At 35.7% G+C, this 144,179-nt stretch overlaps 2 protein-coding genes and 2 long non-coding RNA genes across 9 annotated transcripts; 1 reads left to right on the forward strand and 3 right to left on the reverse strand.

Annotated features, from left to right (window-relative positions):
• Positions 1-778: 778 nt before the first annotated feature.
• Positions 779-41,576, forward strand: LOC145687810 (uncharacterized). Of its 3 annotated transcripts, none has more exons than XR_014131775.1 (3): positions 779-931; positions 3,224-3,440; positions 41,225-41,576. It is a non-coding gene; the product is annotated as an uncharacterized LOC145687810 (long non-coding RNA). The 3 variants fall into 3 exon arrangements; XR_014131774.1 differs by lacking the exon at positions 41,225-41,576 and adding an exon at positions 38,243-39,603; XR_014131776.1 differs by lacking the exons at positions 779-931; positions 41,225-41,576 and adding exons at positions 936-1,056; positions 38,243-39,603.
• On the reverse strand, positions 26,106-85,356 carry LOC145687811 (uncharacterized). Of its 4 annotated transcripts, XR_014131778.1 has the most exons (6): positions 84,697-85,356; positions 72,703-72,947; positions 56,596-56,783; positions 46,577-46,731; positions 39,097-39,232; positions 26,106-26,468 (listed from the first exon to the last, which is right to left on the reverse strand). It is a non-coding gene; the product is annotated as an uncharacterized LOC145687811 (long non-coding RNA). The 4 variants fall into 4 exon arrangements; XR_014131780.1 differs by lacking the exons at positions 39,097-39,232; positions 84,697-85,356 and adding an exon at positions 84,458-84,649 and having other exon boundaries at positions 26,107-26,468; XR_014131777.1 differs by lacking the exon at positions 39,097-39,232 and having other exon boundaries at positions 26,108-26,468; positions 84,697-85,350.
• Positions 85,357-97,309: 11,953 nt separating this feature from the next.
• On the reverse strand, positions 97,310-99,103 carry LOC145688559 (uncharacterized). Its single transcript, XM_081762951.1, has 3 exons — positions 98,502-99,103; positions 97,696-98,114; positions 97,310-97,521 (listed from the first exon to the last, which is right to left on the reverse strand). The coding sequence occupies exons 1-3, from the start codon at positions 99,101-99,103 to the stop codon at positions 97,310-97,312; spliced, it is 1,233 nt and encodes a 410-aa protein (XP_081619077.1).
• A 9,646-nt stretch (positions 99,104-108,749) lies between these two features.
• On the reverse strand, positions 108,750-120,455 carry LOC145687623 (uncharacterized). The gene is made up of 2 exons (XM_081761091.1): positions 119,951-120,455; positions 108,750-111,393 (listed from the first exon to the last, which is right to left on the reverse strand). Exon 2 carries the CDS (start codon positions 111,374-111,376, stop codon positions 110,378-110,380), a length of 999 nt encoding a protein of 332 aa, XP_081617217.1. The 5' UTR covers positions 111,377-111,393; positions 119,951-120,455; the 3' UTR covers positions 108,750-110,377.
• Between the last annotated feature and the right edge of the window lie 23,724 nt (positions 120,456-144,179).

The raw sequence follows: 144,179 nt of genomic DNA on the forward strand, positions 1-144,179 counted from the left end.
TCTTCTGTTTTTTCTTCTTTTTGTATTTAACAAAATCACTTCTGTTTCCTGAATCAGTACTTGACAATGGATAGTAAAAAAAAAAAAAAAACTGAAAAAACTTGGGTTGGATTCGAACCGATGACAAACACATTTATCGCTGCAGAACGAGCGTGCACATTAATTAGTTGTAAAAAAATAAATTTAGTGGTGGATTATGCGGGAATAAGTATAAAACGAAAATAAAACAATTAGCGGGTGTGATGGCAAAAGGTGAACGACTTTCAAATTCATTCAACACACCCTTTTCCAAATAATAAACGGAGCAGTAGGGTGAGCGAATTCATTCGACCGGGGCTCACCCCGACAGATGAATTATTTTGACTTACATATATAGAGGAGGATTATATATTTTATAGTGTAAATTGATAAATCATTTTCGATTTGTAATTTTGTGGAGATGTTATCTGTTGTAAAATGTATGGAGAACGTAAATATATTTAATTTGAAATGTAATGTTAGCTTAAACACTGAAGACTTCCATAAAAGCGTCTTTCAACAAGGTCAAAAGCGTCTGTAAGGCTGTATTATTGTATAGATTCAGTTTGAAAATGACATCAAAGCACTATATTTCAACCTGATTTAGTAAAGATGTATGTGAGAAATACAATACCGCTATCACTTTTCAAGTAATTAGGTGATTATGTTCAAAATTTTGAAGTGGACACTTCAATAGTTATACACCTGGTGGCCATTCGTCAAATTAAACTTTCATCCTCACTGCTCACAGCACCTCACCGTGGTGGAAAAATGAAATATTTACAGTATAAGGAAAGGGAAGAAAATTAACATTCGCATCTCTTACGTGCAGATTAAGAAAAGCGAAGCATATAGCTGACAACTCATGCACGTATTATGTTTTGGGCAAAGTCAACCGCTAATAACTTAAAAGGTACGAATTGATTATGTACTTCCTATTTTTACTAGGTGTACTATGCAATGATGATCCAACGGGATATGTGTAGCACTGAGAGTTAGGACACCTTAGGCACTGCTGCGAGCGCTGAAACGACCATTGTAAGTTTAAAATACCCTAGGTACCCTTAGCAAATTAAAATGAAGGCAGGAATATAGTATTAGACTTATTATGGTACTTTAAAAAGCACTATTTAGAGCGAATATGTTTTAAAACACTTTGGAAAGCGCATAATGTATACGACATTAAGATAGATTGATCTGTATGTACTTCCCTACCTTACGGAGCGTTGTATGGGAGTGATTCTTATATTAATTGGGCAAGGTTCTAGAACACAGGTCCCCCTTCCCATTTTGCTGTAACAAAGACAGAAAACAACGTTCCTATGGGGTTAAACACGCTTTCACTCGCTAACGCTCGCTCGGCAATACTATGTGAATTAAATATTATGCCTAAAGTTTGGTACAGAAAGGAACCAACCTAGCTAGTAATCTATATGGGAGGACTTGTGTTCTAGAACCTTCCCATTAATTGTTTCATTTCTGCGTTTGCTTTAGTTCGAAGTAGACACTGCGTGCAGATTTACGGGTTAAGTTCCAAAGTTGGGCGTCCGTTTCCAGCAAAATTTTTAAAATTTACAGGAAAGATATGGATAATTTGATCGTTTGTGTGCTTGATAATATACGAGAGTCTCGAAAAATATGTTCATTTGTTATATATAAGCGGCTATAAACATGGGACTATACGGCGAGCGGAGGGAACTACTTGGCGCAAGGTAACCGAACAGTTGCATTGTGGGAAAGAAACGAGCATTTATGTTATCAACATAGCGATGTATATACAAGGGCAATGAACTAACAGTTTTAACATTTGTGAAGCAATACGTTGATAACGAGAAAAATCTTTTAAAATTTTGTGAAGAGCACGGATTAATGAACCTAATAACAAATTGCAGAAAGTGTGCAAAAGGAGATAACAGCGAAAAAACGTGGCGAAAGTGGACGCCCAACTTCGGAATAAATGCCCAGATTTACAACACACCGTCATATTAAAAAAATATTTTATTTCACTTTTTGTGCCCTAAATGATTATTTAATAAATTCTATTTCCTTAGCACTTGGCTAAATAATTGTGTACAGATTAATAATGTACGTGCAAACTGTGTGATCATTATTTTTATAACTACGAGTCCGTACCAATACCATAAAAACTATTGTGAGAAACCCAAAGAAGTACTAAAACACTAACCAATCTGTGCTAGGTGTCCACTAAAAATCACGAATGGTATGTAACCGAGTCAGGGAGGGGTATAGTGGGGCGCACGCTTTTTGTCCGTAGTGTAAGGCGCGTCAGCGACGGAGGGTATACTCAGGAATAAGAATAGTGAAAACTTACTTTATATCGCATAGCAAGAGTGTACTTGTATAGGTTAATATACCATTTGTTATGATTACACATTAGGAATTGTACAGTTATAAACAAAAATATAATTTTCCTTCATTGTGGAGAAACACCCCGCTGGTGAAAATTAATGTGCACCGTGCGAACAATGTTTTATATCCACCTATTGCGCTTTATAATTAACTTTAGTAGATGCTACTTTGTGTGAATGATTAGATTATAACCGTAAATTTTCGAAAATAAAAGTTTCCCCATATCTGCACCAAATATATCTATAATCGAGGTATAAAGATGACAAGAAAAGAAGTGATGTAGTTGAAGAATAGGGATACCAAAATTGTAAATTCGACGAGCTACAACTATCATCACTATGAAAAATCAATGCATAATGATTATATTTATGCTGTCCGATTATCTCTAATTAAAGCAATAAGGTAGAAAAACAGAAGTGTAAAGATGATTACAATCCTCGTTAAAGGACGCCGTTGACCCTGAATACAGAGTTCAATACTTTACATACACTTCGCAATAATACTCTAAGCCACAGCAAATGAAGTTCTCAACTGTACTTCTGGCACCAAGTGTTGGTATTCTCCTGTCGCCACACCTTTGGGCTCCTAATACTCCCACTGAGCTACGAAGCAAATCGTCTTGTCCATGTATACCTTACATAGATGAAAAATCACTAATATAATCAAGGAAAGATGATTTTACGAAAAGGCAATTTGAAGTTCATCGTAGGTCAAACACTTCTTTGTATTATTTCTGACAGAATTGAAATTTTATGTGTAAATATTCTAAATAACAATTCCTTCAAAATGTTTGTGAACGAACTGTTTATTATTGTTATTGAAATATTTCTCCAAGGTTTTAAAGATCGCTGCTATGGATTCGAACAAGCCATATTTATCTGGAATTTCAAGATAAGGATGAAGTTTCAGTCGTACTCAATTCGTGGATTTATGTGGATGATGACGGAGAAATGGTTTACCACTGACCGGACGAAGATCCAAGAATACTCAATCGGAGGCAAGCCAATAAGGATGAAGCACTTGGGGAATAGCTCATGTATTTGCAGAATGCAGTAAGTTACAGGTTTCTAAGTCATGCACTATTTCAAGCAGCGTCATTATTTAAGTATACGTTCGGTTAATGATTTTCCAAACCACCGGGACCCTGGACCACGTGCATTATCTTATATATAAAACAGAACGTACAAATCCTTTGTTCCCTCACCACGCTAATACGGCTGAACCAATTTCTTTCATTTTTGGGGGGTTATTAGGATTTGGACCCTAGATGGTTTTTATCATATCACTTTAATTTTTAATTACCAGTGTCTTGAGATAATTGACCATTCAAGTGTCCATAACGTACAAATCCTTTGTTAGTTCATCATAGGTAAAAATAAACGTATTTATATGCAACCCGCATGACCGTGTCACTCGGCGGGTTAACATAAATGACAGGCGATATAATGTTAACATTAGTGCAATCTACTATGGTTTTTATCATATCACTTGAAAGCGAAAAAGTAAAAATTATCTAAGTAACAAAGTTTATTGCGTTCCGGGGTGACCGCAGCGAAGCGGGGCGGGTTAACATAAATGACAGGCGATATAATGTTAACATTTACTGCAATCTTCTATGGTTTTTATCATATCACTTGAAAGCGAAAAAGTAAAAATTATCTAAGTAACAAAGTTTATTGCGTTCCGGGGTGACCGCAGCGAAGCGGGGTGAACGCTGCTAGTTTACCATAAAAGTGGATTTGTATTCGTTTATCGTGACACAAAAGTGCTTTAGGACAACTTTCCATATATTTGCGTTTTGAAAGAGCCGAAAGGAATTCGATCTTTCAATTTTTTCTTCTGCTCACAGTGTGTACAAGGACGTATGATCAGATGAACAAAGTCATTCCCCAATCACTATACAGGGAAGGTTTAGAAAAAAAATATTCTGGGCATTAATTTAATGTTGGCCAAGTATGATGAGGATAAGCAAACAAGACATGTCAAGATATCGTACCGGAGTAGAGTTTCAGTCCTCGCCCCCCTCTCCTGCCCCATGTAAATCACAAATCTATGACTTAGTCAGTATAACATTGTATTGTATAACATAGTCGAGCGGTCGAATTAAGTTGAAAAACTTCGTTTAGGTAACGAATCGGACTAATTTCCGTATTTTATTTCAAAAAGATTTTCAGGACAGTATTGATAATTGCCTGTCATCCAAAAGCAAGTATGTAAATAAAAGGGGAAAAACCTGAAAGAGTCGTATAACGTGTCAACTGTAGCATGGGAGTAGATTAGGCTGGTAGGAAATTTTTAGTTTAACGTCGCACGATTATTCCCTTTAGATTAAAGGAGACGGATGGTTAATGAAAGTGAATGATGGTGACTTTTTTGTACTCTCACACCGGGAATCAATTAATCTCACCACGTGCATTAAAAGTGGATGCTCTGCGGGGAGGGGTGGTAGCTGGCTAGTGTTGCAAACAAAATATTTTCTTTTCTTACTGTGCACATGTTTGTAAACAGTTATGTGTGCGGATTCTTTGCACTCTAATTTTCGGTCCGGTAGCAGTGTTATAATAGAGCATCGAGATTACACATGCATTTATGCCCTTAAAAATGTCAAGATATTGCTAAAAACACAAGCTTCGTACTATTGGAACACTTGAATTTAGGCGTTTTGAAACCAGACTCAATGATACCAGGTTCTCTTAGATGAAAAAAAAAAAAAAAAAAAGAATCCAACTAATGTCAAATAATCCTTATACTCAAAAAATCCCTTACATTTGGTGAAAAAAAATAAATAAAACAAGATAAGAAAAAAAAGAAATCATTTTATCATAAATGTGAGGATGATTTCAGTGGCTGCTCCGGGGGGAAATTCTCGTGGGATCGCATACTCAATGTGAATTACTAATGATTTCGCGGTACTGCTTTCACCCTTTGTATATTTGATGTCTTCCCTGCACTAATATGCAATGAAGAGACTGTTCTTCTGATTCTAAAGAAACTGCAGGGGAGCAGAAAGGGAGAGAGAGAGGTAGACATTTCTCTTTTCAATGCAGTTCTTGCTACGACAAGTCAAGAACTTCTACCTCCCATACTGTAAAGTATTCCTTCATAATCGCGTCACATAATGCCAAATATATTTAAGAAACAAAATTCTAAATAACTTCGTTGACAATACTAGCAAATATAATTCTGAGTAATAAATGAAAGTTACCTAGAATATGATCCAAAATATGCTTTTATATCGCTCCGATTTTTAAATATGACCTAGAGCTAAGTTAAGTATTAGGCTAGTTTTAGACGGAAGCATTTATCGTAGCAAAAATCGTATCATCGATATCCTACCGTGTAAAGTAGCAAATGCTATAGCATTTCCCATGCCATGGCATATCCTATGGAATTTCTTGTCGATAGAACCTGCTCTATTTCGTAGCATTTTCCCTAGCATTTCTGCTCCGATTACAGCGCCGTGGTGTGTTAAAAGGAAGCGATGTGTGGGAAATTGAATTGTAGTAAAGAAAAAAGTTAGAGTAGGGATACTATTATTATGTTGATTAAAAAAAAAAACATGAGGAACATCCTTGTTTGTACAAAGTTAAAGCGTGCAGTTTCACTATACGGATACATACAGAAATTCATTTAAAAAAAACTTTCTCGTTTCATTTATTGGTGTGCTCTTGCATTCTCCGGTGCAGGTTTACTTTAACAGATGGTAACGTGTAGTTTTACTATACGGAACCATAGTATAAGTAGTAGTAGTAGTAGTAAGAGGAGGAGGAGGAGGAGTAAGTAGTAGTAGTAGTAGTAAGAATAATAGTAGTAGTAGTACTAGTAGGAGGCGGAGAAGTAAGTAGTGGGAATGGGTTAGAAGCCCCGATGGGGATGGTTGGGTTCTGTTTTCGATACAAAATGGGGAAGTTACAGACCTGCCAAACTTTTATGGCAGCTTATTGAAAATTACGTGCATTTCAGGTTCGACTTTAATTTCTATATTTCCACATAAATACGCATCTCAGATGTAAGTGCACACCATATTTTCATTACTTATACACTACTCTATTAAAACATTAGAAATTTCTTCTGTGAATTTTAAAATCTATGGATCTGTATAGTATAACTGCACCGTTAAAAGTCCTTTGTATCATAATAACCATATGCGAAAACGGGCTTTAGAAGAAATAGTGACTGAAATATCTGTTTTTAGTTTTGGAGCCATAATTGCGCTCTTCTCCAGTGATTTGTTTGCTACGTCACGACAAAATGCTTATCAAAATGCTACCATGTAAAAGCACAATATACTTTTCATGCCATAGAATATTATACGAGATTTTTGGCAGCACATCTGCTACGAGAAATGCTACGATAAATGCTTTCGTCTAAAACTGGCCTAAAGTTATATTACTACAGAAATATGTTTATATTTAGCTAGACATATAAGCAGATGCACTGAGGAATACTTTTTTTTTTTCCTGCTGAACACTAGCCTTGTTCGGTAGCTCGTAAACTTGAATATAGTTGGACGCGATTTTCCCTCTAATTTGGGTCAGATCCTGTGACTTCGACTAATGTCCTTTATGTCCATGGGAACACCTAGCCGCTCTTCAAACAATTTGATGGCTATGTCAGTATCTTCATTTCTTCCTTCCGATATTCCGAAGATCCGAAGGTTTTGCCTCCGCTGGTATTGCTCCAATTCCGAAATATTTTGCAGACCATGAATTTCCGCGTCCTTGTTGTTTAGTTCTTTCCGAAGGTCATGCACTTTTCAGAATTAAATTTCAGAATTTCTTCCAGTCTTTCCACCACTACTTTCGTAACTGATTCAATTATTCAATCTACAATTAGTTTTAAAACTTCAGGGGTTTACGCCACTCTTCGCAGATTTGCCGCACGAAGTCCTTTTTATTTGCTTCGAGGGCGCTGTTTCCTTGGGATCCTTGGGGGCCGCGGTGGCTCAGTGGTAGAGCGTTCACCTCTGGTGCTTGGGGTCCCGGGTTAAAACCCTGCTCCTGCCAAGTGAACTTTGTGGTGGACAAACACCGTGTGCGTGGGTTTTCTCGGGGTTCTCCCGTTTCCTCCCACTTTCTTCATTCCACCATTTCATTCATTTCTCATAATCACCGTCTCCTTTAGCCTAACCGCCATATAATCGTGGGACGTAAAACTCAAAGATTTCATTTCATTTTTTTTTTTCCTTGGGATCCTTTGTTAGCCTTAGAAGAAGCCATTTCAGTGTAAAGTCTTCGTACAAACAAAACAACTGGAAATTAGGAAAGTAATATTTGTGCAAGATTTTCACTAGATATGAAAATGTTATACTGTTCTTGTATCTACAACTGAACTACGGAAACGTAGATTGTTGCGAATACTTTTTTCATTGAACTTTAAGACATGAAAAACACCGAGCGGTATGAGCACGTCCAACCACTAGCCATCTCAACCAATCATTTAGTGAGGTTTCTAGAAAATACCCTATATTTGGTTTGTCATAAGCAGGGATATTAGATATGTTTAATAATTTCATGAAGATCATAACATTATTATCATGTTGAAACTGGTGCAGAAGAAAACATTCGTACACACACACACACACACACACACACACAAAAAATGCATTGCTTCAACCCAGGTAATAAGCTCACTCTGAAATCCCTTACTGTAGAGATATAATTACAATTACGCTTCCGTAGCCTCTACATTTTTTGTTTCTTCCTTTCTATGCTCTGTTGACAACCCATCAACTGCTGAATGCATGTAGACTTGCTTTGGTGAGTGTCATACTCAGGATAGCCCTCGAAGCATTTATATTTTGATATCTGTTCCGTATGCTAGGATTTGAGTGTATACCCCTACTATAATTTTATAATATGTTTCACTACCATCTACTGGGTTCAACACTACTTCGGTATAATAATTTGGTATTCACTCACATGGACTTGATCGCATATTTGTTTTAACTTGATATATATATATATATATATATTTGAGAATTAATATTGGACAGTACAACTGTATATTGTCTCCTAATACGAAAACAGAAAGCAGATTGATCAATAGAGTTACTGTAACAAAAGAAGCATTATAAATTTATATATGTTGTCATCGAAGAGAAAAAGATCCTTTTATGCGAAGTTTTTCTCTCCATAATACATAGTTACTTAACAGCCACAATAAAACATTAGTTATATAGTTATAAAGATCGTTGTTACAAAGTTTCATATTTTTTTTTTTTTTTAAGTTACCAAGACCATGGTGCATAGTGGTAATTACATAGTTGATTCATTTAATACAAAATACAGAGTTCTACAGAAAAATATATACACTCTTTGTCAACCTGTATCAGGATACTGGCATTGAATAGTGTTCTGAAATTTAAGTATGTTGTAGTATGGTTTTTCGCCCAACAGATGTCAGTATTGTCAATTGTTTTCAGTTAAAATTATGTCGTAGTACGGTGTTTCGCTCAACAGATGTCGGTACTGTCAGCACGGTTAGTGACATAAGAAGATGGCAGGAGTACGCTTGACGTTTGAGCAGCGTTAAGTACGTATTGAAGTGTTTTATTAAATCTGGGAATGCCATTGAAGATCTTACCCCCATGGACTTCCTCTCGTGGGGAACTGTGAAGCATGTAGTGTATTCAAGTAAGCCCTGAACGCTTGAAAACCTTCGCCAGAAGATTACAGAGGCATGTGCATCGGTCTCCATTGATACATTTGTCACTGTAGCTCATCGTTCTGTTAGACGTTTTTGGTGCCAATATTTTGAACATCTAATGTAAACATAGCTTACTTGAGCGTTTGTAACACGTGTCTGAACAATAATTAAACGTCATTAAGAAATATGATACATAAGTTTTCTTTTTCTTAAACAGTGTATACAGTTTTAAGGCGGACTCTGTACACGTTACTGATAACAAAATTGGCTATTACACAGCCGTGACGTGCGTGGCAAGTGACTAGTTCGAAACAGACAACAGTATACAATTAAGAAAAGCAAAGAAAAATATTAAATATATTTTTTTAAGCCAGTTCTTTACACTACCTACAGTGAAAGTCTGATAAGGGGTTCAGTACTCAGTCCAGGGTGGCCACTCACCTGGAAAACCTGGAAAAGTCAGGGAATTTTTTAATTCTGGAAAAGTCAGGGAATTTTGATGAAAAACATGGAATTTTTACTCGGGAGAAAATTTACGTTCTGCTGTATTCCTAGCCATTTAGCCGGTTTATTTATATACAAAATAGCTTTGGTCGCTGGGGACTTCGCCCCCAGATTTCTCCTTCCTTCCAGGTTTCGTTTATCTAGCTCTGCTGGTTTGGGCTGCGTATACTTTCTTCATATTCTTTTGTCATTTAGTGCTGCCCATGAATTGAGCTGGAGCGAAATCGGGACCATTTTGTAATTGACACACTTGTTTAGTTCGATGGCTGCTTGATTTCCAGAATTCGCTCGGGGCTGCGCCCCTGCATCCCGTTTTGGTGGTCACGTGATTAATATAAAGGCTGAACGATAGTTGAGTATTTCTGCCGGAAGAGTTCCGAATGTGTGTCGAATTCCACAAAATGTGTGGAATTTTGGTTAATGCGTGTATTTCTATGTGGAATCAAAAACTGTGTGGATTCCACATGCATTTGTACTCAGTGACGGCAGTACTTTTTGCGCCACACGATTAATTGGCCATGCTTTTTTACAGATATTTGACCTTTTGACCATCAATTTGAAGTAATGGCATCCCCCTCCCCCTAGTTTTTACACCCAATTCCGCTACTGCATGTACTATTGTTCTTAAAAAAAAAAAATCAGCTTCAAACAAATTTTTCTGATTTCTTAAAAACACATTTTAATAGTGCTGATTTACTTCAGTTCCGTTGTTTTGTTACACAATATTTCCCATCTATGTCGACCTGTTCCCCGGTTGCATAACCACCGCACGCCACTGCTGGCACGACAAAACCTTTGGGACCCGGGCCTACCTAAAGTTGTTAATGCCGGCTTTCTAGACCGAAGTCCGCTACTTCTTAATACAGGTAGCTCCATAATTGTCCTCTCCATTCATTTGTGACGTCAAAGAACGATAGCATAACCTTGTACTGCAATATGACAGAGGTTGCTAATAAGCACACCTGGTGAATGTATTGTATATTTGTTGTTAAATCCGGAGAAATATTTGATTGCAAATTAACGAATAATAAGTAGATAATGAGTAGAACAGTTTCTTGATTTGAATTTTGCAATTTTAAACCGATTTTATGTAAATTCTGTAATGGTGTTTTTCCAAGAAAATAAATTTAAGAATTATTGACTACTTACTTTTTAAACATATATTTGTTTAAAAAAGAAATGAAAATTTCAGTCAAGGGAGTTGAGGATTGTCGCAGGGTGCGGGCTCCACCTCCATTGGCCATTTCCTAGCTATGGACCTGGATCAAAATACCATGTTTTCGAGGAATTCTTTTTCTTAACACATGGACTTCTTTGCCGTATAACTCACATGATTTGTGTTTAATAATGGTTTACGGGTTTGCAGGGCCGGCGACAGGGGAGGGGGAATAGGGGACAAATGCCCGGGGGCCTGGAATCACAAAAGAATAATTAAAAGCAATAATTTTACTGGAATTTAGGGGTTCGTGTCCCTGAGTTGCCCAAGGTTCCTATATATACCAATTTTAGATCTCTCTAGAAATTTTCTGGAAAACCGGGAAAATTTCTGGAAAAGTCAGGGAATTTTGAAATTCCAAATGAGTGGCCACCCTGCAGTCAGACAGTGCTCACCCGTAATGAAAGTACTGTGGTATTTGTTTTCCAAGGCACCCATAACGAGCTTACCAACAATTCTTCGAGATATATTCTGTAAAGAAAAAACATAGGACATATGTTATTCTATTTTTCTCAAATACAAAATGTTATTGTATTTCTCTCAGGTAGCTTCACGAAAGTCCCAGAATACTTTCCATATTCACCAGGTCAAGCCCCTCTACAGCTCCAGAGCTAACAGAATATATACCAAAATAATGTGCAGCCACCTCATAGTTTGATGATGCCTCTCCTCTCTCACCTGGAAAAAATTTTGCAAGCAAAATAGACTGGAAGTCAATACAGTTTAATAGAGAAAAATAAAACTATTATCTTCTTCTACTTTCAGCTTCGTAACACTCACTCGAATCTGCATTCCAACACGGTACAGCCTGTTTGCATCATAGGTATTTCTTTGTTTCAATTATTATTATTATTATTATTATTATTATTATTATTATTATTATTGCTACATTTTTATTTCTATCTGATGATTCATTTAGCGAAAGCACTAATAGTGTACACCTTTCAGTGTATCACAATGTATCGACTATTTTCTGGTAGGTACTTTATATGTATTGTATGTACAATCAGTGGCAAAGCGTAATTTCATAAGTAGGGTAGGCTCGACAAACAACACAAATAACATTTAATGTATCATGAAATGTGAAATTACACTCAGAATTCTATTTTTCTTATTAATTTAAAAATACTACTAAATCTATTTATTTTGAAGAACTATTATTATTATTATTATTATTATTATTATTATTATTATTATTATTATTATTATTATTATTATTATTCAACAAATATGTACATGATGTGAACACGCAATATGTATTAATGGAATATTCCCATTTAGTTCCATTACAAATTTTTTTAAGTGCAGTTTATTTTTCCTTCTGTCTGGGATTTGCAGGGGAAATGAGGGCAATTTCCTCCTCAGCTGCTGTTTTCATTTCCTGCGTATTTGAAAATGGAGGGAGATAAAAAGAAAGTTATTGTTAGCTTTGAAATTTCTTGGATAAGTGTTTTGTTACTTACATCTCTCACTTTAAAGTAAGTACAATACTGCATTTATTTAATTCATCACGTGACTTCACTAGAAATGTAAATGCACAGAAGAAACTTTATTTGAATTAGCGCAAGATGTTTAATATTGCATTCTGTGGAGTGGCATATTTAAGGGGATGTTTTCCGGGCTTAAGCACTTACCGAAATTTTATCGCAAATTGTTATTGTTTTACACATATTACAGAATTTTCACATTTCCATAAATAAACTTATCAAAGTCCCTCCCGAAACAAGCAAAGCCCTTCAAAACAAAATCGTAAATACTCCACTGACTCTATGAAATGGAAAACTCAACTAAAATTACACACAAATATAATTATTTTATCCTGTACGGTAGCGTGTGTAAATTTATACATATATTTAATGTATCAGATTTATATTCTACTGTATATGCTATTATGAACCAGGCCCCATGTAGGAGAAAAATAGAAAAAAAAACAACTACTCTGAATAACGTCTAAGTATATACTTAAACAAGTTATCACTAATAGAAATTCATAATTCTACACAAAAATTTCTTACTCTGTGTTAAGAAAATCATTTTATAACATATTAGCATTGAAAGATGCCTTCAACACAGTGGCGGCTCGTACTGTCATTAACAAAGCGTGCTACAATATATATATATATATATATATATATATATATATATATATATACTAGCAGCGTTCACCCCGCTTCGCTGCGGTCACCCCGGAACGCAATAAACTTTGTTACTTAGATAATTTTTACTTTTTCGCTTTCAAGTGATATGATAAAAACCATAGAAGATTGCAGTAAATGTTAACATTATATCGCCTGTCATTTATGTTAACCCGCCCCGCTTCGCTGCGGTCACCCCGGAACGCAATAAACTTTGTTACTTAGATAATTTTTACTTTTTCGCTTTCAAATTGCAGTAAATGTTAACATTATATCGCCTGTCATTTATGTTAACCCGCCGAGTGACACGGTCATGCGGGTTGCATATAAATACGTTTATTTTTATACCTATGATGAACTAACAAAGGATTTGTACGTTATGGACACTTGAATGGTCAATTATCTCAAGACACTGGTAATTAAAAATTAAAGTGATATGATAAAAACCATCTAGGGTCCAAATCCTAATAACCCCCCAAAAATGAAAGAAATTGGTTCAGCCGTATTAGCGTGATGAGCTAACAAAGGATTTGTGCGTTCTCTTTTATATAATAGATATATTATCCGTGTATTTATCCACTGAAGGCAGAAGTTGATATCCATCCTTCGATTCTTAATGCTGGCAAACTTTTCTATCACCCTGGAGTTGAAATCTAGCATGTTGTTGATCAAACATTTTTCTATCGAGAGCATGGCAAGGGCAGTTAACCTTCCTGACCTAAGGAAATTGCTTAAGAATGTCTTATTTCTCTTTAGAGACGAAAAGCATCTCTCAGGCTCTGCTGTGGACATTGGTATGGTCACTATTATTTGCAAAAGTGTTGTTATTTCGCTAAACTTGTTCTGTAAGTTGTTTTTAAAGATAAGCTGACAGAATCAAAAGCTCAGTGCGAAGTTACTGCTTACCTAACATTGGGTAGCTTTCAACCGCAGTGTCCAGAATATGCTCCGGAAAAATCACTAAAATTTGCAGAATCCAGAAGTTTGGCGGCACCCAAATGGCTTGTTTTCTCATCCGCAGAAATGCGATCACATACTTCTTTGGCATTGAGTATTCTTCAAGATATAATCTGAAGAAACATACCAACTGTTGGAAGAAACATATCACTTGTCCCAATATTGTCTGTGTCATTCCGAATTTTCTCAATAGCTTCAATGAAATATTTAAGTGCTGTTTGTACTTTAATGGTAGGCCTGCACTGAATTTGATTATAGAAAATATGCACATGCGGCATTATTTTGTGAAAGAATTCTAACCAAAACATGAATTCCCTGTGTTGGATTTCTCTAGTTCTGAAAAGCACTCTTTCAAAACATTTAAATTTTCATAGACGGAATTGACGGTTCGTGACTTGAAATTCCATCGAGTAGCTGACCCACTCGGAATACGTCGTACAGCCACTTTTTCCAAAACAGATACACACTGTGGGGAGCAGGAGGAAAAATGTGGAAAATCCTGAAAGACTACAGAAAAAAAAACTTTTCGATTGATTTTGAGATGCAGTTCTTTTCATTATCAAATTTAATTGGTTAACAATGGACGTAGTGTGCCAAAGGAAAGTGTTCTTTAATTTTAGATTGTACACCATTAATTGATCCCTTATTACCGATACCCCATTAAATGTATGTGCTATAATTTTCCTACGATCTGAATCTGTGTAAAAAATGTTCAATTTAATATACACTCCCAACAATTCTGGGCTCCCGGACCTTTAGGATTAAAGAAAATAAAAAAGAGGAGAAAAGAGAGAACCGAGCGGCGAGCGCCGCCAGTAAGCAGAAGAAAAAAGCGAGAAAGAGGAATACTTGGCGCTTGCGCAGAATGTCTTCGGGCTCAACCTAACTCAGCACGGTGGAAGCTATTCTGGGTGTAAAAAAAGGAAAGCGGACAAGGCATATTGAGATCTTTGCTCTATGCTAGAGATAGATTTGTTGAGTAGGCTTGTATAGTTCAAGCGGGCTCCATTCAGTACAGCCCGCTCGGTTCGTTAGTACATCTTTCACACTGCTGAAGGCGCTGATAATCGCGCTCCACGCTCGAAAAAGATCGTCATGGGAAAGTTCTGTATTTTGTTAATTAACGAACAGTTTAAACAAATGAATAGATGAAAATTTTTTGAACTAAAATTAGTCTAACACAAATACACAAACATAGGAAGCGTGCTGTAGCCCGGTAGCCCTACGTCAGAAACCGCTACTGCTTCAACGTTAAAACTAAACTCCCAGAGCCGAGCCTTCGCACCTTCCCAACAATGCGTGCAATCCCAAGCGAAAATAGCTTCGCTCCCTGAGCAACATAGCCTGTAAACCTGTCTAGCGAGCTGGTGAGGCTCAGACGGAAGGGACTACGAGTGTTTCCAACCTACGATTTTGTTACCGAAAAAAACAAAAAGTTGAAGTTTTGACTTCATTTTATAAGAAACCAAAGATAAAGAAAATATACGGTAGAAAACAGGGTAGGCCCGGCCTCAGAGCCTCATAGTACACTTCGCCACTGTGTACAATAGAAAATGAAATGCACACACTTTAATGTATGAAGTGCAATTTAACTAATTCCCTCTTCCCTTCTCTCTACAAAGAAAGAGAGAGAGTATAGATGTGATCCAGCCTAATATGGCTTTCTTTATGCAACAGAAGTTGGAAAGATTAAAACTTACTGTTTGGTAAAAGGTAAGTTCGGAAGAATAAATTAAGAATTAGTATTTCCTCTGCTATTAGTGTAAACTTGATTGAATTGGTATTGATTTTAGCGTTTTGTTCAGCCGCGAGGCTATATGAGACCGTATTGCCATGGACCTACAGCTTAATGTAGGAGTTGAACCACATGAGCTTTCGCCGCGAAATGAATCCGGGGAATGACAAAAATGTGGAAACATCTGAAAACTTGCACATTACCGTTATTAGCAGCAGCGCAAATCTGTCTTCGACATTGGGAGAGGAAGGGTGTAATGCCGTTCCCATATTTTTTTAAGCAATGTTAAAAATATTTATGAAGTTGAAAACCAGTGCTGTAGAGGATCAGAGGAGTAGAGTTGTCTTAAAATTGGGAGACGGGCAGATCTGAGGCTTATTCTGGGGGGACATCAATTTCATCTTACTTTCCTTTGTGGCAATCGGACACAATCATCACCCCCCCCCAAAAAAAAAAGCTCATTTCAAATTGGATTATTGGGAGGGACATGTCCCTCTCAAGCCCCCGGGATTTGTGCCAGTGGTTATTAATAGCGGGGAAAACCACCTTTGGAACGCAGAATGGCCTGCAGTCGACGGGAATGGAGAAATACAGATCGCGTATGATTGTCAAAGGAATGTTGTACCATTCTTCCGCCAAAGCAGATGGAAGTTATTGTAGAGACGATTGTGGTGGGTAGCGATCTCGCAATTTGGTCTCGAAAACTGAACACAGGGGCTCAATAATATTGAGGTCTGATTGTGGAGACCACGGCAGATGTGACACCATCTTCATGCTCATCAAACCAGTCCTGGACGATGTGAGCTGTATGGACAGGGGCTCTGTCATCTTGAAACACTGCATTACTGTGTAGAAACGAAGTTTGCACTATGGGATGCAGTTGATCACTCAAAATGGTTACGTAGTCCTTGGCAGTGATATGTCCGATATGTCCAGGCAGGATGATGTTGGGTCCGGCAAATACCAGGATATTGCTGCCCAAATCATCACTGAACCACCGCAATTCTTCACTCTTGGTAACAGTCTGTATAGTACGCTTGTGCTGGAATAGTACAATTACGAAGAAACATAGTACTCTGCTTTTAACCGAGTAATATCCAATCTGATAGTGTAAATACCTCTACACTGTACATTTGTAGAATAAAACGGTTAATTCATTATTAAAAAATAGAATTTTCAAACTGATCAGCTGCCCAAGGTTTTCCAACATTCTTTAAAGGGAAGTACGTAAAATGTGGGGTGAATGTAATTAATTTGTCATTTAAAGTTATTTTCTGCACGTGCAAGCATTGTATAAATAACATTAAAATACAGATAAACACAACGTGGAACTACAATCAAAGTAACGTAAATGACCACAATAAAGTCCATCTAACAATTTTTGTCTATTTCTCGAACAACAAAGTAGACAACAATCCAATCTTAACTTAATCCGAAAACTTGTTATGTTGTAAATAAACTATTGAAATTTGGAGAGTCTGGTTTAATTCCATGCTGAGCAGATCATATGAAATAATTAGAAAATAATACCAAAATTATCTTCTTAGCTTAATTAGAAACTGAGCTATTGAGGTTTAAATTGAGTCACATTGAGAATGTGACTATTTCACACCGTCAGGCGGTTCAATGGCCATGTCTCTGTAACGATGGATTTCCCGACATATGGTCATATGACCGTTTTTATTTGTCTACCCATAAGGAATCCACCCCTGAAATTTTGAAGTACCTTTTTGTTGTATATGTTAATGTCATATTTGTTACGTGTTTTAGTGTTCTCTTCCCGAGTTTCATTGCAATATAATTAAATGATTTGTTAGTTAGGTCTATTTTTTTATAAAATAATGAAAATAAAGACAATGAAAGTTTGTTCTCAAGAAATTCACACTGGACCTTATTGTGATCACTTACCTTACAAGAACGTTGCATATCGAACCACATCATTACAGGGTTTTGCACAGTATACACATTTTTTCTTAAGACAGTGAGGAAATTGAACAATATCATTCTGCGTAAAGTGACCGAGAAAGTGGTTTGTTGGCTAAGCAAGAGAGTAACTCTTTGCCTGCACCCATGCGAATGTTAGACCAATCGAACAGCGAAAACAAAATTCAAAACTTTCTAAAATGGTAGAAATTATAAGGAAATGCATTATTTTTTAGTGAACTATAGTGCAATATTGAAGGATTTAAAAGCGGACGTGGATTAATCAGAAGAAAGTAAACGAAAGTAAATGTCTTGCGGGTATTTTTTCGCGCAGAGGAAGTGTACAAAATCACAAATACTATGCTCGTGAAGTCGTAGTAGGTGTGTGCATACAATCATGACTAACTACAATAACAAACACACGTGCTCACAACAACTAGACTAAATAGTAATACTAAACCATGTGGGTAGTATGTTGACAACAGTTGTTAAACAAATGCACTAAGCGAGGAAGCACATGGCTAAATCAAAACAACAAGAAGGCAGGTGTTGTTTATATACTACTATATTTGGCATCTCAGTGCATTAGCTACATAAGTGCCAAGCCCATGGTCTTGACTAAGACGGGATGTACTTGAACCTGAACCCACAAAGTGGGGGTGATATATATATTTCCTGAAAGCTTGGGTCAAGGTTAGATCAAAACCGGTTACCAAAATTGGGGAGGGCTCAAGCAAAAGTACAACGTATCAAAGTAAAATAAATTGTCTCAGGGTCCCAGACGGGGTCCAACTCAAAATTTTTAAATAGGAAGGGGGTCAACTTGCAAATTTGGTGTTAAATGAAAGAAGATAAATCAAGTCTTGACTCTCTACAATAAGCCTGTGCAAACGAGAGGTGGGTCAAAATATCAACACAATCTTCATTGCAAAGTCTATGGCCACTCGTATGTATCTGAAACGGTGGAATAGGTGTAGAAACAAAAACACGGATATGTCATTATTTCAAAAGTATAATGATGCAAAGTAAAAAAAATGTTCCAGGGTCCCTCGCAGGGTCCCAGAGAGATCAAACTCAAAATGTTGAAATGGGAAGGGGTTCAAATTGAGTATCGTATGAAAGCTTATGTTAAGTGAAAGAAGAGGAAACAAGTCTCGACTCTTGATGAAAAGTCTATTGCCACTCTTATTAATCTAAAACGGTGAGACAGGTGTAAAAAAAAAAAAAAAAAAAAAAAAAAAGCTAGAATGTATTAAAGGAAAGAAATATCCCAGGTTCAGTTGCAGGATCCCAGAGGGGGTCCAACTCAAAAGTTTCAAGCGCCAAGGGGGGTAAATAAGCACATCATGTAAAAGCCCGTGTTAAAAGATACAGAATTGGACAAACCTCGACTGTCGATAAGCATTGCAAAATGGCACGAGTCATTTCCTTTGATACATTCTAGTTTTTGTTTTGTTTTGTTTCGTTTTTGCACCTGTCTCACAGCTTCAAATTAATAGGAGTGGCAATAGACTTTTTCATGAAGAGTCGAGACTTGGTTTCTCTTCTTTTCACTTAACATAAGCTTTCATACGATACTCAACTTGAACCCCTTTCCATTAAAAAAAAATTGAGTTGGACCCCATCTAGGACCCTGCGGGGGACCCTGGGACAATTTATTTTACTTTGATACGTTATACTTTTGAAATGATGAAGGACATGTTTTTCTGTTTTCATATTTGTGCCACCGTTTCAGATTTTTCGGAGTTGCAACGGACTTTAAGACACGCTTAAAGGTGTTAATAAAAATGAGTAACGTGCTGCCCTCAAGCGGAGTGCTTGAGACCTCCCCAATTTTGGAAAACCGGTTTTGATCTTATCTTGACCCAAGCTTTCAGAAAATATATATATCACCCCCACTTTGTGGGTTCAGGTTCAATTACATTCCATGTAAGAAGTGCTAAACATTTTTTTTTCTTGGAAGTGCTAGAGACAAATGGAGAGCGATTTCTGGCTCTTTTTTCGGAAATTTCATCAAATCTGGAGGTGATGGACCATTCGAAGAACGTAATTTTAAACAAGGTCCAAATTTCCTGGCGCCAATTATCAAAGTTGAATTCTTTACTGAATGATGCCGTGGATGATAGGCAACCAACATTGCTTTTACGTTAATTTGGTTGCATACCTACTACATAAGGGAAGATTTAATGTATTGTAACAACAGGTAAGTACGAATTATTGGATAAAACGTGTCGAAATTTCAATGTTTAACTGGGACAAGCATTTACTTTGTCCATTAGTGTCCGTTTAAAACACACAACTTCAACTTAAACATGAATCGGGGGGCGCGGTGGCTCAGTGGTAGAGCGTTCACCTCTGGTGCTTGGGGTCCCGGGTTCGATCCCAGCCCCCGCCAAGTGAACTTTGTGGTGGACAAACACCGTGCTCGTGGGTTTTCTCGGGGTTCTCCCGTTTCCTCCCACTTTCTTCATTCCACCATTTCACTCATCTCTCATCATCACCGTCTCCTTTAGCCTCACCGGCATAACCGTGGGACGTAAAACTCACAGATTTCATTTCATTTCATTTTTAAACATGAATCGTCTACTCTTGTAATTCATTTCTGTATTTATAATTGAGTTGCTCGGGGAACACAATTGTATGACGCATTATCTAGCTTTGGAGTAAAACAGAAAAAGAAGCAAAACATTCCCAGGCAATGCAATGCAAAGACACATACCAAACAAGTTTTCCTGCCATCTGCCGGTATATTTCAGAAGTTGAATTACTTTGTCCATAGGCTCGAACCCAATACATATTCCACTTAAGAACTGAATTTCATCGGAAGTGACATTTATCATTATGTTCACTCTAGCCTATCATATATATATGAGGCTATTTTGTTGTAGAAATTCCTTAATCCACTGGAGGTGAACCACTGAAGATGATGATACGGAGAAAAGACAGAACTGTTTATTGTATGTCGCCACCCTTCCTACACCTATATTGACTCTGTTCTTGAATCATTTTGGAATACCAAGCTTTAAAACATACCGAATGCAATCAAAACGCCTGCAAAGTGGAATTCAATTTTTCCACGAGCTGAACTTGAAATCACAGGGAACTCAGCAGACAGTTGAGAAATCGCAGTCTACAACTTTCACGAACCACATGATTCACGCTTTCACCAAGGTCGTCTGCAGTCATGCTTTTCCACCTCTGACCGCTGTTGCCGTGTCTGTGTACATTGGTAAGTCACTCTTTAAAATCTCTGCCACAGTCGCACCATCACTTAAAAAGTTTCCACTGTACTGCTTATTAATTCGAAAATGAGTCACTGCTGCATTATACCCTTTCGCCTGGAGCATTCAAATTACTTAATGTAGTTCACACTTGGCGAGCGCTTCGATAGCATTCGGTATGTTTTCCATAATAATTGAACCAAAGACTCTGTCTATAGGATGAGGAGGGGGCGATGTATATGGAACAGCATTGTCTTATCTCCATCTTATCTCCTCCCGTGACTCTCCTCCGGTGGCTTGTTGTTGTTGACTAAAAATAGAATCAGAAAAAACAAACTTGTAAAAAACTTGCTTTCCTTCCATCTTTCCTTCTATGGCGGTATGAAGAAGACAATTTCTTCGCAAGATGTGTTCCATCCAATTGGCCTTCCTACGAAGGATGCGGCCTAGAAGTGGCCTCCTCTTTCCTATCTGTTTTAAAACATCTTCGTTTATTGCTGTGTCTGTCCATTCTATCTTCTTCATCTTCCTCCAGCACCACATTTGGAAGCTCTCTAAATATTTCTTCTCCAACTTCCGTAATGTCCAAGTCTCTGAACCATACAGTCCAATGCTGCAGATATAGCACTTGGCCAACTTCTTCCTAAGTCCAATATTGAGCCTGCTAGTTAAGAGTAACTGAAATATGAATACTGAATAAATAATAAATAAATAATACTAAATTTTCAAAAATAAACCCGTACAATTAACTTATTTAATCTTTAAGATGCCGTAATAACTTATTCCATTGTTGTTCAATTTTAAGTCCTGAATTTCAGTTCATAACTTCTTCTATTCATAGCTTCTATTTCAATAAATCTTGCTTCTTTCCATTTTCTGAATAACTTTGTCTCCTCTTTGCCAGGAATTTCATTTTACTCCATTTAATTGAATGTCACGTATCTCTTACGTGCTCATAGACTGCATTTCTGTCCATCTCCTATCTAATATTGTCCTTATGTTGTTTTCTTCGCTCTTTTATTTTTATTCCAGTTTCTTCAATATAGCGCATATCACATGGATCCTATATGTATTACTCCTTTCTCCATCATTCTTTCCTCCTCTTCTTTCCCCCTCTTTCTTTGCTTCTCTTTTATTACCTGCAGTAACTTCTTGCTTATTTTTATTTACGTAGAAAAACCTTCAAACTTCTTCAGCATTCTTTTGGTGACTTCTTCTGTCTCTTCCCCTATACTTTCTATCTACCACCAAATATTACTCCTTTTTTCTCTTTCCACTCTTCCTTCTCTTTTATCTTGTCTTTCTACTTTCCTTTTGTGCCTCACTTTCCTTTTATCGTATCCATTTCTTTCTAATTGTTCCTGGAAGGCCTCTATTCCCTCCTCTGCTTTTCTTCCCTCGCTGTTCGCCTGCCTAATTCTTTTCTCCAAGTTACTAATGAAGTTTATTTTCGTCGAATGGTCCACATCACTCCTAATATGGCACTAGTTTCTCGACGCACAACATTTCTGCTAACATTCTAGTGTATCTTTCCTTCCTTCTTTCTTATCTTCATGTTTAAGAACATTAATGTCTCATCATTTTCCACTTCCAACTCCAGTTCTATGTTTTTCTCTCCTTCTACTTAAATTGCTGCATTCTGTTCTTTGTGGAAGTTATATATTATTCTTCGCTCGTAACACTTTATTCCTGATGCCGTGAGAATTTTTATTATTTTGTCTACATCCACATTACCAAATGCTTTCTCTAAGTCCACAATACCTACGCAATTTATTTTTCCAACTCTAATTCTTTTTTCAATTCATCCTCTTAATGAAAGTATTGCTTTCTGCTTTCAATCATTCTTTCTGAAACCAAATGTTTTTTTTTTTTTTTTTTTGCTATATACTTCTATATTGGAATCCAGTCTTCTTAGATTAAAAAAAATCATGCGGCAACAAACTTATGATTCTTGCATTTCATACCACCGGCTGCTTTCGTTATTACCACTATCTTGTTCTTCTGAATGTCTAGGGGAGGGGGTGACCTTTACCTTACTATAAATGTTGTTATTTACATTTTACAGCCTGCTTAAATATCATGTACCACACGTGCATGAATTCCGCTATAAGATACTTGGTGTTTTTGTTAATTCTCAATTTCTATACTAATACGACGTTTCATATCAGTTCTGAATCTTTGCAAACTTACTTCTTTACCGAACATTAAGATTTAATAATTTTAGCTTCTGTTACATAAACAAATCCATGTTATGTTAAGTAATTAAAGAAAATTTGGCAAGTACTAAGCAAGAAGGTAGAAATAACCCATACGATGTGGACTGATTCTTGGACCACATCTAAGTTCTCTCTCTTTCTCTCCACAAAACACTTGGGGCGGCGGTGGCTCAGTTGTAGAGCGTTCACCTCTGGTGCATGGGGTCCCTGGTTCGATCCCATCTCGTGCCAAGTGAACTTTGTGGTGGAAAAACACCGTGTGCGTGGGTTTTCTCGGGTTTCTCCCGTTTCCTCCCACTTTCTTCATTCCACTATTTCATTCATTTTTCATCATCACCGTCTCCTTAGGCTAGCCGGCATAACCATGGAACGTAAACCTGAAAGATTTCATTTCATCTACAAAATGCTTGTAGACAGGAGTGAAGGAAGAATTAGTTAAATTCCACTCCATATATTAAAGTTTCTGCACTTTCTTGTCTATTGTACATACAATATATATATCAAGCACTTGCCACAAAATAGTAAAAACATTATAATGTACTAAAAGGGTTCACTATTAGTACTTTCGCTAAATAAATCATCAGATAATGAGAGGAAAAAGTAGGAAGAAAAAATTAAAATAAAGAAATAGCTATCATGCGTGCAGGTCGGTACCATGTTCTTATGCAGAGTGAAGTGATAGTGTTACCAAGCTGAAAGTCGATCAAGTTTAATAGGGGAAGATAGTTAGTTTTGTCTCTCTCCACTAAATTTATTGACTTTTAGTCAGTCTCCACCCAAGATCTTTCTCGGGAGGGGCAGAAGGAGCAGAAACAAATTATAAGAGGGCTGTACTCAGACACTATTTTAATGCGGAGTACTGAGACACTATATATATCTCACACGCGGTGGAAGAGTGTTAAATCTCAAAAAATGGCAATTTTGAATTATCATCGCTCAAAAGACAATAGAGGGAAAAAAGCGAACTCTATCTTGTGGTATTTTCTCAGAAACGTAACTAAAAAAAATAACCCCTAGATGGCAGAAATACCAGTATTCCAGGGAGCAATTTTGATAGAGAAATAAATTTTTAAGTCATGTTCTCACATATATGAATTTTTGATTTGTAACAGTCTTCCACCGGGTGTGTGATATGTGTTTGTATATAAGAGTGACGTAAAATCGCAATTTCTCTTAGTTTGAAGTCGGTGGTGGCGCTTGGCCAACTCCTTGGTAAGTATGGAAAGTAAGCCTGGAAGAAACCAGGTTTTTGGACCGGTAACACTATCACTGGGCCTTCCATCCAGCCTGTTACGACATCTTCAGCTACCCTGGAACTTTCAGTTGGTTATTTAGAGAAGTATGTTTAAAAAGCAAGTAATCAATAAATTCTTACAGTCTATATTGGTGCAAGAAAAAAGTTGTAGGAAAGAATAGAGAACCCAATTTAAAATTTTAACATTCCCAGCGTAGTGTTCCTTCGAGAGAATACTATTTCTTTTTCGTTCATCTCCACTGTTATCGTGAAGGTTTATTTATTATGTACATGACAACGAGCTCTTGCTTTGCTGAAAGAGGAATGGATTTAGTCATCTCTGAAGAGTTCCGATGGAAATAAGTTTTCATTCGTTGTACTTATCTGGCTGCTCCGGTATACTCCACCTCACCCGAATGCTCCACCCGAGGCATACCTTATATTCACTTCATTGTATTACTTGTTCATTCTGTAATTGCTCTTAAAATTTCAGAAGCTATGAAAAGCACATTAATCTGCCATTTGTTCAATGTATTTCAAATAGTTTTGTTTCCAGATAGTTCCGTAAGGAAAATAGCATAGCCTTCATAATAATAACATTATGTACTAAAAACTATGAATGTAAGGTGAACTAAAGTTTGCGCCCCTAAAGAAAACAAAAAAAATTAACCCACCCTTCATTCCAACATAGTATCCATCTGGACGCTCCAAGACTATTCTTTAGTCGCTAACGCTCTCGCCTTTGGTGTGAGCTGTCTCGGGTTCGATTCCTGGTGGGAGCACTCGGTCAAAAAAGTGTAAAACGCTTTTTCAGGTCAGCCATTTTGAGTGAGGCTTTTCCTCATTCACACCAGCCAAATGCCTATGTGGTACCTAATATGTAGGTCCCAGGCCGCTTCCTTCCTTCCCCAATCCTTTCTTTCTTCCGTTTCCCCGGATAGTGTTCCCGCCGTGGGACGTCATCCCTTAAACGTGATGGTCTAAAATGGCCACATATGAAGACAGCCCATAAATCTAAATTCTAAATCCTAAGCCAAGACTGTTCTCTCTGATTTTTACTTCCGCCCATTTGACGAAATATTTAAAGAAAGACTTACAGTGCATTTTTTTTTTTTTTTTTTTACTATGTAGCTATATTTTTATTATTTTCTGGTGAGAAATTCACTTTTGTTTCATTACAATTCCCGGATTCCATTGTTTCAACCAATACTTATAAACCTCTTCACTTGGCAACATTGAAGCAACGCTATTCTTATGATGTTAATTCTCCACTGATTACAGCATGTTTTAGAATTAATTAAATATTCGACAGAATACATGATCTTCATATCATAGAAACCGACTTAGATTTTTTTTTTTTACTATTATTTTGTTTCGGAAGATCTATAAACCTTAAAACAGGTTAAGGGAGAAAGTTGTCCATTGAAAGACACTTATTCAAAAATACAGGGGGAAGACAGTGACTCAGTAGTACAATGCTCTCCTTTGGTGCATCGGGTCCCTGGTTCAATCCCTGGTCAAGTATGTTTGTGGTGGACAACATTGTGTCTGAGGGTTTATTCGGGTATTCTTGTTTCCTCCCACACTCTCATTCCAGTAATTCCCTCTTCCATCATCATTTACTTGCCTTAATCATCCATCTTCCTTAGCCTAAAGGATATAATCGTGGGACGTTAAACCAAAATATTTCATTTTCATCTTCAAAAGTACAGGAGGGGGGCAACGTTCTGTTTTTGTCTATTGTTGGCGAGTGTATGAATAGATAGACGACATTAATCATTCCCATTCATACCCACATTACAAGGTACTTGGTAGTCCAACCTACATGAACTTATTCAGACGGTGACGAGTAGAAAGCAAGAATCACAATCATGTTGCAAAATACAATAAATAAATAAACAGACAACAAACTAACAAATAAATAAAAATAACAATAACATAACAGCATAAGAATTTATTTTTTTACACTCCTGGATGTTCTAAAGCCATTAGGAAGGTGAATGTAACTTTGTAAATCTACAAGTAAGGGAGGCTTTTAATGCATATTCTCCTGTGTTACTACTTTCACGGGCCTCCCTCATCGAGTATCATTTCAATGGAGGTTATCCTCCTCTTAAATTCGGCTGCCCATTTCTTCAATGTGGTGTATGAAGGGGCACTATATTCTAAAGTAGCAACCATGTCGGCGTGGATCTGTTGCGGCTTTAAACCTTTCTATGAAGATATTCAATAACAGCTATCGCCTTCAATTTCTCCATTTGCTCACTCTTCTGTCTCTGGACCTGTAACAACTAAATCAAAGTCAACAATTATACCAAATTTGAAATGACATCATAGGAAGGTTCAGTAAATACACCTAAAAGTATCAAATATCTAGTTTGATTGTTTCTTGGTTGTGCTTAGAATTTATGTAACAACCCCCATAAAAGTAACATAACAGCATAAGAACTTATTTCATTACGCTCCTAGATGTTCAAAACTCATGAGGAAGGTGAATGTAACTTTGTAAATCTACAAGTAAGGGAGGCTTTTAGTGCTTTGCTACATAGATAGATGAGATAGCTCTTGAATAGTTGATAGTTTCGATTATTTACTTGAATTGATAGTCTTCGGCATCTGTAGCCATAGGTGGAACAAAGAAAAGAATTATGTCGTTGCAATTCGAAGCTAACTAAAATGTTAAAATTACAACAATTCCATCATATTACGCCTATGGCAAACTAAGATGAACATTCACTACATGAGATGTTCTTACACTGCAAAAATATTTTAACTATAAGTTATTTATAAAGTACAAACTAATAACTTACGTAGCTAATTGGTATGCTAATTAAAAGTAATATTTAATACACTTCTTTCCTTCCTTTAAACTATCATTTTTTGATGTTCTTCGAATTTTAGGTTACATGCCGAACAGAAAATTTTTTCCTCGGATTGCAACTTAGATACTTTAATTAACTAACTACATGGCCTATGGAAACGGGAGGTTCAATGTTGTGTTACCTAAAGCTTCCCACTGACTTCTGTCCTAAGCTAACTGGATCTAGTTTCTACTTTGTATTCCTATTTCTGTGAGATTCATCTTAATATTGTCCTGCTATTTACACCTAGGTCTTCCTAATGGATATTTTCCCATTACACTTCCAGTTAAAACTTTGAAAGCGTTCCTACTTTCTTCCATCCTGGTTACATGACCTGCCTACCTGAGTCTTCTAGATTTGATGACCTTAACAATGTTTGGTAAGCCGTATAAAATATGTAGTTCCTCGTTATGAAGTTTCCGCCGTTCCCCATTCCCGTTCCTCTTGCGTCCGAATATTCGTCTCAAGATCTTATTCTCAAATACTTTCAGTCTGCGTTCTTTCCTCAGAGTACGTGACCATGTTTCGAAACCATACAGAACAACAGCCATGATTATCGTTTTATATATTTTAAGCTTCAAATTCCTTGACAGAATTCGTAACGAGAAGAGATTTTGAACTGAATAATAACACGAATTCCCTGCTTTTAGTCGACACTTCATTTCTTCGAGAATATGGTTTTCGTCCGTTAATATTGGTCCTATACATTTGATAGTATCCACTTTATCAAAAGTATTACTTGATATTTTAACGTATCCATAATTTGCCGTATTACGATCCCGACATGGCAGCAATAAACAACTTTGTTTTCGTGCATTCATACACACATTCTCAGTCTGTAAAACTTCCATACCCTAAGCTATCTGCACAAAATATGTACGAAAGAATCACACTCATAATACTAATACGAGGGGTGTTACAAACGTTCTAACCCTACCTATGAACGGAGCTGCAGAAAGTTTATGAATTATATTGCTTTTCAACATAGTCTCCTGACCAATCAATACAGTTTGCCCATCGATGTTTAAGTACGTTAATGCTGCTGGTGAAAAATGATTTGTCGAAGGCGTGTAAAATTTCATTTACGGCATGCATGACGTTATCATCAGTGTCAAAATGAATACTTTCCAACTTGTTTTTGAGCTTTGGAAAGAGATGAAAGTCAGAAGGTGCCAAATTAGGTGAATAAGGTGGGTGGGGAACCAATGCCATTGGGAAGACTGACTTGTTGGTAGGGGCATTGTTTTGATGTAAGCATGTAGCCAGTCAAGAATCGCCAACGACCTAAACATACATCACTGAACAGTGTTAAAACATTTAGGAAAACCTGGCTATAAAAGAAGCTCGACATTTGGGTGCCACATATTTGACTCAAAAATATTTACTCGATCAATTTCTACCTGCAAATCTCTACTGAAACGTAACGAACTCGAGCCATTTCTAAAGCAGTGATCACCAGTGCTGAGAAATGGTTAACCTACTACAACAATCTGTAAAAGGAGTCGTGGTCAACTGAGCTCTACAGTCTGTGGCAAAGCCAACATTAAAATCCTGAGATGTTTCGCTGTCTTTGTTGAGATTGGAAGAGTATCGTGCATCATGAGCTTCTGCCGTTTGAGAGAACAATAGACTCGGACCAGTACTGTCGACGATTAGTGCAAGTGCATCCAACAATTCAAAAGAAACGGCCGAAACTAGTCAACAGAAACGGTGTTGTATACCACGCTGACAACGGCAGACCGCACACATATTTAATGATCTGTTAAAAATTTTGTGAACTTGGCTGAGATATTTTTATACATCCACCGTATAGCATGAACATAGTACCAGCAGACTATTATTTGTTTCGGTTTCTTCAGAAGTTTTGAATGGTGTTAAGTTAGTTTCAAAATAGGCCTATGGAAACCACGTGTAAACAATTTTTGATCAGAAAACGTACAAGTTCTATAGCGACCGGGTTATGGGGTTGCCTACCAAATGGAAGGTCAACGAACAAAATGGAGCAATGAAGATTTTTCAACACTGATTTGCAAAGGCTCAATACTATTAGACAATCTGATAAATGGATACGTGTGTGTTTGCATGTCGCAGCATAACTGGAATACCTGGATCAACATATACGAGCACATATACGAGTTGTGCAGATACGATCGTATAACTTACAGCCTTAAAAAATAAAATATAAAAAATGGGAATAAGACACTCCAAAGAGCGGAAGATGGGAAAAGGGGTGACATGTAAAAATAGTCGAGAAAAGCCAATTTTAGTGTCGGATTCATAGTTTTGTTTCTTTTATTAGGTTGCAGAGGTGAGCAGTGACACACTCGATATTATTTCAATCTAAGTACATCCCCAAGCAACATGGAGCTGGAAAGAGGTAAACATAAAGGGCCTTATGCAGAGTCGTTTTGAAGTGTGATTAGTGACATGCTAAAGAGTTCGACTAACATATGTTTCCTGCAGTAGTCAGGCTTTTAGTATGACACTAATCATATGTCAAAACGACTCTGCATAAGGCGGAAAATGTTTAAAAATGACCGAGATTAGTGTCTAATCCATAGTTTTTGGGGTCGGAAAAATGGTTGACCCTTTCGAAAATACTTTGGAAGTTGGTTACTACCTACTTCAGCCTTTTTTTTATCACTTAGATTAAAGAAATTATTTCTTAGGGAGTAGAATGTTTCAAAATTTATGCCAAAGTGATATTCTAAAGAGGTAGGATTTGAGGATTTTTATCATTACATGTTCACTGGGGGCACAGCGGTTGTGGCAGAGATCATACTTTTGGTGCGTAGCGTCCATGATTCGATCCCCGGCCAAGTAACTTTATGGTGGACAATATCGTGCTCGTGGATATTCTCGGGGTACTCCCACATTCTCATTCCACCAATTCTTCCATCATCATTCACTTATCTTAATCATCGTCTCCCTTATCTTAAAGGGTAAAATCATTGGACGCTAAAAGAAATATTTCATTTCATTTTTTGGGTTAACTTTAGAGTTTCCCCTGCGTTTTTTATAAAAATTAGGGAAATTTACACAAGAAATGGGGTAGGAAATGATGATTTGGAGTTCTCATGTGATGTTTAGGTGTGAAAGTTTGGCAGTAAAGTTATGTTTAATACGAGAAAAGATATGTAGAAGTGGGTACTATTTGCAAGACGTGGAAGGTTTCGATGACTGAACAGTATGGTAGTCGTATATGATGGGGAATCAATGCGTTGAATATGATATTTCCGCATTGAGTTTTACAGAATTATATAAGAATAATGAAGAAAATCTATTATTTTTTTTATGAGAACTATGGATTATTGAATTTAAGTGATAATTGAAGCTTATATGAGAACCTGTTCCAGTCACTGTTCTAGTCTAACTAAAGACTTACCAGGTAACCTAACCGAACCTAAACTAACCAAACCTAACTTAAACTACCCAAATCTAACTTAAACTAACCTAGCCTAACCTAACAATTTTTAATGTTTTAACTGCATTTTTGTAGGTTGGAAACTGGAGGGGCAACTCTAAACTTTTTTTTTTTTTAACACGTACATTGAAATGCATATCCTAAGCGACAAGGGAATTCAAATACTTTCCATAGATCTATTTTCCATGTGAGAAGAACGGGTTGAGTTGATTTTAGTTTAGCGTCCCTTTCAGCAGCGAGGCTATATGAGACGTGGACCTACTGATTAACGTGGAATCCGAACCACATGAGCTCCCGCCGGGAATCGAACCCGGGTCTCCCACGCCAAAGGCGCGTACGCTAACCGCTTAGCCACGAAGGAGCTCGTGAGAAGAACGGGTGCCAGAGCGAGTGTAAGAACGAGCTAACATATACAATGTTTTCGGTAAAATCGTCTTCTAATGCTATAAAATTCTATTGGTGATTTTTCGCTTATATTAGGTATACATAGATTTTTCATTTATGTTAGGCGATTTCTTTCATACATCAGTGACAATAGTGGGAGTCCGAAGGTGTGGGGGTCAGGAGAGTACCAACAGTTAGGGCGCCAGAAGCAGAGTCGTGAATTTCACTTGTGGCTTAGGATATCAATGTGAAGTGTATGTACGATATTGAAGTCGGTATACATGATCCAGGGCTTCTTTTAGCAAGAATCGTAAAGCAGTAATCTTTATATCTTTGTTTTTCAACCTTATTGCTTTAATTAGAGGTACCTGGCCAGCATATATATGATCAATGTGAATTGATGGGTTATGCTTAGCAGAAGGGGTTAAAAGCACGTAAAAAACACCAAATTTGCAGAAATGAATTATGCAAGTACTTAGACCTAGCATAACGTAACCAAATCTAACGTAACTTAACCTAAACTAACGTGAAGTGTCCAAAACTAACCTAATATTAGTAGAAATAAGCGAAATTCTACATTTTTGAAAAATTATGCTGGACCCCTACACGAACATAATGTGACATAAACTATCCAAACTTAAACTAACATAATGTGAACAGAAATTACCTAAATTGTATCATTTTTTAGAAATAACTGCTGGACTCCTTCTGCTAAACAGAAGCGAATTGATCTTTTACAGTGATAATAGATGGAACTCTTAAAATTTAAAACTTTGGTTCCCATATTGTTCAGCTGCACTAATTCTTTTTCCTGTAATATTTATACTTTAATATATATTTTTGGTACAGATATGGGCACGCTTTTTTGAAATTTTACGGGGGGAGTCAATAATCTCTTTACACCTTATACATTATGCGCTTCTCAAAGTGTTTTAAAATATGTTCACTCTAAATAATGCTCTTTTCGATACCATAAGCTTCTTGTTATATGTCTGACTTCAATTTAATTTGCTATGAAATTCCTATTTTAAACTTGCATTGGTCGTTAATAGCGTCCGCAGCAGTTCCCTCGGCGCCCTAACCCTCAAGGCTACTCGCCTCCAGTTGTATCATGAAACATAACATTGTGTGAGCATACCTAAGAAAAAGTGGGAAGTCGCTAATCAACTGTTACCTTTGAAGTTATTAGTTGCTGAATTTGCGGATAACACGATACGTACAGGAATTATTACCTGTATGTCCTGCCCTTCTTAATCTGCACGTAGGGCACGCGAAATGACACGATTTTGGATACGCTGATAGCATACATGCTCTGAAGCCGTTAGTGGAGAAAAAAATATATTCTTAGTCAACATGTGGCTGCCACCACATTCTAAATGCGTCATATTTCTATACTTTGTAATTGTGCTCATTTATTTTTTTACACCTAGTAAATATTTTTGCATTTGTTTTTCTTGTTTCGAGCAGGACACGCGATTCTCCTTTCTTTTGTGTTATTGTTTCATGTTCCGTCACGTTGTGGCGCTGCAACAGTATGGATAATTAGGTTAATTTTTCGAATAGGCACTAGATGTCCTACCATTACATACTACAGGCTTAGATAATTATATAGTTTAATTCGTAATTTAGGACCCAATCACCTAATAACTTTTAAAAAATGATAGCAGAAGTATACTGTACTTTTCGCATAGTCCTTTACTAAATCAGCTTGAAATGTATTGCTTTCACGCCATTTTCAAACACTAAATCCATACAACAGTAACGCTTCACCCTTTATTCTGATCTTTCTATAAGACATTATTATGGAAGTCTTCTGTATTTATAAGATAATATTAAGTTTTAAATTTTATATTTTCCTCTTCTCAATACATTTTACAACCAATAATATTTCCACAAAATTACAAATTAGAAAACCATAGGCGTATGTATTTACGACAAGTTAGTTCGTAGATATATCAGACAAAATGAGTACTTTGTCGCGGTGAGCCCCAGGTGAATGAATTCGCTCGCCCCTGTCGGGAGCATTGTTTGGACAAAAAGGGGGCATTAATGGATTCAAAAGTCGCTCACCTTTTTGCTGTTACATCCGCTAAATGTTTTTCTTTCATTTTAAACTTATTCCCGCAAAAACCACCACCAAATTTATTTTTTACAGCCAGTTAAAATGCACACTCGTTCTGAAGCGTCACATGTGTCTGTCATCGGTTCGAACCCATCCCAAGTCTTGTTTTATTTATTTATTTTATTTTTTTTTTTTTTTTTGTTGGCCGTTCTTAAATACTGTGTCAGGACGACACAAGTAATTTTGTTAAATACTATTATAATAATAATAATGATATATATATATATATATATATATTTATATGCATGTTTAGTCAGTATTTGGTCATAAGTCGATTTGCACTTAACAAGTGGAGTAGGCAAGGGTGGACTTCGGAGTTTAACCCTTTTAAATTTTATTGTATATTTTTATACGATAGAGTAGTAACTTCATTATTCGATTTAAAAGAGTACCAATAAAGTTTTTTTTTACTTCGCTGTTTTTTTTTTTTTTTTTTTTTTTTTTTTAACTTTGGAGGCATTGTAGAACAAGTTATGTATGGATTCACGCCTTCCTACCTCGAGACATAGGATGTGATGACGTCATAACTTTAAATTATTTGTTATGCCCACTTTTATTATTTTTAGCGGGCTTACTTTTGCACCTAGAAGACTGAAATTTTGCATACACATTCAGTCTACCCCTTAGTATTTTTCGGATTTTTTCACATCTCTACGTTAAAACAAGGGGATCCAGAGGGACGAAAAAGGAAAAGAGGGAAATTTTTAACAAAATATTTTTTTCGCGATTTTCCCGCCTAAAATACATGATACAGACAACTCAATGCTACCGTTTGAAAGTGTGTTCTATTCTGAAGGGAATGATGTACGGATCTTGATCTTAGAATAAATAATAATGTCTCAGGGAAAAATTACCTGAGATCCTGTTTTATACGGGAGTCTGAGATATTGTGGGAATATTATTTTTGGCGGGCTTACTTTTGCACCTAGAAGATTGAAATTTTGCACACGCATTCAGTTTACTTCTTAGTACTTTTCAGACTTATTTCAGATCTCTGCGTTAAAACAGGGGGTCCAGAGGGGCAAAAAGCAAAAGAGAGGAATATATTTCTTTTTACCTAAAAACCCTTTCTTTCGCAATTTTCCCGCCTTAGATACATGATTGAGACATGTGTATGGTACCGTTTGAAAGAGTGTTCTATTTTGAAGAAAATACGGTACAAACCATGACCCCAGGATAAATAGGGATGTCTCAGGAAATTTTTATATTACATCATGGTCTTTTGGAGTAATATGGGGCATTGTAGGATTCGTTGGTAATTTTTACCCCGCTCTTACTATTCAAGACAGGAGTTTGCAATTTTGTACACACATTTAGTACACCACTTAGAATTTTTCAGTTGATTTTGAAATATGTGCGTTAACACAGGACGTCAAGAGGGGCTCATTGTTTTTTTCTTTCAGAAAAGTGAAGATTTCTCTCAAAATTTCCTGCCTCAGGGACATGATAGGGAAATGTAAATGGTACCGTTTGGAAGGATGTTCTATTTTAAAGAAAATGAGGTAGAAACCATGATCTTAGGATAAATAGGGGTGGATGATGCTGCAGCTGCTTCACTGAAAGTCTATAATTTACCTAAAGAAACACACACACCCCACAATTTAATAGGGTTAATCCCCATTGAGCAAAATACTATGGAAAAATAAACAATACACACTTTCTTCACTTTTACGATTTTAGTTATTTCACTCGAAGGTATACGAGAATTGCAACAAATTCAATGTGGCGAGTACACGAGGAAGTATAATATATCGAAGAACTGGATTCTGAAGAGCAACTTTTAAGGTGTTATGATATTCCAGTCAGTTTCATATCTTGCTAACAAGTTTATCGAGTCAGAAAGAAACCAAATATATGGTGTAGGTTTCAAACATTTTTCAGAATTATGCCGCCTGTTACCAGGCAAGAAACGGAAATTTATAATATTATGTTTGCTACTATAGCATTAGAGACCAAAAAAAGTGATCTAATTTTATTATATTAAGAAAATATATCCATTACTGCCCAGGATTGATATTATCAGAAAACAAAGGTTTCAGTACCAAATTGTGTTATAAATGTCAACATCTGTAACGCAAGAGCGTTGACAATCAGAGGAATACGATGCCTGCATATTGGCTGCAATAAATTTCAGTTTTGTGGTAGACAACATGATTAAATTACAAACACTCTAATTTACAAACACCAAAACAAGGATTACACATTTTGTTACTAAGCAATAATATATGGAAACAAAATATAAATTCCAGAATAGCTCAGGCAAAAAACAGAAAAAAAAAAAATGGAAGAAAAGCAGAAACTTCTAACGGAAACATCGACATAATTTTTTTCTAAACATTAACATCCCATGATTATGCTCTTTCGGCTATTACCGCTTTGAAGCTATGACTTTTTTTTTTTTTTTAAGGAAAATTATAGACTTTCAGTCAAGCAGCTACAGCATCATCCCTATTTATCCTAGAATCATGATTCGTACCTCATTCTCTTCAGAATAGAACATCATTTCAAAAGGTACTATTTATATTTCCCTTTCATGTCTCTGAGGTGGGAAAGTTTGAGGGATTTTTTAAAATTTTGAGTCCCTCTGGATCCCTCTCTCTACGTTAACGCACAGATCTCAACATCAACTGAAAAATACTAAGGGAAGCACTAAATGTGTGTGCAAAATTCCAAGCTTCTATCTTGAATAGTAAGGGGGAGAAAAATATTTACCAATGAGCTTAGAATATCCCCATCATGCCCCAGATGATCTCGATGTAATTTTAAAATTTCCTGAGACATTTCTGTTTATCCTAGAATCATTGGTTGTACAGAATTCTCTTTAGAATAAAACATAGTTTCAAACAGTATCATTCACATATCTCCATCACGTATCTGAGGCGGTAAAATTACGAAAAAAAATAGATTTCTTCTTAAAAATATCTTTTATCTTTTTGTCCTCTGAAACCTCCTGTTTTAGCGCAGAAATCTGAAACAAATGTGAAAAATACTAAGACGTACATTTCAATCTTCTAGGTGCAAAAGTAAGCCCGCCAAAAATAATATCCCTACAATATCCCAGATTCCTGTATAAAACAGGATCTCAGGTAAAAAATTCCTGAGACATTTCCATGTATTCTTTGATCATTTTTCGTACGTCATTCTTTTCAGAATGGAACAGGTTTTCAAGCGGTACCATTCAGATGTCTTCATCATGTATCTGAGACAGGAAAATCGCGGTTAAAGGGATTTTTTGTTTTAAAAATATCCCTTCTTTGTACCTTTTTGCCCCTCTGCTCCCTGTTTTAACACAGAGATCTCAAAAAAATTAAAAAATACTAAAGGCTAGATTGAATGTATGCGCAAAATTTAAATCTTCTAGGTGCAAAAGTAAGCCTGCCAAATAATAATAATAATAATAATAATAATAATAATAATAATAATAATAATAATAATAATAATAATAATAATAACCAAATTATTTTTAAAAGTTATTACGTCATCACGCAGAAAGGCGTGGAAGCCTACGTAACGTGTCGTACGTCTCCAGGCTTGAAAAACAGAAAAAAACATAATAAAAAGCTTTATTATTACTTTTTAAATCGAATAATGAATATTCTACCCTATCACCTAAAAATAGGTGAACAGTTAGAAAGGGTTAATGGAAAGGAATGACTGTGAAATTAAATTTTTTGTATTCTCTCACCGGGAATTGAACTCGAGACCACATTCGATATAGAATTGAAGAAAATGATGATGAAAGCATACGTATGGAGTGTGACGTTGTATGAATGTGAGGCATGGACTCTAGAAGAGGAAAAATGATGAATGGGAGTCCCTGAAATGTGGTGCTAAAGAAGAATGATGAAAATTAGATTGCTGGATAACGTGTCAAATGAAAGAGTATTGGAAATGATAGGAGAAAAAAATATCATATTGAAAAAAAAATATCGAAAACAAGAAAAAGTTTAATTGGATATATTATGAAGCATTCAGGAGTCACGTTATTAGTTATGAAGGAGTAGCAAACCAAGTGGAAGGACACGGACCAAATCTTACAAGATTTAGAGGAGGAAGTACAGGTAGGATTGCCAGACGTTCCACTTTTCAATGAAAGAAATAAATGTCCCGAAAAAAGCTTTCAGGACATCTGTTTGGCCCGGTTTCCGTTTTCCAGACTGAAAAAATTCAACCCGCAAGTACAGTATGTCTAACATACGAGTATAAACGGAAGGTTTTTAAGTTCCATTTGAAATCCGGCCCACTTTAACGACGACAGAACTGAGTTGTCCATTCCCTTATCTGATAAAAGTTTCAGTAATTTTCAGATTAATATTCCATAACAACTTAGCACAAGATATTAAACGCATAAAAGTATGTTTTGTTTAATTTTGATACTGGATTTTTTTTTTCTGCCAATCTTTTGGAGAGCCTAAGTAAGTCTTTAAAGAGATTTTCTTTTTGTTTCTCGATCTGAATTTAGCGTAAATGTATTTTTTCTTGCTAAATGCTAAATTTGTATTTCTTTCAGTATAGTGTTTCTCACCTAGGTGATGACGCAATTAAGGAGAAAGTATTTCTTCAATCATAAATTGGAGCAGAGTGTGACGTAATTGGTGCAATATTTAGAACCTGTTAAACACAACAAATTGGCTAGGCCAAGCAGCTATCTCTTCTCACATTACTTTTTCACATTCTTTGTGGCTTCATTTGTGTTAACTGTGTATAGAATGAACTGGAAAATTCTGAGTAATAACCGGGAAAAGACGGACAATTAATTGATTCTGACCAAATAAAAAGGAACCCTGACCTTATATATAGTCAGAGATTGGTGACTCGGCTTTTTGTTTACAAAATCTGGCAACCCTAAGTACAGGGAAACAGTGGCGTATTTATGGGGGGCTCACCCGGCTTGGGCTCCCCCTTCATTGAGTGCAAAGGTTTCTTTAATGTACTTGCATCGATAAGAGAAAAACTCATGAAATTGTCACCTAACGTCTCTTGTCGAAATGTAGAACAAAAGGCAGCATATCTCCAACAGAATGACCCATCCCTCTTCAGCTCCATCTCCCACCACCACACACACCAACAAACACTTTTAACAAGCAAATATGTTATTGGACAGAACGCTTTAAAACCCCACTCCGTTAACACAAAATAGGCCTATGTTGTATTCAGTTTTGCCCCAAAAATTTCAGCCCCCGATTAAAAATTTCTGGATACTAATTGTAATGCCGTTTTAAGTCTCAGTCAGAGTAGAATACTAAATTTATTTTCAATATATTTTTTTTCTAGATATGGTGCGAGATCCTCAGCAGATACCCCAGTTTCTTGATTAGAGCGATATTGAAGGTGGAAACAGCGATGAAGATCATATCTCGATTGATCAGAGTTCTGACATACCAAGGAGCAACTACATGGCCAAATCAAACTCGAAAAAAGTTTGGGTATAGAAGGAATGGCTGTAAAAGAATTTGCTAAATCGCTTAGCAAAGGTACTAAGATATATTTTGATAGATATTTCCCGAGTATTAATCTTCTTGATTACTTTCGTGACAACGGTATATTAGGTACTGGAACATGTATAAGTGCGAATCTGTCTATTCGTTCCTAACTGCAAACTGAGGCAAGTTTGAATAAAACAGGGCGAGGTTCCTTCGATGAACTTGTGAGAGAAGATGAAGTTATTGCAGTTACTAAATGGATGGATAACCGACCCGTTATTCTGGCTTCAACATGCCATGGGTCTGAACCACTTGCGTATACCCTATTGTAAGAAAACACAAGGAGTACATTCAAGTACATCGCCCATATGCTGTGATTAAATACAATATCAATATGATTGGAGTGGACCTAAATAACTGGCTTGTTGCTTTGTATAGAATAAATACCAGAACAAGAAATGGCCAGTAGAGTTTTCTTTCCCTTCATAGATTTAGCATTAGCAAACGCTTGGCTGTCATACGTGGAAGAGAAAAGGCATTTTGGGGTTTCGAAGAAAGCAATCGTCGACTTTTTGGAATTCGGGTTTTATGTGGCGGAGTATTTGCTCTGTGTTTAGCAAAGGAAAAATCGTAACGAAATTGGACCTGATAACACAGCACAACTAGAACAACCAGAACAAAAGAGACAACACTCAACTTCATTACCTGCCCTTGATGTTAGTATTATTGGTGCAGAACATCTTCCTGTTGTTGCTGCAGGACGAAAAACCTTTCAACGTTGCAGGAAACCAGGGTGTTCCAAATTAAGCTGAGTTAAGTGCAGAAAATGTGATGTATTCCTCTGTGTGCAAGAACATTTTTTTTTTTTTAAATTTCACGAAAAATAAATGTGTAAAGTGTTACCTTGTTATTGGTTAATATACAGTATGTAATAGATAAAAGAAAATTATATACGAAAATACAGAAGTAATGTAAATCTTACATGAGGAACGCATTATACTACTCACTATATTTACAAGAAAATATACACTTCCAGAATTTTACTCAAAGAACAAAAATCTGTCAAGTAACAAAATAAATATTTTTGTAACTGTACGTACTAGAAAATAAATTTTAATGTGAACATGTATATACATTGTGATTTATATATGAAAAACCTTTATGCTAATCACAATATTTGGGTAAAATGTACATTCATAGAATACTACTCAAATAAAAGTGCTTAGTGGAAAGAAAAGTATATTTCTCAACACAATACCCCATTCCCTTATGACATACGTGTGTATACTATGTTCAAATGCTCAGCAGACTGAACATGATGTCACAGGTCCTCAGGGCCACGAGGTGTGAAACCTAAAGCATTTTTTTTTTTTTTTTTGTTAAAAAGACTATAAATGATTTTCTCAGCACAACCATTCTAGTTTAGTTTATCAAACATTAGCTCGGGACTAAGGAGGTTAAATTACCACCTTTGATCAAAAAGGAAATATCCATTTTTCAGGGAAAAAAAAAAAAAAACTGTTTCTTACCAACAGCCTCAAAATTTCTGGAAATTGTAAACATTAGTGTGGAAGTACCAATAAATCATTAGATCTGTGTAAGACGCTGGAACTCTGAAACAATTATGAAGTAATAATAGAATGCCCATCAAAAAGCCCCGAGTCATATGCCCATGATCTTTGAGCATATTCAGAGCGTACGCGCTTTTGGCGTGGGAGACCCGAGTTCGATTCCCGGCGGGAGCTCATGTGGTTCGGATTCCACGTTAATCAATAGGTCCACGTCTCATATAGCCTCGCTGCTGAACGGGACGTTAAACTCAACATTAACTTAAGTTTGAGCATATTCTGATCAAGGTTAGTTTCTCCAAATGTTATAATATTTTAACAATTATTTAGATTCTCACATCAATTTTAGCCAGATCAAATTAAAAAAAATGTGGAGGTTTGTAAACTGAGTTCCTTCTGGAAAACCATACCAAAAAGTCCAGGGGGTATTGGGTTGGGAAACCTATGAGAGTATTATATTTGTCACAACGATAAATGAGACAGGAAACATCTAACCAGATGCATGCTGTAGTGGAAGGAAGTGGAACGATTCTCAATTCCTATGTCAAACGGAAACTACAGTTAGAAATTATTCTTCCAGCACTAACACGTAATTATCTTCCAACAGTTCCACTACTTTTATCTCATCTTATTTTTCAATCAATGAAATTAAGTAAAATCTTTAGTTCCACATCCCACGCTTATTCCTTGTTAGTTAAATGAGGCTGGCCATAAACGAAAGTTAATGCGTATGGAAGAATTGATGGACAGAATGGGAAATCGTAAAAGTCGAAGTGGTGTCGGGGAAGGAGTAAAAATTTCGCACTGGAATGTTTCAACATAGACAGTTTTACATATTTGAACATGTTAACAACTTACTGTTGCACTTACTATGTAACCAGTAATTCACCCATTTATCACATATGAATAAATGTAATTAATTTTGAAACTTCTGATAATAATGTCACTATATTCACCTCCCAGTAAATTGTTAGTGGGGGGAATTTTCTTCCAAAAATATTACGTGCAGGTTTAGTTCCCACTACGAGGATTTCGTACCCTATTGATGGGATAAAATATGGGGAAAAAGGAAATATCGAGTAAACTCAGACAAAAGATTGTCCACCACAAACTTACATGGTCTGAGACTTAACCAAAAACCACTCAGAGTAGAGGTGGGCTTTCTACAATGAACCACTCTGTTTCCCTTATGTTTCAATCAAGTTTTTCCTTTGTTGTATGATCTTACCTAAAGACTAACAACAATTGTCCTACTCTTCCTGCAGGTTAAGGTAGTTTGTCAAACATGTGACATGGAGCATGCACGAGAGCTTAAGAAGATCATGTGTGGACTACTTTGGTGAATTTCCTAGCCCGTTTCTTGCAAATGATTACTAAAACACAAATTTTATTTTGATAGTTACATAAAATTATAAACAGTATTACACCCGAATAAAAATATGAGTGATTACCCAGTAGAGGGATATATTAAGAAGATATTTTATGATGTGCCGTAAGACGGGGTAACTTAGCACAAAATATGAAAAGAGTTTCACATTCCTCTGTCAGTAAAACCATGAACTGTAAAGAGAAAGTTTCAACTGCCACCGTAAGATACAATATCTCATTGTATTTTGGCTATAATGTTGGCGGTTAACATTAGTTCTAATTACCCGGAGAGTTTGTTGTTGTAGATGTATGGAAAGCAGTCACTGTAAAGGCCGACAAAGTTTGAAAGATATCACCTACAAGAATTTCCGTCCAAGGTAAGTCAGTTTCGTAGAATACTACTATGTATAATGGGACTTTGAAGCAATAGTTGAAATTGTAGCGTGAAACGTTTTTAAAGTCATAGAAAAAATAAAACTGGGAGAAGGCGGTTTCAGCCTCTAATCGGGGTTACTTTGCACCGGTCCAAAGTAATCCCTTAGATAGGAAATAATTACTGCTGGTACCTCATGCCTTCTAATTTTAGGTAATTTAGGTAGATGCCGGAATAGATTTCTTGTTGGAAAATAAATTACGAACAATGGCGGATCCAGAAAAATAGTTTGAGAAAGCTTCACTCAGAAAGGCTTTGTTTTCTTAGAAATCACTAGACTTAGATGGGAATGACGGGGGGGGGGGAGGGCTTGAAGCTTATACGCATAAGAATTACTAACATTAGATTTTTTTTAAAAAAAATAAATCTTGCAATTTAGGTGGTCTTCAGCCTGAAAGTCCCAAACCCCGTAAATCTTCCACTAGTTAGTGTTGGGATGATATTCTAGGACATAAAGAGCAATACTAGGACATATAGTACAAACTTACGTTATTTTTATTTATTTATTTATTTATGTTGTTTTATTTCTATAACCTCCTTTTAATATGGTGTGTGTATCAGTGCTGTGTGTGTTAGTAATAAACACGTATGAGAAACAGTGTGATAAATGCATAAGAAATCGTGGAAGAAACAAGAAACTACAAAACAATTAATACAAAATGAGATGTTGTTGTTTTTATACTGTCTTGTTTCTTTCTTTTTCTTTTTTTTTTTTCAGGGTGGTGAATGGGCTGCATTAGGAAGAAATGCCTACATTTTATAATGAAAATGAAATTCAAATTAAGAAATTAAGAACAAGGATGAAATCAGAAAGCTGCATCCCAATTCTTTATATTATGTATTAATCACATTTTTTCTGTATTAAAAAAGGATAAATGAAGAAAGAAAGAAAAAAAAGAGAGGTAAAATAGGACGATTTTGAATATTAGGTGCCATGCTGAAAAGAAATGTGCCTCACCTCAACCTGCTGAGGTTTGACAGCCCAATAGGCAGGGAGATAATAAACGAAATATCAAAAGAATAAAAGAGATAATAAATGCAAGAGACAATTGCGTCTGCTATGAAGAACTCTGAAAGTAATCGGCCAAGGCAAGGGAAAATGGAGGCTGTAAAAAATCTCCTGTAGTCTGCCTTCGGTTTTAGCTATAAAACCGTATCATCTGCATACCTGATCTTGTTAATGATCTGCCCTCCAATCTTAAAATCTCCAATTCCCATTAATGCTTCCTTCATTAAACGTTCACTGTAAATGTTGAATAATTAGGGCGACATACTATACCCTTGTCTGACTCCTTTTACAATCTCCACACTATTGGTTTCTCCTTCATTCATTCGCAACTTCACTCGTTGTCCTATGTACAGGTTTTGAATGAGTCGTCGATCTCTCCAGTTGACTCCAATATCTTTAAGTATTTTCAGAAGTTTCGTCCAACTGATCCAGTCGAAAACTTTTCGCCAGTCGATGAAACACAAGCATAGCCCTTCCTTTACATCAAGAACTCGTTCTACATAGAAGCTTACAATGTCTACTGAATCTAAGAGGCGGGGGGTTTCTGCCTATATGTAAGCTTCGCCAGCAAACCCCACCCCAAAGTGGAAGGTCAATTGACATTCCAAACTTGTATGCAGAAATCGACGAATTTTCAAATAATAAAAATTCCATTATTATATATTTCTATCTATCTATATCTATCTATCTATCTATCTATCTATCTATATATATATATATATATATATATATATATATATATTACGTGTCTATAAATAAGCTGCACAATAGTTACTGCTTGCTTACCTAATCGTGAAGTACCGACTTGGATTGGTCGTGGTGGAACGGTTTCGTGGCCTCCTCGTTCGCCTGATTTGATTTTATGCATTTCTCTATCTGGGGTTGCATTAAAGAAGATGTGTTTGTCCCCCTCTTCCTAGCAAGTCGACGAGTTGCGGATCTGGATGGTGCAGACAGCTGCGACCGACAATGCCAAAATGCTTCAAGCAATTTGGCAGGAAATCGAATGCACTTGTGAAGTAAATTTGAAGATATACTTTTGTTCATGGAGGTATAGAACATTATTATTACAAATATAGTTTGTTCACAATTAACGCTTCCTTTTGTATAACTAATTTATAGACACGCGATATATATATATGTATGTATGTATGTATGTATGACTACAGTGCAATTACATATAAATATCAGCAAAGATAATTCGTTATACGACACAATACTATTACACATACTGCAAACATTTATTAACACAAAAAATTCCAACAAAATATAATATAATTACATTTTCCTGGCTAACTCAGGAAATAGACAAACTTAGTTCTTTGTTCACATAATAAATAAGATTCAAACATTCAACACAATTGCCATTTAAATTTCATCAGTACTGCACGCGTTAAACTTAACGTTTTAAAAGTGGTCAAGCGCGGGAAATCCAATTATAATTAAAACTAGATGAACATGATAAGCACTTTTTTTTTTGAGAGTAGTAATGTATGAGTTAATATCGGACGCAGCTCGAAATCTTTCCCAGGACAAAGGTACAAAGGTGAAGACTATAATAAAGTGTTTTAAACAGACACAACGAATACCTAAAAAATAATACAATAAATTACTGGAATTTATTAATTTCAACCATTCCTTTGGGTCCTGTTTGAGATAACTCAAAATATATTTTTTTTTTACCTGTGTGTTTCTAAATTTTAATTTCATCCGGAAGATCTAAATGCAGTTGTGCTCGAAATATATTAACTGGTAAATTTGTTGCACTTAACTTCATGATACCTGAAGTCAGGTAATGCGCATCAATATCTCTGACATTCCGAAATAACAGTTTTTCTTCGTCCGACAGTGACGTGCTTTTCTCACATGGTCGTATTTATTATATATTTTGTTTTCTGGTAGAAGATAATTTAAGTTAGTTTATAGAATTCACTCAAGTTTTTTGGTATAAACTTAGTAGCATCTAAAAACCAACATTTTCTACGAACTTAAATAGTTCGTTACTGAACTTTCTGTCTGTTCGATTTTTTTTTTTTTTTTTTTTTTTTTTTTTCAATTTTGAGCCCTAGAGGATAAATAACTATCTGATAGAAGTGATGGAATTTTTCGCGTCATTCTTACCGTTGCCGAGATATTGGCCAAAAAATGGCCGATTTCCGGAGGTTTAAGAAGCCATATCTCGGGAACCGTAAGTCATAGAGAGATGATATTTTGTGAATTTTTGCGAGAAAGAGAAGAAGGTGCAGATAGAAAGATTTATTTTACATGTAGGAACAATCACAGTTATTCTTCCATCTCTATTCTTTTTAAGTTCGTTCTAGCAATGCTCATGAAGCATTCTCAACTGGTAACTCAAGACTTTATCGTTTTAGAACGCACTGTATTTTGTAAAATCCTTACTTGAGTGTCTTTTTTACTTTCCAGTGACGATAGGAGAGAAGAAAGTATGGTTATAGTGACAAAATAACCGAATTCGAGATTTCTACATACATGTTTCGTGACCTCTATATGCCGAAAAAGTGACTTTTGGATGTCTGTCTCGATGTAAATGTGTTCAATCACCTAGAAACCATACCATTCAACGTACTGAGGCCAAATTTTAAACTTTAGGTTTTTATAAGATCTTCCAGGGGCATTTTTTGAATTTTCTTCCTACTCTAAAAAATAAGGGTAATTTGCTCAAATTTGAAAGATCAAAATTCGCGATTTTCTCTAAAACGGCTCTAACGATTTCATTCATATTTCATAAAACTAGCAACTAAGGTATAAATCATTTTTCTAAGAAGAATCTCGAAGGGGTAGTTTAATCTTAAGGGTTAGTTCTTTCTACACGATCTTTCTCAGAAACGACCCACGCAATTTTGTTCATATTTCATAAATGCTTCATTAATAACTGACAATACGGCACAACTCGATTGTTCTGACAAAATCTACACGGAGTAGTTGACTCTTAGATCTGAGTCCTTTTCGGACAATCTTCTCAAAGATAGCTTGGGTAATTTCGTTTATTTTTCATGAGGGAAATCCATTCACAGCCTTACAATATGTTATATCGTCTTTTTTAATACATGTTAAAAGATTCAAAAGAGGTACTTTACTCTTGGCAATGGGTTTTCTGTTTTTTTTTTTTTTTTTTTTTTTTTTTTATGTGAGAAACTGTTTAGTTTATTTTGCTCTTATTTCATAAATAAATATTTCATTAAAATTCTCTAATAAATCATAAATTATTTTGTATGAATAAGTCCACAATGGATAATTTACCCCTGGGTTATTTTTATTCTTATTATTTCTTGAGAATTTTCTAAACTACTCCGTTTATTTTCTTATTTTACATCTAAATGTTCAGTACCAATCCTAGAATAAAGCATAAATCATTTTGCATAAAACAAATTCACACGGGATAGTTTGCAATTAGGAGTGAGTTTGCTTCGATACAAAGGATACTGAAAATGCCCATTATGAGTTTGTTCATATTTCGTAAATAAAGGTTTTTGTAAAGATTGCATTAACAGATAGACAAAGAAAATTGAATAAAAGGGAGTAAGTAGTCAATTTTTGTGTAACAGGGAACTTCACGGAGCATAAAGTTGAGTGTAATAAATTTAAATATGTGTTTCTTACGTTCTTTAAATAACTATATTGATTGTGTAGTTTAAAAAAAGTTAAGGAAAAATTCTACCGTTTTTTTAACACTTTTAAGTTCGGAACAATATTATTTGTTAAGACACGATAATTCACAAGGAACTTTTTTTTTTTTTTTTTTTTTTTCTCATGGTTCTTCGAGTGTTCACAGATTTCAGGACTTACCACGAAAGTCTATGCAGACAATGTGTTAGTAGCAGCTACTTCTTCAGAAGGTGAATCGTTTTCTTTCCATCATCACCTTGAATTTGTTTATCCTTTCGGAAGAAAATTCGTGCACTACCTAGGCTGTAGTATAGCAGGTCAAATTACTTGTAAATCTAAAGAATAAAAAAAGAGAAATTAACTTTCACAATCCACTTAATAAGAAAGCAAATAAATAAACAAACTTGCGGAAGGTCGCCTATAATCCACACTTTTACGTTTACATTCGCGCAATCTTCACAGTACCAATCAGAACACCTATAGTGTAGAATTGTTTACAACAGTACAATTTGTTAAAAACGACTTCATGAGGAGTTTTTAAACCGAAGTAAATTTTTATATACTGCGTTATGCGTTCGCGATATGGTGTGGTGTTCTTAAAGTGTGTGGTGTTCTAAAGACAGTGGTGTTCTTACTCCATAAAAATTTTTCGTCAGTTACTTCACTGAATAATTTAAAAATATTCTGTATACATATAAAAAGTTATCTTCTGTATTTTGCGAACTTTCACACTGAATGTTTCATCTCCGATTAACGTTTCACGGATCCGTTCCAAGTATTTCTTTCTACAGTGTGTCCATAAAGTCTGGGTACATAGGGAATTCTAATATTTTTTTTTTTTTTTTTTTTTTTTCAAATTGAATGATGACTCTGTCTAAAGGAGAACAAGTCAAGTTGGTACTCTTAAGTGGATGAGAAGGATGGTCGTATCGCAAAATTGCGGAAGAATTTAACCTTCGACACCCTCATCGTCAAACTATTTGTTTTGTTGCTGTCGGAAATTAATCACCAAGTTTAAAGAAACAGGCAGTGTGTTGGACAAACCCTGTTCCGGACGACCAAAGACTTCAGACGAAATAAAAGAGGCTGTCTTGGCTAAGGTTTATGCTAGCCCAAAGAAATCGCTTCGTCGGACATCCACGGAGTTGGGTGTTCCAAGGTCAGCTATCCACAAAATCTTCAGAGAGAAGAAGTTTCATCCGTACAAGTTACAGATATTGCATCACTTGCATGAAGATGACCCCGATAGACGCATGCAGTTAAATTGGGTGAAAACGTCAATTTCACTAAAGACTGTGTATTGTTCAGTGATGAAGCTTGTTTTATGTCAATCGTGAAGTGAACAGACAAAATCTTTGATACTGGTCTCTAGGCAATCCAAATTGGATGAGTCCATCCAAACAGCAGGGCTGCCAAAAACTGACGGTGGTGTGTGGTTTGTGGAAAGCTCATGTGCTAGGACCTTTTTTCTTTGATGAACATATAACGAGTGAGACTTATCTGAACATGCTGAGAGACAAATTGATGCCTCAAATTGAGCGTTTGGGTGAAGAACTTCCAGACTGGTTTCAGCAGGATGAGACCCCTACCGATTTTCCTCACTGGATTGGGAGAAGAGGACATATGGAGTGGTCCCCCCGTTCGCCAGACCTTTCTCCCCTTGATTTCTTTTTTCTGGGGTATGCTGAAAGAGAAAGTTTACTCGATGAAGATTAGAAATTTAAACCACCTGACAGAACGCATTACCAGTCAGTGTGTTGAAATCGACGGCAATTCAGACCTATTCCATCGAGTTCATCTTAATCTTGCAAAGCGCATCAAATTATGCATCGAATAGCATGGAAATCATGTTGAAATTATTATTCATTAACATTAAATTGACTGGAATGTGTTTTTTCTCATGTACCCAGACTTTATGGACACCCTATATTCCTTGTTCCGAACTGCAATTCGTTATTTGTTTATTTTATTCATTTTTCAAAAATGTGACTGTCAAAAACCAAATTTGATAATCGGTAACTTGGAAACCAAAGATCTACATAGGAAGATATTTCACGTAATATTAAGCAGAATGAAGTTTACTCCCTGCAAAATTCGGGCCAAGATCAAGTAAGTTCTGTAGATCACGTATAATATATACTGTCCTTGTGATATATTTAGAAATGAAAAATCAAATTAAGGACGTCAAAGCGACAAGGAATTATTAAGGTAAAGCGTGAAAAGTTTAATATTCAGCCGTTTATCAAACTGTTGCTGAGAAACACAATTATGGCAAACTTTAGTTTGTGAACTTCGAATCGTGTACCTTTCAATGTTGTTTTGATAGTCTGTTTCGTACGATTTTCTGTTACATCAACATTTCTTGTTACTATTTTTAACTGGTAAAAATGAGTTAAAAAAAATATTTAATTAAAGGGCCATCATTTTTTTTTTTTGTTTACTAAAGGAAAAAGATGATAAATGATAATATATGACAACAACAAAATTAGTGAAATAAAACGATACTGTGAATAAACGGGAATGTTCCGAGAAAACTAACTTATATTTTGGCGCAGAGCTAAGCGTCTAATTACTTAGACACAAGGCATTCTTTTTTAACTGGTCGATTTATCTCTATGACTATCCGATTTACCGCTAGTGCCAACAAGTACGGATAACTGGCGTTCTACAGTTTTACACACACTAAACTTGATATGAAAATTCATGTTTTATTTCCATATTTCTTGCGTTCAGTTGCTCTACTGGTGACGTTTATTTGCTTGGGTTGTTGATAAAATGTAACAAGACGGTAGCATACTGTACATGAAAAAAAAAAAAAAAAAAAAAAAAAAAAAAAAACAGCATCAATTCACGAATCATTAACGTTATTTCTACGATGCAGGAAAAGCTGACTAAAATATATATAATTCTAATAGCAGCGTGATTTCTTAAGGTACGCGCACTGAGGATGATGACGATTGGTTGTTGAACGTTTGCAAGGATAGGATTGTTCATAACTAGGCTTTTCTGCAGGATTTTAAAAATGTGGGGAGTAGCGGGTGCTGAAGTAACTCCTAAGATGTACTCACCATGCCAGACTATCCCACATTCAAGTTCAGGTCATATTTTAATTTGAGTTCAAAGTAAGTTTCAGAAGTTGAGGAAACAAATTAAATATACAGTTTGTAAAACACACTTACTTTCAATTCAAGATAAGTTTCAAGTGATGGGAAAACAAAACTTAAAAAATACAGTTTGTATTTTATTAAAGAAAATAAGAACTTTAGGAAAGATAAAAAAAAAAAAAAAAACATCAAAAGATTGCGATCTGGGCTAATCATTAGGTTTTGGATCAGGGACCACACAATTTTTAAACGGCACCTAAGTCTTTTTTACGGAATAAGCACATCGTACTGAGTTAAGTGATAGCTTAGTTTCGACTACATTATATGTAGTTCTCTAGATATAAAACGTACAAGAAAATTTTTGATTGACATATATTGGGATCTTCTGACGTATTTTTGGATCAAATTTTGATATACGTGAAAAAAGATGAACACCACAGCCACTTCTTCTGTTTCCTGAAAAATTCTGGAATTACCAGTCTTTGGTATTAACCCATGAGTTACAAAATTCATCTTCACTTTAGAATTCAGGTAATCAACTATTCTGTCGGATTACACTGATCTGCAAATTTTCAATTTTTTTCTGTTGTTTTAAAATAAAATGGTGTATCCGAATCGATTTTTTCTGTATATTACGGAAATGACCTTCAAAGTTGTGTATCACGTCAGATTTCTTCACAAATCACGAAAATGTCGAAATTAAAAAAAAAAAAAAAAAAAAAAAACCGTAGACGCCTGCCAGGGAATTCATATATTGACGTTGTTACCCCTGGCGCCTCTTCTAATTGTTGCAGAGACATCAACGACTCCTTGTTGGAAATCTAATAGAACAAGTAATGCAACGAGATATGTTTGGTGCATCTGAGCTCCCATTCGTAGAAGAAGAAGAAAAAAGAAAGTCGAAATATTTGTAAAAAAAATGTCATTTTTTGAATTTCCGGCCACGCTGGCAACACTGTTAGTTATTCTACGTTGGTAAAAAAATTAATACGAGTTCCTTACATAGTTATACCAGCCATATAGATAAATGAAAGCCGTAGCTACAACAGGAAGCGAGGCAAAAAATCAAAGTGCAACCACCGTTTATAAAATTTTTTGGTTCGTAAACATTCACGTTGTTACCCTGGCGCCTCCTAATTGTCACAGAGACATGATCGACACCTTGTTGGAAAGGTAATAGAACAGGAAATCCAACGAGAGATGTTTAGTAACCCTGGCTCCCGTTCGTAGAAGAAAAGAAAGAAGAAAGTCAAAAAAGTTTTAAAATATGTTAACTTTTTTAAATTTCCGGCCACGCTGGCAACACTGTTAGTAATCCTACGCTGGTAAAAAAATCAAAAGTACTTACCCAGGATGAATTTAATGATTTGGTTCGTGACCTTAATTTATCTAAAGACGCAGCAGAATTGTTAGAATCGCGACTTCATGAAAACAATTTATTGGGTCCGAATAAGAGATTCTCCTGGTACAGACACCGAGAGGCAGAATTAGTTCCACTTTTTGCAGAAGAAAATGGTTTGGTATATTGTCGAGACATTCTGGCAGTCATGGAATTCTACAACATCAATTGCAATTCAGGAGAATGGAGGCTGTTCATAGATTCCAGCAAATCCAGCTTAAAAGGTGTTTTATTACACAACACTAACGTCCATCCGTCCATTCCAATAGCTCATTTAGTGACTATGAAAGAGACATACGAAAGCCTTCAATTTCTGGTGGAAAAGGTGCAGTACAAGCGTTACGAGTGGTGTGTGTGTGTAGGGTTTTCAAAGTCATTGGAATATTGCTAGGCCAACAAGCAGACTACACAAAATATACTTGCTTTTTGTGTGAGTGAGACTCCAGAGCAAGAACTGAACATTGGGTTCGAAAGCAGTGACCATTCAGGAATACTTTCTTATCTGGCAAAAAGAACATTGTTTCACTTCCATTGGTTGATCCCTCTAAAATACTGTTGCCACCGTTACATATAAAACTAGGTTTAATGAAACAATGCATGACATCTTTAAGCAGAGATAGTAAATGCTTTCAGTACTTTGCCAGTAAATTTCCATCTATCACGTCAGAAAAAAATCAAAGCTGGAATTTTTACAGGCCCACAAATCCGAAAATTGATGGGGGACAAAACATTTGAGGGAAGTATGAGTGAGGGAGAATTACAAGCATGGGCTGCGTTCAGAAATGTGGTACAAAACTTTTTGGGGAACAAGAAGGCTGCAAATTACAGTGTTTTAATCAAAGAGATGTTGGAATCTTTTAAACTGCTTGGCTGCAACATGAGCGTCAAAGTTCATTTTCTTCATGCTCATCTCAATTACTTTCCTGACAATCTTGGTGATTTTACGGGAGAACATGGCGAGCGTTTCTATCAGGACATTAAAGTGATGGAAAAACGATACCAAGGAAGGTGGACTGTCCATATGATGGCTGACTATTGCTGGATGTTAAAAAGAGACTGTACGGAAGAACACCAAAGAGGAAGCCCTGTGACGAATGTTAGGTATGTATGTTTTAAACTATGCACTTATGTTTATCTTCTTTTTCTCTTTCTTCTTACTGTTCTTCTATGACTATTAGACTATGGGTGCGAAGCATACCTCGTTGCATTCCCTGCTTTATGACCTTTCCAACCAAGATGTCATTCATATCTCTGTGACAATTAGGAATGGGGGAGATGACAGGGTTGCCATACATACAAACCAAATTATAAATTTTATAAAGGTGATTCCACTTCGTTTTGTTTCTCCCTTCCTATTGTAGCTACAGCTTTCATTTTCTATATGGTTGGTATTACTATGTAAAGCACTTACATTATTATTATTATTTTTTTTTTTTTTTGATCAGCGTGGGATTACTAACAGTGTTGTCAGCGGACCGGAAATTCATTTTTTTTACAAATAATTCGAATTCCTTCTTCTTCTACAAATGGGAGCTTAGGGGTACCAAACATACCTCGTTGGATTTACTGCTCTATTACCTTTCCAACAAGGTGTCGATCATGTCTCTATGACAATTAGGAGGCGCCAGAGGTAACAACGTGAATGTTTACGAACCAAAAAATTTTATACACGGTGGTGCACTTTGATTTTTTTCCTCGCTTCCTATTGTAGCTATGGATTTCATTTTTCTATATGGTTGATATGACTATGTAAGGAACTCGTATTAATTTTTTTTATCAACGTAGAATAATTAACAGTGTTGCCAGCGTGGTCGAAAATTCAAAAAATGACATTTTTTCAAATATTTCGACTTTCTTCTTCTTCTCCTTCTTCTTCTACGAATGGGAGCACAGATGCACCAAACATAGCTCGTTACATTACTTGTTCTATTAGCTTTCCAACAAGGGGTCGTTCATGTTTCTGCGACGATTAGGAGAGGCACCAGGGATGACAACGTCAAGATATGAATTCGCTGCAAGCGTCTACAGGTTAAAAAATACTTTTTTTTTTTCAAATTTTGACATTTTCGTGATTTGTGAAAAATCCTGACGTGATACATAATTTTGAAGGTCATTTTCGTAATCAGCAGAAAAAATCGATTCCGATACACCTCTTCACTTGAAAATAATAAAACCTTGCATATCAGTGTTATAGATGACAATTTTAAACACAAAAACATGAATCTATCAATCTGTGCGTGGGTCTCCTCGGGGTTCTCCCGTTTCCTTTCACTTTCTTCATTTCTCATCATCACCGTCTCCTGTAGCCTAGTGGCATAATCGTGGGACGTAAAACTCAAAGATTTCATGAATCACATCACCCCTAAACGGGAGGAAGATTTGTCAGTATTTTGTTTGGAAAGTAGCGCTTATTTTGAGTCTACGGAATACACTGATCTCGTTTCAAAAGAATCTACACCATGATCACATTGCTGTGAAAAGTATGGTTAACGTAGCTCAAACCGTCTTCAATATAAGTGGCTTCAAAGAAACTGTAAGTGGAAGTCTAAGAGCTTTGTTCTCTAAACTCAATACAATGAAATTAGAAAAGAAAATTAGAAGTTCTTTGCGCTGTTGACATTTGTACTTCAAACACTATACTTTTTTTTTTTTTTAATTGAGTCCTCACCTATGAAGTGTTAACCTGGTTGGTTACCAACCCGGAAGTCCCAGGTTCGAATTTCGTGACCGTTTCCACTGACTAAAGTTTATTGGGCCTCTCTTCAGCTCCATGAGACAAATACAAGGATGGTAGGTACATTTTAATATACATATAAGCACTGAAGGATTTCTTTTTTATCTTCCATTTTTATTGTTTTCCGTTTTAAATGACATTCCAACTCTCCCTCGAGCAATCCTTAATAATAACTATATATATATATATATATATATATATATATATATATATATATATATAGATTGATAGATAGATAGATATAGATATATAGATATGTGTGTGTGTCTCATCAGCTTTTTGCATAGAAAAGAAAGATCTAGAGTCACCAAACCTGGTACACTCATGTCCAAAATGATTGTCGCATATCTATAACTGTCTTTTTGTAAGAATATAATTTGATAATGATTTTGCAGGGTACTGATAGTATGTGTATAATCGGTAGATGTATATTTGTGGTAAATTTTATAGGAAAAGAATTATAAATACGGAAATTAGAATGAGTAAAACAAAATGTTGCTAAATGGACAATAGTTGTATTGTTCTTATTTTCTGCTCTTTTGACATGAAATTTACCCCATATGTCTTTGCTGATTATACACATACTAACATTGTAAGAACTATCGGGCGAATTCGTTATCAAATTATATTAATATAACGACATATTTATAGACATGCGACAATAATTTTGGACATGAGTGTACATAGATATTTTCGAGCAAGGTGAAAATGTGTATACATTTTTGGCTGTTTTCTAAAACGCCTGACCTGTACGCAACCAGCATTACGCTTTGGCGTTGCAGGCTTGCATAACAGCAGAGAAGAGACAATGGATAATGGAATAGTTGTGGAAACATTCCTCTTCATCTTATTTATCCGAGCTCTGAATTAACCCTCGCACTACCTAGGTATTTTTTGTAACACGGACTAGCACCGGGGGGGAGGGGGTCATTTTGTGCCTACCTGTTAAGATTAAATATATCTAGCAAGGGAAACAAATTAGAAACTCTCACAAAAATCAACAGGGACTGAAGTGAACAGTGCACCGGATAACAGTTATTTATTATAGTGCCATCTAGGAGTGTGATACATCCTACCAACAGGGGGTTACTTTGCGCCCACCAAATTAAAATATCAAATTTATGAGACACATTAATGTTCAATTTGAGCCACTGTAAGCTAAACACGTTGACCAATGACATATTTTCTTACAATTTTAACCTAACGATTCGAAGAGTAATTACAAAAAAATATACTGTTGCGGGCACAAAGTACCTCTCATTTGAAGTCCGAGGGTTAAGACCGGGCAACGACGGGTGCTTGCAGCTAGCACAAATAAATAAATAAATAAATAATGCACAATATATTAATCTCACTAAAAGTGTCCCCGTAGGAAATATTTTTGTCCCCTTCCTCCTTAACTTCATCGTCAATAATGATTGGTTGATTGGTCTGGAGTTTAGCATCCTGTTCAGCACCGAAGCTACATGAAACGTGGACCAACAACTTAAACCCATGAGCTTCCACCGGGAATCGAACCCGAGTCTCTGGCGCCAAGGGCACTGACACTAACTATAGAGGCACGAAGGAGTTCATCTTCCATAGTGAGTTTGTACCAATACAATTCGATATTTTTTCCACGAGACGTATTTCCAAATTCCCAACACATTCCATTCTCTCCCTTTCCAATGGGTGATATTTGCTTTGGCAACATTTCTGAATATGCATCTCCTGATAAGTGGTCACGTACGTTTTCTAGATTACGTCAAAGCGTTGGGACAGACGATTTCTTTTCTGGTGCTACCCTGATTTTTTTTTTTTTTTTTTTTTTTTTTTGCTGACATTAAAACTGTATCAATAATTCCACTTTTAGATTTCTGTAATCCTTGAATTTTCTTTAGAGTTTCAAGCTTTCGATTCTTGGTCACGGGGGTTAAAAACAGGAGGAAAAAGAATACAAATATCAAGGAACAAAAAGGAACGGACTTACCAAGGGAAGAGCTGTATTGTACAAAGAAAAAAAGGTTGTCCTGTGCGTCAGCGATCTCCAAATGAGATGAAGCGAACTAAAATATGGCCGAGTCAATCTGTGCCCCTTTCCTGTTCATTGTTGGAAGGTTGCCAACTCATGATGTTACTTTTAGTATCATGCCAATGCTGTGAAAATTTTGTAATTAACCCCTCCCATTCATCACTCAACCAACCTCTATCTATATTTCATTTTGTTTTTTTTAAATGAATATATAAAATTTCAAGAAACAGTCTCTCTACTTCATTTCTAGCTCCAAATACATTTTTTTAATCTTCTACTCTGTGTTGTGTTTCTTTTAAATGTTTCGATAAACCTGACACCGGATTTTCCGCTTTTGAATCTCTGCGTTCCTTTACTGGAACTTTTAAATTTCTTTTCGTTTTGCCTATATAACTCTCTTGACAACTGCATTTTATTTCGTAAATACCCGATTTTTCACTGGGCCCTGTCTAATAACTCTTAAACTGTGTGAAGTTATTTTCTAAAATTTTCGGGGATTTTAAAGCTGAAGGGAAATCATATTCTGTATAGATTCTATTTAATATAGTTGTCAATTACGGAAAAATAGGTAATCCAATCCATTTTTTATCCTTTATATCGGTTTCAGGTTTATGGGAACTTAAATTCATTTTAACCTGATTATACCAATTATTTAATAATGAAGCTGGGTACCCGTTCAAACTATCCTTTTAAACAACTCATTCTTCTTTCAAACTTACTCTATCAATAAGTTTAAAAGAAGATGCAAATAAAAAGAAGTAATAATACGAATTCATCTAAAAGAAAAATATATATATATATATTGCAGGTAGGAAGATCTTGCCCTTTTTCCAAAAGACTACTGTTATGCAAAAAATCATAAACATCTACAGGTTTGTCTTGTGATGAATGAACAAACAGATGGTATTTCATATTTATTTACGTTGGTAAACATCATGTTATACTACTAACCTGTAAGTAATATGTCTGTGTTTCCATGGGAAGATTTTTTTTTTTTTTTTTTTTAAGTAGTTCTGTCTATTACTCTTGGCTATTTGCTGCGTCATTTAGTCAATTAACTTCAGCTCGTGTGGCAGGTGGGCCAAAAGAAGCTGCTCAGGAAACTATACAACATTCTCCACTAGTGTCACTGTTGGAATCTGAAATACGTCAGGAATGTTTTAGTAAGCGAAAGATTTTTGGTTTATATATTACTAAGAAAAGGTTTGATCACATTTAGAAATCCACAACACAATCAATAAACAATAAATAAATAGATAAATAAACGAAATTGGTTAATATATCCAATAATAACCTAATTGAGATATAGCTTCAAATTGATACAAACACGATATACGGCATCTTTGGTAGCAACAGAGATGGGAGCTGCTATATTGAGTATACATCACCCAGATCAACGTGCTGCATCTGTCCTTTTATTGGCAACAACGCTAGAGAGCAAGCTCCACAGATTCAGAGAGCATGATATTTTGTCCAGTTCAATATCTATCTAACTTTGTATGGAATGGTCAATTGCTGTTCAACTGCATTCATTAGCAGTCGTTTCGAACCACTAAGGTAATTTCGTCCCACCTAAAAGTTTATTAAATACAATATTTAAAGCGAACAAATGGAAAATTTTCTACGAAATGAAACGAAAGATCTATTATTTATTTTAAACTATATTAGTTTTACTCATATGATAATTTTTTATAGTAATATTGAACAACAAAATACAATATAAAAGTACCCAGATCTTAGGTGGGATCATAATGCATGAAGTTCCTATCTTGGTAAAGAATCAGGTCAACCCAGGTATGAGCAAAAAATTGAAATTTTTCAGCTTAACGTTCCACGCTTATGTCCATTAGGCTAAGGGAGATGGATAATGGAAGAATTGGTGGAAGGAAAGGGACTACCCAACAAAATTCAGGAGCACAATATTGACAATCCATAAACTACATTGACCACGGGTCGAACCAAGCACTCCATATACCAGGTGAGCGTTCTACCACTGACGTACCGTTCCCCCATTGGTAGGAAGGCAATAGTCTTCTGAGAGCCAGATGTATCCTAGTTAACGATCTTAATTTTCGATTAGGGTACTGAGATCGAAGGCATAATTTTCCCATCATACTAAAAAGGGGGGTCGGCCCACAGGAGGAACTCTGAGGTTACTCATTATCTCATATTCGCCTTCTATTTAATCATATTATAAACTGTTTATTGCTTTGATAATTCTAAAGTATTTTGTAAAAAATAAGAAAATTAGTTGCTCCGAAACTGTTCTTCAATAAAAGCTGAATGTTTTATTTCCTGATGTCTGTCAAAGGATGCTTTGTGTCAGACTGCTTTATGGGAAGAGATTCGACTGACGTGTACAAATGAAGATCTTTATGATGAAGTCTTACCTAATCAGATTTTTATACCACCTAATCCTAATTCTCAGTTTTATATATAGACTAGTCTTTGAATAGCTGGGGACTCCGCCCCTAAACCCCCGCTTTTGTTCGGCCTTTACCCTTGCATGTCTTATGTATCAGCAGTAGTAGTAGGGACCCCGTTATATCTAGTCGAGTCAGCAAAAATTTTTGTGACGTCATAGGTCAAAGGTCAATGACCTTGGCCCGGGGTCAATGACCTAGGGGTACCTAGGACCACCCCCTCTAAATTTTGGCAGGGGTACCTTGGCCCACCCCCTAAATTTTGGCAGGGGTACATAGGACCACCCCCCTTAAATTTTGGAAATTGCCAAATCTAAAAATTCGGTATGGTAGCCTAGGACCATAGTATGTACCTCTATCAGTATTGGGTGTCTATGTCGTTCCCTTTCATGGGTAAAAAATTGCCAAAAATTCAAATTTCGGGGGTTTTTGACCTAATTTATCCCCTTTGATGAGGTGTTATTACCCTATATAGTTATATGGGCGTATACAGGGGTCCATTACCTTTCATAACATATGGGTATATTAATGCACCCGTTGAAAAATTTGGGAGGGGTACCTTGGCCCACCCCTTAAATTTTGGAAATTGCCCAATTTCAACATGCGGTATCATAGTACAGGACCCTAATATGTATCATGATAAATTTGGGTGGTCTACCTCGTTTCCTTCTAGGGGTACAAAATTGCCAAAAATATAAACGTAAGCAATACGTTGTACCACGTGTTTGGTTTTTCGACCTAATTTATCTCCTTGGATGAGGTCCTATTACCTTATATGATTATATGGTCATGTATAGGGGTCCATTACCTATCATAAGACATGGGTATATTAATGCACCCCTTGAAATTTGGGAGGGGTACCTTGGCCCACCCCTTAAATTTTGGAAATTGACCAATTTCAACATTGGGTATTATAGTATAGGACCCTAATATGCATTATGATAAATTTGGGTGGTCTACCTCATTCCCTTCTAGGGGTACAAAATTGCCAAAATATAAACGTAAGCAATACGTTATACCACGTGTTTGGTTTTCGGCCTAATTTATGTGCTTGGATGAGGTCCTATTACCTTATATAGTTATATGATCATGTATAGGGGTTTATTACCTATCATAAGACATAGGTACATTTGTGCACCCCCGGGAGGGGTACAATGGTCCACCCCTTAAATTTTGGAAATTGACCAATTTAAACATTTGGTATTATAGTACAAGACCCTAATATGTATTATGATAAATTTGGGTGGTCCACCTCGTTCCCTTCTAGGGGTACAAAATTGCCAAAAATATAAACGTAAGCAATACGTTATACCACGTGTTTGGTTTTTGGTCGATTTTATTCCCTTTGATGAGGTGTTATTACCTTATATGTTTACATGAGCGTATACAGGAGTCTATTACCTTTCATAAGACATGGGTATATTGATGCACCCCTTTAAATTTTTGGGAGGGGTACCTTGGCCCAACCCTTTAATTTTGGAAATTGCTTAATTTCAACATGTGGTGTCATAGTACTGGATACTAATATGTATCATGATAAATTTGGGTGGTCCACCTCGTTCCCTTTTAGGGGTACCAAATTGCCAAAATATAAACGTAAGCAATACGTTATACCACGTGTTTGATTTTTGACCTAATTTATCTCCTTGATGAGGTCCTATTACATCATATAGTTATATGGTCATGTATAGGGGTCCATTCCCTATCATAAGACATAGGTACATTGATGCACCCCGGGAGGGGTACAATGGCCCACCCCTTTAATTTGGAAATTGCTCAATTAAACATTTGGTATTACAGTATAAGACCCTAATATGGATCACTATAAATTTGGGTGGTCCACCTCGTTCCCTTTTAGGGGTACAAAATTGACAAAATATAAACGTAAGCATTACGTTGTACCACGTGTTTGGTTTTTGACCTAATTTATTCCTTTGGATGAGGTCCTATTACCTTATATGGTTATATGGTCATGTATATGGGTCCTCGCTATCATAGTACATGACCTCAATATGTATCATGATAAATTTGGGTGGTCCATCTTGTTCCCTTTCATGGGTAAAAATTGCTAAAATATAAACATAAGCAATATGTTGTACCATGTGTTTGGTTTTTGGCCCAATTTCTTCCCTTTGATGAGGTTTTATTACCTTATATGGTTATATGGTCATGTATATAGGTTCATTTCCTATCATAAGATATGGGTACATTGATGCATCCTTTAAAAATTTGGGAGGGGTATCTTGGCTCATCCACTCGGTTTTAGAAATTGTTTAATATAAGCATTTGGTATCATAGTACAGGTCTTCAATATGTACCACTATAAATTTGGATGGTCCACATCGTTCCCTTTTCATAGGTAAAGAACTACCAAAAATCAAATTTCGGAGGTTATTGACCCCTATTTAGCATGTTATATGGTTTATTACCTTTATATGTTTATGTTCCCTTTTAAATTTGGGAATTATCAAATAACAAAATTCGGTAAACGTTTTCTAAGACCCATTGTAGATGTTGATGTTCCTCTTATGGCCAAATATTCAAAATTTAAATGTTATTGACCGGCTTTATTATTGAATAAGTACAGGATTTATTACTTTTTTCATAAGACACAGGTGTATTTGTGTACCAATCTTAAATTTTTGGGAGGGGGTACATTTCTTATTGTCGTATCAATAATTGGTAATTGGATAGTATATCATTCATTGGGTAAATCATTGTCAAATATGAGTATGATCACGTGATCAGTTATTAACCTATGATGGGATTAGGAGTCCAGGACATTGGTACATTAAAACTTTGTAGTATAATTTAAGAATTGTCAAATGAAATTACGTCATTGGTTTTGATTATTCACGCCAAATATAAACGTAAGCAAGACGTTGTACCACGTGATTGTCCTTGATGAGGTAGTGTACAGGGATTCATTTCCTTTGTTGTGGTACTTCTTAAGTTTGAGTACACACACTTCTAGAAAACAGTTGGTTCTACTCAGGTAAACAATTGACGGACATTATTGACCTTATTGAACATATAATATGATTAACTCTAAGACTTAGGTATATCAGGAGAAGTATTCTTTAAATTTGGGAATGGTGATAAACAGAATTTTAACATAAGGCGCGAAATTAGAAACAATACATTGAACTTTAGTCACAGCTCATAGTCTAAGATCATTGGTGGTGATTGATTTGAAATCTGATAGCTATCCTTATTGAATCTTATGACTCATAGACGAAAGGCAATACATGCTACAACACTGGCAAAGTTATTGTTAATGCAATTTCATTGGTTGATCACTATCTTTCCTGCAATCTGATTGGTTGATCACTATCTTTCGTGCAATCTGATTGGTTGATGATTTTCAAATCTTTGCTGTATTCAGTTTTAAGTTTTGTTTAACATTTAAAAATCTTGGTTTCGTTCAACATTTTGCACTCACTGATAAATATGATCAAAACCGTTTATTTGTTAATCGAATAGTTAAAAACCGGATAAAGTTTGACGGTTAACCGTGAAACGTAAAATTTTTTTAGTTTGAAATTTTTTTGCTTGAAATTTTTTTGTTTGAAAAATTTTTTCGTTTCCAAATTTTTTTGTTTCAAAATTTTGTTTGAGATTTTTTCGTTTGAAATTTTTTGTTTGAAAATTTTTTCGTTTGAAATTTTTTGTTTGAAAATTTTTGTTCGAAAATTTTGTTGAAAAATTTTTGTTTAAAATTTTTCGTTTCCAAATTTTTTGTTTGAAATTTTTTGTTTCAAAATTTTGTTTGAAATTTTTTTCGCTTCAAAATTTTGTTTGAATTTTTTTTGGTTTGAAATTTTTTGTTTGAATTTTTTTTCGTTTCAAAATTTTGTTTCAAAGATTTTTGTTTGAAATTTTCTTTCAAAGTTTGAGTTGACATTTTTAAAAGTTTGTGCACTCGTTAGTAAAGAACCGGAACTGTTTAGAGCAAAAACCTTTGACAACATTGTGGTGCAATAGTACACGTCAGAACCTGGGGTTGTACTTGAAATGAAAAAACACAATTCATTGAAATGGATCATTTTATTACACTCCACATACATCCATACCAGATAGTGGTTCTGGATATTGTCGATACAATGTATTTTGAACTTCTTGCACTAGTTTGTCTTTAGCATATAATTTTAATTCCAGTTGAAGTCTTTTAAGGTCTAATGCAATATCAATTGGTGGAAACTCAATGTCCATTTGATCACAAATAAACTGTTTATCAATACAGGTATGCACTAGCCGGAACTGTTTAGAACAAAAACATCTGGCAACGTTGTGGTGCAATAGTACACGTCAGAACATGATAATGCAACGTCATCAGTTTTGCATTATATATAAGTATCGTTCGAGTTAGTATTCATGATAACGTCATCATGGCTACTTGTCTGCAGTTTCTAAACACACGTGATGTGATGAAATCATTTACCAAGATTACTGATTTACAACAGAATGTACCTTATAGAATCTTAGCTAGCCAAATGATCCCTACAAAGTTTGGATTAAGAATCGTAGTGAAGCTTGAAAATGATAAGAATATAATTTTACCAGCAAGATATTTACCCGTGGAACCATCAAAACAAGAAGAACTGCTGCGTTTCTTAAATACTGGATCTGTATCTTTATGTTACAAAGGATTCTTGGGTCGAAGTCATCAACTTGAATTTAGTACACAGCCAGATTCGTCAGCAATTGTGATGAAATCATGAATCAGCACATTTCTTTCCAATGACGTCAGCTGTAGTTGTATGAATGTGGTTGGTCGGCATGACGTCAGCAACTGTGATGAAATCATGAATTCAAACGTCAGCACATTCCTTACCAATGACGTCAGCAATAATTATAAACCAGCAAATACAGTGTCAGCTCATGAAATCATTTGAGCAAGTGCTTTTCAGGAGGAAAGATGTGTACTTCTAACGATAAAGAGTTCATCTTCGCAAGCTATTATCCAATAAATATATTTCAAACAAAACATGTGATGATTGGTATCAGTGCTAGAACATTTGAACCAGTAATTCGATTGGGCAAAGCAGAACAATTTGGTGTACAACTGACCTGTGAAGAATGGCAAATATTATGTTCACGAATCGACCAAATGAACGATTATTTTCATGATGAGCTAAATGTGACCATAGTCAAATCATTAGGCTCAAATCATGAAGTGGTGATGCGTACAGTCCTCGAAGAGAAGATGGTGTTGTTACGTAAAAAGAGTACATTTCATGTCCCTCGCAACATGGTGTATCTAACACAAACAGAATGGAACAAATTCATCAGCGTATTCCAGTGTGTGAAACATGCAGTGGAAGTGTGCAACAAAACTAGTATATTCCTGAAAAAGTACTATTTTGAAAAATGTGTTATGCATATTGTACAACATGTATCTAGATATTGTGATGGTTGTCAACATCGTTCGTGGGTGCATACATGTATTGATAAACAGTTTATTTGTGATCAAATGGACATTGAGTTTCCACCAATTGATATTGCATTAGACCTTAAAAGACTTCAACTGGAATTAAAATTATATGCTAAAGACAAACTAGTGCAAGAAGTTCAAAATACATTGTATCGACAATATCCAGAACCACTATCTGGTATGGATGTATGTGGAGTGTAATAAAATGATCCATTTCAATGAATTGTGTTTTTTCATTTCAAGTACAACCCTATGTTCTGACGTGTACTATTGCACCACAATGTTGCCAGAGGTTTTAGTTCTAACAGTTCCGGTTCTTTACTAACGAGTGCACAAACTTTTAAAAATGTCAAACCAAAGTTTCAAACAAAAAATTTCAAACAAAACTTTCGAAACAAAAAGAATTTAAACAAAAAAATTTGGAAACGAAAAATTTCAAAACAAAAAATTTCGAACAAAAAATTTTCAAACAAAATTTTGCAACAAAAAAATTTCAAACAAAAAAATTTTCAAACAAAAAATTTTGAAACAAATTTCAAACAAAATTCTGAAACAAAAAATTCAAACACAAATTTGAAACAAGAGTTTTCAAACAAAAACTTTCAAACAAAAAATTTTCAAACTAAAAAATTTTACGTTTCACGGTTAACCGTCAAACTTTATCCGGTTTTTAACTATTCGATTAACAAATAAACGGTTTTGATCATATTTATCAGTGAGTGCAAAATGTTGAACGAAACCAAGATTTTTAAATGTTAAACAAAACTTAAAACTGAATACAGCAAAGATTTGAAAATCATCAACCAATCAGATTGCACGAAAGATAGTGATCAACCAATCAGATTGCAGGAAAGATAGTGATCAACCAATGAAATTGCATTAACAATAACTTTGCCAGTGTTGTAGCATGTATTGCCTTTCGTCTATGAGTCATAAGATTCAATAAGGATAGCTATCAGATTTCAAATCAATCACCACCAATGATCTTAGACTATGAGCTGTGACTAAAGTTCAATGTATTGTTTCTAATTTCGCGCCTTATGTTAAAATTCTGTTTATCACCATTCCCAAATTTAAAGAATACTTCTCCTGATATACCTAAGTCTTAAAGTTAATCATATTATTATATGTTCAATAAGGTCAATAATGTCCGTCAATTGTTTACCTGAGTAGAACCAACTGTTTTCTAGAAGTGTGTGTACTCAAACTTAAGAAGTACCACAACAAAGGAAATGAATCCCTGTACACTACCTCATCAAGGACAATCACGTGGTACAACGTCTTGCTTACGTTTATATTTGGCGTGAATAATCAAAACCAATGACGTAATTTCATTTGACAATTCTTAAATTATACTACAAAGTTTTAATGTACCAATGTCCTGGACTCCTAATCCCATCATAGGTTAATAACTGATCACGTGATCATACTCATATTTGACAATGATTTACCCAATGAATGATATACTATCCAATTACCAATTATTGATACGACAATAAGAAATGTACCCCCTCCCAAAAATTTAAGATTGGTACACAAATACACCTGTGTCTTATGAAAAAAGTAATAAATCCTGTACTTATTCAATAATAAAGCCGGTCAATAACATTTAAATTTTGAATATTTGGCCATAAGAGGAACATCAACATCTACAATGGGTCTTAGAAAACGTTTACCGAATTTTGTTATTTGATAATTCCCAAATTTAAAAGGGAACATAAACATATAAAGGTAATAAACCATATAACATGCTAAATAGGGGTCAATAACCTCCGAAATTTGATTTTTGGTAGTTCTTTACCTATGAAAAGGGAACGATGTGGACCATCCAAATTTATAGTGGTACATATTGAAGACCTGTACTATGATACCAAATGCTTATATTAAACAATTTCTAAAACCGAGTGGATGAGCCAAGATACCCCTCCCAAATTTTTAAAGGATGCATCAATGTACCCATATCTTATGATAGGAAATGAACCTATATACATGACCATATAACCATATAAGGTAATAAAACCTCATCAAAGGGAAGAAATTGGGCCAAAAACCAAACACATGGTACAACATATTGCTTATGTTTATATTTTAGCAATTTTTACCCATGAAAGGGAACAAGATGGACCACCCAAATTTATCATGATACATATTGAGGTCATGTACTATGATAGCGAGGACCCATATACATGACCATATAACCATATAAGGTAATAGGACCTCATCCAAAGAAATAAATTAGGTCAAAAACCAAACACGTGGTACAACGTAATGCTTACGTTTATATTTTGTCAATTTTGTACCCCTAAAAGGGAACGAGGTGGACCACCCAAATTTATAGTGATCCATATTAGGGTCTTATACTGTAATACCAAATGTTTAATTGAGCAATTTCCAAATTAAAGGGGTGGGCCATTGTACCCCTCCCGGGGTGCATCAATGTACCTATGTCTTATGATAGGGAATGGACCCCTATACATGACCATATAACTATATGATGTAATAGGACCTCATCAAGGAGATAAATTAGGTCAAAAATCAAACACGTGGTATAACGTATTGCTTACGTTTATATTTTGGCAATTTGGTACCCCTAAAAGGGAACGAGGTGGACCACCCAAATTTATCATGATACATATTAGTATCCAGTACTATGACACCACATGTTGAAATTAAGCAATTTCCAAAATTAAAGGGTTGGGCCAAGGTACCCCTCCCAAAAATTTAAAGGGGTGCATCAATATACCCATGTCTTATGAAAGGTAATAGACTCCTGTATACGCTCATGTAAACATATAAGGTAATAACACCTCATCAAAGGGAATAAAATCGACCAAAAACTCAACACGTGGTATAACGTATTGCTTACGTTTATATTTTTGGCAATTTTGTACCCCTAGAAGGGAACGAGGTGGACCACCCAAATTTATCATAATACATATTAGGGTCTTGTACTATAATACCAAATGTTTAAATTGGTCAATTTCCAAAATTTAAGGGGTGGACCATTGTACCCCTCCCGGGGGTGCACAAATGTACCTATGTCTTATGATAGGTAATAAACCCCTATACATGATCATATAACTATATAAGGTAATAGGACCTCATCCAAGCACATAAATTAGGCCGAAAACCAAACACGTGGTATAACGTATTGCTTACGTTTATATTTTGGCAATTTTGTACCCCTAGAAGGGAATGAGGTAGACCACCCAAATTTATCATAATGCATATTAGGGTCCTATACTATAATACCCAATGTTGAAATTGGTCAATTTCCAAAATTTAAGGGGTGGGCCAAGGTACCCCTCCCAAATTTTTCAAGGGGTGCATTAATATACCCATGTCTTATGATAGGTAATGGACCCCTATACATGACCATATAATCATATAAGGTAATAGGACCTCATCCAAGGAGATAAATTAGGTCGAAAAACCAAACACGTGGTACAACGTATTGCTTACGTTTATATTTTTGGCAATTTTGTACCCCTAGAAGGAAACGAGGTAGACCACCCAAATTTATCATGATACATATTAGGGTCCTGTACTATGATACCGCATGTTGAAATTGGGCAATTTCCAAAATTTAAGGGGTGGGCCAAGGTACCCCTCCCAAATTTTTCAACGGGTGCATTAATATACCCATATGTTATGAAAGGTAATGGGCCCCTGTATACGCCCATATAACTATATAGGGTAATAACACCTCATCAAAGGGGATAAATTAGGTCAAAAACCCCCGAAATTTGAATTTTTGGCAATTTTTTACCCATGAAAGGGAACAACATAGACACCCAATACTGATAGAGGTACATACTACGGTCCTAGGCTACCATACCAAATTTTTAGATTTGGCAATTTCCAAAATTTAAGGGGGGTGGTCCTATGTACCCCTGCCAAAATTTAGGGGGTGGGCCAAGGTACCCCTGCCAAAATTTAGAGGGGGTGGTCCTAGGTACCCCTAGGTCATTGACCCCGGGCCAAGGTCATTGACCTTTGACCTATGATGTCACAAAAATTTTTGCTGACTCGACTAGATATAACGGGGTCCCTACTACTTCAGCCTTCGCATCAAGAGTGGATTTCGTGCATTTGCTGTTAATATTTTTGCAGAATTTGGCCAGCAAGGGTCTTTGCCCCCAAACCTCCGCGTTTGCTCGGCCTTAAGCTTCGCACCACTTAAACCCACAATTCTAACAAATTTCAAGTTTCTTTTCCTATTTCAACTACGTAAAAGATAAGATTTTATATCTCAAGAAAAGTTGTCAAGTATTTCAGTAATCTCGTCTCCAGATGAATAGTAATCTCCAAATGAAGTTGATTCCGTGTTGTGGAAGAGCTGTGTTGTACGGAAACAAGTTGTCAATTATTTCAGTAATCTCGTCTCCAGATGAATAGTAATCTCCAAATGAAGTTGATTCCGTGTTGTGGAAGACCTGTGTTGTACGGAAACAAGTTGTCAATTATTTCAGTAATCTCGTCTCCAGATGAATAGTAATCTCCAAATGAAGTTGATTCCGTGTTGTGGAAGAGCTGTGTTGTACGGAAACAAGTTGTCAATTATTTCAGTAATCTCGTCTCCAGATGAATAGTAATCTCCAAATGAAGTTGATTCCGTGTTGTGGAAGAGCTGTGTTGTACGGAAACAAGTTGTCAATTATTTCAGTAATCTCGTCTCCAGGTGAATAGTAATCTCCAAATGAAGTTGATTCCGTGTTGTGGAAGAGCTGTGTTGTACGAAAACAAGTTGTCAATTATTTCAGTAATCTCGTCTCCAGATGAATAGTAATCTCCAAATGAAGTTGATTCAGTGTTGTGAAAGAGCTGTGTTGTACGGAAACAAGTTGTCAATTATTTCAGTAATCTCGTCTCCAGATGAATAGTAATCTCCAAATGAAGTTGATTCCGTGTTGTGGAAGAGCTGTGTTGTACGGAAACAAGTTGTCAATTATTTCAGTAATCTCGTCTCCAGATGAATAGTAATCTCCAAATGAAGTTGATTCCGTGTTGTGGAAGGGCTGGGTTGTACGGAAAAAAGTAGTCAAGTATTTCAGTAATCTCGTCTCCAGATGAATAGTAATCTCCAAATGAAGTTGATTCCGTGTTGTGGAAAGGCTGGGTTGTACGGAAACAAGTTGTCAATTATTTCAGTAATCTCGTCTCCAGATGAATAGTAATCTCCAAATGAAGTTGATTCCGTGTTGTACGGAAACAAGTTGTCAATTATTTCAGTAATCTCGTCTCCAGATGAATAGTAATCTCCAAATGAAGTTGATTCAGTGTTGTGAAAGAGCTGTGTTGTACGGAAACAAGTTGTCAATTATTTCAGTAATCTCGTCTCCAGATGAATAGTAATCTCCAAATGAAGTTGATTCCGTGTTGTGGAAGAGCTGTGTTGTACGGAAACAAGTTGTCAATTATTTCAGTAATCTCGTCTCCAGATGAATAGTAATCTCCAAATGAAGTTGATTCCGTGTTGTGGAAGGGCTGGGTTGTACGGAAAAAAGTAGTCAAGTATTTCAGTAATCTCGTCTCCAGATGAATAGTAATCTCCAAATGAAGTTGATTCCGTGTTGTGGAAAGGCTGGGTTGTACGGAAACAAGTTGTCAATTATTTCAGTAATCTCGTCTCCAGATGAATAGTAATCTCCAAATGAAGTTGATTCCGTGTTGTACGGAAACAAGTTGTCAATTATTTCAGTAATCTCGTCTCCAGATGAATAGTAATCTCCAAATGAAGTTGATTCCGTGTTGTGGAAGAGCTGTGTTGTACGGAAACAAGTTGTCAATTATTTCAGTAACTCGTCTCCAGATGAATAGTAATCTCCAAATGAAGTTGATTCCGTGTTGTGGAAGAGCTGTGTTTTACGGAAACAAGTTGTCAATTATTTCAGTAATCTCGTCTCCAGATGAATAGTAATCTCCAAATGAAGTTGATTCCGTGTTGTGGAAGAGCTGTGTTGTACGGAAACAAGTTGTCAATTATTTCAGTAATCTCGTCTCCAGATGAATAGTAATCTCCAAATGAAGTTGATTCCGTGTTGTGGAAGAGCTGTGTTGTACGGAAACAAGTTGTCAATTATTTCAGTAATCTCGTCTCCAGATGAATAGTAATCTCCAAATGAAGTTGATTCCGTGTTGTGGAAGAGCTGTGTTGTACGGAAACAAGTTGTCAATTATTTCAGTAATCTCGTCTCCAGATGAATAGTAATCTCCAAATGAAGTTGATTCCGTGTTGTGGAAGGGCTGGGTTGTACGGAAACAAGTTGTCAAGTATTTCAGTAATCTCGTCTCCAGATGAATAGTAATCTCCAAATGAAGTTGATTCCGTGTTGTGGAAGGGCTGTGTTGTACGGAAACAAGTTGTCAAGTATTTCAGTAATCTCGTCTCCAGATGAATAGTAATCTGCAAATGAAGTTGATTCCGTGTTGTACGGAAACAAGTTGTCAATTATTTCAGTAATCTCGTCTCCAGATGAATAGTAATCTCCAAATGAAGTTGATTCCGTGTTGTGGAAGAGCTGTGTTGTACGGAAACAAGTTTTCAATTATTTCAGTAATCTCGTCTCCAGATGAATAGTAATCTCCAAATGAAGTTGATTCCGTGTTGTGGAAGAGCTGTGTTGTACGGAAACAAGTTGTCAATTATTTCAGTAATCTCGTCTCCAGATGAATAGTAATCTCCAAATGAAATTGATTCCATACAATACAGCTCTTCCCTTGGTATTAAAAAGTCTGTTCCATTTGATTTGATTTGATGTTAAGTTTAGCGTCCTTTTCAGCAGCGAGCCTATATGAAACGTGGACCTACTGATTAATGTGGAATCCGTACCACGTGAGCTCGCGCTGGGAATCGAACCTGGGTATTCCACGGCAAAGGCGCGTACGCTAACCACTTAGCCACGAAGGAACTCGTAAGTCTGTTCCGTTTTTATTCCTTGATGTTTCTATTCTTTTTGTACCTGTTTTTAACTTCCATGACCAAGAGTGCAGGCAGGAGTCGAAAGTTTAAAGAAAATTCAGGAATTACAGAAGTATAACTACAATGATAGAATTCGTGAGCGTAGTTTTATATTATCTATTCATTATTTATTTATTTATTTATTTATTTTATGTGTGCACAAAATTGGATAGTTATTTTTTTTCCTCTTCAATACGTATCAAGTTTCTTTAGAGCGTTCGGTAGTGGATTTGGCTTAGGATGATGAACTCCTCCACCAGCTTAAAAAATAGGAGCACGAATTTAAAGCAAAAACTGTTACTACAAGAAAACAGATTAGTACGTCGAAGTCTTTGGGACAGAAGCACTAGACCACAAAATATTGTTTTGAAGTGCGATCTAAACCATTACTCGTGTCGGTGTTCAAGCCAAGTACCTTCACCAAGAACCGAACCCGAAATCATGTACATAGAAAGCACATACGTTAGCCGCTTAGTTACGAAGGGGTACTTTTAAGGACTACAGTACAGTATCACAATATAGAGATAAGTTATCCGTAAAATTGTAAATAAACCAGAAATATTAACTGCTTTATATTAATTTAATTATAAAATATTGTACTGCAAGGTAGAGAAGCGGTAAACATGTTTCCCCTCACCTTTTTATTATAAGTTTCTAAGTAAGTACTGTCTCTACAATCCTTTCTCTAAGAGTCGGAACTCTTCCCCAGGGCAGCGCGGAGGTCTTGTGGTTGTTGATTATGTGTCTTCTGCCAAGTTTAGCGCAAAGACGGATAGGAACCTCATGCCCGTAGCAGCACAGAAGTGGGTTAGTATCTCCTGCTCAGTGCTTGCTAAGTTTAGAGAGTCTCTCCCGCCCAGGAAATATAGGATGTGATCTGCTGGAGATTGATATCTTCTGCCTCTTGACGTTCTCTTTTATAGCCGGTTTTGGATGCAGAGCCCGTATGTGCTTCTTCTCATATTTCGTCGTGTCCTCCTTGTATACCTTCGGAAAGGCACCCGTCGGCTGCTTTGTGGTCCTTGTGGAGAAGCACATATGAGGGGATGTTGCAATATTAAGTTCCATTATTGCGAAATAGATTTTGCTTCTCACCCTTTGCAACACATAGGATATGAAAGACTGGACCAACTACAATAACAAATGATCGAAACGAGTTTATATCCGAAATGTTGTATCCAGCTGAGTTTGAGTTGAGTTGATTTTAGTTTAGCGTCCCTTTCAGCAGCGAGGCTATATGAGACGTGGACCTACTGATTAACGTGGAATCCGAACCACATGAGCTCCCGCCGGGAATCGAACCCGGGTCTCCCACGCCAAAGGCGCGTACGCTTACCGCTTAGCCACGGAGGAGCTCCCAGCTGAGTTTGAATCTACCTAAGTAAAATCACGCTCACCAAAAACGAATCCTCTGACCATAAGGCTATGGAGGTGCTCTATTGGGCAATGGAGTTGTATATCAGTCAGCGAAGTGCATACCTTCCACTACATGTTTTCTTACAAACTTCAGGACCAGTTGTTTAGTCACAGGAGTATATATTTGGCGTACAGCGTATGTAAATCTAATTTACTGAAAATCATACTCGAATAAGTACAACCCTATCATCTATTTAAAATTATAATATTTAATAATCCTCATTATAATCTTGTATCTAACTGATGTACTTTTCTCAAAATAATTTAATCATAGCAATAATTATTAACAGTTTAAGCGTAGAAAGTCATTAAATAGATATAAATTAATAAGGGAAGTTCAAGCAAGTGGTTTAGCAAATGCGATTTTGTACATTAACTTATAGCTTCAATCACCTTTAGCCAAAAATTTAGTTTTTGTGCAATTTGCAAATCAATATTTTCGACCACACCTATCAAATATTTTGAATTATTTTACTGATTATCATTATTTTGCACGAAATATCTTCTTTGGAGGAAAAAAAATGAATTTGACTTACCTAAAGACTTAGATGATATTTAAATGTGATATATTTTTAATATTGCTCTTTAACCGAGTATTTATTGATCATGAAAAAATTAAAATAAGAGCCGTTCGGTTAAAAACGCTTCATCTGCAGAGGATTGCCCTCAGAAAATTGACCCTCACCCTAATTCACCCCCAGCAATCAGTTTAGAGTGTCAAGATGAACCATTTGTGGAAGTATCTGAAATTCAAGACGGTAACAACAGGGATTTAATGATATAAATGTTATTAAAGATTTTGAACACTTCAAACACTTCCTTACCTTTCTATTAAGATCCCACACTTGTCTGGAAAGTTTCTTGTCCATATATCCGAAAAGCTGGAAATTCAGAATGTAGAGCGCACAGACTTTTACCCATAGCAATGGATGATCTAAATCCCGTTGATCTGTAGACTTTGTTTCCAGTTCGGATAATGAATTCTTCAAGCAAAAAATAAGTTCTTCTGAAAACGAGGTAGTCTTGTAACTAGGAACTTTCTGTTATCGAAAGTCTGGGTAATTGTCTTCTGAAATACGTAAATAAACAATAAATATTTGAAACATACATTTAACAAAGAGGGTTATCACAGTAGATGTAAACAAATTATTCCATTTGGTTAACTCATTAAATGTGTGAATATCAGTAAATGAAATTAAATCTTTAATCCTAAAGGATAAAGAAGATGAACAACAAATAAGACAGATGAAATGAACTCACTTACAAAAATAAATAAATAAATAAATAGTAAAAAAAAAAAAAACACCTACACTGTTGTCCCGGAAAAACCGATATGCCCTGGTAACGAATCTGTGATCCTATCCCAGGGTTGTTGGAATTTCTCCCAGTCGAAAAGTACCCAGTGTTTTTTAAGGCGAAGGTGAAACCATAATAACAAGAATTTTAGGAAAACAAAAAATGGAACAAAAATTTGCGATCTTTGCCATATTTTTTGGATCAGGGGCTACACAATTTTTGAACGGCCCCTAAATCGAGTTTTCGTATTTTCTACGGAATAAGCACATCATACTGAGTTAACTGATAGTTTGGGTTTGGCTACACTATCAAGAAAACTTTTCCTGGTGTCACACGAAATGTGGAACGACGCTATGGTCAATCGATTTATGTTAGTGAACACGAAAATCCATAGGCTTGAGAAACCATCGATCTCAACCGTTCCGTACTTATGGGAGGAAGAGTAGGAGCACTGCCAACACACGTTGTGGATAATGAGACGAAATATGGCACGAGTTTGATGAAAATACGCATAGAAGCGCAATTAAACATATACTACAATGTAACTGTATATTCCACAATACTCTGACAAGTAAAGGCAGAGGCGTAGCACGTAACGACAGAGGAGGATGGCGGGTAGCGTGGAGTATAGAGTAGGGGAAAAGGTCCATAGAAGGTATGAACACATTCGAGCCGGACTTGAGGGGAATAGCATATCAACATATCATGGACATGATCAACTACATGGTTGAAGAGTTGAAAGGCAAGGGGGCAACGTCCCCCACTTCCTGGAACTGATCTTTCAATGTATAGTGGTGTATTGGACTTTACAGTGCATTCACACAGGGGCGTATATTGCCTTATTTCTGTCATCATCATCATCATCATAAACATATAAAAATGAATGCCTACATGTATACAACAGTTTATACACATCGGACATTACGAGGGTAGGGGGTCTGGATTACTCTGACAAGTGAAGGCAGAGGCGTAGCACGTAACGACAGAGGAGGAGGGCGGGTAGCGTGGACTATAGAGTAGGGGAAAAGTTCCATAGAAGATATGAACACATTCGAGCCGGACTTGAGGGGAATAGCATACCAACATATTTATTTATTTATTTATTTAACATACACCTATAACAGAGCCAATTGCTCCAATTACAACAGGTGAACACAAATTCAACATACAATTGAGAAATTGCTAAATAATCTATTAGATTAAAATAAATATAAGAAAAAAAAGAAAAAAGTCTAAAATAGCAACATTCATGCAGGCTATTTTTTCTTTTTTTGAATGCAATAACAATCATTACATTACATAAACAGGGTTCAAAAACAATTGAATCAATTTTATATACTTTTCCAAAGACATCGTAAAATCCACGATTATTCCAGATTTTATATCATTATGTTTCTTACAAAGTCTCACAAGTGGTAAATTTTTATGGGAGATTGTTTTAGATTTAGGTATAACAAATGGTACTCGTACTCTTAAGGATCTACTAGTGCTAAATTTTAAAATTTCCAGAAAATCTTGATTAACTATAATACCATTAATATTTTTAAACAGAAAAACATGATGCATTATTTCCCTCCTTTTCACCAGAGACATACAATTAAATTCACTCTAAGATAACACTATAGTTCACTTTCATATCATACACAGAGATTTTGAATATTTTGTACCATAAATACCTTAAAAATATTTTTTGTATTGATTCGATTTTCCTTATTTGATTATCATAACAGGGGGACCATACTAATGAAGCGTACTCTAATTTACTTCTAACTAATGAATTAAATAATTTAACTAACACTTCTGCGTTATTTAATTCCTTTGAATTTCTAATTATGAATCCTAAAGCTTTATAGGATTCATTAACAATTCTATCAATATGTAGATTAAACTTTAATTTTGTATCTAAAGTAACACCCAAATCCTTAATTTGTGTTGATCTTTGTAATATTTCATTGTTGGAAATTTTATAATTATATTGAGCTGGTTCACTCTGTCGTGAAAAAGTAATAACAGAACATTTTTTAACGTTAAATTGTAATTTATTATCAATGCTCCATTTGTAACAACTGTCAAGATCCTTTTGTAATTTCTTTGCGTCTTCCATATTATTTATTGCCAGATATATGTTTAAGTCATCCGCGTACAACAGACATTTGGAATATTTTATAACGCCAGGCAAATCATTAATAAACAAAAGGAAAAAAGAGTGGACCCAGTTTAGACCCTTGAGGTATTCCTAAATGAATCACGTATCTATCTGAACATAGCCCATTATAAGTAACAAACTGTACACGTTCTCTTAAATAGGATTTAATTAGAGTTAATAACGCTTCTGATAAGCTCAAATTTGCTAATTTGTTAAGCAATATGTTATGATCTAATTTGTCAAATGGCTTCGCAAAGTCGGTATATATTACATCAATAGAACAACTGTTTCCGTTCAAGGAGTCCAAAATAAATTGCGTAAGGTTAATTAGATTCGTACTAGTGGATCTCCCCGGTAAGAAACCAGAAATATATTGAATCCAAGAAATATATTGGATCTTTTGTTCGAAAAATATAATAAAACAAACAAAAGCACTCCAAAAATATACTTCAAAACTTGGGTTGAAATGATAACCTTAATACGATTATACAAGGATGAATAGAAAAAAGAAATTACAAAGCTGAGAAGAAATGTATTAACAAGAGAGAGAAAATATAAACGAAAAAAAAAATCCACATATGCCGATCACTTTTCTACATAATCACAAAATAGATTCAGGCATTTATCAGAACGCAGGACCAACTTCTAAAACTCAGTTTCGTAGGAATCACGTCCCTTCCCATTCATCCAGGTCTTAGCAGCTGTTTTCACAACACAGTCTGAAGCGAATCTTGTTCTAGAGAGGCGCTCCTTCAATACAAGAGAAAGGAAATATTAACTGGAAGCCAAATCTTGGCGATAAGGTGAGTGGCTCCACACTTCCAATTTGAACTGTCGTAGCAGTGCTTAAGTTTGGCGAGCAGTATGGGGCTTGGTATTGTTATGCAGAAGGATGACACCTTCGCTCAACATGCCACAGCGTTTTCTTCATATGGCTTCACGGAACCTGGTCAACATTTTATCAACACTACACTTGGATAATGTTGGCCTTGGGATACTATCCAGCATTTGCCTGGTGCATTTTGAGAGAAACTAAAGAAATGTTCAGTCAGAATGGCTGGCCCAGGTATTTGAATCATGAGTGTAATATGGGATTTTATTTCTATTCAACGAGCATCTTATCAGGAGTTTGGCTTACCAAAACTCCCTTATATAAAGGTAACCAAGAAAGTTCTGTCGCTTTTTCACCCACCACCTTCGAACATCGATATGTCACCTAAGACGAAGCTGAAAGATCAAAAAGAGTCTCCATCAGCATCGACGACCTTCTGCCAACGTTCTGGAAGGCCATGGATTCCATCGCGTTAGAACATCTTGGGCCGTGAAGCGAAGAAGGTATCAATTGCATTTTGCACCTCTACTAGGGATTTGAACTGGCGTAATCTAAGGTGAGTGTCCAAGGAATGGAACAGGTGATAATCGGACGGTGCAATGTTCGGGGAGTATGGTGGATGGAATAGTGTTTCCCCTCCAAGGCACAGAATGGTGTCCCAGGTCATCCTAGCCACGTTGGGCTTAGCGTTGTCCTGTAAGAGGAGGACCCTTTTGCGATTCAGAAGTGCTAGCTCCAGAGATTTGAGTTTTTCTTGAATACGGCTCAACTACTGACAGTACACTGGCTCTTACCAGCTGGTAGCAGTTCCCAATGTACGATGCCTCGAGCAGTCTGCCAAACCCACGGGAGGACCTTCTTCTGGTGAAGTGCTGGTTAGGAACCGGCTCATGGGATGCTAACCAATGATGACGGAACTGTGGAGCTTCGTACAGGACCCTCTTCTCATCATATGTTAACACCCTGTCCAGAAATGGCTTCTTCCTCAGACTTGTAACACAGGTGTCTACTCGCGTTGGCTTCTGGCCCAGAATCAAATCATGTGAGAACCATCGACTCAACTTGTAGTGTTTCCCAAGTCGATGGAGGTACTGCCGAATGGTTTGTTCACTCACACTGAATTGCAGTCCCAGTTCCTCACATGTCTGGCCACAGTTCGCTTCAATTGCTTCCTGAAGATCTTCATTTTGTACGTGGGTTGGTCTTCTGGCACGTGGTGCGTCTTCCACTGTTTCGTCACTGTCCTTAAACTTGTTAAACTGCCGCTGCACTATTCGCGTAGTCACGACATCCTCACAAAAGGTCTGGCATATCTTCGGCCCCGCTGTAGCGGCATTTGACTCCCGTTTGAACTCGTACAGCATGCACGCCTTTATGACGCCCTGTGGAGTTCCTGTGTTCACTCTGTCCTTACGCAAGTTCACGGTCTAACTGAACTGCCACAATCAGGTAGTGTGTTGGATATACCTACACCAACAACTGACTTCCGCGTATCTCCATTCGCATTCAACTCACGGTGTGAGGGCCAATTGAACACAGACCTCCACAAAAAGCGACAGAACTTTCTTGGTTACCTTTATATATTTACGTTGCCCATGTGTTCATCCGGAAGATTAAAAAAAAAAAAACTCTCAAGAACTATTTGATGAATCAGCATCAGTTTGAGGCAGGATGTAAAATATGAAAAGGTAGGACTCAAGTTTTTGACAACGGTGATATTCAAGCCGGAATAGAGTTAGAATCAGTCGGTATTTACCAGCAGATCAGTATTTTTGTCAGACTCAACAATATGTTTCAAGATTTAAAATACAATTATTCCTCATTTGTTTTGGGGATTATGAGGGGGTGCCGGTAATTGCATTTTTCAGAGTTGGTAACACTAAACCCACCATTTCTGGTTTTTAAGTTAAACAGTATAAAGAAAAAATGGTAATATATATATACTGAGAAACGATTTCCTGCAATCGATTAAGCGCCCCAATAATACATTTTATCTGCATCCTTTATTAAAACCTGGCATCATAGAATTCCATTTCCACTTCCAGTTTCAAGTATTATCTACATAAAACAAAAACGATAAGAGAGCGAGATAGAGCAAAAATGATATTGTTCTCTTTCGTGTGTATCTATTTAGTATTTTAAGAATGGGTGTCATCTTCCCTTTGAACCCTCTATTCAAACCTAAAAGTGTCAAAAATCAACCGTCGTAGAGTGAAAAATGTAACGGATAGAAAGAAGCTGTTTTCTGAATTAAATCACGCGTCCCGAGAATATGTTCCCTCTCTCTACTGATACTGGAAGTGGTAAATATTTACTACCATTTCCGGTTTCAATTGAGAAAATATCACGCCATACAAACCAAACTCCTTCCCATGGTGTACACATGATATTATTACTTGTATAGAATTACACACGTCCTTGTTACTTTACAGAACTGTCTACATCCTACTTTCTAGAAATGAAATATAAGCTAGTGTCAAGGCTGAAAAGTTTGTGTCACGAAACACGGTTGGAGGTTTATGAATTCCGTTTGTGCGATAAGGGAGTTCGGGAATTCTATAAATGCATGTGTACAACAGAACACGAACGCATAAATGGTATTTTCAGCAGAAGTACGACTTTAAAATGTACATACAAAATTTAATAAAGTCCAATTTTGCCCAATAAAACCTGCTGTTTTTTTTTCTTAATCTGACTTCTCCACTAGGCTGTGCAATAAGTAATAGCTACATAGTACAGTACACAGTAATGCACAGTAAGTAATAGCTACGTCACTTACACATCGACTCTTAAATATCACACATTTTTCTTTTTTTTTAATATGACGTCCTTTTCCAGCACTGAAGCTATACCAGTAAGAGAAAACGAGGATTTTCGGTTGAACATGTGATCCAAAATACATGAACTCTCAACGAGAATTCTGTCTGCAGGTGTGCAGAACCAGGTTTGCGGTGACTACTAAGCAAAATAGGGTGGACCATTTTCTTTGGTGCTATAAAATAATAATGACACGAATTCTTTGCACTTAACTTTTTTTTTTTTTTTTTTTTTTTTTTTGACTGGTGATAGCTCTTGAGTAGAATAAAGTTTGTAGTATCACATCTTTTAAGAAATGCTATCAAAGGTGCCACTATCTTCCACTATGTTAGTTTCAAAATGCTATAGATAAGGGCTTAACTTTTTTTTGTTTTGTTTTAAAGTGTGAATCTCACAGTATGGAGCTGTGCAAAATGCTGACCCTACCAAAACAGGAAAAGTTACTACTGAATGAATACAAACAAATGTGAAAATGAAATGAGCTCTTTCACTTTTACGTCCTAGGGCTGTCGTGTAAACGAAAGAAGTCAGTGATGATGAGGATGAATGAAACCGTACAATGAGGAAAGTAGGAGGAAACGGTGTCTGTCCACCACAAACCAAAAACAAATGTGAACAAAGATAAATATATTGCCTGAAGGTATATTCTAATTTCAACATGTATATAGAATAAAGCCTGTTCATGCGTAATGTGCTTGGTTCAAGACCATGACTTGAGCCTTTAGTCACTATTACGTTATATCGATAAACGACGAAAACGTTGAATAGCATCTTAATGAAAATGTACGCTTTTTCTGATTCATACTTATTAGTTATTACCAACAACGAAACATATAGTTTTTTTTTTTTTTTCAATGGAAAATCTTTTTGGATCAAAAGATCCAATATATTTCAGACAAAACTTTTCTTGTACGCCTTATATCTGGAGAAGTAGATACAATGTAGCCAAACCCAAACTATCACTTAACTCAGTATGATGTGCTTATTCCGTAAAAAAAACTCAATTTAGGGGTTGTTCAAAAATTTTGTAGCCCCTGATACAAAAACTAATTATTGGCCAAAATTGCAATCTCTTGATGCTTTTGTTTGGATTATTCCTAAAATTCTTGGCCAAGATCGCAATCTTTTGATCCATTTTTTTTATCATTCCTAAAATTGTCAAAAGTTCTCTATCTGAACTTGTACGTAAAGTTCCTACAAAAGTAAACAGTCAAACGAATATACACCCATGTATGTGAAATTCCATGTAGAGATAAAAATATACGGCAGGGGGTGGCAATCAAGAGGCACCACGCATATATTGAATATTGGCACATTAAAGACTTTGCTTTAAGACATAGCATATTAGTGGACGGACATCTCTTTTATAGTTTCCGAGAGAGAAATGGATGATATTTATAATTGGAGCACAAAATGATTTAGTTTAGGAGTTGGAGAGAGAAAGTTAAATGTGGTGGACCATGAATTTTATTTTATTATTTCTTTCCTTTCCAGTTTTGGTTTTGCCGAGCTCTAGGATCAATATTAACAGACGGAAACGATATTCATGAAGAAATTAAATGTCGACTAAAAGCAGGGAATTCGTGTTATTATTGAGTTCAAAATCTCTTGGCCCGAATCCTATTGTAACAGTCCAGGCTCGAGTGTAAAATAAAATTAGGCGTAAAATTGGAGCAGTCACATTGGCGGTCGAAAGAAATGTACGTGCACAATTGAGCAATGGTAAACGTTCAAAATTCCTGTATCGTTATTTGACTTAATCTAGAAATACCATTTGAATGTCATTGACGACACAAGTTCACTGAAATATTCATAAGAACTTTCGCTGCGCGAAACTTCATTAAATGAAAGTGTCTTATTTCAATTAAAAAAAAAAAAAAAAAACGAACTCGTGGGGCATTTATATACATATATAAAGAACTCATGGGGTTTTAATATGTAACGTCTTTCTTTTTTTTAGGGCATACTAAGATAATCAATAACACGTGCATAGCTCATATTTTGACACAAAAGTGAATCTCATAATATGCGTTTTGCATTTTAATTTACTGAACTGTTTTATTTTCATTTTACTAGCACTAAATTTCGGACGTTTTAATTTCTAATTTATTATGGTACCGTCTCCTTTAGCCTAACCGGCATAACCGTAGGACGTAAAACTCAAAGATTTCATTTCATTTTTTTATTATGGTAACACTACGTCGAGATTTAGATTGCTTACTATGCTTTGAATTGCAACAATGATTTATATTAGGAGACTGATTCACTAACTTTTCATTTGTACCACAATCTTCACAATTTTTCCATTTCTTTCGAAAACTTTTAACACACTTCGCTGGTATTTTTTGATATCTTATACGATCATTAATTAGACTTTTTATTTTAAATTGGTTTTTCGGTGCGCCTGTATATTTGGATTTTCCCGTTATGATGACACGACTAACATACGGTTTCTCATCAACAAGCATCTTTGACCTACATTTCATTTTGCATTTATAATTAATTTTGACTTTTACAAGAGCGTGTGGCTTACTCGCTAATCTGGCGGATGTTTTCCGAAAAGATTTACATTTCCTACCATTTAAAAACGATCTGCGATCTGCACCTGATGTAACAGCTGATTCAGTAACAGCTAATAACCTACTATGATCGCTGGATTTAAAATCACTATCATTCGTGCAAGAATTTTCGGAATACAATTCATAGACGTACGCAGAACTATTTTTACATTTGCAATGGTCTATCATTACACTACGGGGGTAATCAAATCTACTCTTAAGATTGGCACGCAGGACCTTTTTCGAGAACTTATGAGTTATGCAACAGATGGAACATTTTCTTTACTTTCATACGGACTTGTGCAACCTTTGTTTTTCTTTCTCTTTTTACTGTAAGCTTGTAAATGAAAGTGCTTTTTGAGAAGTTTGCTACACACATGCTTCACGTTACTGAAAACTTCATGACAAGCTATTCTTTTTTTCTTTCCAACAGACAAAGTTACTACTACAGTTGGGAAGCTTACTTAATTCAAAATTACCATTCTCGATTTTCGAATTTACAGATATTGTGCATATGAGTACAAAGAAAATTAGTTGTTTGATCTATTTGATTTGTACACCTAGATCTTCTTCCAGATGTTATGTCCTCAACAAATCACTCAAAAATAATATAAATTATTATTAATTGATCTGTCCCGTGAAGGGAAAGCCATTTTACGGCTCGGGTCATTGTGAGGGAACGCCATTTTATAACAGTCCAGGTTCGAGTGTAAAATAAAATTAGGCGTAAAATTGGAGCAGTCCTGCGGTACTACCGTAACAATTTTTATAGAGGTGGTTTGTGAGTACTTCAAATTATAAGACCGTACCCAAACTCTCTGTTCAAAAATTGTTGTTTGAGTACCTTAGGTTCTGAAACATGTATTTTGGGATAGCCCACATATTAGTTCCTAAGTGAAGTCTTGACCCGACTACGATAGATTCCATAGTTTCGGAGCTATGGGTCTTTAAAATTCATATTTTCGGCAGCGTATAACTCCGAAAGAAAGCATTTGTGCACCCAGGTTGGTCTATACTTTTCGTCTTATCTTGATGTCAGGAATCACCTCCCAAACGTTGTTGGTGTTGTTTTGAAATACCCTGTATACGGTGCTGCTAAAGTTTTGAAAAATTTACACGTAAAACTCAATACTCTACATGAAAAGACATTTATAAGAACAAATTTCTGTAGGCAACAGCATTAAATACAAAGTAATGCAATTGTATTTTAAATTTACAGGTTCTGGTTACTTGTGTAAAATAATTACAAGTGATTTACTACCGATAAAATAAGCGACTCTCATGAAAGATGACTGTATTAGATATTATTTTACACCGGCGGTGTATCTCTGCACAGTGTACGGAAGCTGTATTTTATATTTACAAAAGGAATGTTGCTAGTATGAAGCCATGACAAGTGCTATTGAAGCTCGTATTGTTGCCAAAACCTACTTGTTTTCACTACCCTTGCTCACGCACCTGCTCCCTTCGGACGCATCCCTACACTATCGCTCAAGCCCACCAGCTTCTCTCTGCCCTGACTCGGTTGGATATCATTGATGCTTTCAGTGACACTTAGCACACGTTGATTTGTTTTTTGCACTTTAGTTTTCATGGGTTAACTGCTGTATCACCGGACCAGTTCTACAAAATTTACCAGATTATTTCAAGAATTTATTTCGGTTTATGACCTGAGCGAGTGAGTCAGGTGAGGGCGAATAGTTGAAGTTAAGAAAATACATATTGTTAGTTGTTTTTGGTGTTGTAAGCGGCACTACATGTGGAGCTGGAAGGGACTATTTAGCGGAGAGGTACACTTGTTACGATTTATGGGAAAGGCAGTGTGGAAATGGTGCGTAAATGATAAGATTGTCACATATCGTGATTTAGTTTTTTCGAGTTGTAAACAAACAAGGTATGTCAGTTGTTAAAATTGTGTGAAACAAATGCTCCACTAAACAGGCGAACAGTTTGTCGTAAGCGTAGAAACGAAAACTGCAGAAAAGAAGAGGAACATCAAACCTATATAGTACATTTTGGATGGCATTCAGTATCCCCCTCCCCAAAGGTGTGCAACACATACGCCATACATTTTATGACATATAAAATGTTTTTCCACTAGCCTCGCTTCTGCGTGTACCCACCGCCACTGACGCGCCTTCACCCTACGGACGCACCCCCATGCTACCACCCGAGCCCCCTGCTACCATGACTCGGTAAGATATCGTTCGTGTTTTTAGTGGCCGCTTAACACAAGTTGGTTCGTGTTTTATGCGCTAGTTTTCATGCCATATGTCCACGCTGTATTTCAAACAGTAATCACTACCAAGTGTGCCAAGGCCACAACCTAGTATTATAAGTAGAAACTAAGTAATATTCCGATTTTCTTTTTTTTTTTTAATTTTCGTGTGGTCCGACGATACAGCAGTACTAATGCCGTTTTTATGCCATACATCCGGACTCTACACAAAATGTAAAAGAACTTTACACAAATTGTAATTTTTCAACAATTATTTCGAGTAGTGAGTCAAAACTTGACTTGCACGATTATATAGTGTTAGTCAACTCTTTGCATTTAGTCAATCAGCCTGTTTTCATTGCAAAGAGTTCCTACGCGAAAACGTTATATTCACAACGAAAGCAATGCTAAAAGAATACTGAAGCAAGTTTAAAACATGAAAATATAAATTAATGTGGACAATTCCATTTTTCTACCCTCCAATAGTGTTACTGTGTATACCATCTCAATTTTGTCGTAATACCACTCCGAACTTGATGTTATGGGTCAAGGTTCTAGAACACAGGTCCCCCTTCCCATTTAGTTGTAGTGAAGACAGAAAACATGCCCTACGAGGCTCTAACCCGCCTTCACTCGCTCACGCTCGCTCGGTAATACTATATAAATTATATATTAAACTTTGGTACAGAAAGGAACCAACCTAGCTACTAACCTATATGGGGGGACCTGTGTTCTAGAACCTTCCCATGCCATGTTATCGACACTTTTATAATATTCAAGACAATATTGAATTATCAGTACGCCTATTTATCCTGTCCCCGTATGCTGTTTTTTTTTTTTTTTTTTTTTTTTTAAAACACATATCTAGCCATCGATTTAACGTTTCCAACGTATACTACTGAGTTGTACAGCAAACATAACACAGGCACTCGTTAAATACAAGTATTTTACTGTTGTAGTGTCCAGAGGGTCGTGAGGTGCAGCATGCGGTCCCTGGTGGGTGCCCTCAGACCCCTGCTCTCAGGTAAGCCATTGCTGATTGCAAGTAAGGAGTGGCCGGCCACGGACATCTGTCTCAACACTCTGTGCGCACTACTATAGACTGATTTCTTTTTCTTTATGGATAAAATTCTAAGTTCAAATCTACGACATGCATGTGTTTGTTTTTTCTTTCTTTTGAATACAATGTGCTCTTCCAGATAAAAGAAATAGCAAGTAGGTCTACAATTCGTTTATGCATTTTTTTATTTGTTTTGTTCTTACAATCCTTTCAAAACAGTACAACGAAACTGGCATTAAACTTTTCAACATTCCATTTTACATTTGTGTTACTTTGCTCACACCAAATAATAATAAAATAAATAAATAAAGGTAATAGTATACAACAGTGCCTCATGATCTGTGCGCGTGAATACTTCCTACTGTTGCACTACGTATAAAAATGATTTTATTACATTTAGAAGTAGTAAGAAGCATCCACGTGCACGTGACATGCGATATGTGTTTCAAATCCCCCACATATACTCATACACTACGTACAAGGGCACATTATTATTCTTCGCATACCATAAAACACAACGAAACGCAACGCAAACCGACGTACATTTTATTTTATATTACTCAGTAATTAAATGATAGTCGCACTTTTACCTCATTTTCAAATTCCTATATCCTCAATGAATAATCCTTAAAAGACTGCACTTCGTGAGTCCTCGCTAAATGATGAGGCACTCTCGTATACTATATCCTAAATAAATAACGATAACAATTCTTCATAATCCTAAATTTTTATTCTTTCCATCCTATAGACCAGTCCCCAATACCCCTTATGGTTCAACCCCTACACACCTCCCCAAAGAAAGTGTGGTCTTTGATCGAGCAGCTAGCTAGGAAATAATAATAAATAATAAGTACTGTATATGATAACAGATTTAATCACTACCATAATTCTACGTTTGCAATTAATTTAGGTTTTTAATTGTGAACAGTTGCTCTATATTACGTGAACACAATGATAGTGTGAGCAATTTATTTATTTATTTTTCTTTTTGTATTCATGATTTTACATTATAGTAACAAATGTGCTACAGGCGTCACCTAGCAGCATTTGCTTTAAGCTGCGGACACAATAGAACACCTGTAAAATAGTGTTTAAAATTAAAGTTAACAGATGATGCTCTAGTAAGATAGGCCTATTATGAGAACTCAAAGCAGAATGAGTGACAACTGTTTAAAAATACATTGAAAGTAAATTGCAGCAAGGGTTAGATCTGTATTGATAACAGTAAAATAAACAGCATTTTCTCAGGGGCGTCATTTAGGGAGGGCAGGAGGGGGCAATTGCCCTCCCAAGAGTTTGAAAAATACATATACTTTAATCGATTGTCTACTAATATACTAGTACAAAACGTTAATATACTTATGTCGGTGGTCCTCTTGCCCCCCTCAAGCGAAGGCTGAAATGACGCCCCTGCATTTTCTACAAGATTACAATTTGAGAGAGATGTCTAAGACAACGGCTATAGCTGCTACTTCAACTCCGTGGGATTTTGAGTACAGCGTTGCCAGATCAGGAAGGAAAAATATCTGTAGATATGGTGAAAATATCAGTAAAAATCAACATTAGAAAAACAAATCTGCAGTAACAGAGGTATAGGAGATCTGGCTCCTACTTGAAAACTTTTACGGTAGTATCTCTTAAGTAGTAGAAATGTTTCTAACTAAAATATTGAGAAACGCAGTACAGGTTTGATGAATAATTTGTGTGTGTTGTGATTCTTATATATAGGAATCCAGGGGCGGATCCAGGATGGACTTCTGGGGGGGGGCGGTTGGTTGTAATACTTAGAGCTATTTTTAAGACCTCCAAACTCTGGGATGGGTTTTATTTATATATAAAACTAGCAGCGTTCACCCCGCTTCGCTGCGGTCACCCCGGAACGCAATAAACTTTGTTACTTAGATAATTTTTACTTTTTCGCTTTCAAGTGATATGATAAAAACCATAGAAGATTGCAGAAAATCTTAACATTATATCGCCTGTCATTTATGTTAACCCGCCCCGCTTCGCTGCGGTCATCCCGGAAGTTTTCGCTTTCAAGTGATATGATAAAAACCATAGTAGATTGCAGTAAATGTTAACATTATATCGCCTGTCATTTATGTTAACCCGCCGAGTGACACGGTCATGCGGGTTGCATATAAATACGTTTATTTTTACCTATGATGAACTAACAAAGGATTTGTACGTTATGGACACTTGAATGGTCAATTATCTCAAGACACTGGTAATTAAAAATTAAAGTGATATGATAAAAACCATCTAGGGTCCAAATCCTAATAACCCCCCAAAAATAAAAGAAATTGGTTCAGCCGTATTAGCGTGATGAGGGAACAAAGGATTTGTGCGTTCTCTTTTATATAATAGATTAAAAAAAGGTTTCCTCTTCTGGGGGGCCGATTGCCCCCCTGGATCCGCCACTGGACAGCAAAACAAAAATAATACGTGTAAATAATTTCGCACAATATATATATCAAATGATACCAAACGCAACCCCTATCTCCATCACATTCGGGGTAACTTTAAAATTTTAAATAGAAACTCCCATTTTTTTTTATTGCACATTTGGATTCTCCAGAAAAAGTGACAGTGATTTGACCCAAAATTGAAAACAGTGTCTTCAGGGATGGCACTTGAATCGACACACACAAAAAACGGGGCGGCAAAACTATTTGAAATTATGCTCTAAGTATCGTACTCTGTGCCCATGCGGTTAGTGTACCGGACTGCAGAGTCGGAGGTTGTGACCAACGTTTTTTATGTGATTTTTTTATAGCCAAATAATGAATTCATACATTTTTACTTCGATAAAAATAATGTATTTGTCCATATTTATTAATTTACAAGTGGCGAAAAGAATGGTTTATTTTTGTTGTAAAAAAAAAAATGAACTCTAACCCTATTACTAAGAACTACTTCATAAAGATAGTTTGCAAAACAATTATCGAAATTTGTGTTCTATGTAACTTCATAAAAGTACTAATTGAAGTTAAAATGTATGAAATTTAATTGGGGAAATAAACGGATGCCTTGGACGGGGATCGAACTCAGAACCTCTGACTGCAATCCCATACTCTAACCGTACGCCCACAGAACACGGGACTAGCAATCAGCATTTTCGTAACGTTTTAGTGCACCGCTTTTTTGTGTGTCGATTTAAGCGCCATCTGCGAAGACACTGTTTTTAATTTTGGGTCAAATCAATGTCACTTTTTCTGGAGAATCCAAATATGCTATAAGAAATAGAGGTTCCCATTTAAAATTGTAAAGTTTCCCCCGAATGTGGTGGAGATAGGGGGTTGCGTTTGTTATCACTGGATAGCGTTTTCAGAACTATTTAACACAGGTTTTTTTGTTTTGGTGATCTGTATCTCTCTCTCTCTCTCTCTCTCTCTCTCTCTCTCTATATATATATATATATATATATATATATATATATATAGATATATAGATATAGATATAGATATGTGTGTGTGTGTGTGTGTAAATTAGACGTGGAATGGGGAGATAGAGGTAGCAATAATAATAATAATATATTCATGTCTGGGAATCCCATTAAAGTTTGATGTAGAGTCAATCCATTCTAAGTGATCAAACATGTGCCGCTCGACCATTTCCAAAAAATATATTTTTTTATGAATGTTTATCCTGTATCAGGGTACTTCAAAACCACAATTAATTATCTTTTATAACATCCCATGGCGACACAGCAGCTGCCACCATTTTGTGTTTTTGAGCAGAAAGGCGTCAAAGTATTAACTAATGACGTCATACTCTAGGAGGTGTTTTGTTCATTAATTCAACTGGAAATTTGTTGTTGTGAAGTAAAATAAAGTAGGATGAATGGTTAGTCCAGTCAGGGCTCTCAAGCTCGTTTCTTTCCTCTAGATGTAACACTGTCTTATTAGACCCACAGCTGCATTGGTGAAGAATGCCGCTATCAGCAGAAGGCGAGGACAGTCAAAATGCACCCTTGACAAAAAAAGTCCGGAAGTATTCCTTGCTCTTGCAGCTTTCTATATCAATGATATTTAATCATGTTTATTCTTGTTTTAACTGTCAACTCATGCAGGAGACTGTTGTTTCGTTTGATCTAAATTCTGTAGTCAGTGTTTACAGCTAGTAAGTGTTCACTGATTTGGACAGATGAAGAGGGCTCCTAAATGGAAAATGAAGTTTGTGTTTTAAATGTGAATATTTATGATATAAAATGTTATGATGAAAAATTTTCCAAATAGCTTCAGGTAAATATTGTACAGTCTGAGATATAGATAAAATACATCAAAGGACAATAAAGATGAATCTTTGCGTAGTTGGTTGTAAAACACCTCTTCACAGTTGAAATGGACTCGTACATCAGTTGGTGCCAATGCCCCACTCACAAGTGATGCTAGTTTGAGGAAAATTTCTTGCGGCGCAGGGAGTTTTGGGAAAGAATTTTTAAAGAGGGAGGAAAAGGGAGATTTTTCGAATATGAGATAAAATGTAGGGAAATTTAGCTTTTCAATAGATGTTATATTAAGCACTGTGGTAGTACACTAAAGACGGTGGCATTCTTTTCACAATCCCACTGTATGCACAGAATACAAATGTAACAGAATCTTCATTCCTCTTCCAACAGCCTTTCCACGACCTTGCTAGAGAATATCATTGTCAAATATGTCTTTGAAATGGGAATGGATCAACAAACTAAAGGTCAACTGCACATGCTGCTTGTGGATTGGGTGGCATTATCACAGTATAAAGAAATGTCTTCAGCAGTATTCCGCTTTGTCATAAACAGTGTCAGAGCAAGTGTTTCGGTTCAATGACCACAGTTAAGGTTTGAGAAATGTCAGCGTAAATGAAATGCACATTATGGAATTTCAAGCTCCAAGCCTTTTGTTGTGCATTGATTCAGGGAGGGAAGGGGGCGAATACTAAGAAGAAAAGACGGGTGGTACAAATAGTGTTGTCAACGGTTCGAGCGGCTCGGCTTATGGCTCAGTCACCACCGTGCCGAACCGATAAGTGACCCGAGAAAGCAGCTCACCCAACCGAGCCGGCTCGAACCCTCTGCTTAGTTGGGCCGAACCGAGCCGTGCCGATAGCTCACCCCAACCGACCCAGCCACCGATGGTTCGCCTGAGCTGAGCAGAACCGAGTTGATGGCTCACCGCAACCGAACCGGTGGCTCACCTGAGTTGAACCGAACTCAGCCGAGCAGAACCGAGCCGGTAGCTCATTCCAATCGAGCAGGCTCGAGCTGTTGGCTCAATTGAACCGAGCCAAGCCGAGCCGGTTGACATCACTATGCATGATGCCAAGTAAACTGTATTTGTGACAAGAGCTTAAGTAGCGAATAGCTGTAGAAAGAGCTGTTCATTTTGATAATAGTCGTAGCTCAGCTACTTTTCTGAAAAACTAGCTAATAGCTGTAGCGAGCTACAATTTTCATCGTGTAGCTGTAGCTGTAGCGCAGCTACTTTTGGAAAGTAGCTTTCCGATCACTGCTTATACTAAAGTAATGTTGTCAAATGGTGAATGGTGGTTTAGATGTACTTGCCTTCTACGTGTGTGTCTCGGGTCTATTCTCGGCGAGCTTGCTTGCTTCCATTTCAACAAGTGGTAGCAGGAAATTTATTACTTTTTACAATTGCTTTTCTGTATGCTCAGGAAGCTCTTAAAGTTAATATGATTTAGAGAACTCGGGTCATAACCAAAGGAGGAGCAAAAACCATACCCTTACTCACCTGAACCGATGGAAACAACTAAACACTACTTAAATCTATTAATTCTTCAAGATAGCTATACAAGAAATTTATCGAGTTGGAAATTTAGACCTGAATTTACAAGAACTTTGTTTCGTAACAGTCCTCTTTAAACCAAGGATTTCTTTACGGAGATGCCAGATACAAGAAGACCCACTAAGTCCGACATATAGTCACTTCCATAAAAGTAACATCTGATCTAAGATCTAGCGACCAAACTCGATCCATTTGAATGTGTTGAATGAAACGTGCCGACTCCAATGGTGCAATTGGTTTAAATGGGTCGGCTCACGGCTTGTTAACCACAGGGCCGAGCTCAGAAAGACCGCTCATATATCACGTCTACCGAGTCGATGGCTCACCTGACCGAGTAAAACGGAGCGGTTGGCTCATCGCAACCAAGCCGGTGGCCCATCCCAACCAAGCCGAGTCGAACCAAGCCGGTAACTGTAATCGAAATCGAAACTGATCGAAAGGTCATTAGGATTGTAAGTAACACTTTTTTTTTTTAGAACTCTCATTGTCAATCACAACAGCGTATACATATGCTCGTTCTATTATAACAGTGTAAGAACGATTATCAATCCATTCTCTCCAGATATGTTATAGGAAATTTAATAACATCTCTGCTATTAAATTTTAGATAAAGCGATGGTTTTAAACATTTGATAATAGTCCTAATACAAAGTAGAGTTTTGATTATAAGTTACTTGTGTTCAGAGATGCTCCGGCTAAGATTGTCCGAAAGTCTGGAACCCTCAGAACTTTTAATTTTTAAGAAAATTAGCACAATCTCAGCCATCAAATACATATATATATATATATATATATATATATATATATATATATATATATATATATATTAACAACCTTCCACCGTCGTGCCTATATAGCATGGGGATGAAATGTAAAATGACGGTCGAAGATCGCTGCTACTCACCATCTAGAATGAGTAGGTACAGGATGACGGAAAGAAACCACATTAATTGACTTTGAACTAAAACTTTGTATTTCCATTAAAGCTTGTATATTGTAGTGATAGATCGTCGACTGAATATAATCGCAAGATCACATATCTTTAAGCAGCTAGGAAGTTAACCACGATGAACTCAAACATAGCTGAGATACACGTACCTTTATACAGCTGATGACTGGAACTGCTATCGATGTTCTGGACGATCTCTATATTGCTGCCAATAGTTTAGAATGGTTGACTATTGTGTACCATTATCCACTATAATGGTCTGCTGAACTATTAGATCTCCTGATCTAATACTGGACGTAGAATCACCGAGAAGTGACTACTGTGACATGAGCAACTATGTTACTACTCGACGTACGATGATCTCTTAGACTGAACTCTGAGACAAATGCTCGAAGATTACTCCTCAGAGACTGATCCTTGAGACTGCCCCCAATCTCTAAAAACTATAAGGTTTTATACGAAGATTCCAGACATCTTGGAATTCATTCTCGTCGACTTTCTGTATATCTCAGCTATTGGTAAAACGTTGGTTTCACCCGAATTACATCGTGATCAAATTCTCAGACTTACAAATTTCTGCGAACTCAACGATTATATCACAGTCAAAGTGTGTCAATGTTACAATGTGACAATCTGATGACAATTCAAAACATTACAAATACAAATTACAATATCTTACAAATTGACAACCAAGCGTCTAGCCGTAGAACATTCATTACATACACACAACATTGATGTCAACACATAAACACACACACGTGTTTACATTACGTGATAACACTTAGTTTCTTAACATTCAATTTTATTAAATATACTTTCCTTTACCAAAATAATATCTTTTTGAATAAAATCAATGACATGCCTCAACATGCCCCTCCTTTAAAATAAGAGAACTCCGTTCTCGACTCAATTTCTTCCTTGAAATTGACCGAAAACTAATTACATCTATTACATAAAATAATCATATATATTCAACCATCACCCTGTATATATCTTTATATTCATTTTTACATTCGAAAGAAATCACCAAACATTATTTATTTACAATCATTGTTTTCGTTTTTTAAAAAAAATACTTTTCAAGAGTCCTCATCAGAGTATGAGCTCCTGCCATCTATTGAGTTTCATATATAACTACTTGAAGTTGTGTTGCATTTCCTGTGCTCGGAATTACTCATATATATACTTTTCCGTTCTCGTTCTTGAAAACTTTCCACTGAAGTTAGTCGCAAAGTTCAACTCAGTGTTTATTGACTCTGCATAGTTTCCACTAATATCAGTGACCATATCACTGATGCTTTCCATAAAAATAATGCACTTCATTATACACTAGATTTGTTGTTGTAAACCACTAATACACTAATGAACAACGTCTCCTATCGCTGCATGATTTTTTGAAACACAAAAATAAAATTTAAAAATATTATTCACTTCACTTTTGGTAAGTTTGCTCTCTATAGAGTTAGCAACTCTGGATACACTTCCTTCCGCAAAATGTTAATTCAGCAAACGTTTTGACACTGAACTTGAACAAACTTCCACGTCTTCATCCTGTTTGCCGCGTTGCTTCGATGGATAAAGTTAACTTTGAATACGTGCTCCGCATTGTTCGTGAAAATTCCGGCAAAAATGTTCACAGGACCAAAATGTCGCAAGGACGCATGTACAGTTTTTCGTGTTTCAAGTTTGTGACCAAATGTTGATCCGTTTTTTCTGCTTCAAAACCGGACAATTCGTGATTTGTGTTACATCCCTCTTTGGTTTTGGTGCAGTGCATACCCGCAATGTTTAAGTTACCTTGTGGTTCCTTTTTCTGCTCAAGATAGTGATCTACTTTGCGTTTTGTGCAAATAGTGTGCTTAGTGTGGTTTTTATTTATTTCTGCATAGATTGGAAATAATCCGCAGTTTTCTACATTACTAATATCGTCATATACTTTTTTATCCTCTACTCTTCCTTCCTGTCTTTTCTTTCTACTAAATCTACGTAATTTAATAATTAAATAAATGATAATTATAGACGTTGCTAGTACTAAGGTCATTAACGACGTTAAAGCAATAGCCATTACGGTAAACTTCTTTTCCATAATACCTGTAAATATATAACTAAGTGTGAAATCGTGTTTTTATTTTTCTTAAAAACTTATATAACTATACCGCGGTCTATGACTCTCTTCTGAACAATATGCTCATACTTCCAGCCTAGGCCTAATGTTAGTGTTCATTAATCGTTCATTATTTTCTTTAAAATGCATAATCGATGCATATTCTAAATAATGAATAGTGTTCTAATCACTATGTAACCTATTCGGATACAACACTGCTATCCTTGTTACATTTTCATTCGTTTGACGCTGTTATTGTCTTTTTTTTTTCAAAGTCGTAAAATCCTACATTTTCGTGCATATTTCAGCTCTTAAATACACTGTATTACTAGTTTTAACGTTGTTTGTAGGTACAGTTATCTTTATTGATGTTTAATCTATCTTATTTTAACATTCCAACACTCTCTGTCCTTAGAATCCATTCATAAAGCATCAAAATCATTGTGAATACAAGTAGCTAGTCTCCCGTGGGTGGGACTTGTTGCTACGCTGGCGGCCATCTTCTCGTAAACCACGCCCCTTAGCAACCTCTCTCTGCTGCCTGAGCGCGCGGATCCTCGCCAGGATGCAATCGTATCATAAGTAGTAAACAGAAAACTACTCAACGGATTACAGTATTTTAATGAATATCACAGATACTCATAACATAACTACAATAACTTATTATAATACAAATAATCTATATACCAATTGATCATTTGATAATAATAATAAATCAATAATTCCTCTCTCATTTTAAAAAAAACGTGAATTTAGAAAATGAATTTTGATAAAAATAATGTGTTTTCATACAACTTAATGATAATTATTGATATGATGCATTATGATTGTATTCTATTTGCGACTATTTCTCGTGTCTTATCTATGATTTTCCTACTTTTCTATTAAAACTATTTACTTCTTTTTCAACGACTTTTCCGTACTTTTTCCGTACTTTTAACGACTTATTATCGTAGATTTGTAAGCTTACTTGAACTAGTTTATACCACTAGTATCTACTTTATCTATGATTTGTCTATTTATCTAGCTTTACTAATAGACAACTTTTCTATTTTTCTTCTTTTCGCTTTTGTTTTCTATAGCTTGAAGCTACTGATTTCACTAATATTCTGATGTTATTTAACTTAGCTATTATCTATTTACATGTTTTTATCTATGCTTGTCTATGATGATCTATTATCTATGCTTATTTTCTATTGCTTCTTTTCTACCAAAAACAAAGAGTTTTGTCGTACTAGCTCTACGTAACCATTTTTATTTCTCATTCAACGATTTACTCGTTTTCACCGACTCAACTAGACCAATCCTAGTTTTATCTAGGATGACAACCAAAAGACTTTTCAACTCACAACTACCTCATGCTGTAGGTAAGTATGTCTACATATTACCAATTGTTTTAAATGTTAATTCAATATTCCTTTCCAGGTTTTATTGCAACTTAGATATTTTTTTTTCCAACATAAACTCCATTCTTCTCCATATCCATAAATGTAAAATTTTTTTTTTCATAACCCAAGGCACATACGATATTGATTTACACACTACGCTTTCTTTATTATTACTTTTTGATTATTACTATTATTATTATTATTATTATTATTATTATTATTATTATTATTATTATTATTATTATTCCTGATTTTGAATTTTATACTTCCGTATTGCTCTATACAGCTTACAATACAGTACTAATAACAATATTGTTGTCAAAATTAATGATATTATTACTCCAAAAATTACATACATGATATAGTCAGTTTTTAAATGTAGTTCTGGGATCGAAGTATCGACTTTCAATTTTAACAATTTTTCAGTTAAACCATTTAGCTCTTGCGTATGCAAGGTGAAATTTATTTGTCTCTCAGTCCAATTACCGATCAATTTAATGTGTTTATTTTGAATCTGAATTATCCGTTTAGATGGAATGACCAGCTCTCCAATTATTATATTATCAAATTTATCATAGTTTATGAAATTTGATTTAGCTTTGGTTTGATCTAGTTTTGTTGAAGTAACTTCTTGATGTACACCCACTTTTGTCATGTACGCTTCTTCAATAGAAGAATACATCACACCAGCGTGTGTATATCTGAATATTACATTCCCCAAAAATTTTTCCGAATTTTGCTGGCATCCTCCTAGAGATTTATTTAAAATAATATTATTCAAACATCTCGATTCATGGTCCATAGTTATACTTTCACAAAAATATAGAAAACTTTTAAACTCGCATTTACTTTTATCCAATGAGTGAAATTTACCTTCAGCCAAATAGACTGCTTCTGGTAATTGATAAAATATTCTTGTGTTATTTATTAAGTAGCCCATTGATGTAACGTCATACATTATTGAAATGCTAGTATCATATATTATCGGAGTCTTTATTATTAAATCAACATTATTATCTTCGTAATGGTATTTTACTAAATATACGCTAGACATTTGGTAGAACATTCCAATGTCTGACCTATAAATAGTATTTTTCAAAACATCATGAAAATTAATTAACTTTTTAACGTCAGCATTAGATAATATATGATATGTTAACTCATTATTTAAAATGCTATTTACTATTTTATTTACTCTCTCCTGTACAAGATGAACAAACAAGTTTGCCATTATCCTGCGTTGGGATTGATGTAAATAACAGTATAGCTCCTGAATTTTATTTTTAAAATCTTGCAACACCTGTTGCACTTTTACGACTATCCCGTGGACTACTGTTATCTCATTATTAAATGATTCTTTTAGATTTTTAATTTCATTAGTTAATACATTCTCATGCTTACTTAACTTATCAATAGACTGAGACAATTGTTTATTATGAATTAAATTATACGTCGATAAACCAATGGACGACAATCCCAGTAACCACGAAAATATAAACCTTTTATTTCTGTGATTATTATTACATCTTGTTATACCATTTTCATAAACAAAATGGCAAGGTAATAAATTCACTATATTCTGTCTAAATTCTCTCACTTTTACTGCATAATCATTTAAAATCTCATATGCGTCAGTACATTTGTCGTGTACTGGCACCGATTCTTGAAAATTTAAATGCATTTTAACGGTCGTAAACACCATGTTCGTCGCATGAACAGCATAAGCATTCTGTGTCAATGCTAGTCCAATATCTGATAACGTTATTTGTTGATGTTCTTCTTCAGCTACCCCAATACTAATCAATAGTAGTAGACAAACAACAATCTTGAACATGATGACAACTGTAACAATTAAAACTTAGAATTACTATTCTGAATTTTACTTATTTATTTTAATTATTTCTATATATCTCTTATTATTTTTTTTTCACAGTTATGTTTTCATTTATTTATTTTACTGTGTATGTGTACCTTGGATTATTTTACCAATTTAAATATATTTACTAGATATCTCTCTAATTTAAAAAAAATTCTCTAATTTCCTAGTCACTTTATGCTCTGTAAACAATATACTTTTGCCAGTTAAGGGATTTTTTGATGGAAATCAACATTTACTTTGATTTCGGGCACACGGACTTTTGTTGATAAACAGCGGTCCACCTCGCTGTTTCACTGACAAAAACATCTTGTTTGCAGATACCTAACAAAAAAAAAATATTAAACTTTTACTAAAACTTATTCGTGTTTCTGTAGTTGCAAAAAAAATTTTTTTTTTTATTAGACATCACTGTCTAAATCCGATTCTTCTTCTGGTCTATCCGAATCTTCGTCATTTGCACTTACAAATGGTTTCAAACGTCTTATGTCAACAGAATCTGTCTTCTCTTGTCCTTTCTTAGTCTCGTATCTCACTTTATATGAGTTATTATTCCACTTTTGCACTATTACTCCTCGAATGTTATATCGCTTTCCAAAACAAGCTGGAATGCCTGCTCTTGGCATTTCACGAATCCAAACTTTTTGTCCCACGTCGAAGTTTGGTTGAGAGAATTTCTTCTCAATTTGTTTCTTTTGGGATTTGAACCGCTTCTGCAAATTCTGGCACGCGACCTTCCTTGCTTCCTTCACATTTCGTATCCGCTCTTCGTTTTCTACATACTCACAAGGTATGTCCAGATCCTGTTCCAAGAACGTTCTGGGTTCACGCCCTGTAAGCAAATAGTAAGGCGAGTGTTTTGTCCCGTCATGAATCTGTGTATTCATGGTAAACACAATTGAAGGTAAGATCTCGTCCCAGTTTGTAAACTCTCGGTCTATATAGTGCTTCATAATTTGTTGAATTGACCCGATGGCTCTCTCCGATGTTCCAATCTGGTAATGGGCATCTGTATTGGCGAAATTTAACCGCATACCAAACCGTTCAGCCATCTCTTCCATCACTCGGCTCCGGTGTGTGCTATGCCGGTCCATCGCAAGAATTTCAGGAATCCCATGTTTTGTAATTAATTCTTCAAAAATTGCTTCTGCTATAATTTCAGAAGTTATAGCAGGAACTGCTCTTGCAATTACGTATCGAGTAGCGCTATCAACAAATACAATAACATATTTATTCCTGTGATTCTTCGATCTTTTGAACGGCCCAATCTCATCCATAGTTACATGCTGGAATGGCATATAACTTGGGTATGTTTGCGGATGCAGTGGTGTCCTACCAGCTTTACGTTTCTGGATTTGGCAACTGATGCACTGGCTGACCTTCTCTTGAAAAAATCTTTTCATGTTTGGGAAATAGATGGATTTCAATGCTCGATTATAACACTTCGTGTAGGAATAATGTCCTCCTCCGTATATCGAACAATGCAAGTTTTTGAAAACTTGTTCCCGCAAAGAAAAAGGAATGCATAATAGGAATTTCTTCCCATTAGCCATTTTCTGAGTTCTGAAAAGTTTTCCGTCCTTAATTTCATACCAGCGTGCCTGTTTTTCTGCTTTTTCATCTGCTTCTTCCGGATGTTCTATCGCCTTCATTATCGAACCAAAGAAAGGGTCTTTCCGTTGCAACTCAGCCACATTCACATCTTCGTCGAACGTGATGTTGACTTCAAGGTCTTCCATCTTGACTGGTAATGCATCTAAATCGATGTCTTCATCAGTTGGTTGGATGTTCGTGTTTCTTGATAATACATCGCTAGGATTTTTCTCTCCTGGACAATGTACTGGCGTGTACTGATACTGCGCCATCTCTAGACTATACCGCAACAGTTTCGGCGACAATTTTGGCGTTGTTTGAAGGTATTTTATACACCTGCAATCAGTGTATAGCTCAAACTCTTTATTATACAAATAATAGTTAAATGCTTTGAAAGCACTAACCACGGCCAAAATTTCTAGTTCCACTATATGTCTTCGTGTTTCGTTTGGTCTCAATACTCTGCTATAATACGCTATAGGTGTCCACTCTCCATTCAATTGTTTCTGCATTAATACTGCCCCTATTGATTTTGTAGATGCATCCGTATACACTCTAGTTTCCAACTCTTCACGGAAAGGTGCCAATAAAGGTGCACTCATTAACGATTCTTTTAGTTTTTCAAAACTAAGTTGGTGTTCTTCCGTCCACACAAATTTATGGTTTTTTCTTAATAATTGTTGAAAATTAGATGTCATTTCCGCGTAGTTTTTACAAAATTTCCTCACATAATTAGTCAAACCAAGGAATGATTTCAACTCTTTCGCGCTTGTAGGTGGCTTACAAGCTTTTATCGCTTGAATCACTTTAGGACTGATTTCGTAACCAGCTTCGCTCACAATGTGACCTAAAGCCATTACCTTCTCTTCCATGAAATGACACTTCTCTACAGATAACTTTAACCCATATTTCCTTAACCTTTGAAAGACTGAGTGTAACACAGATACCATTTTCTCCTGATTATTTAAATATATAAATATATCATCCATGTAAAATGACACCGCCTCCGGATGAACGTTAGCTAATGTCATTGCCATGATCTTTGTATATATAGCGGGAGATTGGACGTATCCCATCGGTAATTTCGAGTATTGATACGCTCCTACGCCAGGAATATTGAATGCAGTATACTTTCTAGAATCCTTAGAAATTGTTACCGTATGATAGGCACTCTTAATGTCCAATACACTAAAGTATTTGTGACCACCCATACTTGTAAGAATTTGATGGATAGGCGGCAACGCCACGGAATGGAACCGTACGTGCCGATTCAGCATTCTACAGTCCAAACAGGCCCTAATCGATCCGTTTGGCTTCTTTACGAACAACATAGGTGAGTTATACGAGCTATTACTTTCCTCGATGATGTTTTGTTCGAGTAAAATGTTTATCTGTTCTTTCACTTTATCTTTCATAGCTATCGGTATTGGATACTGTTGACGTCGAAACGGAACTTCCGTTTCCAACTCTATCTTATGCTCTACTCCCTTGACTCTTCCTAATTCGTTTTCTCGCCACGCAAAAACATCTGCGTAATCATAGCACAATTTCTCTAATTTCTTTTTGATTTCTGGTTTAGTATTCTTGCCAAATTTTAACCGTGATTTATCGTAGTTTTTTCTCGCCTCTAACACCTCTTCAATTTCATCTTCTGATAATCCTTCTTTTCTTAATTCCGATTCATTCATGCATGCTTCTGCATCTCCAATTTTTAAATTTTTTGTCAACATGATCGTCTTATTTGACGGATTGATAACTTCTAAACACCTATTTTCATTCGACAAAATTACTCTAGGTACAAATATGTTATATTGAGACTCTAATAGCTTATCTGGCTCTAATAGAAATTCACTGTTCTCCCAAGAATGAACTAGGTTAACCTCAACAGTTGTCCTAGTTCTTGGTAACAATTTCACCCTATGACCAAGAACCCATTTTGGCTTTAAACTTGATTTAATGCTAATTGCAACATTATCAGAAACTGTTCTGGTTTCCTGATCGTTTCGACAATGTTTAATTGGTTTCCCAAATCTTTGAACAATAACTTTACTAGCTCCATAATCAATTCTACAATTTTGTGTTTGCAAAAAGTCATTCCCAATCAACATTTGATATGGGAAGTCTTTTATTATTCTAAAAGCCTGATGAAACGTTTGATTTAAAATTTTGAACTTAATTATGGCTAATTTGTTAATTACAAGCGTGTTCTGCGTGATCCCTTTGATCTTAGTTTGCTGTGGGATTATTTTTGCACTCGGTGGAACTAATTTCTCGTTTATAATTGAAATTTGCGACCCACTATCGAGTAACGCTTTGATCTTCCTATCATCTATTTCTAATGGTAAATATACCATGTTGTTGTCTAAATTCACTGAGGCAATTATTTCTCTTATTCGGACATTTCGATTGCCTGTAAATGCGCCTCTCCCATTTACAGATGTGTTCCGTTTAAAGTACTCGAGCCTGGTGTTTGATAATAAGTAGTACCATTTACTTGTGCCGGTACCACTTGCACAAATCTCTGCTGATTCGGGTTTTCGAAATTATAAGACTGGTGACAACACGAATTCTGACAATTCCCTTGCCAGTTTCCTTGCTGACCACGTCCTCTATTGTTTCTCCAAAAATTTCCTCGATTACCACGCTTACTGTAATAACGGTTATTACCTCTATTGTTGTTTTGATTCCTATCACTATTACTGTGCCAATTCTTATTTCTATTTCCATTTCCACGGTAATTATTTCGATAACCACCTCTATTCTGCTTATTATTCCTATAATACTGATTTTTCCCTTGTTTTCTCGCGTTATTCTCTTGTTTCTCGTCGTCTTGTGTTTTTGCCGACAATGCTAACTGTAATTTGTCTATTTTCTTTTCTAATTCCGCGATTTGTGTAACACTCGGAGGTTCCTGTTTAATCTTACTTTCTTCTTTATGTGTTCTTACAACCACATGATCTGAATCAGATCCGCTCTCCTCATCTTCTACCTGCTCTCTAATTTTCTTTACAAGATCTTTAATTGTAACTTTGCCGGATTCCTTTTTCACACGCTTTGCTATTTTACACTTATTCTTTTCTATCTTTTGCAAATCCTCCACGAATTTGTCTAAGCTAGAATATTCACGCGTTCCTACCTTTTCCATATAGTATGGATGTAGACCTCCAACTATAATACCTATCTTCTTGATATCATTCATTTTTGAATCTAGTCGTTCACAAAGAACGAGCATGTCATAAACGTAATTAATTACAGCTTCGTCTTCATGCTGTAACCGCTCCTTAATTCTATCTTCAATGTCTATAGTTACATTAGATTTCGTAAACTCGTCTACTATTTCAGACTGCAATTGTTTATACTGTATTTCTGCCATGTTTCTCCGTTTCAGGAACAACTTTATCCATTGCCTCCCTACTCCTTTGAAAATATTGGGCAGTAACTCCTTTCGTTTGCTTTCGGCGATGCCTGCCATTTGACAAGCATCGTCGAATTCATCGAAAAACGACACGATGTCATTATCGTTCTTGAGATCGAATTTAGGCAATTTATTAATATCTGCGTAAAACGTAATGTTAGACGCCATAGTAAAATTCTTATTTTCACTATTTACTAATTTCGGATCTAAAGTTATGATTGACGGAAAGTCTTCCGATACAGATTTCGTCACCGGACTACTTGGGAAATTAAAAACTGGTTCTTTACTCAAAACAATTTTAGGACTCGCGACTTTACAAGCAGTATTTTGTCTCTCTGGTGTCCTCACACCAAATAAATTCACATCAATATTTATTCCCTTACTCGCTTTCTGTGCTCTAGTCAACACAGTTCTTTCATTCATTTAACTTAATACTTAATTCAACTTTAATTTACGAAGTGAGGGTGGGTGGTGAGGGTTAACGTATTACTTATTCTACTTGAGTCAATTTGCCTTTAGTCATTCGAGATCCGAACCATATCTCGTCTTTGAGTGGTGAACGATTATAATACAAACTCTTAACATACTAAATTACCTAAATATAAACCGAACTTAACCATAACCTAATAAAATATATTCTTAAATCTAAAATTATTCCGTTTCGGGATTCGAGTCATAGCTATTTTCACCATAAGTTTGGTGCGACCTACTTTTAGCACTATTTGGGAATCGAACCAAAATATCTTCACCATAAAACTGGTGCGAACTACTCTACAATACACATCCCGGGTCTCGAACCGAAAGCATCTCCACCATAACAACCTTCCACCGTCGTGCCTATATAGCATGGGGATGAAATGTAAAATGACGGTCGAAGATCGCTGCTACTCACCATCTAGAATGAGTAGGTACAGGATGACGGAAAGAAACCACATTAATTGACTTTGAACTAAAACTTTGTATTTCCATTAAAGCTTGTATATTGTAGTGATAGATCGTCGACTGAATATAATCGCAAGATCACATATCTTTAAGCAGCTAGGAAGTTAACCACGATGAACTCAAACATAGCTGAGATACACGTACCTTTATACAGCTGATGACTGGAACTGCTATCGATGTTCTGGACGATCTCTATATTGCTGCCAATAGTTTAGAATGGTTGACTATTGTGTACCATTATCCACTATAATGGTCTGCTGAACTATTAGATCTCCTGATCTAATACTGGACGTAGAATCACCGAGAAGTGACTACTGTGACATGAGCAACTATGTTACTACTCGACGTACGATGATCTCTTAGACTGAACTCTGAGACAAATGCTCGAAGATTACTCCTCAGAGACTGATCCTTGAGACTGCCCCCAATCTCTAAAAACTATAAGGTTTTATACGAAGATTCCAGACATCTTGGAATTCATTCTCGTCGACTTTCTGTATATCTCAGCTATTGGTAAAACGTTGGTTTCACCCGAATTACATCGTGATCAAATTCTCAGACTTACAAATTTCTGCGAACTCAACGATTATATCACAGTCAAAGTGTGTCAATGTTACAATGTGACAATCTGATGACAATTCAAAACATTACAAATACAAATTACAATATCTTACAAATTGACAACCAAGCGTCTAGCCGTAGAACATTCATTACATACACACAACATTGATGTCAACACATAAACACACACACGTGTTTACATTACGTGATAACACTTAGTTTCTTAACATTCAATTTTATTAAATATACTTTCCTTTACCAAAATAATATCTTTTTGAATAAAATCAATGACATGCCTCAACAATATATATATATATATATATATACTAGCAGCGTTCACCCCGCTTCGCTGCGGTCACCCCGGAACGCAATAAACTTTGTTACTTACATAATTTTTACTTTTTCGCTTTCAAGTGATATGATAAAAACCATAGAAGATTGCAGTAAATGTTAACATTATATCGCCTGTCATTTATGTTAACCCGCCCCGCTTCGCTGCGGTCACCCCGGAACGCAATAAACTTTGTTACTTAGATAATTTTTACTTTTTCGCTTTCAAGTGATATGATAAAAACCATAGTAGATTGCAGTAAATGTTAACATTATATCGCCTGTCATTTATGTTAACCCGCCGAGTGACACGGTCATGCGGGTTGCATATAAATACGTTTATTTTTACCTATGATGAACTAACAAAGGATTTGTACGTTATGGACACTTGAATGGTCAATTATCTCAAGACACTGGTAATTAAAAATTAAAGTGATATGATAAAAACCATCTAGGGTCCAAATCCTAATAACCCCCCAAAAATGAAAGAAATTGGTTCAGCCGTATTAGCGTGATGAGGGAACAAAGGATTTGTGCGTTCTCTTTTATATATAAGATATATATATATATATATATATATATATATATATATATATATATATATATATATATATATATATATATATATATATATATATATATATATATATATATATATATATATATATATATATATATATATATATTGCATTATGTAAGCTAATTCGAAAAATCTTCGGTCCCAAAAGAGAAATATTGGGAGCGCTGCTGCTTATGTTTACATTGTGTCATTCATTGTCTGATTTAGAATGTCTATGTTGGAAAGAAACATGAAAGGATTTAATTGTTTTATAGGCCTAAGGGGCCCTGAGAAGAAATTTAGCGGGTGGACCTGATTTTGAAGTTCCGCCACTGAATCGAAGACAAATTAAATATTGATTAAGGGACACATTTGTATTTGTTGTGTATCAAAAAAGTTTAGCTAAAATTAATAAAGAATTATTTGATATTAACTGTATCTCCAGAACGATTGCATGGACTACTTTAATGACAATTAAAAACTACACACTCAATGAAATGGATACGGATGCAATGGTAAGGTATTTTGCCAAATTGAAAGCCAGAAAAGTGTCTTTATGACAGAACTTTTCAGTGACAAAGAAAACGAGAAATTAAGCTAATTACCATAATAGTATCACTAGAAAATACTATGTAAATACGCTTTTAATGAAGCATAAGAGCATACCTCTTTGTCAAAATCAAACCTGTGTTAATGTTAAACTTGGAGCTCATGAGTTTCATTCTGTTCCGACTTTTATGTTTCAATTATACTTGACAAAATACATCTTAGGTATCTTAGTTGTGTCTTGTGCTTACTTAATAAAGCATGTTATTAATTATTAAAAAATGAAAATGAAATATTTAAGGTTTTACGGCCCACGATTTTCCAGCTAGGCTAAAGGAGACGGTGGGGATGAGCAATGAAGGAAATAGTGGAATTAAGAAAGCGGGAGGAAATGGGAAAACCCCAATAAAACCTAGACAATGGTGTCTGTCCACCATAAAGTTTACTTGACGCGAGCGGGGATCGAACCAAGGACCGCATGCTCCAGAGATCTACCACTGAACCACCGCGGCCCTGTTATTAATTATTTGTTCAGTATTCATCCACAGTCAATTAGTTATAATTTCGCCATTTTTCCTTAATATACCTATTGAAAGGGAGACTATAGATATTGAAGAAATTTGCAACAGTAACAATTATTTGAAGAATTTTTGTCCATTACAACTCTCTACTCTTTTATTATTATTATTTGGGTTGGGGCGCCTAAATATTGTTTGCTTACACTTAAGAAATATCTAGAAGAGGCCCTGTTTTGAACCTACCAGTACCTAAGTTTTCTTCTAATTCTTCAACACAATGGGTCTATTTAATAGCCAATGTTGAAACGAAACAAGTGAAAAGATTTGTTCTGCAGCATTAAAAAGCATCACAAAACTCACTAACACAAATCGATATTTTTATATACGTCTGAGAATTTAAGTTTATATGTCTGTTTGTGATATAGAACGAAACAACACTAATACGAATATATAGCTAAATATACACACACATACACACTCATAGGATGTACAAATTATACACATGAAGGAATGGGAGCAATTTAACTATCGTCGGATAATAGATCATTGTATATTTTGTGATTCATCTTCTGCACCAAAGTTATGAGGAAATAAGGAAACGTAGCATGAGTATTTCCTCATAAACTTCTTAGAATGCAAGAATCTCACCATAGTACCCGTAATAAGTCAATTTCTTTGCTTCGTCTTCATTCTATTAATTAACAAAAAAAAAAAAAAAAAAAAACTTTCTACACAAGCCAACGAATCTGGCAGGCACTAAAGTTGTATGATGAAAGTAGAAATTCTGGGAAATATTTGTGATTCATCTCCCTTTTTTAAACTTCCGACTGAAAACCAAAAGTTCTTTGGAGATGCATCAGTAATTACATCATCACTGTTTCTGAATATTCTCCACTCTGTGTTTAATTCCTATATATGGCATTCATCTATAAGAGAGGGAAAGGCGGACGCGAGAAATGCAATTGAAGCAAAGGATTTGTTTTCACAACTTTGAGGTTAAGTACTGCAAGATTTGTCATCGTATTGCCTTTAAATGGAAAACTTTTGTAAATTTCCATTATAAATCATTTTCATTAAACGTCTGTATTCGTTTCTATGGGTTTGTCATCGTAACGTAAATTTTACGCTTAAGTTTGAGATACGGTACTTAACATAGAAGGTATAGCCGATTTTTGCATGTTTTGTGTTGGGTTACGTTCCGCATGTTTTGCGAAGGCTGTTACATAAGGAGGCCCTATATTGGTGACAATATGTTGAAGTTTGGTAACCTTCAGAGCTGCTACTTAAAAATATGTTAAAAATGATATTTAAACATAATATGTGGTATTTTCGTCCTTTTTGTATAATTAAAGATATTGCTATGCAGAACCGTACCTAGAGATTTCGGCGCCTGGGGCGGAGTGTGAATTCGGTGCCTCTGTACACTCAACTGACAAAACTTTTCCTTTTTAAAAAAAAAAAATATAAGAGCAGCAACTTTTATGCTACACTGATTTTTTTTCTCAAGCTGCTTGGACAGACCATTGCAACAGCCAAGAGAGATCATTATGTATTCTTTTACTAATAACATGTTTCCAAGAGGCTTATTTTGAATTTTTTGTTAAACTTGACAAAACTACCTTTAGTTGTATACAAATTCAATTTGAGAAAAGTTATTAAAATTTACAATTATTTACAATACATTAGAAATTATGTATTTTTAAAGTGTTCGAAATGAGTGACAGCATTAATTTCCAATAATAACTATAAACTTATGTAATTTTATTCTGTATGTGACCACATAAATAGCATTTTAATTTCGATTCTTTTACGGTAAAAGAATATTTTATGAAATGTAACGGAAATTCAGAAGGAGCCTACTTTGTGAATTTCTTAATATTGATCGATGGAGGTGAAGAATATGTTTAATGTTTGTTTTTAAAATCCAAAATATAGTTTGGCTACTACCTATGTTTGAAATTATAGTAATTGCTTAATATCTTAATGAATGAAAATTCTGAATTTAAGGTTATTTATTATCAATGGCAGATCTAGAAGGTAGAAAATGGGGGGCAGCCATAACCCACACTATGATGGGTATATCATGAGTGTAGTATAAACTTTCAAAAATATATAAAATATAAGCAATAGCCTAAATTATTTTTGTCACTCAAAAACTGGGGTGGGGCTAGACCCCTCGGCCCTGGGCTAGATCTGCCTCTGCTTATTATTAATCAATATATTAAAAATACACCAACACACACACACACACAATTATATACTATGCAGGAAAATATATCTTGGCGATACAACTAGTTGATGAAGAAATGATCCCACTAAATTCCTTCAACTTGGAAGCATTTCATGTCAATGTAATAATAAAAAAAAGTTCACTGGTAGTGATCACTCTTTGAAAAAGACTAAATTCGTTGGGTTAAGGTTTGACCACTTTAGCCCCTGCTATATAAGTTTGAAAATGTTATTATTCCCCTTGTTTACCTTCAATTTTAATATTCCCACGCAAACAACAGCTTGCTTGTGTCTCTTCACTCCTGGGGGCGCAGTGGGTCAGTGGTAAAGCGTTCACCTCCGTCTCTTGGGGTACCTGGTTCGATCCCAGCTCGCGCCGTGTGGACTTTGTGGTGGACAAACACCGAGCTCATGGTTTTTTTCTGGGTTCTCCCTTTTCCTCACACTTTCTTCTTTCCACCATTTCATTCATCTCTCATAATCACCGTTTCCTTTAGCCTAACCGGCATAACTGTGGGACGTAAAACGTAAATATTTCATTTCATTTTTTTCTCTTCACTCCTTTAATTTTATACCCTTATTTTCACCGTCGTGAGTAATACGATTGTGTAGAAAAGCGTGATTAACTAAGCAAACTCATTACAATGAAAAGGCCGAACACGTATTTCAGACTACGATCGTTTCTGATTTTGAAAACGCTCCTGCGTACACTGTAAGTTATTACTTGGCACATTGTATATCACATCATCATTAAATAATTATATAATAACTTTCTTTAAATAAAAAAATAAAAACTTGTTGTGACACTTATTGAAACGTTCAGGTTGCCAGCGGAGCAAGCAAGAAAATTTCTAACAAATCTGTTTCTTTGCTAACCAACAACAATATTGATTTAATAGGGAGCCAACACTTTATCTCGGCGACGCGACTCATTTAAAACACTTTTTCTTTCTTCTTGCTTGTTCGGCGCCCTCCTGCTATCAGCGCCTGGGGCCGCGGCTCCGCTGCCCCCCCCCCCCCCGGTTGTGTTGCTGTGACGTATTTATCTCCAGAATTAAACAACTTGAGCTACTAAGAAACCAACATTTGGTGAATTGTTTACCAAATATTATTTGTTTTTATGAGGGTACAAAAGAAATTATTGCTGCTTGAACAATTTATTTTATAATGTGCATTTTACATATTTGCATAAGTGTAGAAGTGCATAACAATACAATATATATTGAATTATAACAAGTGCGCAAACAATAATAATAAGAAAAAAGAATTACGACCAAACCCAGGACAAAATACAAGCGAGTCAACTTGATCCACTATTCACATTACAATATCAAGCATTACAGCTGCATAAACTGAATTAACGAAAGTGAGTACATTAACCATGTATTTTCTTCATCACCTACCTCCATAACTAACAATCCCAATTTATTTCAAAATATCGGAATATTCTCTTTTAAGATTACTGTACTTTTGTGGTACGTTGTATCAAATCAAAACTGAACGTCAATTAAATTTATATGTTAACATATTACTATATCATAAGACACAAATATATATTTCATTCAGTAGAGACCAGGACACTCTTTTTATTCACCAATCGAAACAGAAGTGTTTTTTAATCACAATTAACTAACTGGTTCATACTAGCTTTGCAATCTTAAATAACTTACACTAAAAATACTAATCGCTCAGCAAAACAACGCTTATTTAAAAAATAATAAATATGTGACAGTTTCGCAAATTAACTGAAGATATTGGCTTCTTTAGACACTATAAAAACGGGGGAAAATAAAAGAACAGTTAAAACAACACAAAGATGATGAAAAGAGAAAGAAATGTCAATTTTAAACACGTGAGAGACACAGGACATAATATTAATTGGTGTGAGATTGAAGTACAAGCACGGGAACAAAGGGTGTTAATAAGAAAGTGGAAGGAGGTCAGATTCATTAAAGAAAAAAAAAACTGTGTTATGAATTGGAACACAGGATTTAAAATTGACGAACAATGGCGCAATTTATTGGAAAGTCTTAATTTGTAGCTTAGTTTTCCACTAGATCAGGGAGGGAAATGGATTTGCGATGTTTGGTTTCATTTTGTTAACTTTTGTTGTGATTGGCTGAATTTGTTTTGATCAGCCAATCAAAGTTGAGAACCATTTTCTGGGCTCCTGTTATATTTAGATGCAACTCTTTCTTGTTTTTACAGTGTCTGATGAAGCCAATATATTCAGTTAGTTGGCGAAACTGTCACACATTTATTATTTTTAAATAATTGTTGCTTTGCTGAGCGATTTGTATTTTTAACGCAAGTAAAAAATGCAATTAAAAATTAATATTTCTTAAATAAATGGATGTAATAGCTTTTCTCAAAAAAAAAAAAAAGTTATTGTATTTACACACACGAGAACATAAATAATAATAATTTACAAAATTGAATTATAAGTTGAATATCTTAAAGATATGAGCAACAGTTCTTCATTATCAATTTTTTTTTTTTTTTTTTTTTTTTTTTGCGCCTTAGCTTTGGTCATATCTACCAAATAATCGTTAGCCGTTTGATCGCAAAATTCCGCCTCTTTTAAAGACCATTTAACCTTTATAATTAGTGAACCCAGTTACTTTCATTACTCTTGATGTTCATTTATATTGACAAATTCTAGATAATTACCATATAAAGCAGTTCTGTACATCTTTAACCCCTTCACCTTCCATAGCCATCTTTAAAACTTTTATGTAAGAAAGTAGCGAGTTAGCCCACGAATTATATTTTAATATCACTCGAAAGTACCTTCCATACCAAACCCAATTGGCTTATAAAGAATTGGTTTACGAAGGACCATACTTTTTTTATAAGCCAAACGGTCCCCTTGGGGATCAGTTAGAATAGTTGCCACTTTGGAAATGAATTCCTCGTGCCACATCGGATTGATATATTCACGCAGCTTAAGCAGGAAAACCATCTCGTCATACGACATTATTTTAGCAAGACCATACATAGCTTTAACATTCTCGGAATTAAAGAGGTAACCAATATATAGACCACGAACGTAAGTAGAATTAGACAGTATCACATTAAGTAATATATCAAACCCGCTAATTATGATCAGGGTAATAGAGCAATACCACAGGAAGTAGGAGATGGCCTCTAGGTCGATACTCTTCAAATTAAGCATCTTCTCAATAGTGAATGTATGATAATGATATGCGTGAAGAACACACGATATAAAAGAGTACACAGCAGCAATACCTAGGTTGTAAAGATTACAAGCTAAAAACTTGACTGTGTAGAATCGCAATTGATGCATATTACCTACAGCCATATTTACAACATAAGTAAGCTTATTTTTCGAAGGAACAGCCTTATTGATGCGACGAATGAATTTCTCTATCGTGCCATCGTCAAATGTTTCCCATATGACATTTGGTAGGAATAGATGAACCAAAAAATGAATCAAAGACAATACCAACACGAAAAAATACCAACGCTGATTTACAATCTTCTTTTCAATGCCATCACGGACTCCGATTCCCCCTGTTTTGTTGCCGAAAGAGATCATTTTGGAGCAGAGTACAGTAAAATCAGTATTGGAGACGTTCATCTGCAAGATGGTCTCACTAGCAGGGAATAATACAAACATTTCTTTGTATACGAAAGCAACACTGCATACTAGAACAACTGAGATGACCATCCAGTAATATATCATAAGAGTACCATTAGTAGCTGTCACAGTGGTGAATATGCCAGGATTGCCGGTTTTTCTCTGAGTCTTCATATTCAATCGGGAGTAACCTGAAATAGAGAAAGGATGGTGTATGACGTTAAAGTTATGTGTTTTTATTAATCATAATACAATATCGTTTTAGATTTATACTCTAACGTAGCTTATTTAGTTGTTATATACAAATAATCATTTTATTCAATAATACCTGAAATGCGCGTTCTCCGCACGGGTTGAATAGATTTATGAGAAATATTTGAATCCCCTTCTCCTTAGAGTATTTATTTCAATGAAACTTTAAGAGCCCTCACTACTTCTCGAGCATGTCAGATTTCAGTGTTCTGGGAGCGGGGAGAAGGGTAGTGTAGGTGTGGCCATTCGCCTGTCAGTCGAACTCGTCCTGTAGTGTTTCCACTTTGCATTAAATATCGTTATCGGTACTTAGACATTTTCCTCTTGTTTTGTCATTTGTTAGGAAAATTCTACCACATTCTCATAGGTGACGTATTCACACAAAAGATACTACAAATTTCTTACTGTTCTTCTTGCAGAATTCGTACAGAACATTAACTTTCTTGTCGATTTATTTTTTCCTTTAGACAATTCTTTCATATCAGATATGGTAACCTTGAAATTCCGTCCAAAATAGTTCTCATCAATAAAACGTGTAAATTTCGGTTATGTTTTCTTTAAAACTTTTCACTGCTTGAAAACAATCATAGTGAACCTTCCTGACATCCCTACAGACACTGATCTCAGCATAAACGATGAATCCTATACTTCTGGGACAGTTTACTGCAATACTTCCGCGATGCTTGAATGGCAATGAAGTTGCATTGTAGTCGACTTTGAAACTACCCTGTGCTCTGCAACTACCCTGTGCTCTGCAACAGCGCTAGAGATATGAATAAGCGACATACCACACACACACACACACACACACTCACAACGTGTGAACACAGGTTCCTCTTAGAAACGCGCGCGCAGACTTTTGATACCTGCCGGACAGATAGTAAAATTATTCCCGCACTCCACAGTCCATTGAAACGGTTTCCAGCTGTGGAGACCTTTCAGTTTGTCAAAAAGATGAAGGTACTTCGTAATGAGAACTGCTGTGTTGCGTTTCCTGAAGATTGGTTTTTTTAGTCTCCCATTGTAAGAAAGCATATGCCCTATGCAATTTCAGAAACGTATATCACAATACTTCACGCGCAAAAAATGCTAATACAGTGGCGTCACTAAAATATTTTGTTTGGGGGGCTGAAGATCTTTTAGGGGGAATCATCATCATCATCATTGATAATTATACTGTCTATGTAGGATATTTGAAGAGAGTACTTGGAACTACACAGGGTTTAGCTCAAATTGGCTCGACTCGACTCGAAACTTGACCCAAATTCGAGTCGAGTTGGAAGAAATTTTTCGAGCCGAGCTCTCGAGTCGAGCTCAAAGATATCTGTTTCAAGTTGAGTCGAGTTTCAAAGAAAACTCGCTCGTGCCCATTCCTAAGTATTACAGCCTTCATTGATAAATCAGTGGCCACCCCTAGAAACCTGGAACGGTGAAACGGATGTCAAATCAGGGAGTTTCTGGGGCAAACTTCTAATCTCCATACGTTGTTATCTATTATCATACCCATTATTACAATTTTGGCCTTTTATGATTTGAAGCTAATTGAACTTTCATTCTCATTTGTGAAAATTGTATTATATGGAATATGATTACTTATCATCATTAACAGGAGATGGGCAAATATAGTTTTTCAGAGAGAAATGGAAAGTTTCGCCAATATGGACTGTTACTGCCCTGATATTTCTGCTTTACTCTAGCAGAATTATAATCATTGATAATATTACCTCTGCCTTATATTAGCATGTTTCATAGTAAAATATATAACACAAAAAATATGCAAAATACAAGTCAATTACATACTATACAGGGACCCTGGTGGAATGAGTGGTTACGCTCGTCGCATTCTAATCAGTGCTTGGGTTCAATTCCCTGTGGGACACAAGTGGCTCGTGTCTCACGTTAAACTATAGATCCCGTCCTTTGGACGTCATCATAATTCCATAGAAGACAATGGCAAACCACCATGGGCTCACTTTGCCAAGAGATATTCGGGTTAAAGACCTACTTTCGGGCAGAACACTCATCATCATATAATGTTCATCGTTAGTTGTCTCCATTTTTTAAGTTCCGTTTTCTTTCTACATCACTTCAAGTGCAAGACTTTTTTTTCCGCTAGTAACCTCATCTTACGATACGTACAAGTAAAGTGAGACATCCACCAAAAACAAACAAAAAAAAAAAAAAAGAAAGAAAGAAAGGAAAAGAAATAAATAGCTGCAGGCACGTGTAATGTTAGATGCGTGGTATTCGCAAAAAAAAAAAAAAGTTTTTAGTGTTTGTTGGCAGGGTAACTCTATTATCACTAGCATGGTACCGTAACTTATCATTTAATATTAGCAATGTCCGTTGACTAAATACTAGCCCGGTTTTTGAAAGAGAAACCGAAGTCAAATAGCAGTAATAGGTGAGACAATACCAAGACTGTCTCTGCAGCACACCAACAAAATGTACTCAAAATTATAGCCTATTTGTGAGGTCCTAGAAAGGATAATGACTCCAGCTTTCTGAATTTCTCGTAACCTTCTTTAGACCACCTGATTTTCTAGTCAGTAAAGTGTTTTTTCTTTGATTTTCCCTCAGTGATTTCGGTCGCTACTTTGCCACAGAACCGAGAATATTTATAAAACTAGAATGCCCTTCTGATAAGAATTGTGAACAGGAATGTACGCAGGGGTTGGGTCCTGGGGGTCTGGTTCCCCCCGAAATTTCGACTTTTGTATAAATTTAGCCTGTTTAGTGGCAATTTTAGGAATTTTGATATAAAATACCCTCATTTTGAGTTTGGACTCCCCCCCCGAAATAAATTCCTACGTACGGTACGCTACTGATTGTGAATTATGTGACCACCCCCGCCTACTTTACAATTTGCTTTCAAGCTCTTTACTTCTCCTTTCGCATAGGCAAAGTATCAAAATACTTATAGTCTTTACTGATGAGTGATAAACATAACAGTGATATACTTGATAAAAGAAAGACAGAATTTTTATGCTGAAGACGTCCAGTTGATAAAAAAGCCATCAACATTTAGGGTATTCGGTGCACTAAATTACAAATCAAAATCTTAAACTAACAACTTATCCAAAAATTTTATTAAAAATCTACCCAAGTAATGAATGAAAAATTAAGAAGAAAATTTTGTCAATAGTTTCAAAATTTACATATGGCATTTAACTTTGTCCGTTCCCTCCAGGCAGCTAAATTTTCGCCTCGATTTTTCTTCCTTCTTGCAGAAAGATAAAGGCCGCTCTTCTTCCTTTTCTGAGATGGCATTTTCCTAACGATTACTTTCTTCAAAGCTGCACAAACACACTGCTGAAGTAAAACAAAAACACACTATGCGTTCGCCCTGGAATTCGGAGATTACAAACCTACCAAAAGAGGAAAGGATTCCCGAACGTGACATAAGCAGCCGATTTCGAACGAACTGAACTCGTATTTCCCGCCTCCAAGAAGTTGACTGAGGCAGACTGCAAGGAATAGTATCACTCCGCGCTGACGTCAGAAAGTGGGTGGGTCTATGCTTGCAGCAAACGCCACCTGTGCTGGCTAGATTTTTCTTAACGTACCATTTTCTTTTTTACGTAATAGTTTTGCTAATATGCATTCAAAATCGATTTTGATTTCAGGAACGTTTAGCAAAAGGTACAGTCTACAAATCCCTGTTTTTACTTTTTCTTTTACGCAACAATTTGTTTCTCTGTTGAAGAGTAATTGATAGACAAGCTGTCAATTCGATATTTTATTAATACTTTTATTAATTAAAGTTATTTTACCATGCTTATTGGAGGAAAGAACTACAGACAACTGTTACATACAATTTAATCTATCTAACAACAAAAAAAAAAAAAAAAAAAAAAAAAAAGAGCACAACGATATCTCGCATGATAAGAGAATTAGAGCTAAAATAAATTACCATGCATTTAAATGGCAATAGCGAAATTGGACAGAATACAATAACTCCTCTTAATGAAAAACTACAGAAGATACTCTACTTTTGACGTAAATATTGAAATACCGTACCGCCACAAAATACGCCATTAATCAAATTGATGTGAATAAATAACGCAGCTTGAAGTGAGTACTGATTACCTTCCAAAAGTCATTTCAAACGGATCAGACGTTTTCTTAACCTGGAAAACTAACAATTCGACACAATCTCAGTCATTTATAACATTTTATTTTTCATCTCCAGCACCCCACCCTCTGCAAACGGAGTAAACTTTGACATAAACGGCAATGGAAGCGTCACTATTCATTCCAGCGACCTCGAAAACTATGGATTCGACACTGTATCAGTAATTTTCAATTATTTTTAGATGACACAATTTTTCCCCACCGAGAGTGGTAATAGGGGCTGAACTAGAACTTAAATGGCATCTAGAGTATCATTCTTTATCTAAGCGACATCGAAAACAATGGATTCGATACTAGTATTGGTCGTTTATCATTCATTTTTATGTCTGCTCGTCTCACTCCGCCTAGAAGTGCTAAGGAATTTCCCTCCACTGGGGGCTGAAATTGGACTTAAACGGACTCAGGACTGACACCAATTAACTTAGCGAAGCTGAAAACTAATGATTCGACACTAATTACAGTCGTTTTCGATATTTTTAAATGCCACTATTTCATACCCTTGGGTAAAAATGAAGGCTTAAATCGGACATAAACGGCATAGAAAGTGTCACTATTTATCTGAGCAACCATCAAATACTATGGATTTGACACTAACATCGGCCGTTTTCGACGATTTTTATGTCTTCTCCAACTACCTTAGGTGTGCAAGAGGAGTCTTACACTAGATGTGCAAAGGGAGTAACAATGTGCTGACACCAAAAAGCCGTTTGGTAGGCCTGGAAACCCCGGTAGAAATTGCTTTAAGGTTGAAATGTTGACTACACGTTACTCACCTGAAAGCTGTCTGGTAGGATTAGGAGTTTAGTAACAACTGCATTTGGGTTACTTTTCTAATCACACACCACTCAACTAAAACAATTCTAGTAGGCCTTCAAACTGAATAACAATAGCGTTTGGGTCCATGTGAGGACCACACAAAACTCAACTAAATGTAGTCTGGTTGGCTCAGAAATCCAGTAAAAATGGCTTTGAAGCCTTTGTGCTGACCACACATCACTCAGCTGAGAGTCGTTTGGTAGAACATAGTTCGGTGCTGTAATGTCAGGGAATTCGAAATTATTATTATTATTGGTAAATAAAGTATGGTTCTACGAATTGAATGCTGAAAAAGAGCTCTGAACTTCAGATCAACGAACCTACTAATGACCTCCACACAAAGAGTCAAATCTACGAGCATGCGACATAAAGCATGGGCTTCAAATTGCCACAGACACTAGCATTTTCGTTGAGCTGAGTTGATTTTGAGTTTAACGTCCCTTTTGGTTTTTGGGGTATTTTTTAGACTTTCAGACAAGCAGCTACTTCATCGTCACTATTTGTCCTAGAATCATGGTTCATACCTCATTCTCTGCAGAATGAAGCTGGCTTCCAAATGGTACCACTTGCATGCCCATATCATATACCAGAAGAGGGAAAATTGATGTCAAATGGAAAATTTCGGAGGGAATATTTTTTTCACACTTTGGGCCGCTCTGGAGCGGCCCTGTGTGAACGTAGAGATCTCAAAAAATCTGATAAATAGTACTTGGTAGACTAAATGTGTGTACCAAATTTCAAGTTTCTATCTTGAATACTAAGGGCGGGAGAAATTTTATCAAGAATCCCCACAATGCCCCAAATTACCGCAAAACACCATGATCTCAGGGAAAAATTTCTTCAGACATCCATAATTACCCTAGGATAATAATTCGACCGTCATTCTCTTCAGAATAGAACTGCCTTTCAGATGGTATGACTCACGTGTCTCCATCATGTATGTAAGGAGGGAAATGACAAAAACGGGATTTTTTGGGTAAAAATATCCCTTTTTTCAACTTTTAGCCCCTCTGGACCCCCCTGTTTTAACGCAGAAATCTGAAAAAATCTGGTAAATACTACTCGGTGGACTGAATGTTTGTGCACAATTTTAATCTTCTACGTGCAAAAATAAGCCCGCCAACAAACTTCAGAGAATGTCCCATATTCCCCTATACAGAAGTATATTTTGATAAAAATTCCCTGACACATCCCTAATTACTCTAGGATCATGGTTTGCACATCATTCTCTTCAGAATAGAACTGCCTTTCAGACGCTATGTCTGGACGCAGGAAGGTGTGAAACCATACGTAATGTCTTCTACAATGCCTCTGGACTTGAAAAAAAAAAAATAATAATAACGGACGAAAAAGCTCAAATAGAAGAGTTATAACGCAGTGTACCGTGAAACACCCGTATGGTACAAATGTACCATAGAATCCCCAAAACGCTTATGAAACTCATATAATACGTATTGAACCCGGAATTTTTATTGGTCGAGTCTAGCATGGACCTCAAAACACCCCAGATGCGTTTTGGAACCGGATGGTCAACTTGGCTGCGCCAAGTGCAGGCGGAGGGGCGTGACATTGTCTTTTTTCTTAAGGCAAATTTCAAAAATTTTTCACGGCCTTAATTTTCAAATCAGATTGACATTTTGCATACGGATTGTGTGCACCTTTGAGTATTTCTCAGTTTTTTTATTTATTTTTTTTAGATTTCTATATGTACCCAGCCCTTGGCCCGAGGGGTGATTTCTTCACAAAAAAAACTCCGGTTTTTCCCGAAATTCCTGGTTCAGGTGTATGATACGAAATTGCGAATGGTACCGTTACAAAGGGCGCGCTATGCTAAATAAAATGACGTATAAATTATGATCCTAGGCCAATCAGTAATGTTGCAATATTTTTTATATATATTTTGTACTAGGTATATAAATTTATACATCTATATATTTTTTTTATTTTCGGCCAAATTTTAAAAAAAATCTGCTGTCCTTATTTTTCAAGACATCAGATAGGTAGTTTGTACACGCATTGTGTATACCTCTAAATATTTGTCAGGTAATTTTGAGATGTTTACACATACCCTGGCCCGGGCCAGAGGGGCTCAAATTTTACGAAAAGGGATTTTTCGGAAAATTTCCCGATTTTCCCTAATTTCCCGTTCCTGGCGCATGATATGGATATGCAAGTATTGATAGTATCGTTTGAAAGGTTATCTTATTCTGAAGGAAATGAGGTATAAACCATTATCCTACGATAAAAAGTAATATTGTAGGAAATTTTTAAAACATATATATATTCCCAAACGGTTTTGTCCATTTACAGCAAATCCCAGAAAATAGGATCTGTATGTTTTACAGTTTTACAAAACGCATCGACCCTACAGTTTTTCTCGGTTTTCTCGGATTTGATATAAATGGACAAAAGGCGTTTTGGGACTGGACGGCTCATTAATAACCGTTTTCAACTTCATTTTCTTACATTGCCCAATTTACACGAAAACCTAGAGATCTACTTCCATCTCAAATTACTTTTTCATACGAACTCAAGACTATTCAACGTGTTGCAAAACGCACATTTTATGACTAAGCAGTAGAACAGATCATTTCCTATACTGCATATATCATAACATCATGATTAACCCTTTTAGGATTTCCACTTTTTGAGGTAAATTTTAGATTTTCAGTCAAACAGCTATTGCTTCCCTACTATTTATCGTAGGATCATGATTCATTCCTCATTTGTTTTTTCAGAATAAATCATCCTTTCTAACGGTATTACTCGCTTGCCCGTATTATACACCAAAAACGGAGAAATCGTGGTTTTTTCGAAAAAAAATCAAAATTTTGCGCCCCTATGGCACGGGTCTGGGTTAATGTATATATCTGATTTTTTTTAAAAAAAATACATAGTTATGTACACAATGCATATGCAAGATTTCAATATTGTATCTTGAAAACAAATGGCGGAAAACATTTTGAATATCTGAAGGTGACCCATTTCATATATAATATTCTAAAAAATTACTGCGTCATTACTATTTGGCCTAAAGTCATGGTTCAAACTCCATTTTCTTTGGTATAACGCGCCCTTTTCTTTAGTACCACTCACATGTTCGTATCACACACCTGAATCCGAAAATTCGGGAAAAAAACGTATTTTTTCTTTAAAAAAAAAACTCGGAATAGTTGCGCCCTTCAAGCCCGGATTCACGTAGGAATCTTTAAAAAAAAACTGAGAAATACTCAAAGGTGCACAGAATCCGTATGCAAAACTTCAATTTGATATCTTGAAAAATAAGGACGTGATTTTTAAAAGAAAAAAAACGCCCCTCCGCCTCTACTTGGCGCTATTAAGTTGACCGTCCGGCTCCAAAACACACCTGAAGTATTCTTTGGTCCATGCTTGACTTAACCAATAAAACTACCTGTTACAGGACGTAAATAAGCGGTCAAAGATAACACTACGCCATGGTAACAAAAGATACTATAAATCCTAAAAGGGTTAATGTCAACCACACAACAAGCATTCTAAAAATAAAAAAGAGGAAAACCTTCTTACCTTTTTAAAACATGTATCTCCACGTGAAGTTACACTCTGGGTGGAAACAATTCAACAACACGACGAATAAATTGTGTATAGGAAGAGTTTCTATCATGGGATACGGGTTCAATTTTCTTTGAGACTTTTTTATAGAATAATATGTTATCACACACTTTGTCTAGGTCACTAGCAGGAAAACTCGCACTGAAGTCCTCATTTTCCATTTTAACAACTGCTTTACCAATAAACTGCACTTTGTCTTCAACGAGTTCTAAAAATAACTGACACCATCCTCGGATTTCATTCTGACTGAAGTTCTTAACATCTAACTTGAGCTTTTGAATTTCTTTCTCAGCAAACTTGAATCTTTTGATTAATGTGTATTTACATATCTGGTTAAACCTACTGGAAACTACTCTCAAATTTTCAATATCACATGAAGACAGGTATAAAAGGATTTGTTCAATGACATCTACAGGTAACATAAAAATAACTGGATCCATAATTGATGGAAATAAGACACACTGCCTCTGAAACGAAAGTTCATATATTGAAGCTTAAATCTGTTAAAGCATGAACAGCTATTATGTCATATTTATAGTATTGTTGTCAGAGGAAAGAAACACCTGCTTATCTATATTTGAAATCTTTTACAACAATGAGGCAAAATAAAATGTGTTTATCTTACGTTTAGAAGTTATTTGCAAACTAATATTTCAAGTTGCTAATAATTTTACATCACTCCAGGATTAGAGCCACAAAAAATAGTCCCCATGTTATATATATATATATATATATATATATATATATATATATATATATATATATATATATATATATTTATATATAGGGTGTCTCACCTAACTTTGCGACGTCCAATATTTCTGAAATGACAAAAAAAAATGACAAATCTAGTTTCGCAAGAACGTACTCATGCCAGGGGCCTATAAAATTCTGTAAACAACAAGTGCCCCAGGGGTCCCATCATAGGGCCCCAGGGGCCAACTCGAACATTTTAAATAGAAATCCCCTAGTTTTATTGCAGATTCTAATTCTAAGATGAAAACTAACCTACTTTTACTTGAAAAACTTTTTCCCCATTTTAATAGATGGCGCTGTAATCGCAAAAAATGAATATAATCGTATGGACGTCTATCTCTGCGACATAAATATTTCCAAAATGACAAAAAATGTGACAAATCTAGTTGCGGAACAGTGTAGTACCCATGTCAAAGGCCTATAAAATTCTGTAAACAGCAAGTTTCCCCAGGGGTCCCATCAAAGAGCCCCAGGGGCAGACTTGAAAATGTCAAATAGAGACACTCTATTTTTGTTGCAGGTGCTAATTCTAGAATCAAAACTAACCAACTTTTACTTGAAGCACTTTTTCGTTATTCTAATTAATGGCGCTGCATTCGCAAAAAATGAATATAATCGTACGTACGTCCCCTAACTTTGTGACCTCAAATATTTCCGAAATAACAAAAAATGTAACAAATCTAGTTAAGTAAGAATGTACACATGTCAAGGGCCTATTAAATTCTGTAAACAGCAAGTGCCCCTAGGTGTCCCATCAAAGGGCCCCAGGGGCCAACTCGAAAATTTGAAATGGAAAGCCCCTATTTTTATTGCAGATTCTGATTCTACTATCAAAACTAACCAACTTTTACTTGAAGAACTTTTTCGCTATTTTAATAGATGGCGCTGTAATCGCAAAAAATGAATATTATCGTATGGACGTCTATCTCTGCGACCTAAAATATTTCCGAAATAATAAAAAATGTGACAAATCTAGTTACGTAAGAATGTACACATGTTAAGTGCCTATAAAATTCTGAAATTATATGTGCTCTCAGGGGTCCCATCACTCGTAAATTGCAAATAGAAACCCCCTATTTTTATTGCAGAATCTGATTCTAAGATCAGAACTAACCAACTTTTACTTGAAGCACTTTTTCGTTATTTTAATAGATGGCGCTGCAATCGCAAAAAAATGAATATCATCGTATGGACGTCTTCTATCTCTGCGACCTAAAATATTTCCGAAATGACAAAAATGTGACAAATTTAGTTACGGATCAATGTAGTACCCATGTCAGAGGCCTATAAAATTCTGTAAAAAACAAATGCCCCCACGGATCCCATCATAGAGCCCCGGAAGCCAACTTGAAAGTTTTAAATGGAAACCCTTATTTTTATTGCAGATTCTGATTCTGCGATCGAAAATAAAGAACTTTTAGTTGAAGCACATTTTGCGTTATTCTACTAGCTGGAGCTATAATAGCAAAAATAATTGAATATCATCGTACGCTTCTACGTCACCTAAGGCTAGTGATAATCTAAATACTTGGAGAAATACACTTGCAATTTAAGTACCTGTCCAATCATTTTAAAAGATCTGGGGGGCCGCGGTGGCTCAGTTTTAGAGCGTTCACCTCTGGTGCATGGGGGCCCGGGTTCAAACCCTACTCCCGCCAAGTGAACTTTGTGGTGGACAAACACCGTGTGCGTGGGTTTTCTCGGGGTTCTCCCGTTTCCTCCCACTTTCTTCATTCCACCATTTCATTCATTTCTCATAATCACCGTCTCCTTTAGCCTAACCGGCATAATCGTGGGACGTAAAACTCACAGATTTTCATTTCATTTAAAAAAAAAAAAAAGATCTATTCAACTAACATAAAATGAAGTTAGCTTCATCTTCCCAAAATTCCAAGTACAAATCCTTTCCATTAATGCAGATTCGGATACTGCGACCGAAAATACGCAAGTTTTCGTTTAAGTATTTTTTCGTTGTCCTCCTAGATAACACATAAATCGCAAAAATAGTAATATCGTTGTTGATATATGATAAATGAGGTTGATAAATGAAAAGCTGGTTCAAGAACTGTACATGCTATGTGATGTTGTTGCTAAGAGTTGCAAAGTTAGAACACAAGTTTGACCAAAGGTCATGTGCTGAAGTAAGGGTAATATTTAATGAAAAAATTCGCGTTCCACACAATCCCATTTCGAGACCTACCGTCGAGTGTATCGTAAGACGCTTCAAGAAAACGGTAATTATAAAGGATTGTAACATTCCTGGTCGACCGAAATCGGCGACAAACAACTTGATGTTGCAGTCATTTGTTAAAAATACTCAACTTAGCATTCATAAAACTGCGGAACAATATGGCATTAGTCCATGTCTGCGAGAAGAATGTTGAAGAAAATGAAGTTCTACCCATACAAAATTCATGTGATACACCAACTGAATGAATATGTCTTTGATCGCTGTGTAGAATTTGTAAAGATAAGATTAAACAAATCAATGATGATCCTACGTTTTTTACCAGCATTGTGTTCTCTGATGAAGGTACGTTCCACCTAACCGGTTACATTAACAGACGTAATAGCAGGTTTTGATTTGACAGCAATCTCATTGGTCTTTTCAAACACACTCTACATCCTGAAAAGTTGAATATCTGGACGGCAGTGCTAAATATACAATAATTGGACCCTTGTCTATTAATAACAATTTGACTTCTGAACTGTGTGAGGAGATGCTTCGAAATCAAACAGTTCCAGCAATGAGAGATACTGCAGAAGACAATTTTGCCCACAGATGGTTTCAGCAAGATGTACAAGACCGCACAACGGTGTAAATACGGCAATTTCTTAACACGGAATTTCCTAAATAACGGATTTGCAAAAGAGGTGAGATTGGGTGCCCCGCTCGTTCTCTGTTCCCCTGATTTATTGCCACTATACTACTTTTTTCTGGGTTTATCTAAAACTCCGAGTATTTTTTTCTATATCAAACAATACCAACCACTTTGGATAATCTTCGTCGAAGGGTTGATGAAGTTGCACTTATTAAACTGAACGTCACCAGGAATGCAGTATTTGTGTTTTACCATCGAATTGCTCACTGCCAGACCAAGAATGGTGTGCAGTTTGAGCGTATGTTGTGAAATATTAGTTACACTTTGTTCATCTGCCAATTTTAGACAATCAAGTCGAGAGAGGCAAGGGGACTCATGATAATCAAGTTCTTCGAAAAAAAAAAAAACGGTAAGACACTACGTGGCTAGTAAAGCTGATGTGTAGTTACGCATTCCGTAACTAGGGTAACAGTAATTTTAGATAGCAGGAAACGAAGACAGGGCGACGTTTTTTTATTCTCTATTTTCACGTGAAACGGAATTTTCAACGAAGTTAGGGTTATGTTAAATCCAAGTGGATCAGTCACCCCTCCCTAACAATTTAACTGAACTTTGAGAACGTATTTAAGAAGCAGATGGATTTCCTGCCTCTGGAATGTAAAACAGAGTGAGCCAAGAATTATACTATCAAACTTATGTATGTTGAATTACGAACTGCACTCATCTTGAGCAGCTTTGACAAGGAACATAATAAGCATGTGTTTATAAACAAAAAATAATTTTGAGTTTTCTCTAATTTCACATAAGCTGCATGTTATTCTGACTAAACCAAGTTGAGTTACTAACCTTTGAAATCGTGAAGATTATTTAAATAGCCCTGTATATCAATTAAGTTTCTTTGCGCTTTATCCAGGTTTTGTAAATTTGTTCTCCTGTGAAATCTCTTTTGTCATTTTTGTGTTTTTACGTACTAGTGTGAAATAATGATTTTACTTAATCTGTCCATGTCACGTGATATTTAATAAACATATTGGTCTACTTGACTTTTACAATTCTAGGGAAGATGTTTCTTGTTGCAAAACACAAAAACTTTCCTTTCCATATAGTAATTGTCTACCATGGTCGCATTGAAATGTAAATAAAAGCAATTTTGTTTTATGCTAAGTCTTTTTAAAATATTGATCACATATTTCGTGCTTTTTAATTGCACGTGTATTTCTCGAGTTATTTAATTTATCACCAATCCCAGGTAGCGTACGATGATATTTCTTTTGTGTGTGTGTGTGTGTGATTACAGCGCCATCTAGGCGGGTAACGAAAAGTACTTCAAGTAAAATTTGAGTATTTTAGATCCCAAATTCGAGTCTGCAACAAAAATAGGGAGTTACCATTTAAAACTTTCAAGTTGGCCCCTGGGTCCCCACAATAGGACGCATGAGGGCACTTGTTGTTTACAGAATTTTATAGGCCCTTCACATGTGTACGTTCTTACCTAAAGAGATTTGTCACATTTTTTGTTGTTTCAGAAGTATTTGAGGTCGCAAAGTTAGGGAACGTACGTACGATATTTATTTTTTATCATTACAGCGCCATCTATTAAAATAACGAAAATATGCTTCAAGTAAAAGTTGGTTAGTTTTGATAGTAGAATCAGAATCTGCAATAAAAATAAGGGCTTTTCATTCGAAATTTTCGAGTTGGCCTTTGAGACCCTTTGATGGGACACCTGGGGGCACTTGTAGTTTACAGAATTTTATAGACCCCTGACATGTATACGTTGTTTCGTAACTAGATTTGTTACATTTTTTTGTTATTTCGGAAATATTTGAGATCGCAAAGTTAGGGGACGTACGTACGATGATATTCATTTTTTTTACTATTACAGTGTCATCTATTAGAATAACGAAAAAGTGCTTCAAGTAAAACTTGCTTAGTTTTAATCCTAAAATCAGAATATGCAATGAAAACAGGGGATTTCCGTTTGAAATTTTCAAGTTGGCCCCTGAGGCCCTATGATGGGACCCCTGGGAGCATTTGTTGTTTACAGAATTTTATAGGCCCCTGGCATGATTACATTCTTGCCTAACCAGATTTGTCAATTTTTTTGTCATTTCTGAAATATTTGGGTCGCAATTTTAGGTGAGACACCCTATATATATATATATATATATAATGTGGTGTATCAGACCACTCGTCCCAGGCATATTTCTCGGTTCGTAATGCACGTAGACACTTCAAAAAGTTGAATGACCAAATCGTATGTGAAGAATCAAATAAAGATGCTTTCATATCCAGTGGCGTAGCGGGAATATCTCTACGGGGAGTCAACTCCAAAATTTCAAATAGAAAGTGGTGTCAATTTCGATTTGTTTGAAAGCACTATTGAAAAAGGAACAATTTTTACATAAAACACCTTTCGCAAAATTCTGCGGTTTGACATCTACGACTATTAATTGTTGTAGAATTGCAACTATCAGACTGCCTGTCCCATGCATTTTCCTCAGCTCGTAGTGCATGTAGACACTTCAAACAAAAAATCGAATTATTAAATCGTATGTGAGGAATCAAATGGAGATGCTTACACATCCAATGGCATAGTGAAAGTATTTCTACGGGGGTCAACTCCAAAATTTCAAATGGAAACTGGTGTCAATTTCGATTTGTTTGGAAGCACTATTTAGAAAAAAAAAACAACTTTTACAGGAAACATTTTTCGTTAAAATCTACGGTTTGACATCTATCTCTGTTATTTTTTGTTGAGTTGCTACTATCATACCACCCCTACCAGGCATTTTCTCAGCTCATAATGCACGTATAGACTTCAAACAGAAAATTGAATGACCAAATCGTATGTGATGAATAAAATGGTGATACCCCCCATATCCAGTGGCGTAGCGGAAATATTTACACGGGGTCAATTGTGGAGGTATGTATTACTTGTATGTATTAATATTGGAGGTATGTATTACTTTCCAAATCTGTTGTCAGCGATTCAGTGTTTAAAAGTGTCATATTCAATCTGGCAAAAATAAAATACCCAATATTATTATCCAACACACTACACAAAAATTTACACACAAATTAAAAGTACATAAACAAATTAATGGTTAAAATTAAGTTATTTCATGCAAGCATTACCTCTCGTATAGTTAATGTTAATTCAATATTCCCGTTCATTCTAAAAGGTGAACGAAAAATAACTTTCCTGCGTTTTGACTAGCTCTTTTTTTCTTTTTTCCTTTTTTTGCGTGCCGAAATTCGGTTTAAGAACAACTGAAGTACAACTAAACTGATGGTACATTCTACAACTAAACTATTTACGTTAGATATTAAAACATCTGGTTCAGTTTAATTGTGTGTGTGTCTCATTTTTTGATAATGATATTTTACTGGAACAAACTAATTATTAAATGTTTAGAGGGAAATAAATATTTAGAAAAATAAATGATATAGTTCTTGAGCTTATGGTATTTATTAACCCTTCTAAATTTTGGCTTTTATTCAGGTAAATTATGGACTTTCAGTCAAGCAGCTACAGCATCATTCCTATTTATCCTAGCATCATAATTCTTATATCATTCTCTTCAGAATAGAATAGCCTTTCAAACGGTATCATTTACATGTCTCCATCATGTATCTGAAGCGGGAAAGTCGCGAAAAACTGATTTTTTTTGTTACAAATATCCCTTTTTTACCTTTTTGCTCGTCTGCCTGTCCCCCTTCTCTCTTTTAGCACAGAGATCTGAAACAAATATGAAAAATACTATGGGGTGCACTGAAGTGTGTGCAAAAGTAACCCTGCTAAAAATTACAAAGATAGGCCTAACAAAAAAAAAATTCCTTTGTTTCAAGTTATGGTGTCATCATACCCTATGTCTCGACGTAGAAAGACGTGAAAGCATACGTAATGTGTTGTACAATGCCTCCAGGCTTGAAAACAAAACGAAATAACAAGCTTTATTGGTATATTTTTAATCGAATAATGAAGATTCTACCCTATCACCTAAAAATAGATGATATAATTTTCAAGGGTTAAGTAGTCGAGAGTACTTTATTAATAGGAGGTCATAGTTAGCTCCTGTTTAAGCAAAATACAAAAGAATACAATCAAAGGAACTTTCTTTAAAGTCAGCGGTTCTCAGTCGGCTGCCTTTGTATTGAAGCTCAGGCTTGACCGTAACTCTCCATCCAAGTGTCACTGTTTCTCTCATCGACCCCGAAAACTATGAATTCAACACTAATATCGGTCATTTTTAAATTTCTCTTCCCTTCCCCTTCCTGACGTTGCATCGTCAAAAAGAATAGCATAAAGTAACCCCTGACCCTAAACTCATGTATGTTGAAAATTTGATTGAGATCGGTCGGGTGGTTCAAGAGTGATGAAATCACAAAGCAGTCACTTTTATTTTATTTTATTTCTTTTTACGTATATCTCCCCCTCCCCCTCTCCTACGTTGGATCATCAAAGTGAAGCAATAAAAAACACCCAAGACCCGACCCTCATATATGTTGAAAATTGGATCGAGATTGGTTGGGTGGTTCAAAAGTTATTAGATTTTATTAATTTTTATTTATACGTCCCCTCCCCTCCATCAGCCCTAGGATCTACCGTTAAAGTGAAATTACAGAAATGTTTCCAGATCCGAACCTCATGTGCCTTGAAAATTTGATTGATATCGGTCGGATAGTTCAAGAATTATTGTTTCAAAAATAGTCACTTTCACTCTTATATAAAGTGATTTTTATATATCTCCCCCTCCTTCTCCTCCCCTACGTTGTTCCGTCAAATTTAAATCACAAAAACGATCCCAGGCCTAAACCTCATCTATGTTGAAAATTTGATCAAGATCGGTCTAGTGGTTCAGGAGTTATTAAGTTTTATTTATTTTTTATACCCCTCCCCCAACCCTCAGTTCTACCATCAAAGTGAATAGCCTAAAATTAGCCCAGCCTCGAACCTCATTCATGTTACAAATTTGATCGAGATCGGTCGGGCGGTTCAGGAAATTTAGTCACGAATATAGTGATTTTCAATTATATACAGCACAGTTTTTATCATATTTCCACAGCGCATCACTTCTTGTGATTTCGCTACATATAAAAGTTGCAACTCAGAAAGTAGACAAGTCTCAGTGAGAAAATTTTAGCTATTACTACTACGCAAATAACTATAGTTTTCTGAAAATTTGAGATTTTTCAACTGTTATTTTTGTGAGATATTTCAGGTTAAACATAGTAAGTTTTCGAAAAATCGCAACGTGTGAAAATCAATAAAAGAAAGAAAGAAAGAAAGAAAAATACTTATATATCACACTGTTTTAAGAAGTGAAATGAAATCTTTACGTCCCATGGTTATGTCGGCTAGGTTAAATGAGACAGTAATGATGAGAAAATGGATGCAATGGTAGAATGAATGTGAGAGGAAAGGGGAGAACACCTAGAAAAGATTATACTATTTTGTTTTAACAACTATTATACGACGAAGCCTATATACAACATTAACGTTTTTTTCTTTTCTTTAAGTTTTAATTTTAAAGCTTATAATTTCTGTTTCCAAATCTTAACTTTCAACACTTTTTAGAAGGATTTGTGGTATAGTATATTTAAATGTGCTTTGAACATAAATGTACATTTAATTCAATTCCAAATGTTCTTTCGTTTCTAATCAATATTTCAAAACTAACGGAGCTACAGTATTTACCGGAAACCTTTGTAAAGTGTGAAATAGCATACGCTCGTGTACAAAATAAAAGCTAAAAAAAAAAAAATCAAAAAAAAAAAATTAAAAAAAGAAAGGACGCTTGTTTTGAACTTTCTAAATATGATAAAATTTTGTATACAAAACTTGAAAGAAAAAAAATGTCAGTAACCTTTCAATCTAAATTTGGGTGATTTCAAATGGATGGAACCTAACCTCGGATAGCTGTCGTAATTTCACTTCGCTGACTAGTCAATTCTCGTCAACTTGTAAACAATTCATATTATTCTGAATTTCCCTAGTTTTAAATTCTCGACAGAATACAGAACATTTTCTCATTAGTTACGAAATATTTGTCACTTAGTATCCAATTATTATTATTATTATTATTATTATTATTATTATTATTATTATTATTATTATTATTATTATTATTATTATTATTATTATAACGTATTTAGCTTTTGTATGACTAGAATAAATCAATATTGAAATCTAAAGTGGACTACACAGAGCCAGTTTGTAAGATTTCTGATTCTATAAATGCAACCGACGTGAAGATTTTCTTATTGCAGAGTTATGTGCACTTGTTGTTTCTTTTATTTCAACTTTTAATACAAAATGTATAATAATAATAATAATAATAATAATAATAATAATAATAATAATAATTCTTACACAGTTTACTGGCAACAACAGCTTGAAGATACAATAAATACATTGCACCATAAGTGAATCAGATGATACGAAACTTAGTTTTGAGAAATTCAGTTAAACAAACTTAGTTTTGAGAGAAAAAAAATGCAGAACAAGCTCATTCTGCGTAAAATAATCAAAGTTGATGCTTGTTTATAAAATGTTGATCCATGAAACTGAAGCCTATTATGCATAGAAACATAGAGGCACCCTATAGGAACAAAAATCCGTTGTTAACTCAATGTAGCCATATTGGTGATTGAAGCCCTTCTTGCATGAACTGATTCAATTATAAGATAAACAGTTTATACATAAAAGAATATAATAAAAGTAACATGCTAAATATATCAGTAGTAAATAAACATAAAAATAAAAAACAAACGTATAGTATTTGTAATCAAAAAAAAAAAAAAAAACATGTAAAATTACATGCATAAACATAAAATTCAACTCTCTCTCTCTCTCTGTTTCTGTATAAATAACATTTGCGTTTTGTGGAAACAAATTAAATAAAATGAAACAAAAACTTTACTATCACCTGAAAAAGATGGAATTATAACAGAATTATCGACATGTAAAAATGGTGTAGTAAGCTACAGAACATAAGGTTAAACTCCCTATAATAAATATATTTTATTGCCCCAGGATTATAAAAGTGAAACATATCAATGGTATCATACTTTTGCAGAAAAGGCAACAAATCCTTAGCTAGTTCCACTTCATGTTCTATGCAATTTCTCCGATCCTCTTTGGCTGAAATTACATTAAAATCAACCTATCACAAAGAAATCAACTGCTATCAAATTATCATATTCATTAAGATTATTCAGAAACATAATACTGCTTCTAGTATTCCCCCCGAAAAGTCTACAAAAGCATCTCACCGGATTTAAAAGTTATTTTGTTGATCCACTAAATAAATCAAGCATTTACCGCGTTCAAAGCGAATGTGACTCCTCATATATAGGCCAAACGAAACGCAATATTAACACTCGAATTAAAGAAAATATTAAACAATCAAAAAAGGCACAACAAGAGGGCATGTCAGGATTAGCGCTTCACTTAAAACAACATACACATAATATAAAACAGGTTAATATAATAGGGTCAGCAAAAGCAAAGAAACAATGGGAGATTAAAGAATCATTCTTTATTCATAAATATAAACCTGCTTTAAATCTGGATACTGGCAACATTGATAGAATTTGGTTATCTACCTTTGATGCATATTTTGAAAAATGAAATGAAATGAAATCTTTGAGTTTTACGTCCCGCGGTTATGCCGGTTAGGCTAAAGGAGACGATGATGATGAGAAATGAATGCAATGGTGGAATGATGGAAGTGAGAGCAAACGGGAGAAGAAAACTCACGAACAAGGTGTTTGTACATCACAAAGCCCACTGGGCTTGAGCTGGGATTCGACTAGGGACCCCATGCACCACAGGTGAACGCTCTACCACTGACCCACGGTGCGCCCCCAAGAGTACGTTGAGTCGGCACTGAAAATTTATATCTGTAACATTAACTAACTCACTCTGCATTAGGGAAAGAGCACTTTCTTCGTACGGGAAAAGTAAAGATTGATAAACTCTAAACAGGAAATTCTAATATTGTAGAAACTGTCCCCTTTTCCATATTTTAAAAGTGGAATTTTACAAAACTCTGAAACATATAATACTTGATTTTAAATTAAGAGTTAAAAACCGAATTCTATACCTTAAGCAAATCCTCACATTGGACGCATTTTGAATAGAAAAGCAATACAAAAATTTACAATAATGTTTTCCATTGTCCAAACTCTCATTTTAGGACACGTAAATTTGATTTAAGATACTCACTGAGCTAGGGCCGTGATGGCTCAGTGGTAGGGCGTTCATCTCTGGTGCATGGGGTCCCGGGTTCAAACCTTGCTCCCACCAAGTGAACTTTGTGGTGGACAAAAACCGTGTGTGGGTTTCCTCGGGGTTCTCCCGTTTCCTCCCACTTTCTTCATTCCACCATTTCACTCATTTATCATTATCACCGTCTCCTTTAGCATAGCCGGCGTAACCGTGGGACGTAAAACTCAAGGATTTCATTTTTTACTCACTGAACAAAACAATACGTTAATTGTAAAAAATTATTAACGTGAACAGTTTCACCAACTATCTACTTTGGCTTCATCAGGCACTATGAATCAAGTTCATCGTGTCAGAATCAGAATCATCAGACGATTCACAGCATCTGATGAAGCCAAAGTGGATAGTTGGCGAAACATATACATTAGTAATTTTTGACAATAAAAGTATTGTTTTGCTCAGCAAATAGTTTAAATCAAAAATTGAAGGTAAAATTACACTCTTTCGCCATTAAGATAATTTTTGAAAATGTTTTAAGTAAGAGTTTATATACCGAACTTCACAACTCCAACTTACGCTAGTGCCCGCTTTGCTTTTTTTTTTTTTTTTTTTTTTTTTTTTTTTTTTTTTTTTTTTTTTTAAACAAAGACTATGCACCGATGTACCCAACAGAGATTATTATTTCTTTAAATTGTAAGAGAAATTTGAGGGAAAAGAATGGCCTTGTTGGGTCATCAATGAAGACGTTTTCCTTAGATATTATTTAGTAATATTAAAGGGAACATTCAAATAGTAAGTTACTTTTGCAAACTAAAAATAAATAAATAAATAATATAAAACAAGCACATAAAGTGTAATAGAGCAAAACAATTTGTTGTATACTGAAGCACAGACTTTGGGAAATGTATCAATATATTTGATGTATCAATATATTTGCTATCTCAGTTGAGTGATATTTTGTAATCACATATCAAAGAATGATGCCGCCTGTGATAATGAGTAGTAACGGCTTATTTGATCGTATCATCATCTTCGAAGGTATGGCCAGCAAGGAACGTTTTCAAGTGCGCAAAGAAATAAAGTTCAAATTTGCTAATCGAATCATCAGAAAATGATTCCCAGGCAAAGTATGTAAGCGTTAATCACCATGCACATTGATCCATGCTTCTTTAAAACTGTCACACTCATGTTTGTATCATTGAGGCATTCATAATCTGTTCACTATAACACTTTACCATTTTCGCGGTGGATTTCGGCTGGTGGCACATCCCATGGATTCAAAAATCGCATAAGTAAACATATTTTCTGCATTTCTGTTTAATCTAACACTGACATCTCTCCTTTCCAAATGGGTCCAATTGCTCGCGAACATGCACTTTTTGCTATTGCAACGCAGTTATGTCATAAATTGCAAACGGAACTTACTTTCTGGACGTCTTTGTAAATGAAAGAAAACTTAAATGTTCATAAAAGCCAGTAACCTATTGTTGAACGCCCATTAGACTTCCTCATTCCAAACAATTAAAATAAAGTTAATTCGCGAGTAATTTTTTTTTTTTTTTTTTTTCGTAAGTGAATGGTTTCTCAGTGCGTAGTTCCAGATTTGACTATCTGCAGTAGCACACCTGGTTCGGATTCAATTTTAATCTCTACACCTAGTTTCGCATAGGTCAGAACTTGAGAAAGCATACTAAGAAAAATTTTCACACTTTTCATGTTTGTAACAGTGATATGAAGTAAAGTAATCCTTACATCCCCTTCCAATAAAACATTTTAACCTAAGTGTCTTTTTTTTTTTTTTTTTTTTAATTGTTGAGAGAAACTTAACAAATTTGGAATCATTCTGCTTGTAATTTACTAAAGGTGAAATGAATGCATTGGGCTCATTCATTAAATGGTGCCGCTCATTTTCAGGTTTTGTTTCCTGCCAAACGTCAGTGATAATATACCAAATTGTAAACACTGTTTGTCATTTTGGTAGAGGTAATAATTTTTTTGTTTTTCAGGGTCTGAAGTACGGAGTGTCATGTTGAATAGAAGGATCACCTCCGACCTATCTCCTGTACGACTCCAACAACGGTTCTGGTGCTGTAGAAGCATTCGTTCAAGTATGTGTAGTGTGGGGGAGAGGATATTATTGCTAAAAGAGCAAAAGGAAGATGGTTTGATAGGATCCGAAGTAGAAATTTTGACGTGAGTGATGTCTTCATTCTGGTAGCCTCACTTTGGTGAGGACCATTTGACGACTTGATCCACCGTGATTCTCGTCAAAGAATCTCAGAATTGACCACGAAGATTGACAGTGAGCTGGCAGCTAATAAACTTATTGGTGCTTCATTCATTCAATGGAGACAACAAGAACCAGCGTTTTGTCATATGTGGTTCTTTTGTTCATGCACTATTTGAACTCTGTCGCCAACAAATCTCACGTCTTGTTACCGGAGATGAGAAATGATGCTTGTACGTAACTTTAAGCGGAGAAAGGAATGAATCAGCCTAAACAGAAAAACAACACCATGTCCTAAATAGACTTTGCTCCCCAAGAAGACAATGTTGTGAGTCTGGTAGAACAGGGAAAGCATTACCCATAGTGAACTCTTTCGCCGTAATCGTACCATTACTTTTATTGCATATTGTGATCAATTCAATATGTTCAAGCAGTACTTAAAAAAAAAAAAAAAAAAAAAAAAAGACCGAATAAATGACATGGCATCATCATCCACATGAACAATACTATACCACATGTGGCATACTTGACAACCGTTTGTATTCAGTAGTTTCTTCTTCATCCGATGTACTCTTCAGATGTAGCTGCTACAGATTAACATCTTTTCCGGTCTCTATCGAATACACTTCGTGGCACATCCTTCGAAAACGAGGAAAGACAGCTGCGAAATTCCATTGATGACTTCAGTGCATCCAAGGCACCGAGTTCTTTTCCGTAAAGGAATCGAACAACTGCCTGGACGTTGGGAACAGATTGTGAACAATGTGAGGGAATACAAAAGTGATCCTTCGTTTGGTTAACTCAACCCTCAAACCAGAAAGGTATCTCTTGTTTCCAAACAGCACAAACTAATGAACTAGCCCAATACAACTTTCTACATACTAACGCCAATATATATTGCAAAATGTTTCGTTTCTCAGTATTTTCTCTTACATCTTTAAAGGCCCAAAGGCTGACGAATTTCGAAATCCTAAGTCCTAAGTAACGTTCCTTTCCTCCTAACGTCCTATAAAACGAAATCCTAAGAAACTCTAAGCACATTTTCTTTTCTTAAATATTTCAGAACAGTTTTGGTTAAAATGATTTTCAAGTACAATCCTCATTCTGAAGAAAGAAAAAAAAAATGATAATATTTGCTCGGAACATTTGGTTGATTAGAATCTAGCGGCTCGGGTTTAGCAGCGAGGCTACATGAGACATGGACCTAGCTTCAAGCGACATTTGAACTATACGAGTTCCCACCGGCAATGGAACCCGAGTCTCTCGCGCCAATGATGCGTACGCTAAGCATATTGCCACTCACGAGGGTGCTCTACTCGAAACATTTCCAAATGTTGATATTCAGACATTATACAGAAAAAAAGAAGAAAAAATTCTTTGTAAGGAAAATACACATTAAATGAAAATATTTAAAACGATGTTATGTATTTTATATAACATGTTTCAGTTCATATTCAATCAAATTTTTAATATATAAACTTTATATGACATTAACCTCTTAATAACTTTACACAACTGTGTATATTAATATATGAAACAATAAAAATTTTGTTGCACACAGTCACCTAATTTGCTGAACAATAATTCTTTCTGAGAAATTTCGCTCGCTTAGCTCAGGGGAAGCCCCAAGAGTAATATTTTCCAAGGTTACAAGAAGAAAAAGCAGAAACACAATTATCAGTTGAAATATGTGGAGTGCATGTACTGACCTGAAAATATGAGTATTCTTTCAATCTGTGCTTCTCAAGACGTCGCTTGATTTAAAATCAAAATATGCTTCCCAAACGGAATCGAAAGTCAGCAGGAGATTATTGTCAGTGTACCCAAGATGTGGAAAGCTGATTTCCTTTCTGGAGACTGCAAACTGGATTTATTTTTTGTCCTAAATTTCCATTTATAAAAGAAAACTATCAAAATATATTATCCATGAAAAAAGTAAACCTAACTACATTTGTCACTACATCCACTCAAAACTACTAAACAGAAAGCCACGGAAGGTTATCTTCTACTGTGTAACAAAATGATCAGTGTATTAATCATTTGCACGACTGATGAAATTTCTGCCTCAAGCGGTGGAGGAATTTGGTAATTTAAGTATTTTACATCCTTCTGAACCATTGGACATAAACACATAACATTTAAAATATAGGGTCCTTTTGCTTTAGAGTACTTAAACATGAATCACAGAAGAAAAAGATTGATTCTTTTAGTTTAACGTCCCTTTCAGCAGCGAGGCTATATGACACGGGACCTACTGATTGACGTGGAATCCGAACCACATGAGCTCCTGTCGGAAATCGAACCCGGGTCTACCACGCCAAAGGCGCTTATGCTAACCGCTTAGCCACGAAGGAGCTCAGGCAGAAGAAAAAGAGGAGTTGCAAAGTATTGTCAACGTAGCACGCGAGGACATCTGCTTATTTAATCTATTTAGGACTACACGAACATGAGTACCACTAGTTTATTTTTTAGTTAAATGTCCCAGGATTATGCACAAAGGCTCAGGAAGACTGTGGTAATGGTGGAATGAAGAAACTGGAAAGAAACAAAGGAATCCCGAGAAAACAAACGCATATGATATTTGCAGACCCTAAAGCCCACTTGGCGCAACTGGAATCGAACCAGAAACCACACGCACCAGAGGTCAGCACTCTAACACAAATCCACGGCGGTTCCATTACTAATTCTTGATCAACTAATCAAATAAAGTTTCTACTTATGAATTTAGATATACAATTCGACGGTACTTTGCAGCTACCTCGTATCTGAAAAAAAAACAAACAAACAAAAAAAAAAGACTTTACAAAAATAAAAAAAAATGTTCGAAAAAGTTGGAGATTAGTTGAATGTCAGCGACTTTTTTGATGGGGAAGTCAATTATGATAACAAATTGACTTTCTTATCAGAAAATTCGCTGACTTTTAACTAATCTCCAACTTTTTCAAACGATTTTTTCTTCTCCTGTAAAGTTGTGCTTCTTTTAGAGATCGTACTGTCAAGTGCGGTACCGTACCTGCAAAGTACCGTCAAATTGTCTTTAATATATAACCGATGATTTCTTTAACAAAATTTTAACACCTGTCTATCTCCAATAAATTGAGCATTGACATATTAATACATATCTTATGTAGGGTGACTACCCTCAATAACTAAATGGTAAGTATAGTAACGTTTGAGAAAAATTGTTCCAAATTTTATTACGAGTGGGGGGAGGGGGCACGTGGCTCAGTGGTAGAGTGCTTACCCATGATATGTACAGTTCCTGGTTCGATCCGCTGTCAAGTAAAATTAAAGTGGACAACAAGTCGGTTTTCTCGGGGTACTCCCGTTTCCTCCCAATTCCTCATTTCATGAATTCTTCCACTCTCATTAACTTGCTTTAATCATCGTTTCTCTTAGCCCAGGGAAATAAACGTGGGACATTAAAATGAAGACTTCGTTTCCATTGTATATTTCCCTATAGGGAGGGAGATTTGATAAATTCAGGACTCTTCGTTTTGAGAATAATTAAAACGCTATTTCTAAATCATTATGTATAGTACTTGGTTTCTTTTTGCGGAGATTGTATAGACACTATCCATAGCAATGTGTTGCAATTACAACCAAATGCTAATTAATGATACCCGTGTTGTAGGCATGGAGGTGATCAAGCTTAAGTACCTTCCTAGTATGTGATATTGAAAATGGATTATGTTAACGTGTACTATTTGGGATTGCTGACGTTTACGGCGTTCTGGAAACAAGTACTGTAAAGAAATGTTCAAAAAACTTTCTTGCTAGAAACCTCATCTTTAATATTAAATAAGATTTCAATTTTTTTTAAACTTAACGTCGTACAATTATGCACCGAAGCTAAGAAAAACGGTGATGAAGAGATGAACTGAAATGGTGGAACATCTGGAACAGTAAAAGTGTGACGAAACGTTAAAATCCCGAAAAACCCAGACATACAATGTTTGTCCATCACAAAGCTCACTTGGTGGAAACTGGGATCGAACTGGAGACCAGAGGTGGGCATTCTACCATTGAGCCTCCGCGAAAAATTTAACAGAATTACACACTTTATTCTTCATTTCACGGAGTTCTTTCTTGTTTTAATATGCATTAAAAAAAATATCTGTCGGAGCGAATTTGTGGGCTTAAGTTAAGGGGTGCCCCTCCAATTTCAAACCTACGAAAAAGCAATTAAAACATTAAACATTGTTACGTCAGGCTAGGTTAGGTTAGGTTTGGATAGTTTAGGCTAGGTTAGGTTACTTTAGTTACACTAGAGACTTTAGTTACACTAGAGACTTTAGTTAGGTAAGACTTTAGTTACACTAGAAACAGTGAGTGGAACAGGTTCTCATAGAAGCTTCTATTATCACTTAAATTCAGTAATCCGTGGGGGGCCGCGGTGGCTCAGTGGTAGTGCTTTCACCTCGGGTCATGAGGTTCCTGGTTCAATCCCAGCTCGCGCTAAATGAATTTCGTGGTGGACAAACACCGTGTGCGTGGGTTTTCTCTCGGGGTTCTCCCGTTTCCTCCCACTTTCTTCATTCCACCATTTCATTCATTTTTCATCACCACCGTCTCATTTAGCCTAACCGGCATAAGCGTGGGACGTAAAACTCAAAGATTTCATTTCATTTCATTTCAATGCAGAAATATCACATTCAACGTACCGATTCGCCATCCTATACGACTACCATGCTACTGAATCGTCGAAACCTTCCGCGTCTTCCAAATAGTATTCACTTCTACATATCTTTTCTCATATTAAACATAACTTCACTGCCAAACTTACACACCTAAACATCACATAAGACTCCAAACAATCATTTCTTACCCCAAATTTCCGTAATTTTTATATATAAAAAAAAAAACGGAGTGAAAACTCTAAACTTAATCCAATTCGGGATATTCAAAAAAAAAAAAAAAGTACGTTTGATTATGTATATATACACATATAAGTGAGCTGATGCTTAGCCAAATGATTATTTTCTCGAATTTGATGTGGGTGGTCCCTAATTCTACTGTACACTAAAATTTTCCTGTTTACTGAACATCATAAGGTAATTCGGGAATTTCCTGAATTAAGAAAGAAAACTACAGTTCGGTCATACCTGTGTACTGAAATACAATACTAAACTTGTGTCGCAAAGCACATGAAGGACTTTGGTTGATCATATGGCACATCCTTCAAAAGTAATACATTGTCAGTTCATTGGCTTCTAATACCATATACCTGCCCTGCTTAATATGTAAGGTTTACAATAGCAATTACGTTTATGATTTTGGCTACGCAACTGAATGACAACCTTGATGGAATAAAATATCTATTCAAATGCTTGAGCTCCCTCGTGGCTAGGCGGTTAGCGTACGAGCCTACGGCGTGGGAGACCCGCGTTCGATTCCCAGCTGAAGCTCAAGTGGTTCGGATTTCAAATTAATCAGTAGGTCCCGTCTCATATAGCCTCGCTGTTGGAAGGATCGTTAAATTCAAAATCAACTCAACTATTCAAATGCTTTTAACGATTAAGGTTGTGGTTTTAATGAACAAAAATTTAGGCATACTGGTGAAAGCACGAACATGCAGTAAGCGCTATATCGAATAGCGTATTATTCATTTGCACTTTTAATAGTCAACACACGTTAAGGAAATACGAAACCTGAGTCCTGGGATCAAGCATGGAAGGAACTTTATAATTCTTTTTACGTTTGAGGATAGGTCAAGTTACGTCTAATGCCGAAGCTTTGTGCTAAGTTATATACTTGGCTTATTACATCCTTTATTCAATCCAAAATAGAAATGGATTTCTTATTTTGAACAATAAAGCGAACTTCACTGTCACTTATGTATTGTTTGTTACACATTTCATTTTATAGCGTATGGAATCTGAAGTGAACCGCTTACTGCAGAAAGCAAACATGTCCATGTTTCGTAATGTTTGCAGGAGAGGCAAAAGAAAAAAATGTTGAAAACTATCTTTACGATATTTTCACTATAACATGAAAATTGAAGGCGTCACGGTGCGCATTATTATTGAGCGGACACGTGTCATTTCAGTGATAAACGATCCATTGACCTATTACAAACCATTATTGTCGCAAAAAAGGAAATGTAAAAATGTTGGATATGTTTGCTTTCTGCAGTAAGCGGTTCAAATATTAAATAATTTCGTAGTGGTTAGTACCTAAAACATTAAATATATTACTGTACTTACTAACCAATTCGATTTATGTCCTCGTCTGATAGAGATTAATGTATCTTAAGTCAAGTCAACTTTCTTCCCAAACCTTTGTGCTAAATACCGTATTGTTAAACTCATTCAATCCTTTATTTAATCCAAAATAGAAATAAAGTCCACAGCCAAACAAGAGAACGAGCTCCACTGTTATTTAATATTGTCTTTCGTAGACATATATCATTTCATATCGTATTATCAAAATTCTTACCCAATTTAAAATATATGTATCTAAAAAATTAAAAACACAAATTACTTCCTTAACTGCCTTATTCACTTTGTCACCTGCATCACATTTTATGTGAACACTAAACTATGAATTACACGCTAAAATTCAATATTACAACACATTAAACATAAACTAAAAAAGACAGTAAGGACACAATTACCTTCAAAAACAAAATCCGTTACAGCTTTCAACAATGCTACTAGTAGTACCAGATCTCAGCTCAACGCCAATGTTACTAAGTGGGGAATGAAATTCTCCCTAAAGATGCTACAGAATTTCTCCTCTGAGCAGTAGGCAGTGAAAGTAAAACAACATTCGCAAATCAAACTGCATGTGTTTGTTCATATACAGTGGGCCTTATGCAGAGTCATTCTGACAAGTGATTAACGCTGTATGAAAGATTTCGACTAATACATGTTTTCTGCAATAATGAGGTCTTTAGTGTGACGCTAATCGTACGTCAAAACGACTCTGTATAAGGCCCAGTATGTATATTACTTTCAATTTAAAAGAATGATGAGCAGATTGACAATCTGGGAGTCAATTTTTGTAAAATTTATGTGTAAAACCTATTCCGCCTTATGCAGAGTCGTTTTGACGTACGATTAGTATCATACTAAAAGTCTGACTACTGCAGGAAACAAATGTTAGTCGAACTCTTTAGTATGGTACTAATCACGCTTCAGAAAGACTCTGCATAAGGCCCATTAAATTCACAAATAAACATTCATATTTAAGAAAATGATTTTTATAACGGGGTCACACCTCTAACTTAAGAATAACGTAGAATTAAAGGTGTAGACTGAGAATATCACACCAAAAAAATGTAAATTCGGCACTTTCATTGAGCAAGTGTACGTTTAAGATGAGCGTCTAAGATATTAATTTCTTCTTGCGGAGCATTCCTGAACAATGTAGGAAACCAGTATTTAATGTTTACAAGTATAAGGTTACAAGTGCCAGGCCATGACAAGTGCTATACTACGGTTAAAATGAGTAGTGCATTTAAAGGACAACTGCCCAGCATATTAATTTCCACCGGTGGGGTGTTTCTACACAATGGAGGAAACATGAATTTTATTATTACAAGTATCAATCCATGACAAGTACCCTAATTTATACAAGCGAGTTGTTTTGTGCGATATAGTCTTTTGGGTGCAAATTTATTGTACACATCCATACATAAATGCATTGCATATATACTTCTTTTTTCAGTGAATCAACTTTTTGTATCTTAAACGATCACTTTTGGGGTCTGGACTTATATTTCTTAGTACAGATTTACTTTGTGGTTTCAGTGTACGTAAACAATCAGAACTGTTGTGCAAAAGACACTAACAACTTGTGTTAGGTGGCCGATAAAATGTACGAATTTATCTATCCAAGTCAGGTAGTTGCGCACCAGGAGAGTGCTTCCGTAGATAACAGGCGCGTTAGCGAAGGTGGGTATACATATAAACGAGGGTAGTGCAAAACGCTCTTTATGGCATAAAATTACTTATATACCGAATTTATTCTCTTTGGTGAGCTCTTATTACCCTATATGGTAATATGGATGTGTACAGTGGGCTATATAATTTCTTAAGGTACAAAATCCGTGAGTTAGGCAACCCAACTAACGCCCACTCCAAGATTAATTACGCCTGGTAGAGCAGCTAGAACAGCAGCATGAAGTTGTCTCCACCTTTTAAAAGATCCAATCGTAAAGAGTGTTTTGTGCAGTTGTGAGGCGAAACGCTGACTGACAAAATGACGAAAGGGAGTCTTTGCATACTTGCGCTCACAGTACACAGCACAGTACCAGAAAAAATATATGGACACCAGAGGCGCCGATGACAAGATAACACTAGAAGGACTTAAATAAGCTTCTCATTAACTCAAATGAGGGATTATATAAAGAAGTCAACTTATTTCAATTGATTATACGTATATGCGTATCAAATAATATATGGATAGATTCTGCTGTATATTTAGTAGGTTATCTTTTTAAGTAAACACAAAACCTTGCCCTGAGGTTTGAAATTATTAACAATAGTCCTACCTGCAAATTAATTAAAGGATGGATAGATCATTTTGGGTAAGAACCTAGCTCCCAATGAAAATTTTGGGGATCTAACAGGACCTGAGCTCTTAGGATTCGGATTGATACGTAATACTACCTCGAAAGAAGAACTTGTCTGATTTCATTATTCGTTAAATGACTTTTGAAAATCCTAAATATTGGTATGCAGTAATTTATTTGTAAATATTAAAAATGCAAAATTCGATAACACTCAAACGAGTTGGAGAACTTATCCGTGCTAACTGTATTTCCCCTTAGGTTTCTAATATAACTGAGGGTCCCTGATTTGTATAATATTAGAAAATTTACACATTGAGACACAACGAGAGAAAAGGAGAATATAGTGTCAATAAACAACAATTTAAAAATGCACGAAATTAACGGTTAATATCAAATAGAGAATCATTGATATAACCTACTTTTAAATCTTTTTCTAAATTCATTTTCTTAATTTATTTTCAGGATTACATCTAAACTGAATTTCTCCATTGTAGATTATCTTTCATTTAGCAGCATCCAACTGGAGCTCAGCCTTGTAAATGAAACATTTTAAAAAGTGTAAAGGGCGAGGGAGAGAATTGAACCTGGAAAGCGGGATTAGGAAACTACAACGCTAACCCCTCATCTAAAGTGTTACTTATTCTGGTTCGCCTAATTAAAGAGCCTTTTCTGTTCACTCAAAACAGTAGCTTGTTAATAGTCAAATTGATTGGCAAAAACACAGGAATTTGTAATTGAGGATTCGGAGGGCATTATATCACTGTATTCACTAAATTATCAACATTATAGAGTTGTTATAAACAAAACACAAAACTTCTTTATTTTGAATCAAATACGGAACGTATATTACAGTCATGAACAAACTAAATTCGTGTCAATTACTGCGTAGTAATCGTGATTTAGTGATCAAGGGGCTCGAGCAGTAATCTGAAGGTCCTCGGATTGGATCCACGTAGGACCAGTATTTCTTTTACTTTAGAAATTTTGGGTGGCAATTGATCGGCATTGACACAGTTATTATTATTATCTTCAGATATTTGAGATATTGAATACTCGGATGTTTCAATACTTGAACTATCAAATCTTCAGAAATAGTAATAGTAACTCTAATGACCTAATAATAATAATAATTTGGTAGAAGATTAAAAATTAAGAGTTTATTATCGCTCAGGTCATACCATTACAACCACAAACGTTACATTTGGCAAGGATATTTCGCTTTTGTTTAGTGTTGCCCACGAGAAGAAGAATTTCTTATCCCGTTTCTAAAACAAAAGAAACAAAATTGAGACGAGAATTAACATTTTACATTCGAGAGGCAAGGCTAATTCAAATTATCTTCTCGCTTTGGAGATGACAATTGAGAGGAGAGGAAACGTAGTATACGCTATTTTGTTACTTTGTATTTCGTAGCTTATTGAATTTATTATGGTCTGTGTAGGAATTTTTGGAGCTAAGATTTTACAATTACTTCTGAATATCCTAAAAGTTAATTATATGACTTACTGTTCAGTGATATTCAGTTATTTTTATTGCAGTTATTTTTCTTAAAACGTACAGTAGAATACTTTCTACATGAAACTTTAGTAGAACTTTTTCGTTCAAAATTTTGGTAGTTGAAGAGGTGT

This window comes from Thermobia domestica, chromosome 6 (genome assembly GCF_964235325.1).
Source record: "Thermobia domestica chromosome 6, izTheDome1.hap1.1, whole genome shotgun sequence".
NCBI lineage: Eukaryota > Metazoa > Arthropoda > Insecta > Zygentoma > Lepismatidae > Thermobia > Thermobia domestica.

Excerpts from the sequence above, each read along its gene's own strand:
- LOC145688559 (XM_081762951.1), bottom strand. The coding sequence starts at position 99,103 with ATGAGTGCACCTTTATTGGCACCTTTCCGTGAAGAGTTGGAAACTAGA. Across the intron at positions 98,115-98,501 it reads GCAGAAAAACAGGCACGCTG|CGCTACTCGATACGTAATTG; the intron begins GTATGAAATTAA and ends ATTTGTTGATAG. Across the intron at positions 97,522-97,695 it reads ACAGGATCTGGACATACCTT|GCATTCCAGCTTGTTTTGGA; the intron begins GTGAGTATGTAG and ends TGCCAAGAGCAG.
- LOC145687623 (XM_081761091.1), bottom strand. The coding sequence starts at position 111,376 with ATGAAGACTCAGAGAAAAACCGGCAATCCTGGCATATTCACCACTGTG.